Source organism: Pteronotus mesoamericanus, unplaced genomic scaffold, assembly GCF_021234165.1.
Source record: "Pteronotus mesoamericanus isolate MK-2021 breed Mesoamerican mustached bat unplaced genomic scaffold, CSHL_Meso_final contig_78, whole genome shotgun sequence".
NCBI lineage: Eukaryota > Metazoa > Chordata > Mammalia > Chiroptera > Mormoopidae > Pteronotus > Pteronotus mesoamericanus.
Window position 1 is genome coordinate 8,261,841 of NW_026555258.1, and position 112,074 is coordinate 8,373,914.

Genomic DNA, 112,074 nt, shown 5'->3' on the forward strand with positions numbered 1-112,074 from the left:
AAAAATGTAGAAGAAAACAAATTGTCCTTTTTTGTAAAGGTCTGTGATACTATGTTTCAGCTTTGTGTAAGTAATTTGAATATCCAAAGGGTTGTGATGATCAGTCCTTGATATGCAATGTCCACTTAATAAGGACAAGTGTTCCAGTATCTCTTATGACTGTGGTCATAAATGATGTTGGAATTTACCATTTTGTGAAATAGTTGGTATCATTTTACTACTATAATTAATTTTGTCATTCCAGGAAATATTTGTGAAGCCAGCCAATTAATAAAGCACTTTAGCATCTGTTCAGGTAGTTTTGAAAACCAACTTTTCCCCTTCAGGATAAGAACTTCCAGGTTATCTAAAAATGCAATAAAAATTCTTTATAGTCTACGCTTCTTGGAACATAATTTTTCATCAGGGTTTTCTTTTATTAAATGAGCACAACACTTTCAATTTTTTCCCCAACCACCCAGCTACTTGTATAATTTTTAATTGTATAGGTATATGAAAGAAGTGGCTAAGACATTTGCTGCACACACTTGAACTGTTGGGTCAGTAGCTTTGTGTCATTGCCCTGACCCCAGTGTAATTCAGGGGGAAAGGTATTAAACTTACAGGGATATGTAGCTATGTATTTTCCTAATTGTTAAACACTGGAAATTAATGATGCAGACAACTTGGTGTGGTCTTTAAACAGCTCTCTGCAGTATTTTTTTTTTTCTGTTACCATAAACTGTATTTAAGTGCTTGCTCTCCTCTGCTTTTAAGTTGTACCAATAAAACCAGTAACCCTGAGCCCTCCCTTCCCATTTGACACTCCCTAGCTTAGATTGATGTAGTTGTTTTAGTTATCCCTGTAATGTGACTTTTATTTTTAAGTCATGGTGTACTGCATTTGTTTGTCATTAGTTGGGCAAGTGCCAATAATGTTCTGTCCATTCCTTAACTGCCATCTCTGTTCTGCCTGATTTTTTTTCTCTTCAACTGAATAATGGCTTTTTGCATGAAAAAAAATAGTTTTTACTATTAGACATGTAAAGGGAAGAGAGAGTGAATGTATTGGACTTTGTAAGCCTAAAAGGAATATTTGGATTCCTCTACTAAATAAGGGCTATGTACTATATAGAGTAATCAGGTGGTGGAAGATACTTGCAAGTCATAGGTTTGTAGGCAAGAAGGATCTGTTACTCCCTGTATCTAGGCTGAATGTAAAATCCCTTATGTTGTATTAATGGGGGTAATAACTATTTTTATTTGCCTATGATATACTTGGTTTCTAATAAAGTATCCTAGGCTCTAGTGAGAACTGTCTACTTTAATTGCCAATCTCTCCCTTCCTTACTTGCCTAATATATTCTTGGCTAGCTTTTTATAGATTAGTGCTTTTTCCTAAAATATCTCACCACTTGAAATGTGTTAATTTGGGTGTGATCCTAAAAAGCCTGGATCAAGAGCATACCTAACATGCGACCTGCATCAGCTCCTACTCCATCTGGATGTCTAGAACTGTTGGAAGATTTTGACGTCTTAAATACTGGGTTTTGCTTTTGAAATAAGGTTTGAAATATTATTGTTCGTTGCATTAAGATTTGTGTGTTTCTGCTTTGTAAGCCCAGCACCAGGTTATGGAAAATGCCTGTATTGTGAAAGCAAATCTAAACTTTCTGAGCCTCTTTCATTGTGAGAAATAGAATTGCTTTACATCAGCCTCCAGAAAATTGTGTACCTGGAGTTGAAGAGATTTAATAGCAAGAATCCAGATTTTTAAATGTAATTGTTTTTTAATTGCTAATGTTTGTAAAGCACCTTCAGTTCTTTGGATGAAAGGTGCTATATTATCTCAGTGTAAATTAATAAAGGTATTATAGGAAGTTTGTCAGAAAATTTTATCTAATGCATAGTTTGTAGTATATCCCAACAAGAAGTTAGCATTTTATATAACACAATTTAAATTAAAAAATGCTTCTTCCTTCACTTGGTTGCTTGAGTAGTAAACAGAAGTGAAACTTTCTTGTTCCGCACTTGACTCTGGGCTAAGTATTCCATTCTTTAACAGCATCATCCATTGTTATGTCCTGGATATGGTACCCAGAACCATGCTTCATGAGATTGTCACAACTCTTTCACTTGTATATTTACAGTGTGCAGTCATGCTGAGGAAATGTACAGTAGTAAAACACCAAAAAGAAGCATTTGCAAAGTCACTTAGCATGATTCCAAACACAGTCAATGCCTGAGGAAGTTTGGTTCCTTATTCCCCTCTTACTAGTATGTGCCTTACCCTCATGAGAGTATTCTTATGCTGACTTGCATCATTCAAATGTTTTTTTCTAAATTCAAATGCATGAAATTTATGAAGATTTTTTTTGTGTATGTGTTAACAAAAATACTTAACTGTGTAAGTATATTCCACTTAATCCCTGGGCACCCACTGTTCTCAGCAAGCTGCTTTTGTGTGTAAATGGAATGGGATGGAAAAGACTGCATGGCGGTATTATGGAATAGTGGGAAAACATAGGCTTTGTGATTAGGTATACGTAACAGCCTCGGCCATGCCTGGCAGCTAACCTGTATTGAGCACACGTAGCTAAATGTGATACCCTATTTTGTGGTACCCTTACTATGGCTCTGTGACCATATATATATGTATATATATGTGTGTGTATATATATATATATGTGTATGTATATGTATATAAATTATGTATATATATGCATGTATATATGTGTATATATATATTTTTTTGGTCAGATGAGTAAACCAGATTAAAGAGGATGGATAACTTGCCTAGGGTTGCACAAGAGAGCTTGAACTTGAATCCCTATAGGGCATACCAGAGTACATCTTAAGCCCTATTACAGAAATTTTAAGCAATATTTGTTAATGTAGCTCTGTGACCCTGAGCAAGTTGGGTTTTATGAATCTTGAAATTCTGTGTCTATATAGAATACTACACAGGCTTGATTTGCACTCCTAAAGCTCCCAGCCCTTGGCCCAAAGCTACTATTTATCGAGTACTTAATGATATACCATTTGTCCAAATTCAGTATGGTTGGGAAGTAATAACCTGAGGCAATATATAATTGCTGACATAGCAAAGCTTATGTTTGTACAACAAATTTGGAGAAGGAAATGTTTGATATGGGACAGAGAATTAGGCTTAAAAGAGGAAGTATGAGTTGAACGTGGCCTGGAATGATGGGATGTGCATTTCTTATATAGTAAAAGCACAAAAGCAGAGATTAGAATTTGGACATGAGAAAGATAGGACTTGAGGGAACTTCTTGGGGCAGCATAAATAAATAGCTGCAGCTCTGTTAATATCTACTATGTACCGGAGAAGCATTGGCCAATTATGGAAAGTCTTGGAAAACCAGGCAGAGGATTTTAATCCATGTTTTAAGCAAAGTAATGAGTGATATTTTAAGATTAGCTTCCTAGTGAGTTGATTCTCCACCAGTGCTCCTACCCCACCTCCTCTAGTCTTGTCTGGCATTATTCTGGGATTCTTTACCCTTTCTGGCTTGGTGATATCCCAGGTGGATACTGTTGGTTGGGATTGAAGTGGTGGTGGTTCTGTGATTTTAGGATTACATAAAATACTAATTTAGGGGACCAACAGGTGTTTGACATTTTTTCCTTATCATAGCTCATAGCCGTTTTTAATTTTTTTCAGTATATTGATTTTAGAAAGAGAGGAAGGGGGAGAGAGAAACATCTATTTGTTGTTCCACTTACATATGCACTTAACTGGTTGACCTCAACCTTGTCGTATTGGGACAACACTAATCAAATGAGCTTACCCAGCCAGGGCAGCTCATAGCTATTAAAAAAAAATCTCTATAATATACCATCATTACTCTTTTATAGAAGGAAGGTCATTTTTAACACCACAGATGTAAAAAGCCATTTCTGCATAAAGGAAGTGATAAATTTGCTTTTGTGAAAAGCTAGTATCCTCATTTTTGACATTTTTTAAGATCAGTGAGACTTGGCCTTAACCTGTTGGTGTGTGTTATCCTAACCCGTCTCATTTTTGATGCATAAAAGTGTGTCCTAATGGCAGTAGTTTAAGAGAAAGTTTTATGCCTCCTTCCAGTTTTATTTGGTGGATGCCAAGGATTTACCGAACAAAAAGTACACAAGGAATAGAGAGAGGCTGAAAGGGATACTGCCTTCAGGGGAGAATTCTTTAACACATTAATGAGCTATGTCTTATTTTTCAAGGATGGCCTTGTTAAAGGCAACATTGTGCTTGTGTGTTGGTGATCTGTCAACAACAATAAAAATGCAGTGAAATGTATTTTTATTGATTAACTGGCATAGAACTTAAAATCATCTGTGGTGTCACGGATGGTTAGCACGTACTCGGGGATCAGTCTATTCAGGTCTTTCAAAATGGAACACACTGCTCTTAGTTATGGGATCAATTATTGCAGTGTTCTTATGTGGCAATTCAAAAAAGAACTTGCTTTCTCGGAAACCTGCATCCAAGCTTTTGATCTTTTTCTGCGGAGGACTGAGCATCTAAACCACAGTTTATTTGGGTAGATTCTTAAGAATTTTCTGGCTGGATCCTCTATAAAGGGTATTTGGGAACCGTGGGAGCATTTTTTTCAGTATGATGGAGAGCAGCGATTTTCAACTTTTTTTGATCTCATGGTACCCATAAACTAATTACTAATACTCTGCGGCACACTGAAAAATATATTTTTGGCGATCTGACAAAAAAAAAATAGGTATAATTTTGATTCATTCACACCGGACGGCTATGGTTGTGTTGGGTGTTGTAATTTTTTAATTTTGACAGTTTAAGGGAGAAAAGATCAATTCTCCTGACTAAGCAGTCAGGTATTGCATGTTTTAAAAATTCTTGCAGCACACCAGTTGAAAATCGCTGATGTCGAGATGGGCCGCATACAAGGAAGTGGTTCAAAATGAAGCACGTTTTGGAGAATTGCCTCACTGTCGCATCTGCCAGAGGAGTTTGGGAAATTCCAGTGATTGGCTTTTAGTCCTGGCTTGGTGCAGTGTAGCGGGGCGCCAGCAGGTGTGTGGGATGCAGGACGCCTGGCGAGCTGAACCTGCCTGCAGGTGTCTGGCGCCAAAGGTGCAGTTTCTAGTTTCTGACACACGGTGGCGATCAGGTCTCCACTGCTCAGCCAGCCGTCTCTAAGGCACCTCTGCCGCCACCTGCAGTCTCAACCAAACTCTAGATGACGGAGTGTGACGGCTCGAGCGTCCAATCGACCATCAGGCTTTTGGGTATCCTACAGCTCTAACCAATAGGAGCCGAGGAGAGGCGCGGAGGAGGCGGGCCCCGCGGCAAGCCTGGCGGAGGCGCGAGGCCCTCCTCCCGCCTCTCCGCCTACTCCATCCTCCGCTGCCTCAGCTTCCCGAGCGAGCCTTGCGGCCGCCGGAGCAGCTCCCGCGGCGGAGCAGGAGCCGGATGGTCAGAGGAGCCCGGCAGCCTCAGCAGCCGCGGAGTCGCCTGGCCCCCAGGTGGGGCGGACTGTGGGTGGCGGTCAGGGTTGGAGATGGGGCGCGGGAGCGGGCCCAGGGACAGCAGCTTGGGGCCGTGTTGCATTCGGGGCGCTGAGGCTGGAAAGGGGGGGTTAGGTTGGAGGGATTCGGGGCTTCCTAAGGCGGGGGCGGGCGGGATGGGCGGCGATCGCATCCTTGAGGCCGGAGGGGTATGGGCAGGAGGGACGCCGAGGGGTGAGGCTGGGGGCACTGGGCCAGGAGGGGCAGGGCGCGAGCGCCCCATGGAGGGGCCGTGGAATGCGGGGGGCGCGGAGCCCGGAGGGGCGGGGCTCGGAGGGGTAGTGCAAGCTCGCCAGGGGGTGGGCACGGGAAAGGGGAGGCCGGAGGGGCGTACGGGGGTGACTAGGCAGACAATGAGTAGGTGGTGGTGGGTGATTTTGGGGAGCTGGGCTGTGACGAATTAGAGCTGAGGATGGAGTGAGAGATTAGGAGGCAGAGCAGGGTTTGGACTAAGCAGACATTAGGGGAACAGAGACCCAGCATTGCTCGGTCTTGGCCAATAGGGGAAACAGAGTATAGGCATTTGGAAGGTCGGGTATGGACTTAGCGAGCATATAGACCTAGAGGGTGATACATCGAGTTCCTAACTGGCAGAGTAGGGCCCGGGGACGTGTTCTTGTATGTTACTTTTAGTTACCATCGTATCTGTTTGGTCTACAGACTGACTGGCACAGTGGAGAAACCACCTCGAAAACGGAAAAGCAGGTAAAGCAAAATGCCTTCCTATTTTGTTTCGTGTTTTTCCATTTGCTTGGTTACACCTGTGCCATACTGCATAATTACACACTGTCCATAGGTGAAACCTTTTATTTAGCTCTCTTCTTAATGAATATAACTATCTGCAAGACTTTGGGGCCGGGGGAGTAATCCAAAATAATACAGGAAAGAGATGTGGATAATTGGGAAATCCTAGTTTTTTACTTAAGCTATAATTTCAGCTTCTCCACCAGCTCTGTTTAGAAGCTAATGTTTATTGACCATCTACTATATGCCACATATTGTGTGCAAGTGCTTTATATGTGTTATTTTCTGTAATCCATGAAGTCCCCTAAGGAAGTATGTACCATTTTCACTATTTTGCAGAAGAGGGAACTGGGGAAAAGACAGGCCAAGTATTTACCCAAGATCACACATCCAGTAAATGACAGAACCAGGATTTGAATCTAGGCCATCTGACTCCAGAGCTTAAGCTCTTAACCATTATACTATAATGCTTCTAATAAACATCCAATTGAAAATAGGTTTTCTTATTCCTTTTTTTCCTTGTACATAGAGTCTAGTGAACAGTTAAATCATAGGGAAATAGAAAAAAGGGCTTACATAGTCTGCAGACAAGCGAGTTATTTCTGAGGAAGAGGACCATATATCCACTGCATAAACATTTTGAGTGCATTCAACATCTCAGGTACCATAGAGCAATTCTGTATAGTCATTAGAAGATTGCTTTTGCACAGATGTAGGAACTGGGCTAGAGCAAGTAAGCTGTAATAGCAAGGATGTGACCAGTAGGACTACGATGATAGCTAATATTTGGTACGTTATTCATGTTAGTACACAGAAAACCTCAACAGTGCGTAGATGTGAAAATGCTGATTGTGGAAGTGCCAAGAGCCACAGTTCCTTTATCTCTTGTTAGACCTATATGGTTTAATATGGTAGCCATATGTGGTTGTTGAGCACTCCAAATGTGGCTAGCATGACTCAAGAACTGACATTTTAATGTTATTAATGATAATTAATTTAAATTCAAACACCAACACTTGACTCGTTATTGAAATATATGGTTCAGGGTGTTTGGAGCAACTTGGTTATGTGAATCTACTTTTTCATCTATAAATTTTATGAAATTTAAATACAGATCAAATATCTCCAGTGAAAACTTAATGTCCCAAATGAGATGCGCTCTATAAAATAGGCACCAGATTTCAGGTTAGTACAAAAAAATGAATGTAAAATTTCTCATTACTAATTTTTATATTGATTACATGCTGAAATAATATTTTAGGTATATTGGATTAAATAAAAGTGTTACTAAAATTATTTTCACTTTTTCTGAATGGAAAACTGGAAACTTAAAATCTACATATTTGGCTTGAATTATATTTGTTTTTGACAGCCCTTGTTTAGCGCTCAATACCCCACTGCCAGACTCTTGTATTAGCCTGACTGGCTTCCCTACCTCTATTCTGTAATTTATTCACCATACTGTGCAAGTTGATCTTGTAATTCTTATGCTTAAGATTTTTCTGTTTCCCCATGGCTTATTGACTTTTGCCTAACCATAAAAAAGAGACCACCTTTATTTCATCTGTGCTTATCTTTCTAGCCACAGTTTAGTACTGTGGCCATGGAAGTTCTCAGTAACAGACCTATTAAATGTCTGGTATTAAATGACTTAACTTTCTGGTGAACCCTTCACGATGAATTAATTGCTGAATGTAACTCAGTGTTCTGTTTGTCATTCCCAGAACTTATGTTCTCTCTTTGCTCTGGGTTTTTTCACACTTTTTCCTTTTCTTTTTTTTTCTGGAATATCTCCTCCTTGTTCCTTGGCAAGCTCCCTCCTTTAAGACTTAGCTCAAATGTCACATCCTCAGTGCTGACTTTCCCCACCCTCTCCTTCTCCTTCCTCTGCTTACCTTGTTCGCTCCCATGATAGCCTTTTTGAAAACCAGTTATAACGGTTTGGGTTGAATGTGAATTCTAGCTCTGTCAGCTGCAAGTTGTGAGATCATATGCAAGTTAATAAACCTCTCTGAGCCCTAGTTTCCCTGTCTGTGTAATAGAAATAATAATAGTTCAACCCTTACAGGGCTGTCAAATGCTTACTACAGTGCCTGGCATATAGAAAATACATAATAAATATTAGATTAAGAAGCACCCATCAGATGCCTTTTATTTTCCACCTCTTTTTAAAATATATACTGTTTAAAGGATTAATAATATAGATACTAAGGCAAAGAAGAAATGAGGGAAGAATAATAAAATTAAGCCAGTGGAAAAGTTAGTCGCTAGAGTAGGAAGCACTGTGGTTCCTAAAGGTGGGCTCCATATTTGGCTCTGAGTGTCCTAGAATAAAGCAAAGAAGAAAACAAAACTCAACTTACAGATTAATGATGTCTGTAAAGTCAAAGACAGGTTGTTAAAGGGAAGCATGGCTCCTTTTGACTGTTAAACATGAGACATCTCTCTCACTGGTTTCCAGGGTTGGGAACACTATGGTCTTGTGGGAAAGAAAATCCCAGTGATAAGTATAGTAGTGAGTTTTTCAAGATTGCTTTTTATAATGCTTTTCGTTCCAGGTTTAGGTAATGCCAGTAAACAGAACATCCTTCAAAGAGCCAAAGCAGTGTGGTTTGGGTATATAGTTCCCCGGCTTTGGGGCTCAGTTCAGAGACAAAGAGGAATGATTGAGCCACAGGGACTCTTGCTTATCTCCAGCACCTAGTATAGTGCCTGGCCTTTAGGAAACTGTTGACCGAATTACTGAGTGAATGAGTCCTTCTCGGTGAATGTTATTTCTTGTAACCAAGTTTCGTCAACCATCAGACAGCAATGAGTTTAAGTGTATATTCTCAGTCAAGAATCAAGAGGTCGTGTATTCTGACTGCCTGTCTGATTAAAGCCAGATCCTGATCAAGTCAGGATTTTGACCTGAATGGACAGCCAGCATACATCTCTACAGAGGTTCTGTGGGCAAGACCAAGATTTGTTTCAGAAAACAGTTTCGGGACTGCACTAAAAATAGGAAGCAAAATGGCCATTTATGGCCCTAAAGATGGACTGGAGAGAAAGGATGTCATGACTATAGCCAGACATTTTTTTACAACTGTTACTATGAATTGCATACTGTGGCCGTAAAAATTCTTGATATCAAATGATATAACTTCCTGGTGAGCACTTCAAATGAGTTAATTGTTGAACGTACCCTAAAGAATCCCTTTGAGTTGGTCTGCTGTGTAGAGTTGTTGACTGTTATACTGTGTATCCTGTTACATTTTGGAAAATAGTTGCCAAAAGTATGATTTTTATTTTAGAATAGTTGCTGTTAAGTCATTCTTTTTGATAAACATTTGTTACAGCTGAGTAATCTTTTGAGAATCTTCCTAGTACTCACCAAACTCTACTACAGTTAAAAAAAAAAACCAGGATAGTTTGAGGTAAGTAAGCATCTCATACCCTACTCTTACTCCTTCTTTGTGTTTTCCTCCCCACTAAAACTTTTATTTCCTTGTCTTAACTTCCTTTTTGTATCTGTAGTACTGAGGGGATACTTAATAAAACTAATGAACTAATAAATGACTTGGTGACAAGAGGGAGTTATTGTGGAATGGGGCTTTGGTGGTCCAAAATAATGTGATAATAGTTAATACCCCTTGATAATCTATACTAGACTGAAAGGAATTTAAAGGTTAGGAAACTTCATCTCAGTGTGGTTTTAGAAAATTCTGAAGACTTCAATATGTCTGTTAATAACGTTTCGGTTATGAGTTACAGAATCCTTTCAGATGCTATTTAGAACAATACCCATTTGTTTGGGTAGAGATAACATTAATTAAAACTTTATTGTATGCCCTGATCAATGTGGCTCAGTTGGTTGGGCATCGTACCACAAGGCTAAGGGTTGCTGGTTTGATTCCTGGTCAGGGCACATGCCAGGGTTGCATGTTTGGTCCCCTGTCAGGGCACAAACAAGAGGAACCTGATTGATACTTCTCTCTCACGTTGATGTTTCTCTCCCTCTCTTTCTCCCTTCCCCTCTCTGTTAAAAAAATGAAAGAAAAAAATTATTGTATGATTTGGGTTGTGTGTGTGTGTGTGTGAGAGAGAGAGAGAGAGAAAGAGAGAGAGAGGTATTTAAAGCAAAGGATCCAGGCATTTTGATGGTATATGTAATTTGTTTGAATTACAAAACATTTAAATGCTTTCTACTAGAGATACTGTACTAGAAATGCTGTACTAGAGATACAGACATGGGTGAGAAAAGCTCATATATTTGTGGGGGAGATAGACACCAGTAAATGAGACAGTGTAATGACTGTGTATTTACAAAGGGTTTTATAGTAGCTCTGCACACTGGTCAGGAGGGCAGTTTCCAGAGAAAATTCATCTAGACCCTCGAGGTCTGGAAGGTTGTTTGTGGCAGCAGTGTGGCTGTAGAAAAGACAGAGTAGAGCCTGGAAGTGGACTGACTAATGATGAGGTCTTGGTGGAGTTGAGCTCAAGACCTGAACCAGGGCGGTATCCGATATGGAAAGAACGGTTTTTATAAAAGCTTGGGCTATGATGATCAATTTTTAGAGGTTAAGAAGTGGTTCTCAATGAGGAGCGATTTTGCTTTCCAAAGAGCATTTGGCAGTGTTTGGAGACATTTTTTTTTTTTGTTACACCTGGGGACATCTAAAGGGTAGAGAGACCAGAGATGTTGCTGAACACTTAAATATACAGGACAGCTTCCCACACCTAAGAATTTTCTAGTTCCAGCTGTCAGTGATGCTGAGGCTGAGAAGTCCTGGACTAGAGTTTGAATCCCAGGGCTTCCAAACACTGGCCTTGGGCTCTTGGGCAAAGTATTTCACCTTTGAGCCTGCTCGCTGTTTTGCAAAATGCAGGTAATGATAATGTACCCACCTTGTCGGATTATTCATTTCTTCCAGTAGTATATAAACGGTGTGAGTGGAGAGATTTTTGTCTGTTTCTTTGCTATTCTTTCCTAGCACCTAGAACAGCGCCTCACAAACAGGATTGGGCAAAAGGAGGTTTACAGTTGTGAACAGGTGAAACAGTTTGTTCTTGTATTATTACTTGTGAATTGTTGTGTTATTTTCCAGACGAACACCTGTAAACCTGCTTTTGCTCTGCCTGTGTGATAGGTTCTCAGTAACTCTGTGTTGGTTGAGTCAGTGAACGGCTTATTGAGAGGATGCAATGAAATAATGATTGTAAAGTACATGATAGTTACCTGATGTACATTAAGGACTCAACAAAGGATAGCTGTGACTATCATTAGTTTAATTATTTTTATTTGGCCTTTTCTTCCAATCATTGTAAAAATCAGCTTTATTGAGGTATGATTTACGTATAATGAAATTCACCAGCGTTAAGTATACAGGGTGATGACTTTTGACAAATGTATCCTGTTCTGTAACCACCCACACTGCAGCTATGATACAGGACATGCCCCCTCGCCCACACCTGCTCCTGTTCCTTTGCAGCCATGGTTCTGGCAACCACTGACCTTTTTTTCCTATCAGTAGAAGTTTCGTCTTTTCTGAAATTTCATATAAGTAAGTCATTCATTCGATGGCCTTTTGTGTTTACCTTCTTCTACTTGACATAATGCTTTTGAGATTCATCCATGTTATTGTTTGTAATTGTAGGTGGTTTCTTTTTATTGCTGAGGAACATTCCATTGTATGACTTTTCACTCACCAGTTGATGGACATTTGTCCGGTGTCTAGTTTTTGGCCAGTGTGAATACAACTGTTAGGAACATTTGACTCAAGGCTTTGTGCAGATGTGTGTTTTCATTTCTCTTGGGTAAATGCCTAGGAGTGACCTTGCTGTGTCTTAGGGCAAGTGGATGTTTAGCTTTTTAAGAGATTGCCAAACTTTTCCAAAGTGGCTGTACCATTTCGCATACCTACCAGCAATGTATGGCATTTCATTTGATCCATAGCCTCTCCGGTACTTGTTATTGTCATTGTTTTTCTTTTAAACAGCTTTATTGAGCTATAATTGGTATAAAGTAAGCTGCACATATTTGAAGTGTCCAATTAGATATATTTTGACATGTATGTGTACCCTTGAAATCACCACCATTATTCTAGGGATGTATAGTGTTTTTTATATATATATATATATATATATATATATATATATATATATGTAATTATGCTTTTTAAAAAGATTTTATTTATTTAATTTTAGAGAGAGGGGAAAGGAGGGAGAGAGGGAGAGAAGCACCGATTGGCTGCCTCATGTACATGCCCTGACCAGGAATCGAACCAGCGACCTTTTGCTTAATGGTGCAATGTGATGCCCAACCAACTGAGCTGTACCAGTCAGAGCTGTCGTTATGTTTTTAATTCGCCTTTCCCTAATGACTAATGATTTTGAGTATCTTTTCATGTATTTATTAGCCATTCATATAACTTCTTTTGTGAATTTTCTGTTCAAGTCTTTTACCCACTTTTAAAGGTTTTTTTTTTGTTTTTTTATTTATTTTGAGAGAGAGAGAGGGAGATTGATTTGTTGTTCCACCTATTCATGCATTCATTGGTTGATTCTTGTATGTGCCCTGACCAGAGATAGAACCTGAAACCTTGGTGTATTGGGACACTGCTCTAACCTACTGAGGTACATGGCCAGGGGTTTTAACCGTATTTTATCATTTTTTGTCTTCTTATGTAGTTATAAGAGTTCTTTATGTATTTTGCAAACCACTTCTTTATTATGTATATGTTTTGCATGTTTTGCAGGTATTGTCCCCAGTCTGTGGGTTGCCTTTCCCTTTTCTTCACCTTATCTTGAGGAGCTTTTAGCTTGAATAATAGTTTGGATGGGAACACTTTTAATTGAGGTACGAGATACAAGAGGAACAAGTTTGGAAGGTTAAGATTGTGAATTTATTTTGGTTGTGTGGAGTATAAAGTGCTTTGATGTACCATTTTTAACCAGGCAGGTGAAAACATGGGTCTGGATCTTGAGATACAGATTTAGAAGTCAAGCATACACTTAGTGGTCCAAGTCATGAAAATGAATGAATTTACCTAGGAGACCATGTTGAGTGAGATGTGAAGAAGGCAATAGAATGGTACAGTAACATGGGGTGGAAGTATGAGGTCTGTCCAGAAGTTATCCAGCCATATAATATGAAAAATAGAGATATTTATTGAAGAAGATACAAGCAACATTGTACCTAGGACAGTGATGCCAGTGATGCCCTTCAAAGTAGGCACCTTGGGACCTCACACAGTTCTCCCAGTCACCATCAGACGCCCCATCGTATTTTCCAGAATCTCATTGATGGTCTGAAATCTCTCCCCCTTCAGGGGTGATTTTAGTTTTAGGAAAAGCCACAAGTCTCTAGGCACCAAATCTGGGCAGTAGAGGGGCCAAGTCACCTGGGTGATTTGATGTATCGCCAAAAAACTCTGCACGAGATGTGATGCATGAGTGGGCACATTGTTGTGATGAAGCTGCCAATCACCAGTTGCCCATCGCTGCGGCCTTCTGAGTCATCCGAATAGTTTCCATGAAGGAATGTTCAAGCTTAACACAAAATTCGATGCAGATTCGTTACTCTACTTTCTCAGTCATTTTGAATGCGATGGCCACACAGTACACATGCTCGCTCAATGGCATCTACCACCCCCACTGACTAGTACAGTAAAGTTGTCATTGTTCACATAGGCACATTCCAGTCCACTCTTCTTGGCTGCCTGGTTACATTGATGCTGCGCAAGCTGTTCTCGTTATATTAACAATGGTTGGACTTTTTCTGGGCGGACCATATACCAAACTGCTTCCTATCTTTTGAACATTACCTCTTTCATTGCTGTGTTATCATTCCATTGCAGTAGTAAGTAGTCATCAAACAAGTAGTGTTCAACTCTGGGAGGTACATCTCTGTACTCTGCTGAGATTCTGGAGGTTGTTACTCAGAAAACCAGAGGGAGGTTTTCCAATTTACACTGAAACACAGGAATATCCACTATTTACAGTTTCTTTGTGATATTTGCTTCAGCAACATCCCTACAGAAATACAGTGGGCTTGGCAAAGTAGGTGTCAGTGAAAACCTAGGGCGTAATGCCAACATTCAATTCTGTGAAAGCAGATTCTACAGGGGCCCAAGATAGCGTGGTCAGAGTTTTAGCATTTTCATGGTAATATTTTATGCTGGAATAAAATCTGGACTAGCACAAGCAGTGATTTTCCAGCGTGTTCAAACAGAGCCCAGAGGCTCCTTGGGACTCATTCAGGGGCTCCCTGGAGGGTAGGGTGCCAGGAGCAACCAGGAGAAGATTAAGCAGACTAACCTCTAAGGCATCACTTCTCCTGTCTGTCTGTATACTTTTAACATGGAAAATTTTAAATATAGACAAACTGAGAATACTGCTGTGAACCTGAATTGTTCATCACCCCCCTTTGCCCAGTGGAGACCTCTTTAAATCAGCTCCTGGGTCCCTTGGACACAACTGCGTGGGTCCCTTGGATGCAACTGAGGTTGACTTTGATAGCGTCCTTGCTTCCTGGTTGGACAGGGTACTGCAGGCCCATCTTGTGAGTCTTTGGCTCAGATCTAGAATCTGCCATTCTCCAAGGAGACCTATTCTGGCCATCACTCTGCTTCTTACTATGTTTGATATCCTGGGATTCTACTTGAAAAAAAAAAGATTCTACAGGTTTGGGCAAAAGGAGGTTTATAGTTGTGAGTATGCGAAGCCCAGAATTCTTGTATTATTATTTATTAATTATTGTATTATTTTCCATACAAACAACTGTGAACTGACCTTTGTCCCACCCTGTGTAAACCTTTTTTTTCCCAAATAGAATATAACCTACTTTGAAAGCAACAAATCTAGGAGAATGGATTATATACAATACTATGTTCTTCAATAATCCTCCATAAATGTATTTTTTTTTTCCATGTGGAGTTTTTGATAGAAGTTCAGTAGCACACAGTTGGCAGTTACATTTTAGGTTAAGATCCTGAAATATGGGTGATCTGTAATGCTTATTATGGTTGGATCTAGTGAGAGATGAAGTGACTAAAGTGGTAGAATTGTTTGTTTTCTTTTTTATGGAAATTGTGGATCCCTAACCTAAATGAATGGCTTTCCTTCAAGGCCAGGAGTTTTTGGATGTATAACTATTTGCTTAATATTCTATACATTAGGAGAATATTGCCTGGGCAAATTTGGGGGTAATATATTACTGATGGAAAAGTCTTTATGTTCTGAGGGAGCAACTTGTTTAGAATTTTCTTAGAAATTACCAAGATTAGTGTGTTATAAAAGATATCCACAAGTTATTAATTAACCATATGGTAAGTAGGAATCTTATTTCACAAAATCAGGTAACCAAGAAATGTTACAATGTTTTTATTTTCTTCAAATTAAATGAAATCTAACTTTGAGAACTGCCCTCCCCACCCCTGCCCCTGCCCCTGCAGTTTCCACCAAACTAATGAACAATTTAATCTCAGTGATTGAGAATAGGCATCCAGCCCTGGCTGGTGTGGCTCAGGGCATTGAGTGCTGCTCTGGAAACCAAAGGGTCGCTGGTTCGATTCCCAGTCTAGGGCCTGCACCTGGGTTCCAAGCCAGGGGGGCGGTGCACATGGGAGGGAACTGCACATGATATTTCCCTCACTTTTTCCCTTCATCTCTCTAAAAGTAAATAAATAAAAAAAAAAAATCTTAAAAAAAAAAAAGAATAGGCATCTACCTCTCCTGAGGTGGGTGGAAGGTTAATTTGCAGTCCATTGTGGCCGTGACTGATAAACACGTTGTCCAAGAGGATACTGTCCCTTGATGTTTGGTGTCTCTAGTAGTTGTATCCAATTTCAGGCACAGGAGCCCTTGCTGGGTCTGGGGATTCCGGTGAGGAGGTTTCAGCTTTCCCAGGTGCCGCACACACCCGTTTCCCTCGGAGGACTTGTCATCATTCTAGAACACTGCTAGCAAGTGGAGTTGCAGGCCCAAAGACTCTTTCTCCTTCCCAGATAAATCACCCCATTTTTTTTCTTGTTTCTACCTCTCTGTCCTCAAAGACACTGTCTTTTCACCCTTCCCTCAGGATAATCTCCTCAAGGAGTTCACATTTTCAGAAAACAAACACAAACCTCCCCTGAGGCGAGGACTTGTCTTCTTGGGGACAGGGACAGGGAAGACAGTGAGAATAAAACACTCATTGATGTCTTAGTAACTTATCCAGCTACTTTTTTCCCCTCAGTTGCTCTTTTAGTCCCTGTGGTGGTTTTAAAGATCTGTTCACAAATTCTTTGATTCTCCTTTCTCTAAAAGATGGAGCTTAGTCCTCCTCCCTTGAGTGTGAGCTGGATTTAGCTGAAGTGACGGGAGGTAACTTCCTGGATCAGGTTAGGAGGAGACTCCAGCTTCTGTCTTGGGTGGACTCTTTGTCACACTCTCTCTCTGCTGAATCACTTGCTCTGGGGGAGGCTGGTGATGTCAGGCAGCCCTGTGCAGAGGGGAGCCAGTGGCCTTGTGAAGACACGGGGGCAGCCTACGGGAAGGCCCCGTGGCGAGGATGCGAGGCCCGCCAGCGGCCACATGAGTGAGCTTGGAAGGGGACCCTGCATTAGCTGAGCCTTGAGGTGACTACAACCCTGCCCAAGGCTTGACTTACAATTCTCGCTTCACAAGCCCTGAGTTAGATGAGCCTGTTGGGGTTGTTTTTTGGGGTTTTTTTTTTTAAGAGTCTCCTTTCTTCTAGCACTGGCTTCATTATACCCAAAGGGCTCAGTCTCGGGCTAAGCTTTTTCTCCTGGATAGTTCTCTGATGGACTGTGTGTGCGCACACTTTATGTGTTGGGGAAACAGCCATCTTTTTATTGAAGGCATTGAAGGACAATGTACTCTTAGTTTCGGGCAGTGACGTGTGCCTGTCCTAGTAACTGAATCTCCAACCATTTGCTCTTCATCTTCAGAGTCATTGCTGTCTCTCTGGTGTTTTGTCCCACAGAACATGTCCCTTGCTCATGTTCACACTTAGTAAGGAAGACACCACAAGGTCCAGTGAAGAGTCAGTTTTCCTCGCCTGGTACCCGTCACCAGATTTTACACTCTTTTTCAGCCCCTTCTTGGCTTTCTGGGAAGAATGGGCAAATCAGAGTCAAGTAAGCTTTGGTAGTTAATTTTATGTGTCGACTTGACTGGGCCACAGGATGCTCGGACATGTGCTCGGACGTCTGTGAGGGTGCGTTGGGTGGGAGTGACATTTCGGTCATCGCGCGGAGTGAAGCAGCCTGCCCTCCCGTGTCGGGGGCCTTGCCGTCCTTCGAAGACCTCAGAAGAGCAAAAGGACTGAGTAAGAGGGAGCTCCTCCCTCCTGACTGCTTGGGTTGGGACATCAGTCTTCAAATCCTTTGGATTCAAGCTAAAACGCTGCTCTTCCTCGGTCTCGAGCCCACTGGCTCTTAGGCCGGAACTTACACCATCGGCTCTGCTGGTTTTCAGCCTTCAGACTTGGGCTGGAATCACACCATCCACTCTCTTGGGTCTCCCTCCAGCTTGTAGACCTTGGCACTTCTCTGTCTCCATCATTGTGTGAGCCAAGTCCTTGTGATCTCTCTACACACACATGTGCACATACCGTTGCTTCAGGGTTTCTCAGTAGAACTCTGACTAATACATATACCTAATCTTTTTTATGGCCTAACTGCGCTTCCTCCCTGGTTTTCCAAAGCTCTCTCACACCCGCCATAGCTGTGCATTGCTGGCTGTGGGTTCTCTTCACGGCTGCAGGCTGCTGAGAAACGGCCATCTTCACCGCAAGCTAAGCAAAAGGAGAGGTGTTGGTGCTTCCATAGACTTGGCAGCTGTTTTGGAAACATTTCATTCTGAGGTAGACACCACTCTTTATATTCTTGTGTCGCAGCTGGGGTTCTTTCGACCATGCTCTGTTGTCCCTGTAGTCCACAGGCCGTGGAAGGGTCTGTGCCTGCGTGACAGTGTCCTCAGAGTTCTTCTCTGCGGGGGGCCCATGGTCTCCCCAGAGCCTGCGAAGTGGCCACCAGAACTTTTAAGCTATTGTGACAATTTCCAAACTATAGAGCGATCGTATACAGATTTTCAGAGAACAACGGCCAAAAACAAAGATTTTAGATTTAGAATAGTTGCCATTAGCCTGTCTTTCTAACACTAGATAAACAAGCCGTTTATCTATTGAGGTAACTCCTGGCTGGTAGTAATAAAATTGTCATCAACAAGTAAGAATATTCTTATTAAAAAAAAGAAAAGATTTATGTATTTTTAGAGTGAGGGGAAGAGAGGGAGAAAGAGAGGGAGAGAAACAGTGATCGATTGTCTTTCATTTGCACCCTGACTGGGGACCGAATCTGCAACCCAGGCATGTGCCCTGACTGGGAATCAAAATGATGACCTTTTGATTTTCGGGACAATGCCCAACCCACTGAACAACCACACCAGTTAGGGCAGAATTTTTACTCTTAAAAAGAGGTAACAATAGGGAGTGAGTAAACGAAAATGTATGCATTCTAGCATTTAGAGGTTTACTAAAAAAAAGAAAAAGAAAAAAAGGGGTTTCCCTAACCTTCACTGAAAGATAAATGAGAAAAAAGTAGTTTTCTAGTAGTTGCTAGAATAAAGGTAGTAGATTATGTGATATCAAAAGTTTATTCCTCCCTGGCTGGTGTGGCTCAGTGGACTGAACACTGGCCTCCAAACCAAAGAGTTGCCGGTTCAGTTCCTAGTCAGGGCACATGCCTGGGTTGTGGGCCAGGTCCCTAGTAGGCGGTGATTGAGTAGCAACCATGCATTGATGTTTCTCTCTCTCTTTCTCCCTCCTTACCCCTCCCTCTAAAAATAAATAAATAAAATCTTTTTTTAAAAAACTTTCTTCCAACTCAAATACGTTTACTATTTAATGAGAGATTATTCACTTTCCATAATTTATCACTCTTTTATTCTGGAAAGTACCTAACTATCCTTTTTTCTCCTTTCCTCTATCATTTGGCCCTGAAGATAATTATGTGTAGGCCATTGAATTCATTTCATCATAGAGGAGGGGGAATGCCAGGTTATTGTTTTTCAATCTCTTCGTCTGTTGCTTTTTGCCGGAAACGTGTACTTAATAAAAACCTATAAACACTATTAACAAAAAGTTAACATTGATGTATTTTGACACATAACCATTCCATTGATGTGATAAATTGTATTTACCAAAGATGTCTGCCACAGTGCCTTTCATTCCACATGTTTTACTTACAACGTGACCTTGACACTCCGCGCCCATGTAGTGGTGACGTCTGTGTCCCCATCTCTTAACAAGGGCAGGCCTTTGTAATTGTTGCCACCAATAGAGCATGGCACAAGCGACACTGAGCGACTTCCGGGGCTAGGTCATCGAAATGCCACGTACTCCCACCTCCCTCCCTTGGCACGCTCTTTGGAACCTAGCTGCCAGGCTGTGCCGTGAGGAGCTCAGGAGGGAGGCCTGTGTGAGTGAGAATCTGAAGTGCCTGGTCCTCCGCCCCAGCTGCGCTCCCAGCTGCCATCCAGCGTCAGCCTGCCAGCCTTGTGAGCGAGTGTCCTAAAATGGATCTTCGTCCTCTAGATCCCCATGATGCCGCCCCAGGGGTTGCCTGTGTAGAGCAGAGAACTGCCCCTGCCAAGCCCCACCCAGACTGCAGGCTCAGAAGCACAGGAAGAGATTGTTATTTGAAGCTACTAAGGTATACACAGAAGGTAACTGAACTGGTATTGCATTTTGCCAGGGTTTGAAGTAGAGACCCTACTATATGTTAAACTGCCTCCACTTTAACAACAGGATGGGTTTCTATCTTCAGGAGCGCTGTTAGTCTCATAAGAGAAGACAGACAGATCCTGTGTCCCCTTCCCTTACAGAGTTTTATGTGATTGACTGTCCTTTTACGTATTTATTAAACGTCTTTTAAAAAAAATTAAAGGGTAGTACAAAACAATAGAAATTGGACAATAATGTCACTTCCTTGCTAACTCCATTCTCATGTCTTTCTAATTTAGAAGGCTGTGTGCATGTTGATAATGAGAAGTGACCTCAGAATGATTCAGGCCAGAGGTGACTTTGGAAAGGAACATCCTCTTTATAAGTCAGTATCTTTATCTGTGAAAGTATCAACTTCATAGTGTCGTTGTGAGATTTCAATCACATATGCACGTAAAATGTTCAGGTAGTGCCCTGGCTGGTATGGCTCAGTGGATTGAGGGCTGGCCTGCAAACCAAAAGGTTGCCAGTTTGATTCCCAGTCAGGGCACATGCTAGGGTTGCAGACCAGGTCCCCAGATAGGGGCGTGCAAGAGGCAGCCAGTCGATGTTTCTCTTGTACATTGATGTCTCTCACCCTCTCTTTCTCCCTTCTTTTTAAGAATAAATAAATAAATATTTAAAAATAGTACCATTGGGTTAAAAAAAATCTTTGGTGGAGATAATTTTCTATGAGGGTTTATTAAGATCCCATAATAAAATAAAAACAGTTCTTGATGTGGATGTCTTCTGGTTTCAAATGCTTCATTTCAAACCTCCTTATGCCTCTACAACCATTATTTTTTATTTCACCAGTTTCTCTAATTTAGATAATGTAGTTTAAAAAAAAAAAGATTTTATTTATTTATTTTTGGACAGAGTGGAAGGGAGGGAGAAAGAGAGGGAGAGAAATATCAATGTGTGGTTTTCTCTTGCGCCTGTCCTGAGGACCTGGCCTGCAACCCAGGCATGTGCCCTGTCTGGGAATCAACCAGCAACCCTTTGGTTTGCAAGTCGGCACTCAATGCACTGAGCCACACCAGCCAGGGCAAGATAATGTAGTTTAATCAGCTAATCCTCTCCAATGATTCAGGTAATTAGGTAAAAGTATTGTAGTTGTTTTGGATAACTAGGTGGCATTTTTACTTTTAAGTATCAAAGGAAGTAAAGACCATTAAGAATTAAAAGAATTCTGTTTCTAGACAGTTCATGCTATTGCACATCTCACAGATACAAGGTTTAAAGGCAGAAATGTTAAATGATGTTATGTAAATTTACTGGATAACAAACCAGCCTTATGCTTGAGACTAGATGATGGACAGATAATTTGAAATGTTATTGAGTGAAAAACATCTTCACTCTGACTCACTTTACTACATTCAATATACAGGAATGCAGTCTTTGATTCAGGATAGTATTCCTGAAGGTCTTAGATTTTTCTTTCTTCTCTTGTATTTTGGATCCCCTTTATCCTTTGCAGCATGTTCTATTTTTTAACTTATTGATTTGTGAGAGGGAGAGGAAGGGAGGGGAGAGAGAGAGACATCGATTTGTTGTCCCACTTATTTATGCAGTCACTGGTTGCTTGTGCGTGCTCTGACCTTGGCGCAGTAGGCCGATGCCCTGACCAGCTGAGCTACCCGGCCAGGGCTCGTACTGTATTCTCAGGCAGGAAGTCACTGTGTGCAGTCCACGCTTAAGGAATGGGAGTTATGCTCCACTTTCTTGAAGGCGAAATATGTAAATTATTTTTTATTTTTTCCTTCATAGGAGATTCATCTATTCTCCACCCGGTTCTTTATTTGTTTGCTTATTTGTTTATATATTTATTTATATAATTAGACACATGCTTTTTCTAAAACTTTGATTTATAATCCAATACTACTTTATTTTTGTTGCTGAGATTGTTCCAACTTGGCCATTGAGAGCTCTTAAGTTGGCTGCTGTGTCCCTTTGACATATTTCTATCATTGCAGGTTAAAAAAAAATTTTTTTTCAACACTTCCTTACTTTCTGGCACTAAGATGTACTCCGGGCTCATTTTGTATATTTTTTGTTTTGATCATAGACTCAGACATTTCTCCAAGGAACTTGCTTCCTTTGGTTGGAAATCAAGATCTGGATACTGGGTGTGCTTACTGCTACTGGGGCATAATGGGGTGTTAATTTGCATTTCTCTGTGATCGATGAAGTCAGGCACCTTTGTACATGTTTATTGGTTATTTGTATATCCTGTTTGTCTTGTAGGAAAATTAATCTGATCCCTGTTACTACATCTTGGACAGAAGTGGAAGTCCTTGAGATGTTTTTAAAAAATCCTGAATGGGTGTTTAATTTAAATATAAAAAAATGTTTATTGATTTTAGAGAGAGAGGAAGGTAGAGAGAGAGAGAGTAACATCGATATGAGAGAGAAACCAATTGCTTGCGTCCCATATATGCCCTGACCAGGGATCTAACCGACAACCTAGGTATATGGAACGAACCCCCAGCCTTTTGTTGTAGGGAATGACGCTCCAACCAACTGAGCCACACAGGCCAGGGCCCGAATGCGTGTTTAATTTTATCAAATGCTTTTTCTATGTCTATCGAGATGGTTAAACGATTTTTTCTCCTTTTTTTTCTGTTAATGCATGTTAAATTACATTGATTTTTTTCCCCCTAATGTTAAACCAACCTTGAGTTTCTGGAATAAATCCTACTTAGTCATAATGCATTATCCTTTCTTATATGTTGCTCAGTTCAGTTTACTAGTATGTTTTTTAGGATTTTTGCATCTGTGCTTTTGTTCATATGCTGCCCTTCCTCAATCATTGACATCAAGACCATCATGGTTTACAAAATGTTCTGGGAAGAGGTCCTTCTTTTTTTCTAGAAAAGCTTGCATAATATTGGTGCTTTTTCTTCCATAAATGGTTAGACAAATTCTCTGATAAAGCCATGTGGTCATTTCATTTAGGACACTGATTACAGATCTATTTTTTTTTAATGGTCATAGGAATATTCAGATTTTTCATTTGCTTTTGCTTCAATTTTGGTCAGCTGTTTTTCTAAGAAGACAAATAATCTGTTCAAAGTTTATATCTAATCACGAATAAACCTTCTAATTGTGTACTTTGTCAAACTGTATCAACCCACGATAATATAATATGTACTTTTAAATTTGTATACTCTTATCCTCCCTAGTAGAAGATAAACTAGCCAGCAGGTTCTGTCTCTGGTAAAACTTAGTATTACCCGAGGCTTAGGGCCAAGGAGATTTTTTTAATTAAATTACTGTATATTTAGAGTTTGTATTGAAATTTTAAAAGGAGAGACCTTGATTTAAGTAGTTATCTCAGTGCTTCATTTGGACACTGTCAGTCTCTAAAATGTACATTTTACTTCTTTGGCAGTGGGTTAGTGTTCATTAGAGTATGTATTCAATAAAAAGGTTGGACTAGTGAATCGAAAGTATAGTCCTTAAACTTTGGAAATACCATTTCTATCATTATATTTATTTCTAGATTTCACTCAATTTTATTTTTATTTCCTAAAACTTTGTAGAATGGATACCTGTTTATAATTCTACAGCAATTGAAAGAAAAGTCTAGTTCAGAATATGATTAATCAAAACCATTTTTTATTTCTACTCAGGGGTATTGTAACTGGAATTGTATTTCACAGGGAAAATTTAGTGAATATGTAACATTTCAGTACCAACAAACGTGTTCATCTTGTTAGAACAGACTTAGTTTCAGAGTCACATGTTAGGGAAGAATGTGAGTTTGAGTGGAAAGGGTTCAGTTGAAGGTCTGTTTCTATAAAGCTGTCTGTTGCCAAAAGAAATATTACCTAGCAGTGGTTGACATGTGCCGAGAGAGGCCAGAGAGGTCTTGTAGTGGAAATTGCACAGGAGAGCTGTCAGACTACATCCCTGAGGACACTGGGCAGGAAATAGAGCTTACGCTGCTAAACAATGTACCGGATGGCTAGGCCATTGGAAGTGAATCTGCCATTGCTTATATTTTTTAAATCACATTCTTATGTTGAATTGACAGAGTTACTTAACACGTGATTTAAATTTTAAAAAATTTAAACCAAAATTTAAGAAATTTTCTAAAATCATATTGAATAAATATGAATATAATTATATCTTTTTCCTACCAGCTGTTTATGTTCTGAGACTAAGGTTTGGAAAGGTACCAGGAGATGAGCTTTCAGTTCTTGGGGATGAAATAGAGTAAATAATGTCCTTTTCTGTGGCAAAAATGGAAATACAGAAAACGTAAGTAAGCAGTTGTGCCCACGTGTTTATCTGTGGTTCTCTGTATTTTTATGATACAGCATTTCCCATTTCTACCATGTACATTCTCATTCACTGCATAGAATGATAAGAATTTTGAGCCTGAAGCCCTTCTAAGGCTCAAAAGGATCTCTATTTGGATGCCTTTATATATGAGGAAACAGGATAGGTCTGGTCGAAGCATAAGTAATTTTTCCAGGGTCATAAAGGGAATTAGACATTTTTAGCACTTGGGGAAATAGAACCTGTCCCTTAATTACTGTTGTATTAGTTACGTGAAATCTTACATGTGGCCTTGGTTTTCTCACCACCAGGTGGCTTCTGACTGTTGGTGTGTCAGCTTGTAGTTCCCTGCCAGCAAAAGTAAAACCTGTCAAGCCCCGCTGAGGACCACTCTTGTTCAGGAAACAACAGTGCTGACGCTTTGCAAAACATAAGAATAGCTGTAGGTTCTCAGAATTGACAGAGGGTTATGGTGAAATTATTTAATTCAAGTCTGATGGACTACTTCTCTATTGATGTCTCCCCTCTGCCCTTGTGAGTGCCCCTTGGAGCGCGCAGCTGTGTTTTAGGCCAAGGTTATGAACTCCAAAAGGAACAGAGAGGGTCCTGTGCTTCATGTTCTAGGCAGCCCTTGTAACTCTGAAATCTCAAATCAGTCTGGTTCACTTCTGGGTCACAACAGCATTAAAGACGTTGTTTTGAAGGCACAAAAAACTCGTCACTTAATTTGAGAAAAATTTCTCCTACAGCAAAGTTGTGTTCTGAGCTCAGCTTGTAGCCGCACCACGGCCTGTGCAGCCGGGGCAGCCTGGCACCGTTGATCAGAGCTAGGGCTTTGCCGCTACTAGCTCTGTCCTCTTGGGTAAGTTACTTCACTTCAGTGTCTCTCAGTTTCTTCATCTGTAAAATGAGAATAATAATAGCATGTACCTCATAGGCTTGTTTTAAGGATTAAATTAATACTTGTGAAGTGCTCAGAATAGAGCTTAACAATATGGCAAGCATTCAGAAAATGTTAGCTCTTGTTGTTGTTACAGTATGTGAAGCTCTTAGAACAGAATCTGGTTTGGTAAATATTCAGTACATGTTACCTGTTACTGTTGTCATTAGGCTTTGTTAGTAAGTGCGTAATAGTTCTTCGCGTAAATTTGACAGTTTAAACTAGCATTTCCCGAAGTGTAAAGCAGTAATTCAGTATTTTACAACTCACTCTTTTAATCATAAATATTTTCCTCCCTTCTTTATGCTTACAAAATCCTTTATTCTTCTCCCCCTCCCAAGAAAAGACTACCCAAAAGTGCCATCTAATCACGGCTCCAGGCTCAAGATCCAGGATATTGGGAGAGTCTCTCCATCACTTCTTGATGCGGTTCTTTGAGCTCCTGCCCCTCCCAGCCTTCAGTGGTGGGACAGGGGAGGAAATACTCCCCTTCTTCTCTTCTTCCACCTCCCCTCATCTCCCTCCCTTCTCTCCATCTCCTTCCCCTTTCCTTCATTCTTCTCTTGATTTACTTTAAAATGAGAAGAAATGTACATGGGGTATATGCTCTTCATCTCTGTTGAATATTATATTTCTTAGTTTATTTATTCTATATGTAATTCTGTACTGGTCCCAAATCTAATGTTCTCTTCTTTTAACTGCCATGGATTTAAGTCCTGTTTCTGTCACTTGCTGGGTTTTGACTTTAAGCAGTTACCTAATAATTTTGAGACTTAGTTTTCTTATTTTAAAAATGCAATTGATAATATCTTTCTCCCAGCGCTATTGTAAATTTAGATTAACTTTTGGCTTAAAATGATGCACTTTCCATATGTATGTACATTTCTCTTTTAATATTGAAAAGCAGAAAAGTTAAGACTATAAAATAAGGAGAATGAGAACAGAGCATCTGATGGGAGATGTAGTAACATTTTGATGACAGTAACTTGATAGAGGAAAAAGTAACTGACATAGCAGAATGGAGAAATGTTACTACTTTTTAGGTATCACCCTTTAGGACCCGACAGGGCAGTGCCTACAAGAAACGGATTGACTCAATCCAACACATTTCCTAGAGGCGCCAGGTAGTTCAGAGATGGGAGTGAGGCCCTGAGTGGAAAAGTCGTATACTGAAAAGTTGGGTCCCCAAGTGCCCTGTCTGACACTGTGCAGCCGGACAACCACTTCCCCTATGCCCTTTAATTACTCAGGAGAACTCTTGGGGTGGGGGTCTCTACAAATTGCAGACATTTGGGGATGAAGTGAGTCATAGAACAGAAAACGGGGATCAACTATGTACTAAGCTGTGGACTTAAAACCTCCCACCTCATCTGTCAATATACTCCGGCTGCTGAGCACAGGCCACCAGACATCTATGGCTCACTCAGGAGAGAAATTAAAGAAGCTTCGAAGAGAAGACTTTCTCTTACTGACATTTGAGGGTCTTAATGAAAGAGCTGTTTCCTATAGGGAAGCTCTTTGGTCAAAAACCCTGTCTGTACACACCAGAGCTGCCAATCAAATCTTTCAGTGCCTCTTTCTTTCTTCCTTAAAAAAAAAAAAAAAAAAAAAGATTTTATTTGTTTATTTTTAGTGAAAGGGAGGGAGAAAGAGAGGGAGAGAAACATCAATGGATGCTTGCCTCTCACGTGCCCCCAACTGGGGACCTGGCCCACAACACAGGCATGTGCCCTGGCTGGGAACCAAACTGGCAACCTTTTGCTTCACAGGCTGGTGCTCAATCCACTGAGCCACACAGGCCAAGGCAGTCCCTCTTTTTTAAGTAGAAACAGACAACTAAAGTTCATGAGACACAGGGGAAAAAATCCCATCAAATCAAAATAAAACAAAGATTTTCCAGTTCATAATCTCATAGAAATAAGAATTTTTGAAATAAGAATTGGATTCTTTGTGAATTTGGGATAAGAAAGAGCTATTGGATGTATGTTGCTATGGTAGCTCAAACTATAAAAAAATTTTTTTTTTAAATTGAATTTATTGGGGTGATACTGGTTAACAAAATTATACCGGTAAAAAAAATTACTTTTAATGGTTGGAAGGTGAGGTTGAAAAAGTCTCCCAGAAACTAAAAGGAAAAGACAATAATGAAAATAGAAGAGAAAAGATAAGAAGCTTACAGAATTAATTGAGAGAGTCCCATGACCAACTAATAGAAGCTGCATAAGGAGAGGAACCTTATACAAAATAAAACAACCACAAAACAGAATTATCCAGAATAGATGTTTCCATAATGTCTAGCCTAGTGAATGAAAAAAAAGATCCATAGTAAGATCTATTGTCATGAAATTGCAGAACATCCTTTACAAAAGATAAAATAAAGATCTTGAAAGCTTGCAGTCACACACGTACACGCATGCCCCACATCATTTGTAAGGAATAGAGAAGGAGAATAAAATCAGACTTCTCAGTTGCAATTCTAGAATTTTTTATCAGAATTGTTTTTCAAGCATTACTCCAATGCCTTTCAGCCTGAATTTGGTATCTGGCCAAATTATCAATCATGTATTAGCAGTATATGATCAGCAAGGACTTAGAAATTTTATCCCTTCTTTGGAAACTACTGGAGGGTGGTCTTTAGGAAAATAAGCATGTATTTCCTGAAAGATGATGCATTTAATGGGCTTCAGGAATCAGCAGCTCCAACATAGAACAGCGAAAGAGAAGTTTCGAGATGACACATCACATAGCAGGTCTGCGAACAACCAACCCCGCATGGTCAGAAATGGAATGTTGTGGGGAGGAGACGCCAGGGGAAGGTGTGGGACAAGGAACGGATTATTTTGTGGGATAGTTTGGAATGAAATTAATACATGTATAATGGAACATTTTGCAAGACTGAAGGCTAGGTATATAGAAAATAATGTAAATAAAAATATGAGGTATGTATAAACCCCAGGAAAAATGAAATTCTAGGTTTTTGAACAGTTGACTTCGAAAAGGGTTTTAGAATAATACCCTTTAAAATGTTAGTCTTTCTGTAATTGGAGTTTATAAATCTAAGAATATTATTTTTAAAATTTTTATTGTTTTGAGAGAGAGAGAGGAAAAGGGGGAAGGGAAAAAGAAGCATCGATTTGTTTTTCCACTTGCTTATGTATTCATTGGTTGATTCGTGTACTTGCTCTGACGGGGATCAAACCTCCAACTGTGGCACATTAGGACGATGCTCTAACCAACTGAGCGACCCAGCCAGGGCTCTAAAAATATTCTGAAAAACCTAAAGTGTTCAAAACTTGCTGTAGTAATCAAGGAAGTGTGGTCCTGGCATAAAGATAGATATGTAGATCAAGGGAATAGAACTGAAAGTTCAAAAATAGAACCCATACACCGCTGGTCACTTGATTTTTGCTAAGACAGGTCTATAGTGAAATAGTAGTCTTTTTAACAAACGGCGCTGGAACAACTGGATATCCAAATGCAAAAGAATGAAGTTGGGTACCACATCTCACACTGTATATGAAAATTAATTCAAAGTGGATCATGACCCTAAATATAAGGGCTAAAATTATAACTCTTAGGAAATTTACTTCTAAAAAACATTGAAGTAACTTTTTGTGACCTTGGATTAGGCAGTGATTTCTTAGATATGAAATCAAAAACACAAATGGTGAGAGAGAAAATAAATTGGACTCTGTCAAAATTAAAAACTTTTTTTGCTTTAAAGGACACCCTTAAGAAACTGAAGACAACCCACAATATTGGAAAATTGATTTGCAGATCATATATCCAATAAGAGCTTTGCGTCCAGAGTATAAAAAATTTCTTTTACAACTCAACAATAAAACGGCAAAGAACCCAATTTACACATAAGCAAAGGATTTAAATAGGCATTCCTCCAAAGAAGATACACAAATGACCAATAAGCACATGAAAAGATGCCCAGTATCATTAGTCATTAGGGAAATGCAAATTAAACAACTGTGAGATACCATTTCATACCCAGGAGGATGGCTGTCATAAAAAAGGAAGAAAGAGCCCTGGCTGGTGTGGCTCAGTTGGTTGGGCGCTCAGTCCCGCAAAGCGAGAGGCTGCCGGTTCTACATCCAGTCAGGGCACACGCCTGGTTTGCGAGAGGCAACCAGCCGATGTTTCTCTTGGCACATCGAGTTTTCTCTCCCTCTCTTTCTCCCTCCCTTCCCTCTGTCTGAAAATAGATCAATAAAATCTTTAAAGAAAAAATGGTCAAGCCATGATCTGGGTTTTTGGAATTGTACCAGCACTATTTTAATTTCATACAAATATTTCTGTAGCTTTAACAGCTTTCATTTATTGCTAGCTAGTCTGTGCTGTATTTTAATGTGATTCTGGAGGTCAAAACTCTGCAATTTTCTTTAATCATTATAAAAAAAGGACGAACTTCATTTTACATCACGATTTGACCTAGGGATTATGTTATTGGAAGTAATGCTGAAGCCCTTCTAACTTTGTGAAAATGTATGCTCGAATGGTTAATTTGTGAAAGTATTTGATTTAAGGCCAATTAAACTTTTGTGTCAGTTCTAGCCAGTAGCTTCTTCAAGATAATTATCTTAAAGTGATTTTTTCTTTCTGCTGTAACAAACAGTGCAAAGAATTTTTTAAAGTAAAGCACACTGTCAGAAGTCTCTTCCTTTTGCCTCATTTGTTAATTTTTTGTTTTGTTTGTTTTTCCTTGAATGTATTGAGAGCTGGCAAGGAGAACCTGGTTGGCAGAGTCAGGCTGAAATCTTTCAGAGGGATTGTGAAGTATGTTTGCATTATAAAACCTAGAGCCTAGAGGAAGCCATGGCAAGGGTAGAACTATATGACTCAAAATGTTACCTCAGATGCATTCATGACTCTTCTCCAATGAGATTTGGAATTGACTTTTTGAAACTAGTTACAGCCATGTAACATATATACCTCATACTAGAAACTCCTTTGTCACTTTTCCAGTTACTTGTGCCAGATGGGTTGTAATAGGAAGAATATGATATCAGCTCCCTTCTGCTTTTGGACTAGAATGATTTTGTTCTCTTGTCAGCTTGAAGAGTCCAGTTGAATCCCTCTCTAAGTGCCTGGCTTCATTTTTTGATTGTGACTTTTAAGTATCCATTTCTAGTTATAATAATCCTATTAGGAAACATACTGCTAAGTGTATGTGAAGGTGTAGCTATATGGAGCATAGAATTAGATATGCTTCCTTCCTTTGGTTTGCAATCTAAATTCAGTAGGCAAGAATCCTTTCCGCTCTGGCCAGGGTGGCTCAGTTGGTTGGAACATAGTAGTACTGTAGCTGAAGGATTGCGGGTTCAATTCCCAGTCTGGGCATATACCTAGGTTGCGTGTTTGATCCTTAGTCCGGGCGTGTATGAGAGGCAACCAGTTGATTCTTCTCTCTCACATAGATGTTCCTCTCTCCCTTCCTGTCTCTCTAAAAGCAAGGGGGAAAAAATGTCCTTGAGCGAGGATAAAAAAAGGAATCTCTTTTCCTAGAAGTCATTAAAAATAGAAGATACCCATCTGTCTGGAATGATTTAGATACAGTTGTGCCTGCAGGCTTGGCGATGAACTATGTAACACATCCTTTTAGCCCTAGCATTCTTAGAATGATGGCTGTAGACCCAGAGTTTATTGGACAGAGACATAAATGTGAGGTGAGGAAGTGGAGGCCATGAGTATAAGATTGATCCTTTTGAAGGTTTAGTTGTGCAGAGAAGGAGAGAGAGGAGAAAGAGTTTGGGCTTGTTTTGTTTAGGAAAAAAAAAAAATGAGCATGTTTGGAACCCGTAGGAGAAGCTCCACATCCCAGCCAGAGGATAGTTGATGGGCAGGTGGTGGCCTGAGGTGAGTGGGAATGGAATGCAGGGCACAGGTGGAGACAGAGAGGGGAGGCTGCTCTTTGCTAGAAGAGGAGGGAAGGCGGGAGGCAATGTGAGGCAGGAGGAGAAAATGAGGAAATTCGTGTCCAGCGGCCTCTATTTAAGTGGCAAAATGGAGAGAGAACTTCCTGAGATACTAACAGAGCAGTGGTCCTCAACCGAGGGTGATTTTGCCTCCCAGGAAGCTTTTGGCCGTGTCTGAGAGATGTTGTTGATTGTCATAAGCTGGGCAATGTGCGAGTGGCATCGAGTGTGCGGAGGACAGGGACGCTGCTGAGCACCCTGCAGTGGACAGGACAGCCTCCACATCAGAGAATAACCAGGCCCAAATGCCATGCGCACTGTGGTTGAGAACCTTGCCCTAGATGAGAACATTCCCGTGGCATAGTCTTTAACAAAAGCCAATTTGAATAACGGCTCAATATGTCACCTCTTAGAAAGTCACAGCGCATATCAGTTGATTAAAGTCTGAAAAATTCTCGAGATAAAATCTTAACTATTTAACCAATTGACTCTGCCCACCCCTCACCTTCATAGCAACTGTTAACACTCTGAGAAATACATTTAGGAAAAGACTGTACTTTAATTTCTTGGCTGGCTGGTATTATGCATTCATCCTTGTATGTAAAGCTTTTAATCCAGCACTTAGTAGTTGGTCAATAAATGATAGATGCTATTATTGCTATTGTTGCCCTTCCAAATGTGAAATCTTGGGCCACTTGTGACACGTGTTACACGTTACACTTCTAAGGTAAATGTAGTCAGTGTGAGCAATCAGCATAAGAGACCAGACAACTTTTTGTAGATCTGTAAAGTACATTGATATTTGTGCTTTAGAATTTTACATTAGAGTATGGCAGTTTCCCAAAGATTTAAACATAGAACTGTATGACCCATCCATTCCACCTCCAACAATACCCAACACAGTTGAAAGCAGGGACTCAAACAGGTATGTGCACACCATTGTGCATAGCAGCAGCACTTGCAATAGCCAGAAGGTGAAAACAACCCGAATGTCCACCCCTGGATGAATGGATAAACGGGATATATTATATACATATAAAGGAATATTAGTCAACTGTGAAAGGAATGAAATTCTGACACATAGTACCACATGGATGACCCTTGAAGACATTATACCAAGTGAAATAAGCCAAATATCTTCAGGGAACTGCAATCACTTCTCTTCAGCTTACCCTATAAATAAACCTGCTTTTAAAATTTGTCTGAAAATGTTTGTATCAAAGGCAATATTGGACACATTTATGTAGGGTAGTAGTGTCTTTAAAAAAAAAATCTGTGATTGTTCCAATTGGGAAGAAGTGGGAACAGGAGTGAGAGTTTTGATACTGTAGATGCACTTGCTGATTAAAGGAAAAGAGCACACAACACAAGCCCAGGAATTATCTTACTTCTGCTAAAACAACAACAAAATCCTCAGATCTCCAGCTCTAGCCTGTGTAATTGCTTTTGGCATAGTAGCTATTACCTCAGACAGACTGAAAGTTTAATAACTAGATTGGAGATTTTCCTTTCAGTGCACAAATGGGAAAAACACCACCATAGGAGTTAATCCCCCACATCTGACCTCCTCCCTTTCTTAATTTACCAGCAACGCAGCTGCCTCTCACTGCCATGCCGCATTTTACCGTCCTTCAGTTGTAATGTTACAGATTTTTGGCCTTCCTAATTTTTCGATATGTAGCAGTGAACAGTTCTAAATGACTTTAAAACAGTCTTGTTAGTCGTAAGAGTTTTTCTTTTAAAGGTTTCTGTTTGATTTTTATGTACCAGTAGAGTCATTTTATGCACCAGTAGAGTCATTTTATGCAAAGTAAATCTTACACTGCTTTAAGTCTCTTTTGTGATTGCAGTCCAGATTTAGCATCCAATAAGAGGTCATTTTTGTTATATTTTCTGTTATGTTCTCAATATGTTCATATTCTTAAATAATGTTAGTATTGAAATTTCTATTGCTTGTTGACTGTTATTTTAATTCTTGGAGGTTTATGAAATGTCCATAAACACTTCTTCCTTGAAATGTAGGTTTATTTTAAGTAACATACCCATCTGAAATATCCACAATATATTTGGTCAATAACAAGAGGATATACCTTGGAAATGCCAGACTTCAAATAGGAGGTAGAGAGAATAACAATGCACATACAATTCAAACAATTCCTCTTCCTTTTTTCCCTGCCTCCTTAAATCACAAGAGACTAGGGGAAAATAGCTTGATTTTTTTAATATGAGTTTTATATGTCTCTAAATATATTGCTATATTTTAGTGTTAACATATTGGTGGTTATGTATGTATACATATAAAATATAATCTCTTTCAGGCATAAAGTTCTTTAAAAGTTTAAAGAAATAGAATAAAGAAGATATACTTTAGCTGGTTTTAATCAATTCTGCATTATTTTTGGTGTTCTCAGAAGTCAATGTATATATAACCTTTCTGCTCATTTATGAGCAGAACTATAGGGATAAACCCACAAGGTTTCCCCCGTTTAAAAAATTCCTTCTTCTCTCCTCCAAAAAAGTTTTTTAAAGATTTTACTTATTTATTTTTAGAGAGAGGGCAAGGGAGGGAGAAAGAGAGGGAGAGAAACATCAATGTATGGTTGCCTCTTGCGCAGCCCCAACTGGGAACCTGGCCTGCAACCCAGGCATGAGTACCACCTGGGAGTCGAACCAATGACCCTTTGGTTCGCAGGCCGGCACACAGACTACTGAGCCACACCAGCCAGGGCCGAAAATGTTTTTGACATTTATTTAGACTTTAAAGTATAGTAACCATGCATCCTGAAAATAATGGCGTAGATATACATAGAGAGAGAGAGAGAGAGAGAGAGAGAGATGTATATCCATCATGGAATATGGGCCATATATTTTAAGTGAAAAAGGCAAGATGCCTAGTTTATATCATAAATTCCATTTTCCAAATTCCATTTTCCAAATTCCATTTTCATTTAAGAAAATCACCATATATGTGATGATGCAAAGAAAAGGGTTTGGAAGGGCGTACAGTCGTTAACTGTGATGGACCCAAGGGAATGACGTAATACTGGATGCTTTTAGCAAACACTGCTTCAGGTTGGATTCCTCAGAAGCAGAACTTGGATGAGATTTCACTGGGAAATAACTTGCTCAGGAGAGTTTTGGGAAAACCTGGTAGGGAGCGAGGGAGTGGGACTGGGAGGAAAGAAGGGGGCTGGAGGCCAGGCAAGGATGGAGGGCCGATCAAGCAGAGTCCCAGGGAGGGCAGCGGAGGCTCAGTTCTATCCAGGAAGTGCCTGCAGCCTGTGGATAGCCTTCCTGGGAGACCTGCAGGCGCTGGCTGTGCTGGGAGCGCTGGCTGTGCTGGGAGCGCAGGGCTGGGTGGTTGATGTGGACAGAAAAGAGGCAATAGTAGCTGCACCCCAGTTACAGAGGTTTGAACAAAATCGGGGTTTATTTTGTTCTCATGTAATCATCCAGTGTAAGTAGCCCAGGGCTCATATGGTGGCTTCTCATTGTTCCAGGCTGCTTTTGGTGTTCTGCCATCAATCGGTTAGTACCCACATCTGCATAGCTCAGGATGCTCAATATTATGCCTCTATTCCCATTTGAAAAAGGGAAAAAGGTCAAAGGGTAGAGGGCACCTTGATTTTTCTAAGGATAAGTTCTGGAAGCTATAATCATCACTTTGGCTCAAATCCCATTGGCCACACCTGGATACCAGGAAGCATAATTTTTACTGGTTGGCCTAAGGCCAGGTTAAAGAGAGGTGACTCTGCTACTATGCAACCATTTCTGTAGAAGAAGTGGATGCATATTGGAGGACTGTTAGGTTGTCTTGGCTGCCTCCAGAAGGAGCTTGGGAGCTCAACTGGCTGCCCCGCATTCAGCTGGAATGGCTGGACTCTTACACCCTCGCCTCCATCAGCTACTGGATGTGGGCTGTGTCGGGCGGAGCGTGACCTTGGGCAAGGCAGCTCTGTGGGGTGTCCCTGGAGGGGCTGGCTGACAGCACTCCAAGCCACTAGACACCAGGCCCTCGGAAGGGAGAACTGGTGGCTTCGCTGTGTATGTCAGAACTTTGTTTGGTGTGTGAAAGTAATTAATAGATGTTTATATACCCATTTTATAATTTTAAAAAGCTAAAAACGACTTGGTCATTTTTTTCACTAGAATTTCTTGAGCAACTCTTATGTGCCAGGCTCTGTTCTAGGCCCTGGAGAGAGGAAAATAATACAGCAGCCAGAGTGGACTGAGGCAGGTGCTGCTGTGGCCGTTTCTGAACCTCGGGATCTCATCTGTTGGACGAATGACTTCTGAACTTACCGTTACCTATTTTAGTTACTGGCTCTATCTCAAAGACTTTAGATAGATCATTCTGGCTGCAACTTCCAGAGGAAGTAAGGGATTCAATAGTAGAGGTGGGGAGGACCAGTCATGAGGCCCCACGATAGATGACACTGACTTAGGTTAGGGTAGTGACAATGGAGATGAAAAGAAATGGACAGATTCATGAAATGGCTCATTAGGTTGCTACTAGAATTCTTGTCTTGGGAAAAATTCTTTTTTTTTTTTCCTTCCTTCTCCTTTTCTTCCTCTTCCTCCCCCTCTTATTCTCCTACTTCTCTTTCTCCCCCCGCCCCCGCCCCACCGCCCCGCCAAAATCCAGACCTTTCTAGAGGCCTGGATGCAATCTTATCTTGCACAGAGCAGGGTATTTCATAAAATCCTGCAGTGTTCATCGTGGTGCTGGAGGGGGTTGCTAGTTGTAGCCATTCTAGAGTTGAGTTCAAGTCTAGACACTCAGAATTCCAGGGCGCTGCATGACTGCTGAGTAGGCCAGCCAGCCATCCTAGGTGTGGATCATTGAGACTATGTGAACTCACTTTCATTTCAGCTTTTCCCCCCAAGACTGATTAGTCCCTTATTTTAGTCTTTTCACATATCAGTTATTTGAAATAGGCCAAATGCATATCCATTATTTAAAAATAAGTAATGAGAAAGAAAACTATCTTTTTTTTTGTCCTTATAAGACTGATTTTCAAATGGAACTAATTGGAAATGGCTAAAATAGTTTTTAAAAATGCACAATTCCAGCCCTCCTGATTCATAATATCTAGAAGTAGGTCCCAGAAATCTTTATTTGGTGGGGGTGGGGTGGGAGGGAGGAACCTCCAAAATAATCAGCCAGGCTTAGGAACCATAGCTTTATGCTATTCAGACTAACTTTACTTTTTACTGGAAGAGGTAATTAAATTCTTTTAATGGGAGGAATCCATTTTAAATGACTCTTTGAATTTCTCAGTTTGACATAAAAATATGACATTTGGTTTCCTATCATTACAGATAGTTTGCGGGGGGGGGGGGGAGGTGGTAGATGCGGCTTCCATTAAGTTTTCTGTTACCTGTGGCTATTTTGTAATTATATAGTTTTTATGTTATCTCCCTAAGTAGAAGAAACTTCAGCTTCAAGCAAGTTTGTATAAAAACGGCTAGATCACTGCTCCTCAAACTCATCGTGCATACAGATCACCTGGAGAGCTTGTTAAAATGCAGCTTCTGGTTTGGTGGGTCTGGGGCGGGGCTGAGATTCTGCATTCTAATAAGCTCTGGGGTCCTGCTGCTGTTGCTGTTGCTGCTGCTGTTGCTGCCGCCGCCGCCGCTGCTGCAGCTGCAGCCACAAATCTCATAAGCAGGCAGATGATAATTGTACAGTATTATCCTTTGAACATTTATGTTTTGTGTGAGTTACTCTGCTTTGGGGCATGTTTTGGGACTGTTCAGCTGGATCAAAGGTTGAGTAGTACATTTTAAGAATATTGGATTATATAACCTCTTAATGCTTTCCCCCATCTTCTTGAAGGTTACAGTACTATATATAGCCTAAGGTTTTTCATTTCAGGCTTTGAAACTGAAGCAGTATAATTTTTATTGAATCATTAAATGTGCAGCAGCAAAATTGATTTATCCATTGAGGTAGTCTGAACTACAAATAGAGTATTTTGTAACTGAACTAAGAATAAGAGAAAGTGACAATGCTGGAAATTGTTATAACACATGTAGGATATACCTGAGATTTGAGAAATTTGTGTTTCATGGAATTGAGAATGCTTTGGTTGAGATATATAATAGGTTAGAGCAGTGGTTCTTAGCTGGGGTTTATTTTACCTCTCAGGGCACATTTGGTAGTATTTGGAGACATATTCAGTTGCCACAACAGGTAGGGTGGTGGTGGTGTTGACTGGCATCTAGTGGGTAGAGGCCAGAGATGCTGCTAAACACTCTACAGTACACACCGGACAGCCCCCGTAGCAAAGAATTATTGGGCCCTAAATGTTAGAAGTGCCAATATTAAAAAACCTTATACTAGAGAATATTTGCAAGTACTTGATTTTTTTTTTAATTAAAAACAATACAGAGCCCTGGCTGGTGTGGCTCAGTGGAGTGAGCACTGGCCTGCGAACCAAGGGGTTGCCAGTTCAATTCCCAGTCAGGGCGCATGCCTGGGTTGTGGCTGGGTCCCCAGTGCTGGGAGCGTGAACGGCAACCGCATATTGATGTTTTTCTCCCTCCCTTCCCCTCTGTCTAAAAATAAATGAATAAGATCTTTTAAAAAAATACAGAAAATGTAAATAGAGAATAATCACATTTGTTTCCACCAGTCAGATTTAACCACTGTTATTAACATTTTATCTTATTTGATTTTAGGCTTTTAGTTTAAGAAATATCATTCTATTATTATTTTTTAATCTTCGTCTGAGGATATGTTCATTGATTTTAGAGGTAGGAGGGGAGAGAGAGACAGACAAAACAGACAGACTTCAATGTGAGAGAGTAACATTGATCATTGCTTCCTGTGCACTCCCATGACCAGGGATCAAACCGCAGCCTAGGTATGTGCCCTATCCAGGGATCAAACCTGCAACCTTTTGGCGTATGGGACAATGCTCTAAGTAACTGAGCCACCAGCTAGAGTTCATTCTATTATTTTGGGGAAATTAAATCACAATTACTGTTCCGAATTCAAACAGTATAGATAATTCAAGAATGAACATAATGAAGCTATCTCAAATCTCAGCACCCAGAAATAAACCATTATTAACACTAGGTGAAGAGCACTCATTATTCCAGATATCTATATCTCTATGTATCTATATATACACACACACAGATAGGAGCATAGAGAGGAATGGTTTTATGGAATTGGGACCATATTGTAAATGAATTAGAAAAAAATCTTTCTATAATGAAAAATTTTAAGCTTGGAGAAAATGAAATAGAATAGAATGATTATTCCCCATGCTCTCACTCCTTCGGCTTCCCAGTCATAGACACCTGGCCGCCTGTATCCACACACACTCACCCAACCCCAAGTATTTTGAAGCAATCCCAGACCATCAGATCATCTGTAAATATCTCAGTACCCGTCCTTAAAACATGAGGACTCTTGTTTTGAGCCATCATCACGTACAATTTACAATTTCCCTGATTCATTCTCTTTCCTCCTCTCTCCCTTTCTCTCTCAGTCTGTTTTATTCCAAATTGAGGTTTTTATTTCCAATAAGATTGAGCAGTAATTCCTTAAAGAAAGGGAAATGGATGCTGCATCGGCCAAAACAAAAGCTGTCTGCCACAAATATTTTTTGCGAATATTGGTTTTTCTTTCTAAAATGTCTTAAACTATTTGGCAGTGCCATGTAAAGTAATGAAATACTCCTTTACCCCTCTTTTTTATTGTCATTTTTAAAGCTGCCTTTCTCATCTTTCCTCAATCCTCTGCGATGTCTTCCAGCTTTGGTGTATTTGCTACAATAATGGCCTGTGGGGACCGCTGGCAGGAAAGTACCTGCAGGAATCATTTAACTAACTGGTGGTTAGCTTCTTTGGGGCAAGGAGCAGGTCTTACCACCTTCCTGCCTATTGCTATTACCATGTCCCCACAATTTTTTAGATGCCTGTTACTAACCTTGAGGGGATCAACACCAGCATTGATTGTTGACACATGAACTGAAACCATTTAGCTCTACCAGTGTGCATGCAGGAGAATATGACTCAGATGTTAGCGCTGGGTACCTGCATCTATGGGCAGCCTCCCTGTAAAGAAGTGAGGCAGAGAACTTTACTCCCCCTGGGCACATTATCTCATTTCTTCTAACTTACAGGGTGACCATATGTCCTGGGTTGCTTGATGTAGCTGCAGTGTGCAGTCCTGATGTAGTTATTAATAGTGTTCTTTTTCATTCACAGAATTAGCTCAGTTTAGATGGTAAATTAAATGGTAGTCCTACCTCTGTGACATTTAATGTGTGCCAGGCTCTCTTTGAACACTCTACATATATTCTCATTTAATCATCATGACAACGCTAAGAATCAGACTCTATTATTCTCCCCATTTTACATATGGGGAAGTCGGGACACAAAGAGGTTAAATAATCCGGCTAAGATCACACAGCTGTGTTTGACTAGGGAGCAGGGGAGCACAGGTTCGAGTGCAGGCAGTTGCGTGCTCTGCTCTGTGGCCTCCATTTGGTCCTGGTCCCGACAGACTTGTCTTTGTAAAATGCGTGCTGATCTACCAGATCTACCAGGTGTCTGCTGATAATTTGCATAGTTTTAGATTAGCATCTGGCTAAGGCTTTGGGAATTTGAGGGGCTTTCTTTCCTTCACAAAGTACTTAGAGGTTCCTCGTATAGTGCTAAGGCAGCCTGAGTATTATCAGACTGCGTTCTCAGAAGGTTGCGCATTTGCCTTTTTTCATCCTCTTAATGACAACTACTTGGCATTCCCCCCTGGACTTAGGTGGCAACGTTCCCGGTTTTCCAGGTTCTCAGGTGCCTGCCACGGTCACTTTCCCTTACTTCTGGCCATCTTTGGTATCGAAAGAAATTCACTTGCACCCAAATACACACACACAGGGTTTCCGGCACCTGGAGCAGTACCCGTCACGTGGCAGGTGCACACAGCTTTTTCACTGCCTTTGATCAGGTCCTATTTTGGAATTACCTGGGGACAGTAATCAAAGGCGCTCTACAGAAAGATTTTTCAGACTCCTATTGCTTTTTGTAGCTTGCAGTTTAGTTAGGAGATGATGAATTTACATGAATAACTATGCTATAAGGCAAATGAGCTACATGAGTAGAATAATTTCAGAGTTCAGAGAAGAACAGTTTCTGACAGGGTTGGTCCAGAAAAGTGTCGTGAAGGTGGAGACCCGTAAGTCAGTTTAAGGACTTCTAAGTCAGCTACGGAAGAACCACCCCTTGTGCCAAGGACAGGCCTTAAGTTCGCCGAGAGTAGGGGCCTGACAGTCATTGTCAACCCAGACGAGGGCAGGACTCCGACAGTTAGACACGCGGTCTCCTTGTCAGAAACCCTCATTCAGCAGTATCACCCCGTTTTTATGAGATCATCATCATGGCACCTTTGGACCTCTAGGTGGGTTAGAAGCAGCAGCAACAGATGGAACTGCTCAGCAGCAAAGAATTTTATTTTTTTCATGTTGAAGCCTGGTGTTACTTATTTGATGATTTTTTTTAAAGTTTTTTAGTTTATAGATATGCACAAGGTCTTTTTCCTTAATAAAAGCATTGTCTAATTTTATCATAATTGCATTTGCTTTTTTACCTTTCTACTGGATATCTTAGTAAGAAAATACGGTTACATTTGAATAGAATTTATCACAGTGGCCCGCTGCGGTGGGGCAGTGTTCAGAATCCTCACTTTACAAATGAGGAGACTCAGGTAGGTCACACAGTGGGCTGTGTGACTTTGGGGAAATTGGCACAACTGAGACTTGTACTTGGGTCTTCAGGATCCAGATTTAGTGTATGTCACATGGCCATATTTTAACTTACTAGATTAAATTTTTTTTATCAAGATAAAGAAGGACAGTGAAAATTATGATTATATCACATCATAAATCCTTTTTTATAATGAATGCCGTTATAGAATCTAGTTCAATTAGTCCATTTCCATTTCTGAGTCGACAGTCTTATTAACACTATTTTGATGATTGTTGAGCCAATCAATTCTACTGAAGGGGAAGTCCTGTAGGAGCCACGGGTGGCCTATATGATACCTGTGTTCAAGTCAGAAAAAGGCAGCCCCTCCAGGGGTGTCCGGCCTGCGGCCCGTGGGCCACATGGGGCCCCGGATGGCTATCAGCGTGGCCCGACGCAAAATCGTGAATTTACTTAAAACATTATGAGATTCTTTTTGTGATTACGCGTCACAATGTATTTAATGTGTGGCCCAAGATAACTCTTTGTCTTCCAGTGTGGCCCCGAGACGCCAAAAGATTGGACGCCTCTGCAGGTGGATGAGCAGGTCAGAAAAAGGCATACCTGCTAGGGTCAGGTTGAGCCCTCCCCAGGGTGCTGGGCTTGGCAGACGGGCATCTGGATTTTAATAGGCTCTGCCTCTTTTATGTGGTGCTCAAAAGGCAGCAGCCATGAATCTTGTTTATAATAATTTATGAGGAGCTGGGTTTTTTTTTAACTATTGTATTTATAAACAAACCGCTTATTCCTCAGTATACTGAGTGTGTACCTGCCTTATACTTGTCCGTTTACCTGGAACCTGAGCCTCCCCCATCTCTTCTTGGCTCACTGCTTCACTTCATCCAGTTCTCCGCTCAAATGTCACTTTCTCAGACGTCACCTCACCTACCCTCACTAAAATATTACCCCCATTCACACTGTTTCCCTTCCTGCCGTATTTTTCTCATACTACATCTTACCATTTGGACATTATATCTATATTTATCTTATTTTTCTCTCTCCATTAGGAAGTACACTCTGTGAAAACAGGATTTTTGCCTGTTTTGTTCACTGCTATATTCCAGCGCCCAGAATTACCAGCTTTAATATTTGCTGCCTATTACTAACGGTGTGCACTGTCTGGACCACAATGTTATGAGTGTGAGCTAATTGAATCTTCTTAATAGCCGTATAAGGGGTAAATGTTATAATCCCCATCTTGGAATTGAAGAAATCCAAAAACTTAGAGAAGTTAAATAACATGCCCGAAGTCAAATGCCTAGTAATCAGAATCACTTCTTGACAGGTAGCTCTGACAACCGAAGTCCATTTAAAAAAATTTTTTTAGTGATTCTTTGGGGTCTTGTAATTTATTTTCTAAGAGTAATTTCCAATTACTGGGTAGGGGGTGGCTTAAAAATACAGCTAGCTATTGTTTAAGGGCAAGGAGAGATCGAGCCCATGGGATTCAAAGCATTGGGATAAAGAGGTCAGACAACCTTACTGTGTAATCGCTGCACTCTCATCTAAGGGTGCGAACTTTAGGGTGCTCTGGGAAGAAGAGCTTGACTCGGGAGTCCTTTTCCACCTGTGTGCCTGTGGGCAGATAACTTCGCTGAGCCTATTTTTTCGTCTCTAACTTCTGGTAACAATGCCTGCGTGATAGGGGTATGAAGGTGGCATGTATAATAAATGCCTGGCATGGTCTCTGCCTGTCGCTGTCATCTTCAGATGTGATTAAGAAGGAACGTCTGTGTGACTGGTACTTTTTTACATACTAAATAGGAATGATGTCTTGTTGGTTGGTATTTCAAGCTCTTGCCTGAACTTCTTGTTCCCTCGTGAGCTTTTGTGATATGAATAAGTGGCTACGTAACTTGGACTGCATTATATTTGACGGCTGCTTCTGTGGGTTTTCCACCAGAGACCGTTTTTATGAATGGGTAGCCATGAGCTGCTTCAGGTCATGTTTCCCCATATTATTCTCTTGGGTTCATATTTTTGATGATTTCTTTCTTTTTTTATGTATCTCCTGCCCTATTTAGCTTCATAAATGGTCCCTGTTTGTGTCTTGTTGGTAGTCATTTTTCTAGATGGTTGAGGAACTGCCCTTCTTGCACTGCTGTGCTATGTCCCTCCCAATTTTTATCCACCGCTCACGAATGTGGGACCGCCCTCTCTGCCCTAAATCCCTGTCTCCACCCCTCCTACCCGTCTGAATGAATGTTTCTTCTTTAAATCCTTGGCTGTCGGACTTCCATACAGTTCGATGTTCTGACAGTTCTGGATGTTTTTTGTCTTGAGGTTGGTTGTGATTTTTGTGGTTGTGCAAGGAGACAAAGCATGTCTACCTACGCCTGCATCTTGACGGGAACTTCTCTTTCATATTGAACCACTTAACTTGGAATTAAATCCAGAGGACCAGTTTCTCATGTTACTTTGTCAGAAGACTTCCCATAAAAACAAACTGTCAACAAGGCAGGTCAGTAATTTGTCAGATGCTCTGCATTTGGCAGAACAAGTCTTTGAGCAGTTGTCTCGTTCACTACTTTTTTGCCTGTGTGCCCATTTTGTACTCTGTGTTAGGACTTCACCCTGCACGGATTGCTTTCACAGACTGGCTTACCACAACAGGAATTTGTGCTCTCATGCTCCAAGAGACCAGAAGTCCAAAATCAAGGTGTTGGCGCAACTGGTTCCTTTTTAGAAGCTCAGAGAGAGAATCTGTTCTGTGCCTCTTCCTCAGCTTCTGCTGGGGGCCAGCCGTCCATGGCATTCCTTGACTTGCAGCTGTAGAGCTCTCCATGTGACCCTCTTCCCTCTCTGTGTCTTCAGGGGGCCTTCTCTCTCTGCGGGTGTCTGTCTCTGTATCTCTCCTCCTCAGCTGATAAGGACCCCAGTCATATTGGATTAAGGACTCAGTGTATTCCAGTATGACCTCACGTTAACTTACATCTTAGTTACACCTGTAAACGGTTGCAAGGAGTTAGGACTTCAACATAGCTGTTTGGTGGCGGGGGGAACAAGTCAACCCACAACAATACAGTATGCCTTTTTATTTGTCTCTACTTTTATACTTACCCATGTGGTATGTTTACACATGCTTCCCATGAATTGCAATAGAACTGACCTTATTTATAGATTTCCATGTGCATTTCCCCATATAATTGATATTGATACATGTATATATTTCATTCATAAGCCTTTCTTAACTGCTTTTTAGTAAACCAGTGAGATTGTGTTTGCTGTTATATTAAAATTTCAGTGATCTATTAATGTTACAAACATTTGAAGTCATCACAGCTGTTTATGTAATGTGAGCTTTGGCTTGTAATTTTGCCTGTTTTTATTGCCTTCCTACGGTTTAGGTGTCAAGACTATGTCAGTGCTATTAAAATGAAGATTGGGAGGAAAGTGTTGTATATTCAATGTTAATGTGTTTTTTAAACATTTGTTTTAAAACTGACAAAACCATCTGGGTCTGGTGTCCCTCCCTTCCTCCCTCCCTCTCCTTTTTCCTCCCTCCCTTCCTTTCAGTCTTTTTATTCAAGAATGACAGTCCCAGAATGGCTATTATTTAAAAGACAACAAAACATTTGTTGGTAAGGATGTGGAAAAAAGGAACCCTCATGCACTATTGGTGGAATTGTAAACTGGTGTGGCCCCTATGGAAAACAGGATGGAGATTGCTCAAAAAATTAATATTGTACACCTGAAACTAATATAATATTATACATGAACTGTAATTTAAAAAGAAAAAAGTAAATTAAAAATAGAACTACCCTATGACCCAGCAATCCCACTTCTGGGTATTTATTTAAAGAAATTGAAACCACTGCCCTCGCAGGTGTGTCTCAGTGGATTGAACACAAACCTGCGAACCAAAAGGTTGTCGGTTCAATTCCCGGTCAGGGTATGTGCCTGGGTTGTGGGCCAGGTCCCCAGTTGGGGGCGTGTGAGAGGCAACTGATGGATGTATCTCTCACACATCGATGTTTCTCTCTTGCTCTTCTTTCTCCCTCCCTTGCCCCTCTCTAAAAACAAATAAATAGAATCATTTTTTAAAAAATAAAAAAGTAGCCAGAGGAGATGAGAGGATAGGGATGTGGATTGCAGGGTATCAAGGCCGGGAGAAGTCAAAACTTGTGAAAGATGTTTAGAACAAAACCATCAATGTATCTCTCATGCATTGATGTTTTTCTCCCTTTCTCCCTCCCTTCCCCTCTCTCTAAAAATAAATTAAATCTTAAAAGAAATTGAAAATACTAATTTGAAAACCTGTGTTCATTGCAGCATTATTTACAATAGCCAAGATATGGAAGCAATCTAGGTATTCTTTAATAGACGAATGGATAAAGAATATATAGTGTATATATATGTACACACACAATGGAATATTATTATACCTGGCCATAAGAAAAGAATGAAATCTTGCCATTTGCATCAACACGGATGGAGGTAGAGGATATTATGCTAAGTTAGGCAAATACTATATGATTTTGCACTATTGGAATCTGAAAAGCAAAACAAACAAAACAAAACAGAAACAAACTCATAGATATGGAGAATAAATTGATGGTTGCCAGATGGTGGCCGGGGAGTGGTAGGATTAGGTACAAACTACCAGTTACAAAGTTAGTCATGTGGATATAAAGTGCTGCATAGGGAATATAGTCAGTTATGTAGTTTTAACGATGTGTGGCCCTAAGATCTGAGTACAACTAGGTATGTTCGTACCATTGGGGATTGGATGTGGTCACTGCTCAGAGGCCCTCTCAGTAGACAGATCTACAGGGCTAGGAATCATGTACATGTGTTTTATATTTACACACATGCACATGTACCTCACACATTTATGTTCATATTTTTAAAAATTCATTCGTTCACCCATACCTCCCATTTCAGTCCACAAAGTTCATTCTAACCTTCTCACTTTCTATATTTGCATCTTCGTGCTTTTGCAGAGAGAACTCTGGGCACAGTGGTTTTTAGTAGATTTTCTTATGTGATGAACCCTCCTATGAGTGTGAAGTCTGTTGCTGCCTTGGAGCCCTGCCCGGTGGAGGTGGCCCCCGCACCCTGCTTAGGCTCTCCCTCCGCCTGCCCCTCATCGCCCCTCATGGGTGCCCTGCTCACCTCACTGAAATTCTCACAGCCCCTGCAAGGTGGCCCGGTGCTGACGGGGATGGTCACCCCACCGTCAGAGTCGGTACCTTGCAGGCGGCCCTTGGTGTGGACACAGCTGTGCTCTGCCCCACCTCGTGGCTGTAGGACCAGATGGTTCAGGAAGGGTAGGGGGCTTCTCCGGAATTTTTAGTTTCACTTTAAGATTTCTAGCTGTGGGATTATTTTTTTTTTTAAACTTGTATTCTTTGAGTCCTTTTAGTTTGAGGTCTTGTATTTTCTCTAATTTTGAAAAGTTACAGAAATTTACATCTGCAAATATTCATCAGCCTCAAGAATTTTTTCTTTCCTTCTCTAAATATACTATGATGTGGATGTGGATTTCCTTCATTTCTCTATTGCTTATCTCTTGATTTTTCTGTTATGTATTTTATTTCTTCCTAACGTCCTTTGGCAGAATACCTTAAACCTGGTATTTTAGCTTATTTGTTCAACTGTATCCTTTCTACTCCATTCCATTCATCTATTGTTTATTTCAGTGATTTTTCATACCCTGTATTTTATTTGCTTCATTATGACGTTTCTTCATGCTTTATTTCTAATATCCTTCCTTATTGAATTTATTTCATTTTATTTTTTGGCTTATAATCCCAATCAATTAGACACTTTACTTTTTATTGTATTTTTCCATTACCATTTATCCCCCCGACCCTCTTCCCCCTCCACCCGCCCACCTGCCCCCAGCGGTCGCTGCACTGTTGTCCATGTCCAGGAGTTTTCTCTCCTTTTCTTGCTCCACGCCCCCTGTAAACCGTCCCGAGAGCTGTCAGCCTGAATTTGTTTACTTTAAATTTTTATTTCCTGTGTCTTCTGTGAGCTCCCATGTCCTGGGGATCTTAGCCACCTTGGCTCAGGAGGTCTGTGGAGCAGGGCGGACAAAGCTGCCGTCCGGTTTGTGCCCGCTTTGTGCCCGTCCTGGCTTCCGAGGGGGAAGGTGGCTGGGGGCTGGGAGGAGAGGACTCAGCCAAGGGGCGTTAGCGTGAAACCCCTTCCCAGACTCAGCACTTTTCAGGACCTGTTTTTCCTCTTAAAAATCCTAGTCCACAGAATTTGGAAAGAGGTGGTGGGAAGAAGGAACATGGGGACATGCAGGGAACACCCAGTGCTGTCTATGCCAGTGCCACCCATATGTTTGTCACCGCCGCAGCCCCTTGACAGTTCCAGGCTTGCTGACAGTTTCCCTGCATTGCAGCAGCAATTGCCTGGACAGGACAGTGTTGGAGAGGAAAACATCTACCAAAGCAACTGCACGCACCCTGACTTCCGTCTCTGGTGTCGGGCCCTGGGCTGCTCTGCCTTTCTGTTCACTGGACACTGGGACCAGATTTCCCTGTGTCGCCTCAGGGATTTCTTTCCATGTGCAAACACAAACAAAATTTTTATTGTTGTTTAGCATGGGTTCATTCTCTATACACTGTCCGGTAACTTGCTGTTTTTAAAATGGCTGGTTATCATGTCTGATTTCATATGAAAAGAGTTTGGGTTCAATAAAATAGAGCTTTTAAAATATACCTCTGGCCTGTCTGGTGTGGCTCAGTGGCTTGAGTTCCAGCCTGTGAACCAAAGAGTTGCTGGTTCAATTCCCAGTCAGGGCCCATGCATGGGTTGCAGGCCAGGTCCCCATTAGGGGGTATGTGAGAGGCAACCACACACTGATGTTTCTCCCCCGCTTTCTCCGTCCTTTCCCCTCTCTAAAAATAAATACACAAAATATTTTAAAAAATAAAATAAAATATACCTTTGCGTGTGGGTGCGATTTTTATATCCCTTTTATACTGAGGTATCCCCATATCATTGCCTTATCATATAACTGTAACTGTAAGTTAGTGAGACAGGAGAGAGCAGTTGCTAGTGTCCTGTGAAGTACTTAGCCATTTCCCTTTTTGGTTCTTTTAGGTTGTTACCAGTTTTTAAATATTATGACACTGAAATAAAGTCTTTGTTGATAAAGTGTTTTTCATTTCTAGGATGGATTTATAGAATGGATCAAATAGATAAATAGGTCGAAAAGGTCAACATTTTTCATTCTTAAACAAGTAAAGCAGGGCCTGAAACATAATAGTCATTCAAATAATATTTACTGGATTAAAGAATGTTCTAAAAATTGCTTTCCAATATGGATGTACCAATTTTCATCAACAATATGAGAGTATCTGTTCTCCCACACCATCTTACACTTAAATTGTTTTGATGATTTGTTTGTAATTTTGAAAAAAATGCTATCAGATAATATATAACTAAGGTTTGTTTCTCTTTATTTTCACCTATTTGGTAAATGGACACGTATTTTTTTTACAGGACTGAATTCGCTCTTAAAGAAATCATGTCCTCTGGAGGTGCTGAAGATGACATCCCACAGGGAGAGAGGAAAACAGTCACAGATTTTTGTTACCTTCTGGATAAATCTAAACAACTGTTCAATGGGTTAAGGTTAGTGGACTCTTGATATCTAAACTTTTCTCTAGTTCTGTGTGTTTTATCCCATGGCTGACATGTGGTGACTTTCTGAATGTTATGGATGGAATATCACACGAATACCTCTACTAGCAGTGAACATTCTTTTCTTCTTTGACACTATTTCTTCATTCTCAGATGAAAAAATAGTAGGAAAAGAGGATTGTTTTTACTCAAGTTAAGGAGAGCTCTTTTGTTCAGTGGCTTTACATCCATTAGTCAACATTATATCATGTTTACCTCTGAGTCTACCTATTGGGGCACCGAGGGCTCCGGAGCCTGCAAATGCATAATGCAGGTGAATGTGGGGCCTCTGTCTTGCTGTTATCTTTACACTTGTTTATATGCTTGCTTCTTTTTTTCTTTATTTTTCCTAAGATAAAATATCTGTTGACTAAAGTAATGACAGAGTGTTCTAGACAGTGTTGTTTTTACTTTAGTTGTGCATGCCCTGAACAGACTGGTAGCAGAAACTGTATGCACTTTTGCCCAAATGTGTCTTTGATTTCGTGTTCTTGTGTGTGAGGGGTAAGTAATTTTCTACTGTTGTGTTCTATTTTAATGAGTTAGCCTCATATTACAGTTCCTAAGATTCTTAGCATATTGACTTAATTCAGACCTAAAGCTTCATTAATTAGCTTAATTCCATTCATAAATAAATTCTTGATATGGGTAAAAGAGGTTTCATTTTTGAACTTTTATGTATGAGTCAATGATTGTAGAGATAATTATTTTAATTTACAGTTCATTCTTGGGTAAAAATGCAAACTTCCTCATATGTTTTATAATTGTATTACACATCCCTATGTTGGGAATGGTACTGGCAGAGTTTGTTTTTAAAATTAATATCTTCTAAAAAATGTTTACAATCATTAAGATAATAACAAGGTCACCACAGTCTAATTTTAGAACACTTAGTCACCCCCAAAGAAACGTCACACCCATGAGCAGCGACTTTCCTTTCCCTCCAGTCCCCAGACCCCTCATCTACTTTTGTTTCTGTGGATTTACATATTTCGAACATTTCATTTACGTAGAATCATACAATATATGGTCTTTTGTGATTGGCTTCTTTCACTAAATGTATTTTTTGAGGTTCATCTATGTAGTAAACATGTATTAGTATGTCATTCCTTTTATTACAGATTAATATTCCATTGTATAGATTTACCACATTTTGTTCATCCAGTCATCAGTTGATGTGCATTTGACTTACTTTGCTCTTTTTGGTTGTTATGAATAATACTGCTACGAACGTCTGTGTACAAGGTTTTGTGTAGACATATATTTTAATTTCCCTTGAGTATATACCTGGGAGTGAAATTGCTGGGTTATAGGGTACTCTATGTTTAACATTTTGAGGAACTTCCAGACTGTTTTTCAAAGAGGTTATGTTACCAGCAATGCAAAAGGATTCCATTTTCTCCATATCTTCACCAACACTTGTTATTGTCTGTCTTTTTCCATCTGGTATCAGAAGTGGTTTCTCACTGTGGTTTTGATTTGCGTTTCCCTAATGACTAATGATTTTGAGCATCTTTTCATAGGCTGAGTGGCCATTTTTATGTCTTTTTTGTACAAATATCTATTCTAATTCTTCGACCATTTTTCAAATTGGGTTATTTATGTTTTTATTTTTAAGTTGTAGTTCTCTTTGTATTCTGGATGCAAGTCCTTTGTAAGATGTAAAGATTTGGAAATATATATATTTCCATTTTTTGGGTGTCCATTTCTTGACACACAAACATACAAAAACTTTTAATTTTAATAAAGTTCAACTTGTCATTCTTTGTTTCCATTATTTGTACTTTTGGTGTGATATCTAAAAAAATTATTGCCTAACCTGAGATCACCAAGATTTACTCGTATGTTTTTTTCTAAGAGTTTTTGGTTTTATCTCTTATACTTAGGTCTGTGAACCATTTTGAGTTAATGTTTGAGTTTGGTATGAGATCTTAGGCATTTTTTATCAGAAAATTTTTTTTCAATTTGTTATTGTATTCCTTTCATTTTTTTTCCTCTTCATTGTTTCTCATTTCTCCTTCCTTATTTATACTTATAGTGCTTGGATTGAATATGTAATCGAAGTCCTCTGTAGCCATCTACAGAGGCTGTTTTGATTTTCATCTCTTCTTTTTCCCAGAGTTTTCAGAAAATGGCTCCAATTTGTCTATCATATGCCAGACATGTTTCATCTTGCCATTTCCTATCAGTGTTTTTTGCAATACTGCTTTCCTTAGAAGTAGGTATTAAGCATTTGATCTAAAGTTCACTGACTAGCTTCTCTATATATTCTAATAAGACGTCCACTAGAAATTCTAATGTGTTTGTAAATGGAAATGAATTTTTTCGTTGTTTCTGAGGAGCATATTGAATTTAGCAGTGGCATTTCTCTTCTTAAAAAGGAATGATTTTTCTAATCTGATTCTGAATCATACATGAATCGTAAAACTCAAGTAGTCTCCTTCTAGAGCGTCTCTGCTGGACTAAGATCACTCTGTAACTACTGTAACTACAGCTATAACAGAACACATTTCCACATAGCATTCTACAGGTTTTCAGGTGCTTCTTTATACTTGGGCCCTTTGATGACAGTATATAAATCACTTTCAGGTGCTTCTTTATACTTTGACCCTTTGATGACAGTATATAGTACCAAAAACACCTGTTATCTAAAAATGAATTGTTTTATTTCATTTCCTTGAAATGTTGTTTGGGTTGTGTTCTCATTTTTGATCTTTTTTAAAGTGCCATTTTAAGTATCATACATTTTATTTCTTTTTAAAGTACTTGCAGAATAAAATTGTATCTGTGGGGATAGTAGGAAATTTGAATACACAGAGAAGTTGTGTGAGATCTAATCTTTTTCTATTTTCTCAGAATTGCTTTTTATTTTTTTAAATTTGCATTAATTATTTATTGTATTTTTTTACATTACCTTTTAGTCCCCTTACACCCCTCTCCCCCCAGCAATCACCACACTGTGGTCCCTGCCTGAGTCCTTTTTCCTCTATTTCTCCACCCCCTAACCTCCCCTCCCCCACACTAGCTGCCATCCTACTCTCCATGTATGAGTCTGTCCCCATTTTTCTTGTTAGTTCAGTTTGTTCATTAGATTCCACATATGAGTATGCGGGATCATATGGTGTTTGTCTTTCTTTGACTGTCTTATTTCACTTAGCATAATGTTCTCTAGGTCTATCCATAACTGTCACAAAAGGTAAAACTTTTCTTCTTCTTCTTCTTTTTTTACAGCCAAGTAGTATTCCATTGTGTAAATGTCCTACAGTGGTTTTATCCACTCATGTATTGACGGACACCTGGGCTGCTTCCGTATCTTGGTGATTGTAAATAATGCTGCAATGAAAGGCGGGGTGCTTCTGTTCTTTCAAATTAGTCTTTTGTGTTCCTTCAGCTATATTCCCAGAAGTGGGATTGTTGGGTCAAAAGGCAGATCCATTTTTAATTTTTTGAGATATCTCCATACTGCTTTCCACAGTGGCTGCACCAGTCTGCACTCCCACCCACAGGGCAAGAGTTCCCCTTTCTCCACGTCCTCGCCAGCATTGTTGTTTGTTGATTTATTGATGACAGCCATTCTGACAAGTGTGAGATGGAACCTCATTGTGGTTTTATTTTGCATTTCTCTGATGATTAGTGACGTTGAACATCTTTTCATATATCTGCTGGCCATCTGTATGTCTTCTTTGGAGAAGTGTCTGTTTAGGTCCTTTGCCCATTTTTTTAATTGGGTTTTTTTTTGGTGTTGAATTTTATAAGTGCTTTGTAAATTTTGGATATTAACCCCTTATCAGATAGAGCGGCAAATATGTTCTCTCATTCTGTGGGTTGTCTTTTTATTTTGTTAATGATTCCCTTTGCTGTGCAAAAACATTTTAGTTTGATGTAGTCCCATTTATTTTTTTCTTTGGTTTCCCTTGCCTAGGGTGATGTATCCGATAAAAAATTGCTATGAGCAATGTCCTAGATTTTGCTGCCTAAGTTTTCTTCTAGGATTTTTATGGTTTTGGGTCTAACATTTAAGTCTTTGATCATTTTGAATTTATTCTTGTGTGTGGTGTAAGAGGGTGGTCTAGTTTTATTTTTCTGCACGTATCTGTCCAATTTTCCCAATGCTGATTTTTGAATAAACTATCTTTAGCCCATTGTATATATTGAGATCTAATGTTTAGGACTGTTTATTCATTAATTTTTTATAACCTGCTTGGGAGATCTATCTCAGTTTAGTTTTGAGTACTTAACACTATATGAAGTTTAAGAATTAAGCCTTTTCATACAATTTGATAGCAAAAAAACCCCCCCAATCTGATTTAAAAATGGGCAGAGGATCTGAATAGATATTTTTCCAAAAAGGACATACAGATGGCCCACAGGTGCATGAAAAGGTGCTCAGAATCACTAATCATAAGGGAAATACGAATCAAAATCATCATGAGATATCACTTTATACCTCATAGAATGGCTGTTATCAAACAAAGAAATGACAAGTGTTGGTGACAATTTGGAGAAAAGGGGATCCTTGTTCACTGTTGGTGGGAATGTAAATTGGTCCAGTTACTATGGAAAACAGTATGGAGATTCCTCAAAAAATTAAAAACAGAACTACTATAGGATCTAGCAGTTTCACTTCTGGACATTTATCTGAAGAAAATGAAAACACTAACTTGAAAAAATATTTGTACCCCCATATTAATTGCAGATCATTTACAATAGCCAAGATAGGAAAGCAAACCAAGTGTCCATTGATAGATGAGTGGATAAAGAAATTGTGGTGTATATGTGGAATATTATTTAGCCATTAAAAATGAAGGAAATCATGCCATTTGTGACAAGGATGGATCTTGAGGACATTATGCTAAGTGAAATAAGGCAGGTAGAGAAAGACAAATATTGTATAATCTCATTTTATGTGGAATCTAAGAACACCACCATTAACAAGAACCCTCCCTCCCCCAAATGAACTCAAGGATAGAAAGAACAGATTGGTGGTTGTCATGGGGGGAGGGGTAAAATGGGTGTAAGGGGGTTAAAAAGTGTGAACTTCCAGCCTAAAAATCAGTAAGTCATAGTACAGCATGGTGACTGTAATTAATAGTACTGTGTTGTGTATTTGAAAGTTTCTAAGAAAGTAGATCTTAAAAGTCCTCATCACAAGAAAAAATAATTTTGTAGCTACGTATGGTGATGGATGTTAAGTAGACTTTATTGTGGTGATTATTTTGCAGTATATTCATATACAAAACATTATGTTGTATACCTGAAACTAATGTGTTATATGTCAATTATATGCCAATAAAATATTAATTCTTTTAACTCTTGTTCTCCGGAATTTCAATAGATAAAAACATAGGTCCCACTAACTTGAAATTTCTCTGCTTTGTTAAGTCAGTAATTCTGTTGGTACATATGTATAACTTGGATATATAGATCACTACCTGGAAAGCAGTATTTGCTATAGTAACATATTGATTGCTTCACAGATGTGGAATATACCTTCCTAAAATGCTACTTTAAAATTTGACAGTACTAATAATGATAAATTTTTTAATTTTTTTTTAGATTTTATTTATTTTTATAGAGAGAGGGAGGAGGGAGGAAAAGAGGGAGAGAAATACTACTGTGCGAGAGAGACATCGACTGGTTGCCTCTTGCACACCCCACACTGGGGACCCAGCTCTCAACCCAGGCATGTGTCCTGACCAGAAATTGAACCAGCAGCCTTTCGGTTCATAGGCTGATGCTCAATCCACTGAACCACACCAACCAGGATTATTGATAAGTTTTAACCTAGAAGACTAGGTAAACAAATCCATCAGGGATTTATTTTTAGTGTATTATGTGAAGGGCAGTCTTCAGTTTCAATGGGCTCAATTATTTCTATGAAAGTATATATTTGTGTTGAGTAAGTATATATTTTCTGTGATTGCTTTTGGGTTTTTGAGAAGGGGGTGGCTAATGACATTGCAGGTCTATAGTTTACTGAGAGGTTAGTATTTTGACTTTTTCTTTTCACTTTAAAAGAAAATTTGTTACATGTATGCACACACACACGCACACACATACACACACAGAACAAGGGGGGACCCCCCAAAAAACTGGAACTTAATTATTCAAAAAAGCATATTTATTCTTACATGGTTAAACTTCAGTCACCTTGAAAGTACCCTTCATTTGATGCAATACACCTATTGAGTCATTTTCTCCCACTGCTCAAAACAGTTTTGACTCTCAATTTTGATACCTTTTAGTGCTTCTGCTGTTTTTTGTTGGTTTCACCTCCTCCATTCCACAATGGCAAAACATTTCCTTTTGAAGACTTTTTTTCATCCAGGGAAACAAAAGTTGATCAGGGAGAGATCAGTGAAAAGGGAGGGTTGGGCACAGGGGTCCTGCTGTTTTTTGGTCAAAAGCTGAACACTCAGCACAGTGTGGGCAGGTGCACTCATAATTCACCCATCATGAAATAGGCAGTCATTGAAAGAGTCTTCAAAAAAATTCACCGAAGCGCATGCAGCTTCTCACAACAATCCCAGCTCGTACACTGATACAGATGGGTTCCTAGAACACTTTTGTAGTGGGGGAAGCCTGTACTAAAGGGGGCCTACCCTCCAAAAGATAATTCCGTATTTTTCGGGTACCCCCTTCGTGTGATAGGACTATTAAAAAAGATTTTGATAAAGATATAAATGAAAAGTTGCTCATGATATGTACTTAAATGAAAAAAACAAATTGTAAAAACAATATGTTTTAAACCATGTTTTTTTTTAAATCAAAAATTCTGTTTTAAATATATCTATTTAAGTGGGGACTGTTTACTCTTAGTGCCCACTTTGGTCTCTTTCTTCTGGGGGACTGACTTTCTCACAGTGTCTGGTGCATGTGAACTGTGTATTTTCTGTGCTTGTTTATATAAATGAATGTGTTGTTCAGTACTAGTTCTTGATTGGAAAGGCCACTACTTATCAGTTCTGCAGGTCTGTGATAGAGTTGCCTGTGGTGGGGGGTGGGAGGGGCATATGAGGTGCTCCGTATTACTCTCCAGCTCCCTTTCCAAAGCTCCTTGAGTACATAAATTAAACACCTTTCTCCTTTCAAATGTCGATAGTTTTTGTGCATTTCTTTTGAAATAGAGATTTCTTTGGGAATAATTTTAAAAAGTTTTTGTTTTTTTTGATTGCCTCCCCCCTTTATATTTGTGTTGATCAGTGTAGAAAACAAGATCACAGTGCTCAGAGAGAACAGGAAGTACATTGGTAGTGGTCTGGAGCAGCGCTGGAACTTGGAGAAATGGGGTAAAGTGGGAATCCAGCTGGAACGGCGTCCGCTTTTCACATTGGTCCTTCTTTCTGGGCGTCCCTTGCATTGTTTGCACTCATCTTTTGGCTAGCTCTTCTTTGTGTTTTCTCTTTCTTTCTTGACTTCACAAACTGGTGATTAAACTTACTATTGCAGTGTAATGTACTTGCAGAAAGGTACACATAAGTGTACCTTTTCACAGACTGAACACATCCGTGTGGCTTGTGCTTAGATAGAGAAATAGAATGTGGCGACCCCCTCATGTTCCCTTGCACCTGGACTTTTCAACAGAGTGAGAGTGCAATTCAGTGCCTCAGAGTTTCTATATAATGTCTTATTCGGATATAATAAATTTTCTCTTTACTCTTAAAGGTGTGTATTTTCACCTTATATTAAGCCATTTACCTAAGTTGCCAGAGCCTTTTCAATTTCCCAGCTGTGAATGTCTTGACAGAGTATTTTTCTTGACTGAACTTACCTTCTGATAATATATGCATAATAAATAAACTTCCTTCCACTTACTATGTAAGGAAACATAGTCTAGAGAGTGAGAAATGGATAGAATGAATGGTATTATGCTTATAATAGCTCTTGCATGTAGTTACAGTAGTAATGAAGTGTTAGAAATAGCTTTGAATACTGTTAGAAAAATGATCAAAGCCCAAGTGCTCGCAGGGTTCTGGTTACCATGGTGACGAAGCAGAATGGAATACTTGATGGGATTATATAAGGCAGCATCTTGAGACACGTATTTGAAATACACAGTTGTGTCTACCACCAATACCCATGATTTTTGGTGCTTTAAAGCAGTAGAGGCCTCCAAATCACTAATTATTTGACTCCAAAGGAGCAAATACACAAAGCCAAGATAAGCGTTGGAGCCCGTGAATGTATATTATTTGTAGAGATGTACACCAATATGAAGTGTAATGGTCTTCAATTAAAGTCATTGCAGAAATTATTTTTATTAAATATGCTCCCAATATTTCATATTAAAGAAGAAATAACCTACAGTACTTCCTTTAAAAGCCCATTTTTAGGAAGCCCTGGCTCCTAAATAGGAAAGGATCTCTGAGAAATTACCAGTTTGCTCCCTCCTCTCCCTTACCTTCTCTGGTTCCTTTTTCTTCCCCTCCTTCCTTCCTTCTCCTCCTTCAAAAAATTAATGCTTTCCTAGAGGCAAGTTACACAAACTAGTTATAGTAAGGTATATGTTACTCAGAAATAATACCCTAAGCTATTGTACCAGCTTGTGCTATATGCTTTCATTTCCTATGGCTGTCCACTGGGAAGAATTGCCCTTGAATTTGAGGTAGGCCACCCCCAGAGTGATCTAGAGAAGAAGCATTAACTAATGAAAGTTTAATGTGAGTCACAAATATAATTAAAAATTTCCTAGCAGCTAGGTTTTTAAAAATGTAAAAAGAAAACAAGTGAAACTAATTTTAATAATGTATTTTATTTGATCTATTCATTATATCCAAAATGCTTTATTTTAACATGTGATTACATGTTAAATACAGAAAAATTACTGAGATCTTTTTACATTCTGTTTTTTTTTCATACTAAGTCTTTGGAGTACACCAAATGTTTCACACTTAACACACATTTCAGTTCAGATTAGCCACATTTCAAGTACTCCATAGCCATACTTGGCTATTAGGTCAGGTAAAGTCCATCCAGCTTTTAGCTTCTGTTCTCAGAATGGGCCAGTGTGCTGTCCAGTGAATTTGCATTGGCTCTTTTGGAGTTCTCTTCTGCACAGGTCCATCACATGTCCCGTTTATTTCTTCTTTCTCTGCCTGTACAGATGTTGACAGCCTGCAGGTCTTGGCAGTTGGTGATGTGTCCCCACCCACCTGTACTTTGGCGTTTGAGGGGTACCTTATTACTTACTGTATTAGCTTGTTCCAACTGCCATGACTAACTTTCACAGACTGCGGTGGCTTAAACAACAGAAATTTACTGTCTCAGATCTAGAGGCTAGAAGTTCAAGATCAAGGCGTTGGCAGGGCTTGTTCTTTCTGAGGCCTTTCTCCTTGGCTTGTAGATGGCCATTTTCTTCCTCTGTCCTCATGGGCAGTCCCTCTGTGTGTCCTAATCTCCTCCTTTTAAAGACATGAATCAAACTGCATTAGGGCCCACTGTAAAGACCTCATTTTGACTTAATTATCTCTTTACAGGCCCTGTCTCCAAATATACTCATGATCTGAGGTGCTGGGTAGGCATCAATGATCTTACCTAGTTCAACTTAGCAAAGGGGGTTGAATTGTAGAAGCTTGGGAGAAAGTTCCTAAGTTTTGACATTGCAACATTACATGTGAGACATCTCGGAGAGTCAAGTTTAACAATTTGCACTACACTTAGTCCTGCGATAGTCTCCCAACTTTTGTTGAGTTGAGGATTTTAAAAAAAGGAGATGAGTGTCATACTTTCAATTTCCTCCAAAGCCTTGGAAAAAGAATATGAGCAGTGAATTTATAACACAGGTGCCTTTGCAAGATGTGAAATATAAGGTCATTCAGCTAACAGGATAATTCACAGAGCCCCATTTAATTTAATTCTATGGACCATTAATTTCCCATCTCTTCTGACAGTAGTAATGACCAAATGATATATTCAGAGTTTAAAACCAGAGTTTAAAAGCTCTGAATAGTAGAGGAATTTATCTAAAACTCTTTATATAGTACCTTAATTTTAGACTCTAATCATATTACAGTGGTTTTTTTTTTTTTAATATTAGCCTTTATGATACGTCTCATTAGGAAAAAGGTAATCATAAGGCTTATCCTTTTAGGAAGTTAAGAAAAAATTTAAACCCTATTTCAAGAAAGGAATTGTGCCCTGGTTGTTGGCTTGGTTGGTTGGAGCTTTGTCCCCTACACCAAAAGGTTGCAGGTGCGGTCCCTGGTCCCGGTGTGTACGGAGGCAACCAATTGATGTTTCTCTCTTACGTTGATCTCTCTCTTTCTCTCTGCTATAATCAATACACATATTTTCAGGTGAGGATTAAATTAAAAGAAAAGAAATTGCTATCTTTATAATGAGTCTTTAGACTGGGGTGGTAGATTTTCTAAGTTCTTTTGAGAAAAATAGTATAGAATTTAGGCAATATTGTTCATAGCATATAGAATTTAGCCAGAATTGTTTATAGCTATAAATCAGAAAATATTTGTATATTATTACTCACTGTCAGGAACCTTGTTCTAGCCTTTTAGATCACCTTTAATGTGCTTTTAGCCCTCATGCAAAATTCCCTTCCCTCAAAATGCTTTCATTGACTGTCTGGAGTTAATGTAGTCATAAAACACTGAGTTCTAGTTCTGTTTTCTCTCTTACCAAGATGTATGACTGAAGTTTATTAAATCTGTCAGATTTGGAAACTAAAGGAATCTGCAGGCAAATGCTTCCTTGAAAATTTGCCTAAAGACTCGACACAATATCTTTAAAGAAGCACCCAAGAGTTGTCAGTCCTCATGAAGGTGATTTTGCTGCCTAATGCTTTTATATAATAGTACAGTCTTCCTGTCAGTAGCCACTTGATAAGAGTTTTAAAGATTATAGCAGCAGCTTCCATTTTTAAATACCTGATTAGTTCTTCCTAATGCAGCCTCTCACTAGAGATCCATGGAGACATAAAAATGATGAGAACTTGCAGTAAATGTGGAAACTAGTACCTACAGTTAACCTATTTCTGTAATCTGAAATGAGTTTCTGCCTTTCACAAGGATAATGGAAATGGATTAAAAAATGCAATTACTAGCTCATTCTTCTAATGTGTGCCTGAAAAGTTGGGGTAGGAAAATATTTTGCTTTTTTACTCATTTTCTTAATATTTGGTATAGGAATAAGAATCTTCTTTTCACTCATCAATTCTACTTAGAGAGATTTACCTTTTACTCATATCACAGAACTATTCAAGTCTGTTAAGTATGATGTTTATTGCAGCATATTTATAACAGGGAAAAACTGGAAGCAATATAAATGTTCGTCAGGAGGGATGGGTAAAAGTGATTCATTGTATACTACATTGTACATAGTAAATATTGATATAATTCTATATGTATTAAAGAAAATGATATATATATAAATTAAAAAAGCATGTTATAAAACATTATATGTTGTTTGATCCCCTTATTTAAAATAATAAAAAAACTCACATAGAAAGAATACAAAAACTCACATAATATTCATAGAAAATACATTTTTTAAAGATTTTATTTATTTACTTTTAGAGTGAGGGGAAGAGAAGAAGAAAGAAGGAGAGAAGCATCAATGTGTGAGAGATACATCGATCGGTTACATGCCCCCAGCTAGGGACCTGGCTCGTAACCCCGGGCCCATGCCCTGACCAGGAATTGAACTGGCAACCTTTGGATTTACAGGCTGGCGCTCAGTCCACTGAGCCACACCAGCCAGGCGTAGAAAATACAATCTCAATGGGGTTTATTTCTTGGGACTAGAATTGAGGGGAGAAGCAATATGGTATTTTTTACTTCTTGTTTTACATGCTATTAGTACATTTGTTTTCCAAGACATTATTTATTTTATTATTTTCAAAATTCAAAAAGAAAAAATGAGACATAAGATCTCTGTGATAGATTGTTTGTAAAAGTTATTCCTTTCCCTACATCCATGTCCACAAGTTGTCCCTCTCACACTGACTCCGGGCTTGGCCATAGTATTTGCTTTGGCCAATGGGACCATAGAAACATGTTGCAGAGACTTGAAACGAAAAATGCACATTTGAGCTGTCCTCTCTTTTGCTGCTCTTGGGATCCTTGCCACCAACCTCACATAAATAGAGCCATGCTAGGTTGTTGGATGATGAACAACACATGACCCAGCACCCTACCTGCCAGCTAGGCAACTAACTGCTGGATATTTGAGGGAGGCCACCACAATTGTCTGTGCACAGTTGCAGGAGTGAGGTCTGGCTGAGACTTGTGCTACAGTTTTATTAGCTTATAATTGCCTCTTTTTCTTTATTTTTTTAATTATATTTTATTGATTATGCTATTAAAGTTGTCCCAATTTTTCCCCCTTTGCCTGACCCCATGCCTGGGACCCCCATTCCTTCCAGCACTCCCCTCCCTGCTTAGTTCATGCCTATTGGTCATGCATATAAGTTCTTTAGCTTCTCCGTTTCCTATACTATTCTTAACATCCCCTATTTTGTACCTACCAGTTATGCTTCTTAATCCCTGCACCTTTTATCCCATTCTCCCTCTATCCCCCTCCTCACTGATAACCCTCTAAATGATCTCCATTTCTATGATTCTGTTCCTGTTCTGGTGGTTTGCTTAGTTTTTTTAGATTCACTTGTTGATAGTTGTGAATTTGTTGCCCTTTTAATGTTCATAGTTTTGATCTTCTTTTTCTTAAATGTCCCTTTAACATTTCAAGTAATAATGGCTTGGTGATGATGAACTCCTTTAGCTTTACCTTGTCTAGAAAGCACTTTATCTGCCCTTCCACAAGAGCTTTGGTTGATAGAGTAATCTTTTCATCACTTTGAATAATTCTTGCCAGTCCCTTCTGCCTGCAAAGGTTTTTTGAAAAATCAGCTGACAGTTTTATGGGAATGCCTTGTATGTAACTCTCTGCTTTTTTCTTGTTGCTTTTAAGATTCTCTCTTTGTTTTTAACCTTTGGCATTTTAATTTTGATGTGTCTTGGTGTGGTTCCCTTTGGGTCCAACTTGTTTAGGACACTCTGTGCTTTGTGTGCTTGTGTGTCTATTTCTTTCACCAAGTTAGGGAAGTCTTCCTCCATTATTTTTTTAAGTGTTTAAATTTCTTGCTCTTCCTCTTCTCCTTCTGGCACCCCTATGATTCAGATGTTGGTATATTTGGAGATGTCCCAGAGGCACCTTTTGCTATCTGTATTTTTTTTTTATTCTTTTTTTTTTCCCTTGCTGTTCTGGCTGAATGCTTATTTCTTCTGTACGTTCCAAATCGTTGATTTGAATCCTGGCTTCTTCCCCTCCACTATTGGTTCCTTGTAGAGTTTTCTTTATTTCACTTAGTGTAACCTTCATTTCTTCCTGGGTCTTTTTGATGCTGTTGCTGTACTCACTGAGTTCTTTGAGCATCTTGATCACCAGTGTTTTGAACTCTGTATCTGAGAGGTTGGTTCCCTCCATTTCGGTTTGTTCTTTTTCTGGCGCTCTGTTCTGTTCTTTCATTTGAGCCATGTTTCTTTGTCTCCTCAATATGGCAGCTTCCCTGTGTTTGCTTCTGTATATTAGGTACAGCTGCTTTGACTCTCTGTCTTAGTAGCATGGCCTATTGTAGAAAAGGCACCTGTAAATTGTGTGGGGTGAAGCCTTAGGTAATCAGTAGGGCAGGGTAGCCCACTTCACTGCTTTGTGGCTTTATGTGCGGGGAGGGTTCAGAGAGGGGACAGTGCCACTGCCTGGCTTCTGGAGGTGTTGCCAGGCACTCTGTGTGACCGGCACCCTTCTAGCTGTTCCCAGAGTGGGTGGATTTGTGTATGTTCTAAGTCCATTTGGGCCCTTTAATTGGAGTCTCCTGAAAATCTGGCAGTTTCTTCTGCTGCTCCAGCCCCCACTCGTTTTTATAGCCAGAAGTTGTGGAGATTTATCTTCCTGGTGCTAGAACCCTGAGCCGTGTGGCCTGGCCTGGGGCTGGGAGTGCTCACTCCCAAGGTATCTCTCCTGATTTTTATCCACCACATGTGAGCATAGGACCACCTGTTTTGCCACTGCAGCCTCTCCACGGCACACCGCATCCCTGCCTCTCCCTGCCCATCTGGATGAATGAGGCTTCTTTAAATCCTTGGTTGTTGGACTCCATACAGCGCAATTTTTCTGATGGTTCTGCGTGTTACTTGTTTTGAGGTCTAGCTGTAATTATTTCTGTGGTTGCACAAGGAGGCGAAATATGTTTACCTGCACCTCCATCTTGACCGGAAGTAGCATTATCCTGCCTTTTTTTGGTCTTAAACGTCTTATTCAGCTCTCTCTCTGATGATCTCTTCTTTCTCTTTTGCATATCCAAATCGATCTTGATGCAGCTTTCCCTTAAGCCCTCAGCGAATCTCTTTTCCACACTCTACTTTTACTCAGTACCATATAATTGAGTACTTATGTGCTATTTTTTCTCTTTTTCTGTACATGTGTTAGTCTTTTCTATCTACCTAATGATAAGCTCCTTGATTGTACAGATCATATTTCACAATACTTTCTCTGGCTTTCATAGCAGTTAGCACCTGATAGAATTATATGCAGTACCAGGTTTCCCCCTTCCGCTCCGTGTCTTCAGCATACATCTTGCCAAACTCCGAGGCATGACACCCCACTGGTGCATGAGCAAAGCTACACAAACCGGAGCTGCATGTCTTTCTGCTCTGTAGCTATCTCCTTCATCAGGTAAATAAAAACATATATAGCAGGTTTGTGTGTATACATGTGGTCTTTTTTTTCTAATCCCAAACATGTTTGTGAATTATACACAGTACTACACGTGTATATATTAAAATAAAGAAACTCCTAATAATATAGTAAGTGAAAAAGTTTATATTAATACTGTTTATGTATAAAATCTGGAAGGATATGCATCCCTCCCTCCAAAACAACCAAACAATATAAACTGCTTCCTCATATTTCCATAAAATTGTACAGTGTATCAAGACCATTCAACTTAATTAGTTTTGTGACGTAAATAAAGGATTTCTTGTATACTTGAAAGTTAAAGTAGGGCTAAATGAGAGAATTTATATGTTAAAAGTCTCTTCTTTTACTACTAAACATTGGTTTTCTCTGTTTTAGGTATTTTGGTAGACAGTTGGGGTATGGGGGTTTATTCTAAAATGTAGCCTGCACATCTTTCCTTAATTGCAAATGGTGCTTGTGGTGATCATAAAGGTATGGGTTTAGACAGTGGTATTAGCACAGAGATAGACAATTGGACTGATGGGGAAGAGCAGAGAGCCCCAAAACAAAAACACTAGTTTATCCGGTAACCCCAGTGGAAGGGATTGGCCCTGAGTGTATCACCTGGGGGCTGGTAATGATGCATGAGGGTTCTTTGTGCTCTTCTCCACTTTTGTGTGTGTTTGAAACCTTCCACCGTAAAAATATTTTAAAGACATAACTTAATAAATAGAGATACCTTTCACAAAAGTGATAAAATGACCTTTATGGAAAAAGTTGTAAAATTAATTTAGTGGCAATATTTTGAACATAAATGGAAAAGGATACTATTGACATAAAAATTATTTTTAAAAAGTTAATTCCCAAAGTGGATATTTGACTTATTCAGTCCTTATTAGAAGTCTACGATTAGGGTTTGTTTTTAGACTTTCGATAAGCTAATTTTAAAATTCATATGCAAGCACCAGGGACCAAGAATAGCCAGGGCAGTCCTGGAAAAGAAGAAACATGACAGACTTATTAATAAAGCTAATTAACAGAATGTTAATAAGGAAATAGAAAAGCAGACCTGTGGGGTATAACAAAGAGCTGAGACACAAACATAAGGGAAAATTGATGACTGCAGTGGTAGTTCTATCATGTTAGCCAGAAAGATATTTTTAAAAATCAGATAGAATTTGTTTTTGATTATATTAAGGAGGTAAGTTTGAAAGCCAATGCTATAGATCTTTAAAAAGACTGCATTATTGTATGGGTGAATTGCTTTAAAAAGATATTAAAAGCATTAAACATAATGATTAAGATTGATATGTTTGATAAGTACTCAAAAAAAAATCAGTAAGAATGAGAAGACAAGTCACAGAGTGGGATAAGAAGTGCTCCACGTTGTAATCAATAAATAAGATTATTGTTCCTTTATAAAACAATTGTCTTTGGCAGTGTAACTCTCACGAGACTTGGTTGACTCTTTATCTGTTTGGTCCAGGTTAGCCTCCAAGAACCAATGGCCATACCCATGATATTTTGAGACCTCTCTCTCTCTCTCTTTCTGTCTCCTCCCCCCCTCTCCTCCCCCCCTCTCTCATAGACTTTATTTATTATGGTTACCTTGAGCTTATCAGAATTCCACAAGACAACAAAATCCTTAGGTTCATTTCCCTGATCTGTTTTGTCCTACTGAAAGGATATATTTGGAGCCTTTCTCCTTATGTTTATTCACAGGTTTTTATGAAGAGGTTTCCTGAGGATGAGACACAGTCTTAAGCTAACATTTCTCAAATTATATTTTTTACACTTAAGCGTTAGAAACTGTTATATATTTCAAGTTCTGTAATTTGGGGATTTTCTCTTAGTTCATCTCTTGTATTTTGTTAAGTACAGTTAGTAGCATACTGTCTCTTCTTCCTTTGAATCCACAAGTTCATTAATCACATTATCTGCTTTCCAAGTTACTGCCGGCAAATGCAGCCCGGCCGCCGTGTTATGTGTCATCATTTTTCCAGTCTTCAGTAACTGTGACTTGCCACTCAGTCCCCATGCCAGTCTCACATATGTAATGTGTTTGTTATGGCAGTAACCCCCTCCTGGTACCAGGCTTTCTCCTGGTTTTCCCTAAGTAAGGCTGTGGTAAGCACTCCACAATTTCAGTGCCTCCCTACAGTAGAGATTTCTAGCTCCCATGTCACCCATGGTTGTCTGCCATTCTGAGGCTCCGTGAAATGTGTCTTACATAAGCAGCCCTATCCTGGTCTTAGGTCAGAGGGAAAAGTGAAAATGCTGACCCATGTAATACCTCTCAAATCTGCTTCTCAGACGTGGTGTAGATAATTTACAATTCTATTTCTTTGGCCTAAGCAAGTTATATGGCCAGTCCCAGTGTCTGCGTGGTGGGGAAGTGTTGTGTCTTAGGGACGTGCTATAGCCATCAGGCTCAAGGAGAGGTGGCTATCTGTTCACCTATAGGAAGGGCGGGGGTAGAATTGTTAAGGACAATACCACCTGTGCATTCATTTTTCAAAGTGCTGAATTCTTAGCTGAAGGTAAACTGTTGGAAGTTATCGCTGTATAAGTGAGCATGAGTAAGATCCTCAGGACAGGGAAGAGAGTGCCAGAAACCTCATGGGAGACTAGGAATGAGCTGGCAAAGGTAGAGGAAGAACAGAAAAGAGCGTGCCCTGGACCCTTGTTATAGAGCTCTTTTGCTCCAAAAATGGTAACTTTTTTTTAAAGAAAGAAAGCCTGAATACAAATGCTTTCAATCTGTCCAGTTTGTACCACCAGAAGACGTAGTTTCCAAATAGCATGAGAGATTTAAAATTAATGTATGTGTGTTTGCTCTTACAGAGATTTGCCACAGTACGGGCAGAAGCAGTGGCAGTCCTATTTTGGAAGAACTTTTGATGTTTACACCAAACTCTGGAAGTTCCAGCAGCAGCATCGGTAAAGGAATTTTATAGTTAAAGGAGAGTGAAGCTCCATGTTCTGTGAATCACAGTCTTGACCTTTACTACCTTGGTGCTTTTTATTTCTGGGTACATCTTAATATATTTTATCTGCATGGCCCAAATGAAAACAAATTGATTTTTTTATTGCTTACTTAAGGTTTTAAAATGTAATGCTCTTATTGGATTTTTAAAGACTATAAATATCTGAAATGGTTCAGATTAAGTCTAACATAGCTTGTATTGATTCATGGTTTCCTTCTAGAATAGGTGTTGTTTATTGGCCAAAACTATTTGGGGGTGTTGCTTCTAATATTCATGAATGTAGCTCAAAGAAGTTTCTTTTTATATTTCAACTTACTTTAAATAGACATTTTAGAAATGCTCTTTGAATTTAATTGAATGATTATGTTGAAAACTCATGAAAAATTCATGAATTTGAATTCCTGAATTTAAAATTTCATGCTGAATTGGGTGTTATTTTATCCTGTTAAGTTTACAGATTTGGTTATTTTTGAAATTTATAGTCTCTTATTTCTATTTTCTTATTTTCTATATAAAACAGACAAGTCTTGGATAATCGGTATGGCTTGAAGCGGTGGCAAATAGGGGAAATTGCTTCTAAGATTGGGCAGCTATACTACCATTATTAGTAAGTGAATCGCATATGGAAAAAATCAAGCTTTGTCCTGATTTACGCACAGCATGCAGAAGTATGCATGATGTACTTATTTGATTGGAGGGAAAACTAAGGAGTTACAAACGGAACCTTTATAATTTAGATCATATTGTTCAAGACAGCATTATGAAATGACCTTCCATAATCAAAGTAACATTATTTGCTTCAAAGGCTCACCTTCCAAACAGTTCATTTGGTCAGACTCATTTATAACTTAAAGGAGTATGATCTTGGTACTAGATAAGTGAGTTTGTATTCTTAATGGCTTCACTCAAATCTCAATACTCTGCAGGGACATACCATAAATTTGTATGTTTGAATAAGTGGTTTTCAGGAGGATATTTTACAACTCATACTTGTTGGATATGTCTAAAAGGGTTACATGGAGTAGATAAGGATAATTCTGATTAAATCCTTAGAGCAACAGCATCTGTATAGTCCCACTCAGGAGTCAAGGAAAGAAGAGAACTCCTTTAGGACTCTAAATCTCATTATCCTGAAACGACATCAGGTGTCCCATAAAAAGGCTTGGATCCCGATAGGCCAGAAATACCTTCCTCTTCCTGTTCTTTGGCTTGTCACCCAAAATTTCCACCATTAAAATCACTCTCTTGGATAGCGTGTTTTCTTAAGAAGTCCTCTGTAAAACTAGAGATGTTTTTTAAAATATTTTCATTAATTTATTTTTTAATTTTTCAATTACAGTTTTCCTTCAGTAATATTTTGTATTGGTTTTAGGTGTACGGCCTAGTGATTAGACAATCGTATACTTACAAAGCATTCCGTCTGATATTTCCAGTACCCACCTGGTGCCACACATAGTCACTACAGTATTATTGACCACATTTCTATGCTGTACTTCACGTCCCCATGACTACTCTGTAGCTATCAATTTGTACTTCTTAATCAGTCCCTTCACCTCTTTGACCCAGTTCTTTAAACAAAGAACCTAATTTATCAGCATCCTCTGGAAATTAATATGGATTAGTCCATTTCTGACTCCAGTGAGAAAAAAGAATGAAAGAAATGAGTCAAAAGACAAGCAACTCTGTGTGGATTTGGGAGAGGTCATGAAGGGTCTGTCCCAGGTGGAAAGTTTTACTTGGTGGAATGCTGTTTGGAGAGTCCCTTCGAAGAATGAGAATAATGTGTACTTTGGATTGCCATCCAAAAGGCTTGGGAGCAGTGGGGAGGTATTTTTTAATTATCGTTATTACTATTTTTGCACATTTTAGGGGTGATATGAATATTGCTTTGCTGATCAAATTTAGGACAGCCATTCCCTTCCCCTCATGTAGAGGAATAGAGGGATAATGGAACAAGTATTGATCATGGTGGAGAATTTGAGAGAGTGTCCAATTGAAAGATTTTTTTTTTCCTCATAGCTTACGCACATCTGAGACCAGCTATCTGAATGAGGCTTTCTCCTTCTATTCTGCAATCAGACAGAGATCATATTATTCTCAAGTCAATAAAGAGGACAGGTATGCACCTCGTATGTTTTTTGAGACAAGAAAGTAAAACACTTAACATTTTTAGTTTGTGTGCAAATAATGCAGAAACATACATTTGTTTATAACTTATATTCATTTAATGGGTCTTACGGAGTGCCTACTATGTGCTAGGGCTTCTTAAGCATACAGATATGTTACCTAAGAGCTATAAATATTACAGATGTTGTAACAGATGTCGCAGTACCAGCGTAGAGCCAGAGCACAGAGGAGGGATGGCTCACTTCTGTATAAGAGCTTGGGGTCACAGAGTTTCATTGAAAAGAAACAACTCCAGCCCTGGCTGGTGTGGCTCAGTGGATTGAGCGCCGGACTATAAACCACAGGGTTGCTGGTTTGATTCCCAGTCAGGGCACATGCCTGGGTTGTAGGCCAGGTCCCCAGTAAGGGGCATGCGAGAGGCAACCACACACTGATATTTCTCTCTCTCTCTTCCTCCCTTCCTTCCCCTCTCTCTGAAAATAATTAAGTAAAATATAAAAAAAGAAAAGAAACAACTCCAGAGTGAGCCTTTGCTAATAACCTTGGTTCTTTTTAGCCCCAGTACTCTGAATTCATATACATTCAAAGGCCTGTTGACAGCATCCATGGAGGACGAAAGAAAAGGCGCTAAGCTGTTGGATTTTATTTTATAAACCCAAATACTGTTATGCAAGTGTTAGGGAAAAAAAATCTGGTGGAACTTATTAATTCCCAACAGTAATCTTTTGAGCACTTACATATGTGGCAGTGTGGTCAGTACTTGGCTGGGAAAAGAAAAAAGAAAAGAAGGTGTACAAGTGTTTCAAACAGTTGTCTTCTCATGGGAGTTACAGGCACCTTTGCGGTGCAAGTAGATGGCGATGTTGTTAATTCCAGATGAGGGTGGGGTTGTGGAAGAAATCAGGGGTCTGCTGGAGAATCTTTATTGCTAGCATTCTAAGAATTGGTGGAAGAGAAAGTTCAGGACTAGAAGATGTGAATGTTCTCTCTACCACCAACTCCCAGAGCTCACAGTTGTTATATAGTGAAAAGAATATATTTTCTTAGCACTAGAAAAAAACACAGTTTTGACCTGTTTTTCAAGAGAACACTCTGTGGTTGGCTGTCGTAAGCTTTCCAGCTCTACAGCAACATTTTTTGGAAAGCCCCGCTCTTGTAAATCCCCTTCATGCCCTTGCGAGTCTTGTTCGAACTTGTCTGAAGGAGTTTGTTTGGTGCGAGTGAGGTATGTAGATGCTGAAGTCTTTGTGTCCTTGCCTTATTTCATTCTTCTATCAAGAGTTCCATCCGTTACTTTTCCTTTAGACTTAATGATTTGCTTTACTCAGATTCACTACAGATATATTTCCTTCAACTCCCCCTTTTTTGCATTTATGTTGTACAATTTGTCTTGATTCTTAGAGATAAATTTATCTCTAAGGACATGCAAAATGTAACATTTTATCAGCAAAAAACTATTTTAAGCTTTTCTAATTTGTCAAAAGGAAAATTGGCTTTAAGCCCCTTGGCTTAAAACCCAACAGTTGGATTTGTGGAAATCCTTTCCTACCCTAACAGCGAATGCCGCTCGTTAACCGCTTTCCATGCCGCCTCCTCCACCAGGGCAGGCGTGCAGGGGTAGGATCACTTGGAACCACAAAGTCAAAATCCCTTGCCTTAAAGGCACTAAATTAGAATCAAGGGGCAATCTGAAATTTTGACCTTGTTCTCTGGGAGGACTTTGTTCAGTTGCTGCATTGTTTGTTTCTCAGTAGGGCAAGGGGGCCAGTCAGGGTAGCAATGGGCGACAGCTCCTATAGTCAACAGCCAGTAGATTCAAACTAAATAAGAAAGTATTACACAATATCACAGTTGCTGTGAAAGGCAAAAATCTCTCCTCAAAGGGGCAAGTTCTCTCTGCACTGTCTCAGTACCCTTAGGATTATGTCAGTGCCAGGAAGAATGGTGCATTCTAGCAATCACCAAGGTAACTGCCTGTCACTAAGCAGTCAGCTCTCACATTGTCATTCCACGGGCCCGTCCTGTTTAGTAAAGGGAGACATAACCCCATAATCACTTGTCCTAGGAGTGGCAAACCCTGACTGTGACCTGACCCTGATCAGAGTTAGATGTGGAGAAGTTAAAGTGCCCGAGTACAGAGAGGTTGGGGGGTGATGTTGCATTGAGCCACCTGGAAAAAGAGTTTCTCTGGCAAATGTGTAAAGATTTGGTGTCTTACAAGCGGTGGGCCTGGCAGGCTGGACAGGCTGCCGCTCGGGAGTGCCACAAGAACTTCGTAAAAAGATCATGATGTCAGCCCTGGCTGGTGTGGCTCAGTGCATTGAGCACTGGCCCATGCACTGAAACGTTGCTGGTTCAATTCCCGGTCACGTCACATGCCTGAGTTGCCGGCCAGGTCCCCAGTTGGGGATGTGCGAGAGATAACCAGTCACTTTCACACATCGATGTTTCTCTCCCTTCCTTCCCCTCTCTAAAAGTAAGTAAATAAAAGTAAAAAAAAAAAAAAAAAAAAAAAAAAAAAAGATCATGATGTCAGCTTCAGTGTTGACGGTATTGATGTTTTCTGCAGTGGGAAATGTGAATCTAACTTGAAGACCTGGGCATTTCCTAGTGGTGTTGATAGGGAGGACGTGTGGATCTTTTCGGGGAGGTTCATAGGATGACCTTTTCTTCTGCAGCTTGACATGGAGCCCGGCAGTAGGCCACGGGCCGCGGGTTCAGAATTTCGGGCTAGACTGGGATGGCCTGTCCTGTGTGAGTGGATAGCCCTGACTTCCTCCATCTGCACTTTTCTGTAGGTCGACACAGTGCTTTCCAAACAGAATGTGTGCACCACTTCTTTACTTTAATGTGTATTTCTTTAATGCGTAGTCAGCAACCTATGGCCTGGTTTTGTTCTGTCTAGTAGCTTAGAAGTGTTTTTACCTTTTTAAAGGGGTTTTGAAAAAAAGAAGACAAATATGCTACAGATACCATCTGTGGCCTGCAAAGCCAAAAATATTTATTGTATGATCACTTTACAGAATGTTTTCCAATCTGTGGTTCAATATATGTTTGTGTAGTCTCTGCTCCATAGTTGAATAATCTATATAATAGATTCATAGAACCTATTTTATCAAACATTCAAGAATTGCCATGTTCATATTTCAAGTATGACTTGACATCTTCCTCCTACAAATATTTCTTCTGTTTTGAATTTCATTTCTGACAATGAAGTAGAATAGATAATCTAAAATATTATCGCCAAAACACCTAGAAATGCTGGATAACATGGAGCAGTCATTTCTTTAAATGGACAGCTTAGCTATGAAGAAAGTAAGGGAAACTTGCCCGTCATTAGTGCTGGGGCCAACGCTGCAGCCGCCTGGGGAGGGGGGTTGTGAGGGTGGCATAAGATAACTACTACGGGCTGTTTCAGGGGCAGGAAAATCAAAATTAGAAGAAGGGGTTATATATAAGGATTGGTGAGAAAAAATTTTCCCCTTCCTGAAAAAGCACAGGCTTCATAGGACAGTAGTCATTGTAATAATGTTATTAAGAAAATGGGACCGCCCCGACCCACGGGGCTCGGTTGGTTGGGCGTTGTCCTACAATGCAAAAAGTTGCTGGTTTCATTCCTCTTCAGGGCGCAGGCCTAGGTTGCAGGTTCGGTCCCCAGTCAGGGCTCATATGAGAGGCAACCGATCAATGTCTCTCTCTCACATCAATGTTTCTCTCCCTTTCTCCCTTCCTTCCCCTCTCTGTAAAAATAAATAAATAAAATCTTTTAAAAAAAATGGGGCCAAATCCTGAAGAACTAGAACATGAAAGAAGAAAGAAGATAAGGATTTAAACCACACTAGTAAGATTCTTTTATTGTTCAGAAGAACTTAGAGTAAAATTTGGTTGTTAAATATGAAGAAAAATATTTTTAAAGAACCTAAGGAGAATGGGTAACTTCAAAACAGGTAGAAGGGTAAACAAAGTGAGTAATAAAATTATGATTATTACAATAAAAGATAGAAAAGGAATATATATTAAAATATATAATTAGCACAAAATAATAAAGTAGAAATAAGTCCAAATACATTGGTAATCATAGTAAATGGAAGTAATCTAAACTTTCTCGGTAAAAAAGAGATTATCAGTCACCTTTTTAAGGAAAATCCAGTAATACATTCTTTACAGAGATCCTCCAAAGATATGTTACATAGAAAGATAAATGAAACATATTAGGGGAAAGGAATATGTATATTATTTATGTGCACATTATTTATATTTAAGCCCAGAAGTATTATTAAGGATAGAGGCTTACATCATAATGATAAAAGGAACAACTCAGGAAAATACAAAAATTCTTAACATGTATATGCCCAATAATGTAGCATTATAGTAAACTAAGCAAAAAATGGCATTTTCAGGAAGGACTTGATAAATGGTCTAATATGCATGGAGACTTTAAATATACCATATTTAATAATTTATATATCAAGAAGACAAAATATTATAAGATCTGACTTACATAATTGAAAAGTTATATTGTACTTAAAACGGCAAACAATAAGCAAATGAACATAATTTTCAAGCTTATATGAAATTTTTGTGAAATTGACTTGCCACAAAACAGGCGTTTCAAGGATGTGTTATCTAGCTATGGTGCAAATCCATTAAAAATTAAAAATGAAAACATAGTTTTAAAAAAATCAATGCTTAATTAGTAGACACATTTCTAAATAACTCATGGGTCAATGAGAAATTTTTGTTTTACTATGGAAAATGCCAAACATATATGAAAAACACACAGTTGTAAGGTTAATTGTAATGTAAGATGTGTAAAGCAGGAAGTGGAAATTGGGAATGTTGGGTTTGAATTGATACGGGATGAATGTAAAGGGTCAGATGTAAAGAGGTGTAATATTGATTTTAAATAGCCTTTGAAAAGTTGAGGGTAAATATTGCTACTTCTAGCCACACCAAAAGAACAATCATGAAGAGGTATTATTAAGAAGCCAATAGAGGATATAAAAAGGTACACTAAAATATATTAAATGAGCCAGAGAGAAAGCAAGAGAGGAGCAGTAGAGGCACACCGACATGGAAGGGGCAGGACAAGAACAAACACAGCAAGGTAGAGACGCAAAGCCGGAGGACCTGAGTGTACAAGGCAGAGGTTATCCCAGTGGCTAAAAAATCAAGACCTGACCATACGCTGTCTGCCAAAGAGGCACTAAAACAAAAAGACGTGGGTATTTGGAAGCAGAGGGACAGAAAAAGATACAGCATATAAACACTATACTCAAGAAAACTGTCTTGGTAATATTAATATCAGAAAAACAAGGTTTTAAAACAAAAGATGTTGTTTCTGGAACGCTTTCACCTCCTGCTTCTCTGCCTCTTCTCTTCTTCCCTATGTGGAGCCTTAACCTAAACGTTACTCTCCTGAGCAAATCTGCTCTCATCCAAGATCCAGTCCTGTGGGTTCAAATAACACCCTTTATTTCTCCTATTATTATATGTATTCCATTGTGTTTTAAGTGTTTATCTGTCTCCTCTATATTTTAAATACTATTTTGTCTGTAAGATCTGTGAAGAAGGGACGGTGTCTGTAGTTCTGGGTTTTTTGGGTTTTTTTTTTTTACTCCCAGCACTTAGCATAGTCCCCGATGCATCAAAGTTCTCAGTAGATATTTGTTGAATGAATGCATTATGTAATGAATCAGTAAGAAATATGTTAAGACTATAAGTTTATATGCAGAAATGTTTATAACTGCAGAATACAGTCAAAGGAGTTTAAAAGCTATAGGAAAGTTGGAAAAAATCAAAAAGCTTATTTTCTTTTTTAATCTAATGAGTGATTTTCCATTTGTCTACCATAGACCTGAGTTGGTAGTTAAGAAGCTACGATACTATGCAAGATTTATAGTAGTTTGTCTTCTTCTCAACAAAATGGATGTTGTGAAGGATCTGGTGAAGGTAAATGTACTTTAATTAAATATCTAATTATATATGGATAATTTGTTTAAAAATAGATTTAAGGTTAAAATAATTTTGGATATATCATTACAGCATTCAAAGAATTGTACCTTCTGACAAGGGTAATGGTAAAAAATTTTTTTCATCTCTCTTCATATTTCAGACACGCACACTGACCAGAGATAACTGCCGTAACTCTTTGCTTTTATCCCATCAGCATGTTTTACATTTCACCCCCTGTCAGCGGGTGGCTGGGAAATGAAACAAAAGTTAAAATATTTAGTTTAAGAGAAAATAATTGAAATGCTAGATCATGAAAAAGTACATTACATAATGTTTTACAAAGGTATTGTGAAGGAATTTTGGTTTTTTCATCCTGTTAGGATGTCCACATCACTCTGTCCTTCATTAACTCAGGCAGTTAAGAGTTAGCGGCACTTGGGACGCACATACTACTTCTTATGACTGAAGACTGCATTCTGGCTGCACTCTGCATTCAGGGGGTGGTTTTGGTGGCACACGTCTTGATTTTTGGGACTCAAGTACAACATGATGGTTTTGACAAGTCCTCCTCCTCTGTCTTCTTCCACTTCTAGTTACTATGAATGATTTCCAGATAAAACCAGTATGATACGAAGCCAAAGAAAATCAGCTAGACATTATTAATTTTTGTGCATGGTAAACATTTGGGGTTTTACCTTTCAGAGTTTTCTATTAATAAAGTAATTGCTGCTGGGGCACCGACTAGGTATGGGTTGCACAGGATCTCTGTGAAGATCTTATTGATGTGTATCATTCTGGAGTTTTTGATTTTGTGATAAGTCCATGTAGTTTTCATTCTTTTAGGTTATAATTGGGACTGTATTTGATAATAATCAAACCTCTTAACTATGTCAGTTTCTGTCAGGAATATGGTACAATAGAGCTATCTTTTTCTCTTTTTTTTATACAATCATTTTCTTTGTGATATTTTAAAATCAGGAATTGTCCGATGAAATTGAGGATTATACTCACCGCTTTAATACTGAAGATCAAGTGGAATGGAACCTCGTGCTTCAAGAAGTCGCAGCTTTCATTGAGGTCAGTTTTTGACCAAAGGTTGTCATAGTTATGGAGAAGTAAATTTCTCTGTGGTCTGCATTTTTACTCTGTGTACATCAAGAAGGAATAACTTACTATGCGATGTTTTGCCTTGGTTGTCAACTACTGCCTGCTTTCCTCCCCAGGCGGACCCTGTAATGGTACTGAATGATGACAATACCATTGTTATCACATCGAACCGCCTTGCTGAAACAGGAGCCCCGTTGCTGGAACAGGGCATGATTGTGGGGCAGCTGTCTCTGGCTGACGCGCTCATTATTGGTAATTGTAATAACCAGGTAAAGAATTGTGAAGGAGCTATGCTGAAAATCTACGGAAAACTAGTGCTTTTGATTATTACAGGCTTTTTATTTCCTTGTAATATCCTAACATCCATTTTTGAGGAAACGTTAAATAAATTATGCTGTGTCCATATATGGACTATATTATAGATATTTAAATAGTTTAGAAAGAATTTTTAATCACAAGGATACTCATGATGTGGTAAGTGAAAATAAACTTGTTACAGAGTTATGGAAACAGAATTATTTCATGTGTTAAAATGTCTACACACACACACACACACACACACACACACACACACACACACACACACACCCCACCCACCCACCCCCCGCCAAGGAAAAAAGACCAAGAAGAAATTTACCAAAATCAAAAAAGGTTTATCTCTTAGTAAGCAGACTTATAGATGTTTTTTATTTTCTTCTTTACAACTTTCTAAATCTGTTTATTTTATAATCAGAGAAAAAGGGGAGAAGGGGTTATTTTTAAGTACATGTGTCAAAAGCAAATTTCAAATACGTTTTTCCTGACAGAATAGTCCCATGATGATGATTTAATGTACTAGATATGTAATTTACTAGAAATTATGGGATATTTGAAAGTTGCCCATGAATACATTTTTCTGTATGCATTATTTATACAAGTTTTAATTTTGAAGCTTTCCTTATACTTATCATTTTTAGTACTAACTTTTTCTAGTGCTTTTCCATCTTTGGCTTTTATAACCATCAATTCACAAATTTCTAAATTAAAACATTTTGATTTAAATACATTGTTGCCTACTTGAAGTTCTATAGAAGTATTATTCAAAATAGAAAAGGATACAGTTTTAAACATTGTGTAGTACCAAAATGCAATGAAGAAGCTATAAAATATGGGTCACAGCAATATTTTAGCGTCGGTGTTTTGCCAAAAGTTAGCATGTTTTATAGGACTTAATATAGGTTTCTGTGTTTACTTGACTCCTTTCATTTGTTTCTAAAAGCACCTGAAGAAATGGATGGATTGATAGGAGTACAGATAGATGGCGAGCTATGTGATAAAACAAATATAGAAAAATGTTAATGTTGGAGGATTTAGATGATAAGCTTATGGGTGTCACTGTGTAATTCTGTCAATCTTCTATCTTTTGAAATTTTTTATAATAAAATATTGGAAAAGAAAAGACCCAATGTCATTAAGTACACATGAATGTCAAGAGTAATAATATGATTAAGACTTCCAGGTCCGCTTTCTGCATTAACAGGCAGGGTTTGTTGACCTTGCAGGTTAAGTTCAGTGAATTGACTGTTGACATGTTCCGGATGTTACAAGCCCTGGAAAGGGAGCCAATGAACTTAGCTTCCCAGATGAACAAGCCAGGAATGCAGGTACCTTCTCCCCGCCCCTGCAGTTTCGGTGACACCCCTGCTGCTTTGCTCCCCATGGAGTGCCGTTATCCAGCACATGACATGAATGTGAATCAAGAACTCTCTTGATGGAATACAGGAAATATAGATCAGCGTAATAATAGTAACAAAGAGACACTTGATTTAGAGAGTAGTAAAAATAGACATCGATAAGTCATCTGTCAAGTAGAGCTTGTGTGTTGTTTTCTGTGTGTAAATACAGGAATCAGCTGACAAGCCTACCAGGCGAGAAAACCCGCACAAGTACCTGCTCTACAAACCCACCTTCAGCCAACTGTACACATTCTTAGCAGCATCTTTTAAGGTATATATGATCCGGTGTATTTTACTATATGGGGAAAGCGTGTCCTCAATGGAATCTGAGAGTCACTCTTCTCTTGAAATACTTGAGTCAAGAATTTAGGTAAAATAAGAAATTGAAACTGCCTTTAGAATATCCTAATCATAGCTATGTTCAGAACGGAAATTGCTTATGATGCTCTGAATGGTTTCTACCATTAATTAATGAGACTGTTGCTTCATTATTCTCCTCCCTCTGGGTTTTTATTACTAAACTACTTTAGGCATAAGACTCAATGCAGAACTAAGACAGGAGCAGGTTGCATAGGCCTGTTCTATGTTCAAGCAGCTCAGGGAAATACTTTGGTCACTGACGAAGCTATGAGGAGTGAGCAGGGAGTTCCTCCCAGAGTTTCACTGAGAAAGCCATAGATGGGAGTTTGTCTTTCAGACGTATAGTTTGGATCTTTACTTCACCATTTCAGGTTTTCCAGAGAACATTTTCTAAGCGATGGGCGTTTTTGAAGCACAGAATGTCTTGAAAATTTTGGCAATAGTTGTAGATTATAGATTAATAAAGAATCTTTGCTGTGTAGACAGAAGTTGGAACCAGCAAGAGTGACTCTTCTCTTGGAACCAAGAGACAATGATATGTTAGATTAGGTTCTTGTTTTCCCCACCCTTTTAAGTGTCACAAGCTTTAAGTAAAACTGTTGTTTTCCCTGTTTGTTGTTTTGTATATGTGCTCTTTTTTAAATTTCAGGAGCTGCCTGCCAATAGCGTGCTCCTGATTTACCTGTCAGCCACTGGCGTTTTCCCCACAGGTCGTTCTGATAGTGAAGGTACAATAAAGGAATGCTCCTGTTGTGAGCAGGGCTTGAATTCTCTGTATTTTCTACAAGACGATGGCCCACAGCCCACAGACCATCTCCAGCTTTCTCGAGAGGCTGCCAAATTGGAAACCTTGTCTATTTGTTGAATTGGCAATCTTACTGATACCCCAGGCTATTTTATTTGCTGAAATAGTATACATTGAAGTCCACAAATCATCAGCAAATTCACATACTAAATGTATGCCTCACTATCAGATTTGCCAAAAGCACATACATATATATGTGTGTATATATATATGAAATAACCAAGCCTAATGGCCTACTTCACATTGTTGAATTTTTCTGAGCCTTTAGTGCTTTAGGCAATCTGGTTAGTGGCTTCATTGTGGCTGAAAGTCTTTGTAGAAATCAGTACACTTTTGTAACTGTGAAAGTTCAAGTCCTTGTCATGATTTTGTTTTTTGTCCTTTCTTTATTTGGTTTTTATGGATTCATCCTGTAGAATATTGGGATGCTGTTTCAAAATAAATACTTAAAACTGTCCAGAATATGTGAGTCCAGAATATATGAAATTGGTCAGAATAGGGATGTAAATGTGCCCTTTAAATCTCCGTCTGGACACACAAAATTTTTTTTTAACATCCTTAACATTTTCCTCCTCATCTGTTTGTGAAATTTGCATTCCTTTATACAGTGCATGTCCCTGCCATCTTCCTGCATGACCTACAGATCCTCTTAAAGTGTTAAATGAAAACAAAACAAAATAAACCTCAAGTCTTTTCAATGCAGTGATGTTTTTAAGGGATAAAATATAACAGCATTAAAAGTGATTTGAAGTCATTAACTAATTTTTTTGTAGTAAAGTTAGAATTTTATTTATAAACAATTATTTCCATCTCGTATCTACTGTTGAATCAGATTTTCTGGGCCCCTGCTTAATACATTGACTTCCTGTTTTACTCTTTCAAACTACAATAGTACCACAATAGGTAAATGAATAGTCCTTTGAGAGAGATTGTTCCCAACACCCCTCAGTTGCTGTTCCATTTAGACGAAAGTTTAACTAATATGACCAGTAGGCAAAGGCAAACTTCAAAACTGGAACTCCTGCAGTTGCTATGGATTTTCTCACATGCTGAAATTTGGCAATTCTTTTTTAAAGATTTCATTTATTTATCTGTAGAGAGAGGGGAAGGGAAGGAGAAAGAGAGGGAGAGAAACAGCACTGTGAGAGAGAAACAAGTTGCCTCTCATACATGCCCCGACTGGGGACCAAACCCACATTCCAGGCGTGTGCCCTGACTGGGAATTGAACCAGTGACCTTTTGCTTTGTGGAACAACACCCAACCAACAGAGCCATACCAATCAGGGAAACAATTCTTTTTATAAAAGGGAAGATTTTGTCAGTGAGAATTTTCAAGTTTTTTACAAATTTTTCCTAAATTTTACAATTAATGGCTTGCTTAAATTTATACTTAAGAAATTATTTGGACTTCAGTCTGCAATTTGTTACTTACATAACTTTGTTAAGCCTGAGATTTCCATTTTGCTTGAAAAGGAAAGATCATTTTTAGCACCCCAGATCTCCATCCCTTATCTCCATCCCTTCTTTAACCCCGAATAATGGGATGCATTGGATTATTGTTTTGTTTCTCATTATAGTGTGTTTGAAGAACTGATGAATAATTAAGTGATATTTTAAAAATATTGAAATAGGCAACATGCTGAAATCATTTAAATACTGCATTAAACAAGAATGTTAAATTTTAAAATAATTAAAATGTTTTGTAACTATCTTCTACTTGTATCAGTGAGAGATTCACACAATACCTTTGAACCTCAGAACAATGCTACTCTCCAATTGAAGTCTAGGATTCTTCCCTTTGTTTTCATAGGTCCCTATGATTTTGGAGGGGTACTTACTAATAGTAACCGGGATATTATAAATGGAGATGCCATCCACAAACGAAACCAATCCCACAAAGAAATGCACTGGTATGTATTCTAGTATCTCCTTACTACAAAAATTATAGTTCTCTCTTACAAAATATAAAGTGAAACAGGGACTTTTTCTAGTACTAGAAATGTTCTCTTAGGCTGCTATTAAAAACACTTACTTGGATCCAGCAATACTTCCATCTCTGACTATCCTAGGAAATTAGAATTTTGAGCTGATATATATATATATATTAAATTTTCGTTGAGTATCAGTTATATGTCAGGCACTATTCAATTACTGGATATATGTCAATGAACAAAATTACATTTAAGTTGAAGGAGACTATAAATATATACATACATAAATAGTATATCAGGACATGATACATGTTAATATCAATACAGACTTTTTAATATAAGCTTCTGCTGGTATGATATAGCAAAAATGAACTTAGTTATGATTTCAAGTAGAAATCATCTATGAAAGTTGCTCTTTTTCTAGATACAACATATTCACTGGTTGAGACACTATTGGCTCTATAATTTCTCTGGTTGAGAGATAGTAATCTGGTCATTAGGGAACTGGCCTTGTTTGAAACTGCACGTTTCTGATAGCACGTTACATAAAAATGTTAACTGTTCATATTAAAGAGTAGGGAAGGGAGGACAGAGAGGGAGGCGTTTCAAATTATATTTATAATAGCTGACAATCCTCCAAGCCATACGTTGATGCTACATTGACCTGGGTTGTAAATGACTTATATTAGAAAAACTTGTACTTGAAATTTATTAAGATTTGATGACATTGCTCAGTGACACATTATTTTATGTATTTATATTTACATTTACATCCATATTTATATGTACACACATTGTCCTCTAAGGTGGAAGGAGCATGCACACAAAAATTGTGACTTGTTTGGCATATCAGGATGATGCTCTGACCAACTGACCCACCCGGCCAGGTCCGTGACCTTCTTTAACAGTGGCTTTCAAGTACATGCTACTGGACTCTTAGCCTTAAGGTCTGGTAGGTCTTCTGTGGGCCAGTGAATCTATATGTTTAAGAAACACCCAGCTGATTCTGATAAAATGTCCAGAGGAAGCAAAGAATAGTAAAAAAGAGAAGCCCTATTATTGTCTGCAACATTAAGATGCAGCTTGAAATATTAAAAAATCTTTAAAATAGGTATAGATTTTGAAAGACTCACTGAAATACTAATCTGGCTATGTTATTACAGCTTTGTTTTCAAAACATGTTTTCAAAGGGGTTTTTGAATACTAAGCAAGTACCTAAACGCAGACCTCAGAGATCTTCACGTCGTGTGTTTGGTCCGTCCTTACATATACTGTAGCCTTCTCTCTAGGTTGGGGATTCTTGAGTAGTAATTATCTCCGAAGTTTTTTCCCAATAAAACTTAATGTAGACATTCTTTGTCTTTTGCTTAATTAACCTTTGTTTTTCTCTCAGTGCCATGATGAAAAGGAGACGTGAGCAAACCAAACTGAAGAAGAATTCCAAGACTTGGCAGGATGGTTACTCAATTACTTGTTGTTGTTGTTGTTGTTTCCCAGCCTCCACCCCGGAGACCTCTACCCCTTCACGCGGAAGCCCCTGTTCATCATCGTGGATTCCTCCAATAGCGTTGCCTATAAGGTGAGTTCCGTGAGCGCCAGGGCGCATGTTAGACATTATAGTGCCACCCGAGGTGATTAATCATGACTCTTGTCTTTTTATGTTGCTTCATTTTATTTCATTTTACACAGTTTGTATTTAGTCTTTCTTTTCTTTTGAGGTTGTGCATGCTAGTCAGGATCTGGTGCTATGAATAGAAACAAGAAGAAAACGCATGAATGGACACTCAGTGGAAAATAATAAATCCTCCTGCAGGAAAAAAAAAATCAAGATTTCCAAGATCTCTGGTGGAAGGTTTATTTTTGTTATATAACCCAGAATAATTTCCTTTTATAGAGGTAGACATAAATGGGCACATTTTATTTTCTAGTTTCCAGGCTTTTTCCCCCATCTACACACTGAGCTGCTATGGTTTAAATGAAATTTCTATCCCATGGTTTACAGTTACCATCATTGACTAGCAACACGAATTGTTTTAAGTGCACTTATTTTAAAAATTTGTGACAATAAGTAAAAAGAGATGGCCCTGAATCCTGAAATTAGTTTAACAGGCATCTAACTTGAAAATCCTTTGTTTTGTATTTTGCTATTGAAGCAATGTTTTCCAAGGATTGTGTAAAGAATGTCAGCAGCAAAACACTTTAAGGCAAGATATTAGAATTCACACTGTAGTAATTTACAGGAAAATGAAAACAGAATTTTTCAAGTCCTTTGTATGTGGTTGGAATATTTCATTAGTGAACAATACGTTCAGAAATATGCTGGGATCTGCATATGAAAACTGCCAATGAAAACTATTTTTGTTGTGGTTGTTCGTCTAATTAGGTGGAGAAGCAAACATTAGATTTATTTCAGGAGAGCAATGGAAATGTAGCCATGAGAGCTGACCCCAAGCATATGTTTTCCATCTAATTTTCATGTTTAGTTTCACTTTTTAAAAGTCTGAATTCCAAGAGCCTCTGACCCATCCTAAACTTGTCAGCGTATTTCTTTCTACCTAGTTTGTCATATTTAACATTACAGCTTTGATTTTGGGGAAAATTAGCTGTATACTTTTAAATCATGTGTGTGCTGGTGTTGTTTTTAATCTTCTTTGATGGGGTAAGAGGTTGCTGAAGGGAAAGGTTTGTTAGCTCTCCCATTTAAACTTATGAAACCAAAGGAGTCCAGGCATTTGTGTCTTCACAGGATTCAAAAGAAGCATTCTGTGTCCTTGTCAGTGAGTGAGAAGAGATCGTTTGCTGTAGTTTAAGGATGTGGCAGGATTTGTTGATACACCAGGTTAAGTGTATTGCTTATGTTCCAGCATGCATAGGGAGTACTTTAGCAATCTAGTAATTTCTCTCAATTTAATTGGATATTATTTAATAGCCCTTTTTATAATCTCAAAAAGATCTTTGATTACATGTGCATGCTATTTCCAGAGTGCATTTTGGATGTAGAATGAGTACTGGATGCTGATTTTAAAAAGAAACACCATTGTGCCTACTTGGAAATGTATTTACTTAATTATGTAACATGATTTAATTCTAGATTTTAATATGGTGACACTCAGGATAACAATGGAATAGCAGAAAGTTTGTGTGTGTGTGTGTGTGTGTGCGCGTGTGCGTGTGCGTGTGCGCGCTTGCATTTGATGGCACATGCAGTGTAACTCGTCTAAAAAATTAAATTGTCCAGAACATACTGATCTTCAGAAATGAAATGGGGAGCCCGTTTGCAGTAGGCAAATCAAGAGTATGGCACAGGCCAATTTAGTCTTTTTAAAAATTCAAACTATTGAATGCCTCTAAATCAAGTAAGAGTCTGTTAATTAATATACGAAGGTGTCTGACATTTACTTTTTCCACAAAGCATGGGTAAAAATCTTAAACTACCATTTTGCAAGCTTCTAATGAAAAGGAGAGAGCTGTGTATCCGATATATGAGTATTATTTGAGTTCCTACTTTGCTATGTACGTCTCATAGCTGTGAATGTTTTATAAATATGCTTTCTAAGTGCTTATCATATATAAACACAAATATTTCATGTATATTTCTTCATTTAAATATTACATTTTTATTTTTATGAGAGTAACTTGTGCATATAGTGGTTTAAAGCTATAGCTCTCAGCTCTCTCTGTGCATCAGAAACATTCACGGCACTTTTCAAAACCCCTTGTACCAGGACCTTAACTTCTGTTTCTGATTCACTGGGCATGGGGGGGTCAGATGTGGGTATAATTCCAGTGATTGTCAGAGTGAGAACTACTCAGTCAACAAGTTTGACCAGGTGTTACTAAAAACAGCAGTTTCCTGCTCTTGCCCTATCCCTATTTGCCTTTTTCCAAAGGCTATCATTTATATCTTTTTTGGCTGATTATTTTGGTATTTAACCATCATTTTTCTAAATAGCATGCTGGTATTGATATTTCTTGATTCTTCAGTTTTAGGCATTATCTTCTGATATTCCATTATGGAAGAGAAATTTAGCTCTCTTTCCTCTTCCTAGCCCCAGATCACATTTCTGCCTTTTACATCCTTTTATTCATACAATAAACTTGTAATTTTGATTCACTAAATATTTAGTGCTTATATTATTGTGACTATAAAGTGCTTTTAACAGCTAAGTCACATAGCAAACTTTTCCTTTCCTATGCAACTTCCTACTTTTCCTGGAGCCAATAACTCTTTATCTTTGTTCCTTGTTTTCTTCCCTCGCTGAACCTATCACTGATTCAACCCCAATCTCCCCACCAATTGTCTAAATCCTTTTCAGATTGGCCACTTGCATCAGTCTCTCAATTTTGTCTTCGTGATGAACGGTTTCCCGGAGCCTCTGCGCCGGTGCCCTCTGCCTCTGCTGCGCGGTTCTCATGCCACAGCCTCTTCTAATCATCTCTCTCCTGTGTTGGAGCCCTCTTTCCTCAATCCTGAGTCTTTTTCTGGGACATTGACTCTCTCATTTTCGTGTAGCACCTCCTATAGTAGCTTCCTGAGAAGGGTGAACATGAGATAAAACATTTGAAATCTAACTCTTGGGTAAATGTCTTTAATTTACCCTCACACTTCAGTGATGGCTTGGGAATAGATTAGAAATACTTTTCCTTCAAAATTTGCAGGCGTTGCTCCATGGCTTTCTAGCTCTCAGTGTTTCTTAAGAAGTACAAGGCATTCTGATTCTGGATTCTTGCATGTGACCTGTTTTCAGTCTCTGGAAGCTTATTGGGTCTTTACTTTGTCCCCATTGTTTTTGTTTGCTTGTTCGTTTTTTTGTTTTGTTTTTTCATGGAAGACTAGGCAGGTGTTTTTAAAAATTGAATTTATTGGAGTGACATTGGTTAAAGTCACCAGTGTTTTTCAACTTTTTAACAGCGTTTCCTTGTCTGGGTTTACTTTTAACTGTGGTGCTTGGCATGTACTTGATAAGTCCTTTCATTCTGGAGATGTGCCCATTTTCTTGAGTTGTTCCATTCATTTCCTCTCCTCCATTTTCTCTATATTATCTTTTGGCAACTTTTGTCATTTATATATTAGATCTTCTGGTCTAGTCCTCTAATTTTCTTGCTCTTTATTTTCCATCTTCTGGTCTTTTTGCTCTTTAGAAAATTCCCTTGCATTTATCTTCTAATCCTCTTATTGAGATTTTTTTATTCTTTAGATGTTTCTTTCATAAAAATATAGATGTATATAAAACACATAGGCATATACATGTATAATTATCTTGGTTTTTACCCTGGTTGAACTATATGGGGGTGGGGAAGGTGCCTGTCCAGGAAGTATCCCGCTATGTAATATGAAAAATAATATTGAAGAAGATACAAAATACAAGAAAAATTATATACAGGACAATAACGCCTCAGTCCCCTTCAAAGTAGGCACCTTGGGACCTCACACAGTTCTCCCAATTGCCATCAGCTGCTGTACCGTATTTTCCTGAATCTCATCGACAGTTTGGAAGTCTCTTCCCTTTCAAAGATGATTTACTTTATTTATTTATTTAAGACTTCATTTATTTATTTTCAGAGAGGAGAAGGGGGGGAGAAAGAGAGTGAAACATTGATGTGTGAGAGAAACATCGATTGGTTGCCTCTTGTTCATCCCTAACTAGGGACCCGGTCAGCAACCCAGGCATGTGCTCTGACAGGGAATCAAACAGGTGATCTTTTGGTTCACAGGCTCAATCCACTAGGCCACACCAGCCAGGACTCAAAGATGATTTTAGTTTTAGGAAAAGCCAGAAGTCACAGGGCGCCAAATCTGGGCTGTATAGGGGGGCTGAGTCACCTGGGTGATTTCATGTTTTGCCAAAAAAAACTCTGCAGAAGACGTGATGCATGAGTGGGTACGTTGTCAGGTGGTGAAGCTGCTAATCACCAGTTGCCCAAAGCTGCAGCCTTCTGAATCATCCGAATAGTTTCTTAAATCATCCAAATAGTTTCCATAGAGGAATGTTCAAGTTTAATGCAAAATTTGATGCCGATTTGTTGCTCTACTTGCTCAGTCATTTTGAATGTGATGGCCACACAGTACACATGCTCACTCAACTTGTCTATTGTCCCCACTGATGAGTGCAGTGAAGTCATCACTGCTCATGCATGCGCATTCCAGTCCACTCCACTTGGCTGCCATTGATGCGCAAACTATTCTTATTATATTAACAATGGCTGGCCTTTTTCCAGACAGACCTCATACTCTCTTACCTTTGAGACTATCAATGATCATTTGAAAAGTTCTCCCTGCTGTTTCCTTCATGTTACTGTGTTTCTGTTTGTTTTTGCCTGTCTGGATCATATGAGAGACCTTCCTCAGAATATTGTCATTCTTGCTTATCTGCTCAGATTTTAGAGTGGAGGCTAGCTAGCAACATGGTCAGAACCTCTGAGGTTGTGGACACGCCTTCTCACACTGAGCGGCTCAGTATGACAGTCTGGGTAGGCCTGTTAATTGTGTAGTCTCCATGTCTCTTTAGATGTGTCTTCATGGTATAATCATATTCCGCAGAGCAGCCTCAACTATTCTGCCTGGAATAGAAAGGTCTGACTCTCAGCATTAAGCTGTGTTTTCCCTAGAGTCTCTCTCTGTGTTTATATTTATGTACACATATATCTTTGCATCCCCAGTGTCTCACACTTAAAACAACCTTAATAAATACATGTTGAATGATTAAATGAAGATATGTGCTCTTATCCTTATAGTGGAGGAAACTATACCTATGGAGGTTAGGTAACTTGTTGAACTGATTCCAGCAGTCTTTCTCATTCTAAACCCCAGCTCTTTCCACACTTAGGAGAAGAGGAGCTTTGCATGCTAGTCTGAGCTTCAGTGCAGAGGAAGGCGAGTGAAATACCAGGATGTGTGTAATAAGTATGGCCCGACTGTGGCCCTCAAATTACCGTTAGGGAATAGGCTGGTGGCAGTGGCCTAACCTGTAGTGATATAATACTAGTGGGAGTGAAAAAAATCCTTTTGTCGATTTTGAACATTTATTTTGGTTCTGCTTTCTTTTCTTTGAAAGAAGAAAAGCATTTGAGTGTTTCAGTCATCATGACAAGGCCAGATCCCTGCCAGTGAGCATGACTTACTTGCCAAAACAGTCCGGTTTATTGATATCTGAGGAGACTCGTCCTGTGTGGCTGATGGCGGCGCTGCTGCAGTCCATTACGGCCTTCGCCCTCATCGTGGAGCTCTTCTGCCAGCCCGTCTGGTTGTTCCATTTCCTCTTGCTCCTGTGAAAGGTTTTGTCTTGCTGCAGTTACACTGTGAAAGTTCTAGGGTTCGTTTTCCTATAGTGAGCTGACTGGGACTTGTTAGGCTTACTGAGTGGGGAGGCTGGAGTTTTTCATTATTGCTGGAAAATTCTCAGCTATTGTCTCTTCAGATGTTGGCTGCACCCCACCTTCTCTGTCATCTCCTGCTGGAACTTTGATTATATACGCACACAGTATTCTCACCATCTTCCATGTCTCCCAGCTTCTCTTCCGTATTATCCAACTTTTTTTCCCCCTGGCTGGGATTTGGATAGCCTCTTCTGAGCTGTCTCTCAGTTTACAAATTCTTTCTTCAGCTATTACTAACTTGCTATTAAATCCACTTATTGATATTTACATCGGTTGTGGTCATTTTCATTTCTAGCAGTTCTATTTGATTCTTTTAAAAATAATCTGTTGCTCTTTTTATAGGTTCCTATTTTCTATCTTCAAGTTTGTTCTTTCTTTATACCTAAAAAATATATTTATTTTATTATTTGTTATCTATCTGATAATTCTTATACTTGAAACCTGCTTTCACTGTTTAAAGACACCCTTTGCTACTTCTGTATCCTTGATTATCTTTGACTAGTTTCTTCTTATCCTTAAAATTATTTGTGAGAAAAATCAGTGAGCCCTAGAATGAAGGCACTTTTATCCGGAGCCAGTCTGCATTTGCTTTGCTGGACAGCTGGAGGTGCTCCCATTTTGGGACCTGGTTCGGGGGATTGCTTAGTGGCATGAATTTGCACTGCATACATATGGAGAGCTGACATAGTTAAAACCCTCATGGACTGTTTTGTTTTGTTTTGTTTTGTCTCTGCTCTGCTCAGCACCAAGAAAATGCTCTTTGTAGTTCTTGAGGAGTAGTTGTGGGAGGAAGGAAGATATGAAATTTTTGGTTCATCCTTCCACAAAGTGTGTAGCCATTTGGGATTCTAATTTAACAGGGATGGTTTTCTCTTCAACTCCCATTTTAGGCAAAACCTGAGCTCTGACTTCTATCCCCTTCTCTGGGTAAAACCTTTTAAAACCTAAACTTAAGTTGCTCTATTTCCTCAGAACTAAAAAGATCTGGAGTCAGCTTATTTTCTCAGTCTCCTCTGCAGGTTCTTGGTTAACTCCTCTTTCCCTCATGCCCACATCCATTGCAGAAGATCCTCTCGCATCTAACAAGTACATCCAGAATCTTACCGCCTCCACTGCGGTCACCTTGGCCCATACCTCCAACGTCTCTCCCCCGAATTACTGCAGTAGCTTCCTAACCGGTCTTCCTCCTTCTCCCCTGCCCGCACCCCTCCCCTGCCCAGGCAGCCTGTGCGTGTAAGTCAGATCGTGTCATTTCTCTACTCAAAACCTTCAAAGCTCCTCCTCTCACTCAGAACAAAGGCCTCCTGCTATCTGCCCTCACATACCTCCTCACCCCATCAAATGCTTCTCGGATCTTCTCTCTTTCCTGTCGGTTCTCTTCAGTCACATTGACCTTTCTGCTCCTCAGACATACCTGGCAGCCCTTTCCTTGGCATCGTTGTGTTCTGGTCCCCCTGCCTTGAACCCCCTTCCAAAGATGCCCACGTCGTTCTTCAGGTGTCTGACCAACTGAAGCCCCTTCACAGGGGCTTCGCTCAGCACCTGATTTAAAATTCTGTGCCTCCCCTGCACTCTTGACCCACCTTTCCCACTTTATTTTTCTTAATAAATCTGGCAGTTAGATTCTGTATTATGCTATGTACTGTTCTAAGCATTTTACAAATATTAACACATTTAATCCTCACACAACCCAATGTGTTACTTCCGTTATCCCTACTTTACTAATAAGGAACCCAAAGTACAAAAAGATAAAGTAATTTTCCCAAGGTCACACACACACGAAACCAGTAAGTGGCCGAGTTGGAATTCAACTGCAATCTGACTGTAAAGCCTGTGCTGCTCACTGTACTCTAGGCTGTCTTTCCGTAGGTAGCTCTGGCCACTGCTATCACATAACTTCTTTGTTTCGTTTATTGTGGGTCTCTACCTGCCACCTCCACCCCCATCTCAATGTCAGCTCCAGGAAGACAGGGTTTTTAAAAAATCTGTTTTGTTTCCTGCTATATTCCTAGCATCTAGAATGTGGTCTGATCCATAGATTTAATGAGTATTTGTTGAAGAAAAGACATCTTTGAAAAGGGCACCATGTACAATCTTAAAGCTGCAAGATGTTTTAAAGTCTTAGTTAAATAGGTAATTTCCTAGGAGACAACTAATGTAATAGCCATAAGAAGGAAATCTGAAAAGCCTAATCATAGGTTGTGAAATAGAGGAAAGTGATCATAGTTATCTTCTTTTCCCTACAAGAAAAGCTCTGGCACTTTTGGGTTCAGCAATAAATACTTTAAACTTTCAGAGTCAAGTGCACAATTCCAGAGCAATGGAGAACATCAGAACTATTCAATTCATCCTATAGTAATTAGGCCATGAGACACTAGTACAGCCTTGAACATGTCTTTGGTCTTTTATGAGCCTCTTTTCATTTCTCTGTAAAATAGTTTGGCAATATTGATCTTACAGGTTAGGATCTAAGCAGCCTCAGGTAGTCCTTGGAAAGTAGTTAGCTCTCAGTAAGTGATAGCAATTATTATGTTAACGTTATCGGAGATGAAAATAGCACATACAAAAGGAAACTCTACCCCTATTTATCATTATGGATTAGAAAAAGTTCAATTAAATACTAGTAAATAGATCTATTAATAGAATAATGTACCAAAAGAGTTTATCTGAATCATACATAAAGTTTAGATATGTGAAAATAGATCAATATTACATACTATGTCAAGAGGAGAAATAACAAAAATCATGCTTATCTCAATGGTCATTTGTAAAATCTAATAAAATCCAGTTTCTGCTCTTAATGCAATAATAAAACTCAACTTATGATGAAGAGCTTCTGTATTATGTAGCCACCTGTGTACTTAGAGTGAGAAACACTAAAAGTATTCTTAATTGAAATGAACAAGAAAAAGAGAATGCCTGCTATTACCATTGTGATTAATCTTGTTTTAGTTCTGACCAGAATTGTGTAACATTTAAAAAATAAAGCAATAAAAAAAGTTGTCCAGACTAGTAAGAGGTATAAATATTAGAGAAAATTATTAATTGTAGATGATATGATTTTATATTTAGAAAATCCAAAGGAATCGCAGAATATTAATATGAATAAATATTCAGCAAATTAGTTAGATATGGAGTAAATGTACAAAAATCAATAGCAATCTTATGTATAAGCTATATAGCACATTAAAATTTCTTCCATATATAAAAAAATAAAATAAAATTTCTTCCATATATACATACATCTGCCATACATATTTACATACATCTGCCATAATTTTTAAAATGTAATAGCATTGAGTCATATGATCTATATATCTGGCAAAATTTTGAGACATTCCCAAAAACTTGCAAATAAAATAAGATTACCTTATGGGAGTTAAACTATAAAATTAATTACTGGATGGGTTAAAAGAGAGATGTGAAACATCCTTTAAGTTACTATTTCCCAGGCCTAAAATTTAAATATAATCTGAAAGAAGGGAATCAGAGACCCCCCCAAATCACCGGCAAGTTCAGTGATTGACTAGGAGGACTCACGGGGCTAAGCATATAGTCATACGCACTACAGTGTGTGTGTTACAATAAAGGGATACAAAGCAAAATCAGCAAAGGAAAAAGGCACATCGGGTAAAGTCCAGAGAAAAATAGTCTCCAACTTCCAAGAGTCTTCCCTGACTGAAGTCACACAAGCAGGTACCAGACTCCCCCAGCAACAAGTTGAGACGACACGGCTAGAGTGTCTACCAGGGAAGCGCACGAGGGACTCAGGGCCCAGGGTGTTTATTGGGGACTGATTGTGTAGGCACCCTGTGCCTGGCACATACAAAATGCCAGTGTCCCAGAAGGAAAGCAGGTGTTCGGCATAAACCCTCTTGTCTGCACAGTCCAGGTAAAGTGAGCTCTGCTGATGGTGGGAACTCGGCCAAATCCAAGTTCCTGAAGACCTGCCAAGGGCCAGCCTTGTAAGCAGGCCTTACAAAGGGTAGCAGTCAGGCTTGTCATACTGACTTTTTACACAGTATTTTAAAATATCAGGAGAGAAGCTGATCAGCTAGGGAAGCAGAGGAAAAGGAAACCTGGGGGCACAAGTAACGGCAGTGCTCGTTTCAGCGCTCCCCGGGAGCGACAGCGTCCGGGCCAAGGACCCAAGCTGTCTCCACCGTGCGCAGGATGCCTCTGCTGCCTTAAAGGCTGAAGGATGCTCCTCAGTACCATTCATCTAGCTCCCTTTGTTTTGATTCCAAGACATTTCTAATTTATTTTAATTATTTGTTTAAATTTTTTGTATTGCTATTATATTTACAAAGTCACAAAATCAGAAAGGCATATTGTGAAATCTCTGTCCCTCCCAAGCCCAGCTCACTCAGTTACTATCTCTCCCTTTAGGTAGTAGTCACTGTTGTCTGTTTCTTGTTTAGCCTTCTAGAAAAAGGTTTAAAAAATGCATATATAAGCCAATATGTGCTATATAAATGGTAGTAACATGCCATACACAACTGCTCTGTATCTTACTTTTTTTTCACCACTAAGAAATGTTGGAGATCTATCCATATTCAATCATAAAGAACTTCATTCTTTCTTGTAACACCCTAGTATTCCATTGTATGGTTGTGCCATAATTTATTCTACCAGTCCCTTATTGTTGGTCATTCGGTTGTTTCCAGTCCTTCACTACTATTTAGCAATGCTGCAAGGAATAATTTGGGACTTATGTTATTTTACAGGTTTGAGAGTATATTGATGGGGTAAGTTCCTAGTTGTGGAATTGCTGTGGTGATGGAATATACATTTGAATTTAACAGAGCCTGCCAAATTGTCTTCTAAAAAGTTTGTACTAATTTATACTCCTACCATCTACATATGAATGTTTGTTTCCCCATATTTTTGCCAATAATGTATATTTTCAAACTTTCAGAAAAATGCTAAATTAGTAGATTACAAGTGGTAATTTAGTGTAGCTTTGATTTTATTTCTATTATCAGTAAGGTTGAGCATCTTTCATGCATTTGAGGCAATTATATTCCATTTTCTATGAATTCTCTTGCTACTTTTCACTCATTTTTCTACTGGGTCAACAGTCTTTTTCTTACATATTTGAGAAGTTCTTTCTATATTAAGGACATTAATCCTTTGTAATGTGAGTTGCAAATATATTTCCCAGGACATCATTTGGCTTTTGACTTTTAAAAATTTTTAAATATATTTTCTTGATTATGCTATTACAGTTGTCCCATTTCTTTTCTGCCCTTTATAATTCCACTCCAACCTGTACCTCCCCCACTTAGTTTATGTCCATAGGTCATACATATAGCTTCTTTGGCTTCTCCATTTCCTTTACTATTTTTAACCTCCCCCTGTCTATTTTGTACCTACTATTTATGCTTCTTATTCCTTGTACCTTTTTCGCCATTCTACCTCCACCCCCCCACCCACGCTGATAACCCTCCATGTGATCTTCATTTCTGTGATTCTGTTCCTGTTCTCCTTGTTTGCTTAGTTTGTTTTTGTTTTTGTATTTTAGGTTCAGTTGTTGATCATTGTGAGTTTGTTGTCATTTTACTGTCCATATTTTTGACCATCTTCTTTTTCTTAGATAAGTCTCTTTAACATTTCATACAATAAGGGCTTGGTGATGATGAACTCCTTTAACTTGACCATATCTGGGAAGCACTTTATCTGCCCTTCCATTCTAAATGATAGTTTTGCTGCATAGAGTCATCTTGGATGTAGGTCCTTGCCTTTCATGACTTTGAATACTTCTTTCCAGTCCCTTCTTGCCTGAAAGGTTTCTTTGGAGAAATCAGCTGATAGTCTTATGGTAAATCCTTTGTAGGTAACTGTCTCCTTTTCTCTTGTAGCTTTTAATATTCTCTCCTCATCTTTAATCTTGGGTAATGTAATTGTGATGTGCCTTGTTGTGTGCTTCCTTGGGTCCAACTTCTTTGGGACCATCTGAGCTTCTTGGACTTCCTGGAAGTCTATTGCCTTTGCCAGATTGGGGAAGTTCTCTTTCATTATTTGTTCAAATAAGTTTTCAATTTCTTGGTCTTCCTCTTCTCCCTCTGGCACCCCTATGATTCGGATGTTGGAACGTTTAAAATTGTCCCCGAGGTTCCTAAGCCTTTCCTCATTTTTTTGAATTCTTGTTCCTTCATTTTGTTCTGGTTGAATGTTTATTCCTTCTGTTCCAAATTGTTGACATGAGTCCCAGTTTCCTTCCCTTCACTGTTGGTTCCCTGTATGTTCTTTATTTCACTTTGTATAGCCTTCACTTTTTCCTCTTATTTTGCAACCATACTCAGCCATTTCTATGAGCATCCTGATTACTAGTGTTTTGAACTCGGCATCTGGTAGATTGTCTATCTTCTCGTGGCTTAGTACTATTTTTGGAGCTTTAATCTGTTCTTCCATTTGGGCCATTTCTTTTCTTTTTTTCTTTCTTTCTTTCTTTTTTTTTTTTTTTTTTTTTTTGGTCTCAGCAGGCCTGTTACGTTGTAAGGGGTGGGGCCTTAGATATTCACCAGGGAGAGGCAACCCACTTGGCTGTGTTGTGGTGCTGTATATTGGGGAGAGGTCAGAGAGGGAACAATGCCACTTGCTCGGTGCTCGGCTGGCTTTCAGTCACTTTCCCCACTACTCAACAAGCAAATTGGGCCTTTCTGGTGCTGACTCCCAGGTGGGTGCATTTGTGTACGTTCTAGGACCCTGTGGGTCTCTCCAACAAACTCTCCTGTGAGTCTGGGAGTTTCTCCCACTGCTGCAACCCTATAGGTTTTTACAGCCAGAGGTTTTGAGGCTTTATTTCCTGTGCTGGAACCCTAGGTTGCTGTGGTCTGTCTCACTCCCCTGTTGTTTGTCTCAGTTTCTCTGCACGCAAATGCAGGACCGCCTGGTTCAGCTGCTACCTTGCCATGAGTCCTCTCTGCCCCAGCTGCCTGTCTCCGCCCCTCTTACTGGTCTGGATGAATGTTTCTTCTTTAACTCCTTGGTTGTCAGACTTCCAGACAGTTCGATTTTTTGGCAGTTCTGGTTATTTTTTGTCTTTAAGTTTGTTCTTGTCCTTTTTTGGTTGTGCAAGGAGGCAAAGCATATCTACCTATGCCTCCATCTTAAAAGCCAGAAGTCCCTGGCTTTTGATTTTGTTTATGCTGTATATGACTATATACAAGCCTTTGATTTTTGTGACTGGGTTTATTAATCATAATCATAATAGGAAGATCCTCTGGGTTACAAAAATAACCCTTACTTTATTATATTTTTCTTTTAACACTCTCATTGTTTAAGTTTTTACATTTAAATCCTTGACATATTTTATTCTAGTGTGTGGTGTGAAGTATGGAACCAACTTTTTTTCTACATGGTCATCTAGTTTTTCCCACCAACTTCAGCTGCCATCTTTATCAAATATATTTAGTCCTGACTGTTTTGGGGTCTCATTCTAGACTTTGCATTTTCTTTCATTGATCTTCTGCCTACTCTTATGCCAGGGTCACATTTCTTTTCTTTTTTTTTTTTTTGAAGATCTAATTTTCTTTTTATTTTTTCCTTTTCTTTATCATTGACAGTTACCGATGTCCCTCGTTTTTGTTCTTGTTTTTTAATTACTGAGGCTTTAAAGTATGTTTTAATAGCTGATGAGTCTTGTTCCCTCTCTGTTCTTTTGGAGAGTTTTCCTGGCTAATCTACTTTCTCCTTATAGACTTAGGGATTATTTTTTTCAGTTGCAGGGGGAAAATCTGTGGCAAATTTTTTGAGGTTGGTTTCAATTTTATAAATTAGTGTGGCATGTTTAGAATGGGTTCATCTCTAAGAACATCGTATGTCTTTCCATTTGTTCCAGGATTGAGGAGTGTTTTTTAGTTACTTTGGGGTGTTTTTTTTTTCACTTTTTATTAAGTTTACTTTTAGTTTTATCTATCTTGTTTTACCAAAGTTTATAATTTTATTTCCCATGTAGATCTGCCTTTAGGGAAATGATATCCTTAAAGCATGCAAAGAGTGTTCTTTGAGTGTCAGTTTAATTCTCCCATTGACACTCTGGTGTTACACGTCATTCTGTGTGAGCAGGGAGTGTGATTCACAGTGAGACGTGCATCTGCTCTTCACAGACCAGTAAGTAGGATTCCAGAGCCAAACCTTAGATGTTAGAAAATTCACCCTTGTGAATACACCCACCAGTGTACGTTGCCCAGCGGGTGCCCTCTTGGTAGACAGCCAGATGACCTCCCTCTGTAACACTGCAACAGTATCTATGCCTTTGTTTTAAAAATCAATAGTTCACTTAGTGTCACTATTTTAAGAAAGCCTGTTATTCATGGTAGTTATACATGAATGGCAGTCTCTTCAGCTGTTACTGATGTTTCTGCAGCTGCTTATGAGTCAGAGAGCCCAATCTAAACACTAATGATATGCTTTGGAAAATTACTATCTTTGGTCAAGCCTTTAATGGATGTTTTAAATTCTTATATGTTACAGAATTTCACAAACTTATTTGGACAGCCACTAGTCTGCTTGCTTTCTCCTACAGCATACCCAAAAGCTTTACAAGGTATGTCCTGTCATTGCCTCTTATATCCATAGGTTGCAATTAAATGCTGCTACATTTTGAATAATACTGATCTTTGTTTCCCGCCTATAATGATCACATGTGGATGTATGGTATTTAATGTGGCAGGTGTCAGTCTGAAATCAACCAGAAGTCTTGCTATCATTAGGCCTTGAGATAATTCTCAAAGAAATGGTAGAGCATTCCTGAGAAAAGGGAGGTTCTGGTCCCTTGCTCTTAGGGAACTTATGATTTGTGAATTTTAAAATTTGTTTTGCAGCTGTTTGTTTTTGGAAAGCTTGTTCTCATCCATCTAGCATGATTCCCCATATCGCTGGCTACCTCTTTTAAGACTGTAAGATTTCTGGCGAGAAGACTTCTCAGCCTATGCCTAAGAGTTAGGATTCTCTAATTGGCACAACTTAAAGGGTTTCTTTTATCCATATTTTTACCTTGTTGTATTTTTTAAATAAAAGAACCTCTTCTCAGTGTGCCAGAGAGACAGGTCAGTGTTCTGGCCATTTCTCAGATCAATAAGAAATGAAAGACTTTTAATAATTTGTCCTTAAAAATACTAATAATAATTTGTCCTAAATTAGAAGCACATGCAGTCTGGTTCTAGAGCCCAGGCATTAAGCTAGGTACGCTACTAAACAAACCTTGACGCTGTTTTAGCAGTTCTTGTCACCATTTCACTATCTCCCTGACTGTGAATAGTGCTGATGTCTCTCTGTGGGAGATGGCATTTTACTGCTACTTCCCAGCCAGAAGTCCTGTCTGCTGACATAGTTTGACACAGGAAGTGATGGTCAGCATTTGAATGCCTGAGAGAAGCTGGAGACTTGTCACTGTTGTTTTAAGGTAAGTTCTGCTATTTAACAGGGAGGAACATGTAGAAATACTAAGTTTCTGTATTCAAAAGTCAAATTACTAAGGGATAGAACTTACCTTCAAACAACGGTAAAATTCTCCTGCTTTGAGGACTTTGTTAATCTGTTGCTCTGGAGAAATGTAACCCCTTCCAATTACTTGAGAGTGCTTTTTGCTCTCCATTTGTCCTCTCAACCGGGGAGCTTTGGTTAAAATTGCATGATCTAATGGGTTAATACCAAGACTGTTTGGTCTGAAAGACTTTATTATGTGGAGGATAAAAACAACACAAACTGATTGAACTTGAATCCCAACTCAGCCACTGACTAGCAATGTGACCTTGGATGTCTCCTTCGCCATTCTGTGCCTCAGTTTATTTTTTATCAAATGGAGATAATAATAGCACCAGCCTCATAATTCTGAGTACCAGAACACTAAGTATTCAGTGTGTGCTATCATTATTATTAATATACTTAGTTGTAATGTACATCCTTAATATTTTTTAGTCCAGTGTCCTATCTTTTGTGCTATAAAGCTTAGTCCTTTAATCGCTAAGTGTGCCCCATCTGGGCACAAAACCAGTAGATATCTAAGTGTTTGGAATGTCAAATTAGGCCCCTGTGCCTCTGGTATCTAAAGTCTAGTTTTCTCTTTACCCAAGAGTTACTTCATTCATTCAACAAATATTCATTCAACATTTGTCAGGCACAGTACTAGGCATTGGAGGTAGCACTCTGACCAGACGAACACGGGAATGTTTCTCACAGAGCCGGCTGTCTAGTAGGAGACACAGACAACCTAACGAGCAGCCACTGCAAGGGCCGTTAGTGTCTCAGGAGGAGGCATGTGCGGCGCTTGAGGAACTGCTGACCAGCTTTTGAGAGTGAAGAAAATGCATGAAGTGATGTCTAAAGTGGAGTTGAAGGATATCCAGAATTATGGAACATTTAGAGAAATTAAAGTAGCTCCTGCTAGTTGAAGGGCCGAGTTTGGAATCCTGGGACTAAATTATAAAAAACCTTTCATGATTTAAATAGAGGACAGCGGGTACCATCAGAGGATTTTAAACAGCAGTAGCAGGAAGGAGCACTCGGTCAACCCAATGTAAAATGAATTGGAGGGGAGAATTGATGGAAATAGATTGTGGCAGCCAAGCTAGGATGGTGGCTGGGGAGCTGGCTGCAAAAGATAGGAGCCCAAAGAACCAGCAGGGCTTGGTGATGGTGAGGGAATAAGGGAGAGGAAGGAGGCAGGAATGGACTTCAGGTTTCTGGCTGAGGTGCTGGTAGAAATAATGATACTGAATAAGAAGCGAATTTATAAGAGAATGAAAGGGGAAAAATTGTTGTCAATTTTTTGGTATGTTGAGTTTAAAGTTACCTTTGAGAGCTTGAATTTAGTAATCTAGAGAAACTTTGTCCAATTGAAATAAAATGGGAGACACATTTTTTAAAAAGTAGAAAGTAACTGGTAAAATTAATGTTAAAAATGTGTCTTTTCATACTGCTGCTTTGAAATCCCATGTGTACTTTACACTTCATAGTGTGTCTCAGTTTGAACCAGTCACATTTTAAGTTCTTTTCAAGGGTCCAGTAGCTACTGCAAGACAGCAAAGCTCTACACTTAAGGAGCTCAATGTAGGCTGCAGATAGAGAGTCGGGAATCAGTAGGCATGGAAATGCTAACCAAGATTATGGGAGTAGGAGAGATCAGCAATGTATCAGGCCAAAGAAAGGAAGGGGTGATATTGAAGGGATAGGAGGAGAAAGAGCGGCAGTCGTAGCACTTATCTGAGAATTCTGTCATGAATTGCCTGTAAGCCAGCCCTTGCCCTATTTGGATAAGATTTGTTAATCGGAGGGGAAAAGGCAAAGGAATATGTTCATGTTCTATTTCTCTTTAGTTTACTAGCCTCGAAAGCTTGTTCAGCAGAAATCAATGTACCTGGAATATGTTTTTGTAGTTCCTTGCAGAACCTACTTTGTTGAATTATGATTTAATGATGTAGCATTAATTTTATATATTATCAGTATATTAAAATGTTCCTTAAATGCATCCTTATCTTTTGCAAGTGTTTTCTATGTGTGTGTATGTATATATATATAACATGTTTGTTATTACAGATCAATCTCAACGAGGTAGCCTCTTCACTCTCTTTTTGAACAATCCTCTAATGGCCTTCCTATTTGTCTCTGGATTGTCAAGCATGCGTAGAGGCCTGTGGGAAAAGTGTCAAGAATATCTTCGAAAAATCAACCGCGATATTGCCCAGCTACTGACGCATTCACGTTCAATAGGTACCCTACTAATCTAACGGCACACTTAACAGAACGTACTATAATGGTTTAAAATTTTTTAAAGTTGTTTAAATTGTTTGAATTTTTAAAGGTATTTGTTGAAGGCAGGAAAGTTGAAAAGGTTTTCCTGAACTTTCCTTCCCCTTGAAACATATTTTCCCTTTAAGTTTTGTTTTACTGTCGCCTTTGTCCCCTTTGCAGATCAGGCATTCCTGCAGTTTTTTGGAGATGAATTTCTCCGCTTGCTTCTCACAAGATTTGTCTTTTGTTCAGCCACCATGAGGATGCACAAGATTTTTCGGGTAGGCAAAGAATATTTTAATGGCCAATTTTACCATGTTAAGTATTTAAGAAACATGTTATATTTTGCCTGTATTAAACAGAATTCGAATAGATCCAAAATCATATTCACAAATTAATATGTAAAGTATTAAAAGTGGACAAAATAAGGCACACTTAATTACCCACCACTCAATTTAAGAAGTAGAATATTTTCATTGTCTTTGAGGCCCCTTGTGGGTCCTCCCTAATCCTGTCTCCCTCAACACAAACTAAAATCCTGATTTACATAATTATCATTCACTTTTCTTTAATTTTGCCACATGTATTTGTGTTCCTACACAACATGTTGATGAATCCATATTTTATGTATTTTATAACTTGCTTTTTTTCGCTCCCTGTTGTATTCCTGAGATTGAGCCCTGTGGATGACTAACTTAGCTTTCATTTATTCATTTTCACTGCTATATAGGATTTCATTGTTTGACTATGTAGTGCAAATTACTCATCTAGTCTACTGATAATGGAAATTTGGTTGTTTCCAGTTTTTTATTATAGTAAACAATGCCATTGTGAAATCTTCTATCAGTTTCTTGTATTTACTATAGTAAAACAAAAATTTGGTCTTTGTAATGTGTAATGAGTGAGGCTACAGGAATAAGAGAGATAGAAATGACATTGGAATATATGTGCTGTCATGCGAGATGCATAGAAAAGCAGCAACTTATTTCTTCTGGAAATTTTAAATATGTGGCAAAATTATGGCCTATAGGAATGACCAAATGAAGAAGAATTTCCAAATGAGAATTACCAGGTTCTTGAAATTGTCATCTTGTTTTGCCTTCATGTAATTATAGAACTTTTTTTCTTTTTTATTATTCCTTTTCTGTTTTTTTTTTCCTTTATCTGAACTTTCATCTGCCTTTTTAGGAACTTTTTCTTTTACTTTTTCCTAATATATTTAGAAATCTCATCTATTTTTATGGCTTTAATATTTCTCTCCATGTAGCTTATATCAGTGTTTACATATACTGCTCAAACTTGTCTTCTGAGATACAGCCCTAAATTTTCAAATCCTGGTTGAGGAGCAGTTCTAATTGTATTGCCCTGTTAGCACAAATAAAATATACCTAAAACCTGAAGCTTTATACTGCCCCCAAATTAGCTTCTCCTCCTCTTTTTCTCTCAGTGGTTCCCATCTGTTCTCTGGAGTCATCTATTCCTGAAATTGTACAGTATTTTTTTTAAGACTTTATTTATTTATTTTTAGAGAGAGGGGAAGGGAGGGAGAAGGAGAGGGAGAGAAACATCAATGTGTGATTGACTCTCATGTGCCCCCCCACCCGCCTGGCCACTGGGAATCGGGCCCACAACCCAGGCATGTGTCCTGGAAGTCAAACCAGCAACCCTTTGGTTTGCAGGCTGGTACTCAATGCATTGAGCACACCAGCCAGGGCTGAAATCTTATAGTCACTTTGACACATCCCTCTCTTGTAATTAATCTCAAAGGCCCATGCTTCTCATCTTTTTTCTCTCATTTTAATTTCCACTACAAATTTATTTATTCATTCATTTAACAAATACTTATTGAAATATGTAGGATTTCTCTCTCCCCTAACAAGTAGAACTTGGTGTCTGTAATATAGTGCCCAGAAATGATCGGCTTCTGTAATTATTTGTGAATTAACTTGCTAAATTAATAGATTAGGTTGAACCATATGAAATTGTAATTTTTTAAGGTCAAGGTGGTCAAATGCCAGCAATTTTATACATTCAAAAACTATGTTACCAATAAGAATCATACCAATATGAAAGAGAAAAATATATAATATCAATATGTCACTCTTTGATGTTAATGTTAACAGTAATATTATGTTTATGATTTTCTTTCATTAAACTATAAAACTTGACTTTTCTCTTCTTTGCCTATTAGGAAACACGAAATTATCCTGAATCATATCCACAACTGCCAAGGGATGAAACAGTGGAGAACCCCCATCTCCAGAAGCACATTTTGGAATTGGCATCCATTCTGGATGTTCGAAACGTGTTCTTTGAAAATACCATAGATGACTATTAAAGCAAAAATCCTCTTGTCAAAACAGTTTTTTCATTTGCCACAGATTTTAAAAGGTGCAGTTTTCTAATGTGATGACAGACACATAGTGGTTTTACTTAGTTTTTATTTTTTAATTTAGGACCACCATTTTAAAAACAAACTGAAAAAATTGTTCATACTTTTAGGGTAATTGTTTTAAAATACAATCTTTTGGGTCTTTTTAAAAACTCAACTAATCTTGGGATTTTTATTTTTATTTTTTGGTTTTGAGGTATGGAACCTTGCCTCCAGCATCTAATCCTACGCTCAAACAGTCTCTATTCTCACCCTTTGAGGAATAAATTATTTATTTTTGTATAATGAAGAAAATCCAGCTCAAACTTGGACCTTACATGTATGGATTTGGAAAATATGTAATTGTTCACAGAGATGAAACTAGCCAGCATGGATTATTAGAAATCAAGAACAGAGTCCAGAGTTCTGCCATATGATTTCTTTTCATTCCAACTTAGTAGGTAGAAAATATGTGATTCTCTGAAATATAATGAAGACAGTTCTTGAAATCATTTAACTTGTTTAAATACTGTCAGAATTTCAGAAACTGTATAAGATTGATTTGCATCTGAAGGCTAAATCTTTAATTGGGGTCTTGAGAAGGATGAATATCATTTGGAATGTGTGAGTCTTGTGTTCCTATGAGATATGCTTGCATATTTTGTTTCCTTCATAGTCTTTGTTGAAAATGAAAAATAATAACTTTTAAGTATTTCACTTAAAACTCAGATAGTTGGTTTCATAATACAGTATTTCCAGTAGGAATTCTATTTAAATTCTTCATTCGTAAGATCAGGTTTAAAGACTGTCTAGGTTGAAGTCCGTGGTGTGCAGTACAGAGTTTGTAGTCTTTTTGCATAGTTCAAATTTATGAGACTTCAGAGTCAGAGATGTTATTAATTTTAGCTGAGGGTAACTGAATTGTTATTTAACCTAAAATGTAAGTTGCTTTTGCATTGACAATTTGGCAATGAGATTTTTTAAAACTTCTTTCATTTAATATTTTATATTCATGCACAAATTTTTTATTTTAAATAGGACTCAGTATATAATATAAAGATGTTTGTGTTTTTCCTCCCTGTTCATCCCCTTCATAATTTCACAGGCACTAGCTATGATGTTTCCCCCCTCTTTTAACTCCACAGAATTCAAGTTCAGAAAGTTATGGATCAAAAGCCCTTCTAAATTTTCTGTACAGGCTCACGTTCTATCTCTGGCAGTCCCAGGGGAAATGATGATAGCTTTTGCTGCCTCTTTCCTGTGTCCCTAGGGAAATTTTACTGTAATATTTTTAACTTGGTTTTCATTTCTGTCATACAGAATTAGTTGGGTCTAAGTTATTCATATACCTGTTTCAATTGGCTGATTTTTCACCTGAAGTCTTGAAGTTATTGTTCTTGGTTTTGGGGGACTTTGTGGTGTTTTATTAATGTTTAAATTATGTTTGTTTGTCCTTTTAAACATTATTTCAGAAAGCTTTGGAAACGTTATTCTGGGTAGAGATTTTCCTTGCCAGTGGGTTGCTTTTAACGATCAGATAAAGACTGCTTTCCCTTTTTCAGTCCCCTCATTAACGCCTGAGCTTTCCTGTGGGCTCCGTGTTCACCTGGACTCCAGCAGTGGACAGGCCCTCATGGTCTGACTGCTTGTGTCAGTTCTCCCAAAGTTCTGTGCCAGTAATGTTCCTAACAACACATATTTTCCTGTTCTCTGATGCTTGAAAGAACATTTTACATCCTGAGCTTTATCCTCACCTGTTTAGCATAAAGAACACTGGTCTGAGAACTAGGAGGCCTGAGTTCTAATCCTGGCTTTCCTGGTAACTAGCTTTATGCCCTTGGCGGTTGTCTTCATGTCTCTGCTTGTTAGCATTCTCATCTGTAAGATGAAGGCATTGGCCCAAGGTGCTGTGCAATTCAGTGGTTCTGTAATTTAAACTCTTGGTTCCAAAGGATATTGATTTCTCCATCCATGTTACCTGGAAAACTAGTTTCCCTGATTTTAGTGTACACAATATTTTCTTTTCTAGATTATATCTAAGTAATTTTTAATCAAGAAAATATCTGGGTCTCACTTAGTTGTTGTAGAAACTAGTTCAGAGAAAGAATCTCCTTCTGTGATTAGAAATGTGTTTATCTCAGAACAAGGGGTCTTGGAAATCACAATGAGAGTTTAGATGATGTCATTGCTTCTTAAGCTAATAGTGTAATTCCTCACTGGTAGTTAAAATTTGTAAGTGAACCAAAGTGATCTTGAGAGGAGAACTGCTAGAAAGTTCTAAACTATTGTTTCATTCATGCCTTCAAAAAAAAAAAGTGTGTTGAACAACAGCCACACTCCAGATTTTGTGCTAGGCATTGGGGAAGCGAACAAAGTAGACTTAAAAGTTCTTGTCTTCATGAAGCTTCCATTCTAGTAGGAGGAGTCAGGCAATAAATATAATAATTAATTTTATGTTAGAAATTTATAAGTAGTGTGAAGAAAAGTTAGATCATGGTAAGGGAAATTTTTTTTGTTTGTTTTGGGGCAAAGAGCAATGTTGAAATGAGTGATCAGGGTTGGCCTTACTGAGAATATTACATTTGTGCAAACACTTCGTATTTCTTTGTCTTTTCTCTCTCCAGGTTTTTACCTTTTATTATAAAAATTTTAAAGATAAGCAGAGTTTACTGCACCCACTTATGCCCACTACCCAGCTTCTCATTTTAAGGTGTTACTTTAAGCAAGGAAGAAGAAACGTAAAGGGACAATCACCCAGTGGGCTCAAAATGGCAATGGCAAAGAGTCTCATTTTTTTCAATGCATACTGCTCCCCTTTATAAATATAAATATATTAAGCTCTTTATTTAGTTTTAGAATTCATAGAAATTGAAATATTGGAACTAAGAACAGAACAAAGCAATAGGGAAGGGCCGTCTTTGTTTTCAAATTGCACAAACTCCCCCTGGAGATTCTGATACAGTCACTCATCCTTAAAAATCGGTGTAAACAAAATAGGGAGTATAAGACTACAAGAAGTCAGTTATACACAAAACAAAATTAAGCACAATGGAATTATTTTCTCTTTCTTTACCCGTATATTTCTGAAGCTGGTGAAGCACCTATCTTCCCTATTTTACGAAAGAGAACTGTAAGACCCCCAGCACCACCAAACCTATTCGTTTACTCACAGTAATAGTTAGAACTCGAGTCTCCTAATCTCAGCCCAGTCTTTCCAGTAGCTCAGGTTGTTTTCTATAATGAACAAGAAAGAAATAATTAGAGATTTATATTTTGGCACAAAGGTTATGGTATTTTTAATATCAAATATTAAAACCAGTAAATCAGTCAACCCTAGCAAATTTTTATGTATTAATTGTAAAAAATCCACAAGTTAGACATTTTGTCCTTGATTTTAGCTGGGATATTTTGTGTGTGTATGTGTGTGTGTGTGGGTGTGTGGGTGTGGGTGTGGGTGTGGGTGTGTTCCTAAGGGAAGTGGTGCTCTCAAAACCTCTCAAAGCACATAAAACTTACTGTGCCCTTTATATTTTTACCAAGGTGAAATGTTTTGAGGTTATAAAAGCAAAGTGCAATCTAGTCATGACTGAAATGTTTGTGATCTAGGGTCTAGGTTTTATTTTTCCTCATTTATGGCTTCTGCCCTCTATTTTGTTTTTGTAATAGAATTCCCTAACACGGGATTAGATGGTGACTGAACTGAATATCATTGAGGTAAAGGGAAAATCGACAAATCCGCTTTTTTATATATCAATAATGTAGCTTTTTGTAGCATTCTTCTTCAAGTTTAATCTCTGACCTGTGTGATTTAGTAATTCTCTGTCTCTTACAAGGATTTTGGACTCAGTTGAAAAATCTCGTACTTAGTTATCCACGGAGACTTGTAATCAGCCTGATAACAAGGGAGTATAGTAAGGTACCAAGGTCTGCAAACTTGGCTAGTGACTCAAAACCAAACCCCTACCCTAAGTGATAAAAGATATGATTTTTAATATGAATGGTATGAACCTCCTGGTAATATTTTGGGTGTATATGTGTTCCTGTGTGTTTGTTTGGAGAGGGTAAAGCATATTTATGTTGAGGGCTCTTTTGTTTATTTACTTGAAATTCTTATTCGTAATGGCATGTGTATATTTTTATGATGCTAAATGCAATCTCTGTGTATACTTTTTGTATATATGTACATATTTGTAAATATATTGGTATGCAATGATATAGTATGTGTATATTATATACCCATACCCATTGTGGGCTGAATTTATTTACGTTCTGTGAGGACATCATAGTGGCATTGTTCATGCTGCTGTAATTAGGTTGTGGCTGTATCTCATTCATGAGCCTCTATTTTGAGGGGCTTTTGTTTGGGTAAAAAGGGTAAATTTGGAGTTGAAATTAGGGTACGAAGATCTTAACAGAAAGCTGGATATTCTTAGCTTTAAATTTATCTGCCAATTTTCATTGAAACTGATGATAAATTAGTGATATAAACCTGAAAAACCTAAGTATGTGAAACTGAGACACCAGCAGGTTCTTAAGCTATGTTAGTCCTTTATTTTCTTGATCCATAGTTGAGTATTGTTACTAAGTAGTAAAGTATTTACACTGAGAATCAAGGGACTGTGGGGAAAAATTACTTTGGTCACATTTCAAAATAGATAGGAAAATGTCCTTTAAATAGGGAATATGTTTCTAGTTGCCATTTTATTACCTGATACTGACTTTTAATTTTGGAACACTTTTTTTCACTGATGTGTCTCATTTTATATCTGACTCTGTGAGGCAGAAAAAAGGGGCATTAGCTGGGGGACTTAGGTTGGGTAAAATGTATTGGGAACAGGAGGTTGTTAATCTGTATATTTACAGCAGCTGTGATCATTTTAGTCCCGTCTTTACATTTCCGACTGTAGATTTTTCTTATTGTGGTTGCATATCAAAGATGAGTATGTTCATCTGAGAAAATGCTTCCAGTGAATAAAAAGCCTCCAGTTGTATTTCTTTGTCTCTATGAGATCACTTGTGTTCTGCAATTGATGACATATTCATACATGAAGTAGGATTCTTAATATTAGGTGCATGGCGTGCTCTAAATTCTGGGCCTTCACACCTCTGCCAAAGATGACAGGTGGGGGAGATAAGAGGATAGTAATTATCTATAGCACCAATTTGTGAACCTACAAGATATCACAGAGTATCAATGTTCAGTTACTACTGTCTTCACTGGGCATGTTTATTTGCATGGAAGCGTGTAAAAGGTGTGTAATACACACTTGAATACAGTTGCCACAGAAATTAACTAGAGGTTATTTTTGCATGATAAAATATAACTGCAAAGCAGCTGTTTACCCCAGTATTCTTCAGATTAATTCTATCTGATCCAGCGTTAAATTATCTTAGAGAAGTTAGAGTCAGAAGTCAGTTTTACCACTTCCCAAATAATACATTTGTCTCTTCTTTGTATTTAAAAGTCAACTATTCATAATGCTTCTCAATTACAGTCTTAAATTTAAAATAAAGTTATAAATATTAAAATCTGGTAATGTGGTATTTTGAAAAATCAGTGAAAATATGCATAATGTTTTATGTTCACCAAATCATTTATTGCAATTGGAGAGTATCAGAGCAGGTGTTATACTATCGGATTGGCCAAAAAGTTCATTTGGGTTTTTTCTGTAAGATTGTATTGTGACAGCTGTCATATCAGTGTGCATTTTTTAAAAACATAATCAAAATCGGTGAATGTTTGTATACACATTTTTATACTGAAGATGGAAGAAAATATGCAACATTTTCTGCATCTTATGCTTTTTTATTTCAAGAAAGGTAAAAACGCAACTGAAATGTAAAAAAAGATGTGTGCAGTGTATAGGGTAGGTGCTGTGAAAGACTGAGTGTGTCAAAAGTGGTTTGTGAAGTTTTGTGCTGGAGATTTCTTGCTGGACGATGCTCCACGGCCATAGACCAGTTGAAGCTGAGAACAATCAAACGTTATACTACATGAGAGAGAGCTGACATACTCAAAATGTCTAAATCAATTAAGTTACTGGTGAAAATGAAAAATTTCTCTTTTACAAAAAAACCTAAATGGACTTTTTGGCCAACCCAGTATTTAAAATTCATGGAACTGACTCGGGCTCAGTGTGGACATTGATTTGAGAAGAGTAGCAACAGTAAGTGCAGTAGACGCAAGTGACATTGTGGATATGACTCTGACAGTTGTAGAGCCAGTTACTTTGCAGTTATATAAGAATGGCTTAGAAGACCAAGCACTTCGCCCTCGCTCTCCTGTACTCTCAGACATGACACTCTAAACCTAATAGTGCAAGACCTCCCACTCTTTACTGGATACTATGACCACTTTACCTAAAAACATTTTTTTAAATAGCAATTCATCTTCCTCAGTCTAGAATTTCAAAACATAATATTACACTATGTCCCAGCCTCACACAGACTTCTTAAGCATGTCTTCTGTTTAAGGGAAAATAATTGATGTGTTAATGGAATCAATCACATATTGAAGAAAAGGGTGTTAGAAGGATGATGTAGGGGACATGCCCCTAATTGGGTGAAGAGAAATGTATTATAACTAATTTGTTGGTGCCATAGAAATATTTCCATCTGTAGATATGAAATATTCTGTTAAGGTAAAATTGGTATTTTTCACTTATTTGTAATACTTCTGAGAAGAATTTCATTTCTGTATAACACTGTTACTTAATCACTGATTGAAGCACCATATCTTAATTTTAAAATATTTTTGTACATTTGCATTTTTTAAAGTTATTTTTAAAATTAGTTATCAGACTAATTCTCTGTAGTTTTTAAAAACATTTGAACAGTAGGTCAGAGTTTTTATATAGTTTGAAGTATGTTAATTTTGCACTCCACATTACTTAATCATAAAGCTGAATTTGGTCACAGAACAGACTATAAATTGGGAGTATTTTCCTATTTTGGAGGACAATTCCAGTATTTCCTAAGACAATCATCTTTTAAGGTGCAGTGTTGTGTTTATTAAGACATTGGTAATTTCAGGGTTGAGATTGTTACTTTCTGGTAGGCTTATGGAGTGAAAGTTAATAGACTGAGTGATTTTATCACTTTCAGAATGAGATAGGGATTTATAGCTCGCCTTCCTGTAGGTCTGCAGTAAATAGTATTTAAAATTTTGTTAGCCCTGGCTGGTGTGGCTCAGTAGATTGAATGCCAGCCTGTGAACCGAAAGGTCACCAGTTCAATTCCCAGTCAGGGCACATGCCTGGGTTGCGGGCCAGGTCCCCAGTTGGGGGTGAGGCAACCAAATGCACATTGATGTTTTTCTCCCTCTCTTTCTCCTTCCCTTCCCCTCTTTCTAAAAATAAGTAAATAAAATCTTTAAATGTTTACAGGTCTATTTAAAAATAAAATTTTGTTGTATCATTAATGTTCTTTTCTCTTTTGAAGTTGTTTCAAATGTCCACTTGTCCATGATTAAAAATTAAGATTAGTAAACATTACAATTAGACCCGTAAGTTTTCTCAAACATCAAATCCATATGATCAACCATTGTAAAATGTGAAATGATTATATATGATTATACTAAATATTTCCAAACCATAGAAAAATAACCGCAGTATTTTTAAAAATCTTATTCCTTTCCTCCGTTGCATGTTACTCATTTTTCTAAATTATAAAAATGTGTGGTGATATATTAAAATCTGCAAGAATTGCATTAAATGTTTTAGGGCAATAAGAATTATTACTATTTTTGAAGTAATTTAGTTTTTTAAAAATAAACTCTTGTTTCTTCATCTTTTATTAAAAATAACTTTTAATGGTTCAGTAAAATGTTTTAGGACTTGGTTTTCCTGGCTTTTTATGGTTTTCTGGGTACATTCCTTTTGTCACATAGACCACATGGCTAGTTCTCCAGATGTTTTTTGTTTGCTTTTAATAAACCTGCCGTTAAATAATGAGAGAGTCTTATGTTTTGGAACTTCCTTCTAGTTAAGGTAGAAAGGTCTTAGATATTAGGAAAGGAAAGTATGATGTCCAAATATTTTCATAGTAGAGCTTACAAGTGAAGGAATTTATCCAAATAGGTTATCTTTAGTGTGTAGCACCAGTACAAATAGGGGTTTCATTAATCATTGAATCTGATGAAGCAGTTATAAATCATCTCTTAATTTGCTCTGAAGATTGTCATTTCAGGTCACATTCTTTGAGCACTTTTCACTGTAAGGTTGAATATCATTTTTCTTTATTCAAGTCATCACAAAGGTTAAGATAATCAAATAAGAGTTAAAATAAGTTATGTTTGATCATTTTTCCCTGAAAATAATGGTGAACCTATTGTCTGTATTATGGATATTAGGCAGAAATGCACTTGTTTCAATCATAGCAGAAATTACATTTGGAGAATATAATTACTTGATTTTCTAGTGGTGTGAAATACTTTTTAAAAATTGTGCTTGTCTGTAACTGAAATGTTATAGAATTGTAACAATATAGGGATTGTAGAGTTATATTAGCTCTCCTCAACACATTGAAGCACAATAATTTTCATGTAACAGTTCTTATCCAAGTGCTGCTAATATGTTGTGCAAATAATGAAGCTATTTGGTTGCCTATCTAGCTATTCACAAATGACTGTAATCCTTGAGACGTAGTCTTGTTGCTCATTTGTATTAAATTTTGGGTATTGTGGATTAATACTTTAGAACAGAATCCATCAACTCTGTGAGACAGCAAACCATTTGCATTCATTAGTTTTGTATGTATGGTCAGTAGAATAAATTTTGAAGGGGCTATTTACTATCAGTGACTAGGAGGGAAAATTATATTGTCAGTATCATTTGACATGATCGTTTGTGATCTTGTAAGTCTTGTCTGTTGTGTTCCAAACTTGCTTAAGCCATACATACTTAAAGATGTTTTTTTAATGTTCTTTTTCAGCAGCATTTTTCTGCTTTGTCTGTTATGGTTAATAGTTTATAGAAACTGAGTGGTTATTGAAACATTTTATTTTCTTGAGTTCATCACTTTTGACTTTTGTATACATGATTTGTCATGAAAAGTAGTAGGCCTTTCACTAACTACTTCACTAAATGAGTTTCAGAGTAAACACTGTGATTCTGCAGAGCGGATTTAGTAGGCCTGTCTTTCCAGTTTTCTTCTTTTATATGGTGCCTTCCACCCTGAGGGCGCTTAAATCCTAGAGGATGGAAAGTTAAACATGGTCATTTTTATGTTTATTGAGTAACAAGATTACACAACATTTAATTTTTGTTGTCAGTGTATTGAGAGCATTTTTACATTAATGTTCTGTAGAAATGTGACTATTCATCAGGTGTGAACTCTTGTAAATGAATTTTGTATCTTGAATTCACGTATATATGAGGTGTATCAATATAAAAATAAACATTATTTGCTTAAAGTTTTTGGTTCTTAAAGAATTGTTGACAACTTTAAGTGCTAAACTCTGTTTGCTTCTTTCAGATAGTACGTCATAGTTGCAACTCTTTTGGGGCTGTGGATTCAATGCTTATTCTACTAGTTGGTGTCTTTCTTCTCAGTCCTAGTCTGGTTTTTTCCAGCCCTTGCTCCTGGTGGTAAGAACTGGAACACGCGGAGGGGACTGTTTAGGGGAATCCAGTGGAAGCTGTTGTCCCTCGGGCCTGTTGGTGTTGGGTTCGGGGCGAAGAAAACAAGAGCAGCTTCAGTGTGGGCTGCCTGGCTTGGCTGGCATTGAGGAGTCCGGAAACCTGACATAGGCTACCAATTTGCACTCTTAACTTTGTACGAGGCAGTTTTACCTCGAAAAGAACGTAGTGGGTTGCTAAACTTGCGGGGTTTGTTTTTGTTTGTTTTAAACGAAATGCAGTATATCAGAGTGCACTATATAATGAGGGTATGATTCTGAAAACTTCTCTTGCAATGGTACATCTTATGTGTCCTGGGTTGCGATATAAAACGTGTAACCTACAATAGGTCATAGGCACAAAAGTTGTAACACTAACAGTCAGAAGGTGCAGGGCACCAGTTACGGGTTTCTCTGTGAGGAGGTAGGTACAGACCTGGAGCGTTCACCTACTAATCGACAAGGCGGCTGTGTAGGGTGCGGGGTACTGCAATGTGGCGAGAAGAACGGGAGCTCCAGGTTGGCCCAGCGCAGTCGCGGCCTGCCGAGCCCACGCTTGCCTCCCCCCACCCCGCCAACCCCCGCACAGCACAGGTCGGCCCCACCGCACCAATTGGATTCTTTCCCTTTTGCCTCGAGGCTCCTCCCACTTTCCCGTTCCGCACCGCCTCCTTACAAAAGAAGAAAAGCTTCGGCCACCGAGTCACCATTCTCAGGTCAGGCCACTA

General features: G+C 38.6%; 1 protein-coding gene across 1 annotated transcript; it reads left to right on the plus strand.

The window, feature by feature from the left end:
* The first annotated feature begins 5,309 nt into the window (after positions 1-5,309).
* On the plus strand, positions 5,310-101,770 carry SCAI (suppressor of cancer cell invasion). Its single transcript, XM_054584390.1, has 18 exons — positions 5,310-5,490; positions 6,193-6,237; positions 48,392-48,523; positions 66,104-66,199; positions 66,767-66,853; positions 68,266-68,364; positions 74,229-74,325; positions 75,307-75,405; positions 75,552-75,704; positions 76,977-77,078; positions 77,320-77,421; positions 78,160-78,238; positions 80,126-80,225; positions 81,744-81,825; positions 96,102-96,174; positions 99,165-99,338; positions 99,540-99,640; positions 101,551-101,770. Exons 1-18 carry the CDS (start codon positions 5,438-5,440, stop codon positions 101,695-101,697), a joined length of 1,821 nt encoding a protein of 606 aa, XP_054440365.1. The 5' UTR covers positions 5,310-5,437; the 3' UTR covers positions 101,698-101,770.
* Positions 101,771-112,074: the final 10,304 nt, after the last annotated feature.

Excerpts from the sequence above, each read along its gene's own strand:
- SCAI (XM_054584390.1), top strand. The coding sequence starts at position 5,438 with ATGGTCAGAGGAGCCCGGCAGCCTCAGCAGCCGCGGAGTCGCCTGGCC. Across the intron at positions 66,200-66,766 it reads AAGTTCCAGCAGCAGCATCG|ACAAGTCTTGGATAATCGGT; the intron begins GTAAAGGAATTT and ends TATATAAAACAG. Across the intron at positions 81,826-96,101 it reads CCAATAGCGTTGCCTATAAG|AATTTCACAAACTTATTTGG; the intron begins GTGAGTTCCGTG and ends TATATGTTACAG.